This window comes from Cydia splendana, chromosome 7 (genome assembly GCF_910591565.1).
Source record: "Cydia splendana chromosome 7, ilCydSple1.2, whole genome shotgun sequence".
Lineage (NCBI taxonomy): Eukaryota > Metazoa > Arthropoda > Insecta > Lepidoptera > Tortricidae > Cydia > Cydia splendana.
The window spans coordinates 16,288,757-16,432,935 of NC_085966.1; the positions used below are offsets into that span (position 1 = coordinate 16,288,757).

Here is a 144,179-nt window from a genome sequence, read left to right on the forward strand (position 1 = left end):
GTCAATGTTCCTATTAGTTGACTCTCCTTGTCCCCGGATTAAGTTTTTTTTGTAATTATAAGTGTGTTTTTGTTATACTTTTCTCTCAGTGTATTCCGCTATAGGTATCATTTTTTCTGGGACGTACATTACGAAATTGTATGGTTTAAAAAAATGTTTCAGGTCAATTCTTAGTTACTGCCAGTCTTATTTATAAATAAAAACTACACCCGACTTCAACCTTAAGCCATACTGGGATCTCATCTCAGTTAACTGAAAAACCAATTGAAAATTCATTTACACCATCGAACATCATCATACTACTGGTTATTCAAACCGCCTGTCAGCAATTTTACTGTATTACCACTGTATACTACGTACCTATGTACCTAATTCTAAACTCGTGTATAGTAATCCAGTAACTTTCTCGAATTTTGTAACCTGGCTTATCAATTGCCCTAGTTGCTAAGAGCAGGAAGAAATATAGCATATATTGGACCTGGTGATCCGACCCTTGCGCCTCTCTTTTTGGGGGGTAGGCACGGTACGATCTCAAGCTACCTGGCCAAATCAGCTTTGTTTGACCTTAGGAACAATCGTGCCAAGCTGCATCGCCTGAGTCAAAAGTACATACTCACTGCACTTACTTACCCTACGAATACAATTTCAAAAAATTATAAATTTTGAAATGTTTTATTTCGAAAACTACTAGATGTAGGGTAACAGCACCAGTGGCCAGCCAGGGACCAGTGGTCAGCCTTTTGAGTCGTTTATTGGTCATAAATACCTGGTATATTCGTTTAAACAAATCGCGAGGACTCAAATAGGAGCTTTGATTCCTTATTGGCTATTACTTCACATGACAGGTGCGGTGAGGGAACGGGGGGAAGAAATATAGTCGTTCATACAGGTGCTGTTTGTCGACGAGTACAAAAGTGTCATGTCCGCCATATTTTTTACTGCACGTGGTGTTCTCTTAACAGGTGAGAAAAACTATGTTTTGATGTTAAAAGTTATTGTTTTTTGTTAATGATTGGTTTATTTATTAGTTTATCTATTAAATTGCATTATGTTTGAATGAAAATATCAATATTTAACTTATAAATTGAGGGGGCTGGTCACTGGATAACACTTTTTTACAAAACATCCAGTGCCCAGCCCCCCACGGCTGACCTTTGGGTTATTCGTTTATTTTATTATTTTCGAACCAATGCGACCGTTAGGACCGTTAAATTTACATTTTCAAATTTAGTTAGGCATGCCCTAGTCAATTTAAAGTAAAACCCAGTAGTCAGCCGCATTTGAAATAACGTTTTAATGCGGCTGACCACTGGATTTTGCGGATCCAGTACTCAGCCATTGACCTTGCTTGGTACGTCACCGCCAAAAATTTGTCCACATTTTAAAACTCTATCTCATTGAAATAAGGTTCAAAACTGTATACATAGTTTGACGTTAACTATACAGATTCTGTAGTACCTAAGTAATTGAATGATATTTTGTTTTTACCTGGTAGGTATATGTAAAATGTATGTATGTTTGTTTATTAATGATAATTAGATCTGCATAGACTCGTTTCATTATTTTTTACCGAATACTAGGAACATATTATATATTACCTGACTTACCTAGTTAATTTTTTGACGGAATAATTATTAGAAAATAAATATTGCGATTCTCAGTTTTAGTTAGTTAAGTGCCTATGGCCAACAAATTTCGTTTCATAAGAATTGTATGTATTTATAAGAAATAATAAATATTATAATGTCGTTGATTTTGATCCCATTATTATGAATAGTTTATAGGCTGAGTACTGGGTAGACAAAGGCTGCTTACTGGATTTTGGAGGCTGACTACTGGAGAAAAGTGCCACTTTGTGTTTAAACTTAATTATAGATATTATAAAGAGGATTGTTATTTTTTTTACTATTTTGTTTTGAAACTATAATAAACAATTGACCTAACCATGTGATTTGTTTAATTATCCGACTGATCATGTAGAAATGCCGAACGTTCAAACTTAAAAAAGTCGTTATAAGGCTGACTACTTAACTGGTGCCTTTACTACAGAGACAATTCTAGTCCCGTATTGTAGCAAATTTAGTCCACTTTAAAAACGTCCTGAGAAGGTACTATCAAAAACTAGTCCTTTAGGGTTATAATCGCCCAAATCTAAAAGAAAACCGAAATTTTCGCGGGTTTTTCGATATTTGACAAAGTTGCGTTCGGCGCTCGACGTCACAAACTTGTATTATTCATTGGGCCAATCAGAACTACCGGATTTAACGCAAACATGAAATGTATAAAATTACTGTATTATAGAAAATGATACAAAAAAAGGTTATACTCTAAATGACTTTTGACAATTACATTTAGAGCTGTCACCTTGCCAGGACGGCCCCATTTAGTAATGATTTTCCTTTTTTCGTCGTATATAATTTAAGAATCATTTCAATTTTCTGAGATCATTTTTAGTAGGTACAAAAGAATGTTTTCAGCTCGCACAGACATTGACAAAGGTATTTGTCTGACCCGTATCTATTGTGATCCAAAAAAATAGAGGTTATTACTTGACATTAAGCCAGTGAACTGATTCAGGGCTGTCTCCACGATCAAGATTGATAGCTAGGTGCAAGAGAGTGCTTTCTTGTGTTTACGGAAAGTTTTCAATGGATTAACCGAAACAAAATTTGACGTGTGGTAGTCGACATTTCTCGAATAATAATTCACTTTATACTCTTTATTTATCGCTTGTAAATCATTTATTTAAATTCTTAGCATTTTTTTTGGTACATATTTTCTAATCACATATTTAATTTTAGCTAAATATTAAAAAAAACTTGATAACCGGACTGCGAATGTTTGAATCCCGGGAATAAGGGCACTTATTAATTGGTGTGATGCGCACAGATAATATTTGTTTGTGAGTCATGGGTTATCTATATAGTATATGTATATCGTCGTCTAGTACCCATAGTACAATACAAGCTTTGCTTAGTTTGGGGCTAGGTTGATCTGTGTATAGTTGAATTATCGAGAAGATGGAATTGCATTTGTAGTGGTTGTATGCTGATAGTACAAGAAAATTGAAAATTCAAATATAGAATGCCTGTAAACAAACAATACGACTACATATGCAATTCCACGCTCTCGATGATTCAACTATAACATCTTACACAGGGGACATCTCCCCTAGTATTTATTTATTTTTAATATGGCAAATTGTGACACATCATGCTGTATATGAAATTGTTCATTCAATCCAAAATCAGAAGCAGTGTACTCAAGAAGCAGATGTATAATCACATCTGTATGTATAATACAAACAAGCGAACAACGGATTTGTGTGCCATGTTAAATGGGCAAATATTGGTGTTTGGAGTGTTAGCCGAAACGTGACTGGTAAAGAGTAAGGGCACAGTAGATATGGCTGAAACAGCCATGCAAGCTCGATAACTTCGCATAAGTAATTATGTTACGTTTAGGAAACATACTGCCGTATTCGAACTTCAAGATATTCACAAGAGACGACACGTCCTAGATCCATTCTAGATACGTTATAGTTTAGATATCAACTAGTTCTCTTTTGCAGCGCAATTCGGGCAACCAATGTCACTTTTACGTTAGATAGAGTAAGATATCTATTAGATGTGAATTGGATCTCTAAGTCATATCCTGTGGAAATCGTTCAACAGTATCTCCAGAATCGCGCAAATGTCAAATTTGACAGGTTAGATCTTAAACATATCGTTATCGTATCTTGTTGATGTCTAATAGATGTCTATTTCAAAATCCGAATTGGGCCCATAGATAGAGAACGCGCACGTTGAATGTCTTGTGGTCTCAATCGAATACTTAGTCGGTCCATAAATTCTGTCACAAAGGTTTTTACTAAAAATGTTATAAATACATTTCCCTTATTATATATGTATTCACATACATACATGGTTTAAAAGCTTATTTTATGAGACATTACTTACTATACAGCCTGTGGCCTGTAATACGAGAAAATTAAACTGTAGGCTGTACTCCTCATACTGACCAACATTTGTTCAGCAACTTTTAAAAATAACTTGTGATTTGATTTTTAATACACTTTAAAGTTTATTCTAAGACGCAATGTATTGCGAATTTTGTTATGTTTAAGCTGTGACAAGCAACGTCAATCACAATGATATGGCGTGGCGATGGCGTCCGCTCAAGATAATATTTATTTTGGGTGTGTAATGATCCGTATAACAATTTTTGATATATTTTCAAAAGATATAACAACTTTTGATATAATTTCATGGTGTATAATCACTTAAGCGGTATAATGAACTTTTGATATAACAACAAAATAACTATTTTCATGGGGTATAATGTTTAATCGATATAAAAGCTATTCGATATAACGTTTACTGGATATAATGAATATTTGTTATAAGTATTTATGGTATAATGTATTCAAATGTTAAAAATAAGTTGAGGTTATAATAAAAAAAGTCGGTTCTGGCGCTTCGCCGGCCGCTACCGCGACACGCTCGCTTCACTCGCTCGGCTCGCGCGCTGTAGGGTCGCAGTTCTACCTAACACTCCTCCTCGCTTCGCTCGTCGTCGTACCTAACTGAGACCTGCCTTAAGTTCGAATACGTAGGTTGTTATAATAGTAGTAAATATTACATATTATACCAGTACTACATTATGCCAACTGAGCGTTATATCGAACATAATTATACCACATATACGTTATACGGTGTTAATGTTAGATTAGAAGTTGTTATATTACAAGTTCACTATACTTGACGATAGTTAGACTCTCTAAGAATATACCATGTATTGTTATAGCAAAAGTGCATTATGTCCCTCAATCGTTATATCGACTAAAAATATATCAAAAGTTGTTATATGGACCGTTACGCACCCATTTATTTTGTATGAAAAATATAGACTCTAAATACTTCATAATTTTTAAAAGTTGTTGTAGGTACAAAAGTGTCACCGTTTGAGGAGTACAATCTAGGTTTTAACTTATTCTTTGCTCGTGTTACACCCGGCCAGGCCACACCCGGTATAATTCAGCGTAATTTATTGTCTCAATTTTGCATAATTTTATATAATATTTGAAAAAATTCATGATAAAAACACCCCAAAAATACGCGCTCTGTTCAAGGTATTTTGATCCATATTTATTAATTTATATTTTTTTAATCTTTAAAACTTACATAAAATAAAAGCTAGATCTGTAAAATTTATTTAGATATACAAGTGTATTGGATTGCTAAAATTACTACTGTACCGTAAAATGGGGTGAGTAGGGTTCGCGGGGAGAGTTGGATTATGAATGGGGAGAGAAGGGTTGAAAGGGGGGTGAGATGGGTTTTTAAGGCTTCTGCTACAAAAATAATGTATTTCAATTTAAAATGGGGCTATAGTAATACTCATAATAAAAACAAATCGATCCAACAATCAAATCACCTTTGTATGAAAACTCAACTCACCCCAAATACGAGGGACTACGGGGTGAGGTGGGTTTTCTGGTTTATCGTCAAAGTTATGAAATGGAACTACCCTAAATAAAATAAAAACTAAAATACAAACGTCCGGAACACTTATTATATACACCATTCAGTTTGCATATGTAAAAATAAAATGTTATCGAGGTTTGAATGTCAGTTTTGCGCCTACTCACCCCATTTTACGGTACACGTTTTACCAAATGTACTCATTGTATGGCAATAAAAAAAAGCGTGTTACTGGAAAGTGTCCTAAGTTGAAAGGGTATTAGTAGGATTGCAGACTGGTCGGATAACTAAATGCTGGTGACAAAATAAAGTTCTAATAAAGTAGGTTCATACAAATTAAGAATTAAAAATATTTAATGAATTTTTGCTCCCTTTTGTGACGTATAATATTTCACAATACTGCCGCGTGTTCGCGTCTAACGACAATCACAATGTAACCAGGAATAAATTAAAGTCACGATATAAGTTTTAAATTAATTATAATACGTTTTGATCAGTAATAAACAAGCTTTCAAATCATGGGTATATTATTTTATTAAAACCTTCGTATCACATTTATCAGCCAATACCTTTGTGACAGGACTTATGGACCGACTACGTAGGTACCTACTTATGTAAACGTGACATTGACACTTCACGTCAAAGCGAGTGCTACTCCCTACAGTTCAGACACACTCCATAAAGAGCTGAAGGAATTGGACCTACCGGAATTTAAATCAAAACTATTTAGATGGTGTTTAGAAAAAATGTATTACGCCAACTCGGAACACTTTGCACTCGGAACGACGCAATAATGTAAATATATATATAAGTTCTGTAAATATAGTTGTAATATAGTTGTAAGGTTATTTAATTTGTATGTCTGTAATAGGCTGAAAATGGAGACACTGTCTATAGAATAAGATCATTTATGTATACCCATTTTTGTACAAATAAATAATTTCAATTTCAATTTCAATTTCAATTGGGTTTTGGAGAGTCTATTGACACTTCGCACCAACAAACAGGGGCTCCTCTGCTGCTCCCTATAATACCTGGGGCCTGTTTCTCAAAAGCTTGTAACTTGTAATACAAGCGGATGTCACTTTTTGACAGCTTTTGTTAGAAAGGGACTTCCACTTGTATTACAAGGTACAAACTTTTGAGAAACGGGCCCCAGTTAACGAATGGCTCGTGGCTATGCAATTTTTTTTAAAATAAATATTGATATTAGAACAGGTCACACGAACAATTTTGCAGCGGTTGCATATTCGATTAGGTAACAAAACGTTTTAGTTTTATTAAATATAACACAAATTTTGTGGTATTTCATATCTAAATCTTAGAGCAAAAACTCCTAGCAAGATTGAATTTTCGGCTCTAAAAGTGTCCTGTCAACCTCATAGAATACAAGGAATACACATTATACTCAGAGAACAGCGTTTCTTTCATTTTTTGCCATTTTTATATATTGTTACCTTTTTTGCCACTTTTGTGTTATTTCTACTCAGGCCGCGTAGCCAACCTGCCAATCACTTACGCTCCGTAGCGATCGAAACGCAACTGTCACTGTCGCACTTATAAGGAAGAGTGATAGAAAGACACAAAGCGTTTCGTTGTCGAAGCGATAGCGATTGTCACTTTGGCTAGGCCGGCAGAATCACGAGCTCTTTCGATCCTAATGGGATAAAAAAATGGCCCAGAGTTTTTTCCTATTGTGTTAACATTTCCCCATATACTTTGTATGGCGGTAACAAAAAGGAAAGTTTGAAAAATGTATGGAAATTTTAGGACACTTTTTTTCTCCTATAAGGATGAAAAGAGCTCGCGATCCTGACAAAAAATAACACAAAAGTGGCAAAAAAGGTCACAATATATAAAAAAGGCAAAAAATTAAAGAAACGCTCAGAAAGGGTTTGCAAATATGTACCTATAATACATGTGACAACTGACAAGGTGTCAATAATAACATTACTACTTTAATATAAATAATACTTTTTCACTATTGTGTTTTACTGCATATACTTAATACGCTGTACCTACGGTAAACGAAGGGAGCGGTTTGCACAAGAATTCTTTGGCTAACCCATCCAACAAGCCCTTTTGAAGTATGGATGGATCAAGACGCGGCTAAGTATTAAGCGATCCAAGTTCACAAACAAATTTATTAATGCTGATGGCTCCGATATTATGATAAATTCATTTATATAACTTGGCTGAAATTTGTGGTTGACTTGTTCATTGATTAGAGTAATTGAAAATTAATATGCTAATGGGTTTTGGTTTAAACGAGATACTGAATGTCAAAGTGGTCTATTTTGGTCTTTTTGTTCAGATAAAATCCTTTGAATGTTTAATCACAACCAATTAAAATTAGAATTTAGTAATTACCAATTTCTTATCGGAGTCATCCCAGCTACTGAATGAAATATATTCATTTTAATTGAATAAAATTTCTTCTAACCACTTTTGATTGTAATTAGACGTCAGCCCTTTTGGCTTATCTCGGCAGCATAACCAACTAAATATTATAAAATAAACCTGGACGTTATTCCATAGTTTAAATTGTACCAGTAAATTAACAGTTTGCTTTTAAGCAGACGGGATTTACTATTAGCAAAGCGCTGGTAACTAAACGAGACCGATACAATTTTATAAAATTTTAGCTAATATGTAAAAAGGTGTAGTGTATGTATCCGTTGCTTATACCTAATTCATCAAACCATTACAAAAAGTATAAACCTACATGTTGTTATATAGGTCAATGTTTATATTACACCAACAGATCACCAGTTGTTAGGTTTCTGTACTTAAAGGGTAAAACGGGACCCTATTATTAAGACTCCGCTGTCCGTCCGTCCGTCCGTCCGTCTGTCACCAGGCTGTATCTCACGAACCGTGATAGATACAGTTGAAATTTTCACAGATGATGTATTTCTGTTGCCGCTATAACAACAAATACTAAAAATAGAATAAAATAAAGATTGAAGTGGGGCTCCCATACAACAAACGTGATTTTTGACCGAAGTTAAGCAACGTCGGGTGGGGTCAGTACTTGGATGGGTGACCGTTTTTATAGATAATGGTACGGAACCCTTCGTGTGCGAGTCCGACTCGCACTTGGCCGGTTTTTTTAATATCCCATGCGAATTCAAAACTTTAACAACATCCACGAAATAGTAACAAGCGCTCACTTTTTTCTTCTGAAACTTTCCCAGCTAGAGAGGAAAGTGGGGAAATAATGAAATGTCTCTCCGACGAGTCAGCACAAAATTTCTTTTGAGACGGCTGTCCTTGGGAATTAAGATTGATGAATTACCGTGTTGTTTTACTTTCACTTTTAGGATTTTATTTTTATACGGAAAACGGGAACAGCGGATGACGGGATTACAGGTTCGAATAACACTGAGGTTCCTGTTCATCATCATCATCATTCATCATTTCTATCCGTAATGTGGGGCAAGGTAATCCGATGCAAATTTTAAATTGTTTCGGTCAAACACAAAACTGTGTCCGCGTCTTCCCTGTAGACATACCCAAAAGTTAAGGGCTATAAAGGTTAATTTTCTTATTTAACCCTTATCCACAAGGAAAGTTACTCCTTTGATTTTAATAAATAACATAAAATCATTATATACATGCCCACGAGCTGTTAACTATAAACTATATTAATGTCCTCTGTACAACTAACTACAATATTACGATGTTACTACGATTTATGGTTTAAAATTTGTCTCTTATAAATCTATACATATAATAAAGCTGAAGAGGGACGTAAGTCTGTACATGGAAGATATTTGAAAAAAACTTGGCTGGGGATACTTAGAATCGATAACAGAACACGTTCCAAAAGTTTTTTTGAATAATTGTGTTGATTTAATAATACAACAAAATTAAACGACAGTAAATTAATTGGCCCTCATTGCACAGTGCCATCTTTTGGGGAGCTGAGTAAACATTAAGTAACCAAGAAAACTAAAAATGGGTTTACATAGTTACGTAGTGGTAAAATAAACACACATATCAACACGCGTATAATTGCAAAAAATTATTTATTTTCTCCGTCATGAATTATACCTAATCGTAATTATATCGCATCCATATCAAATCCATATTCATACGTATCGCCTCCTTAAGCACTTAATAATGGCCACGAAGGTGGGTACTTTGAAAAAAAAAACATTGACCTCTGTCATTTGCAGTGCCGGATTAACCCTTTTAAGCAAAATAAGCACTTGCCACCATGTCTAGGGGGCACCAAAAATTATCGAAAATTTTCGCGCTCGCTTCGCTCGCGTTTTCAATGACATTCTAAGATGTTTATGATAAAGGTGATGACATTCGGGTGGCGCCTGCAGCAGCATTAGGTACTCTGTTGCAACGTTACTGCTGCGGCACTGTCAATTTTCGTGATGAAATGATGTGATTGATTTCCATACTAAAAGTAAAAATGTACAACTGTCTATCAAAATGCGTTTTTTTATATCGAAAAATTTTCGCGCTCGCTTCGCTCGCCTTTTCAATAACTTTCTAACATATGATAAAGGTGATATTCAATATTCGTGATATAATGATGTGACTGATTTCCATACTAAAAGTAAAAATGTACAACTGTCTATCGAATTGCGTTTTTTTATATCGAAAAATTGTCGCGCTCGCTTCGCTCGCGTTTTCAATAACTTTCTAAGATATGATAAAGGTGACATTCGGTTGGCGACTGCAGCAGCATTAGGTACTCTGTTGCAACGTTACTGCTGCGGCACTGTCAATTTTCGTGATAAAATGATGCGACTGATTTCCGTACTAAAAGTAAAAATGTACGACTGTCTATCAAATTGCGTTTTTTTATATCGAAAAATTTTCGCGCTCGCTTCGCTCGCGTTTTCGATAAATTTCTAAGATATGATATAGGTGACATTCGGGTGGGGACTGCAGCAGCATTACTCTTTTGCAACGTTACTGCTGCAGCACTGTACATTTTCGTGATAAAATGATGTGACTGATTTCCATACTAAAAGTAAAAATGTATAACTGTCTATCAAATTGCGTTTTTATATCGAAAAATTTTCGCGCTCGCTTCGCTCGCGTTTTCAATAACATTCTAAGGTCTTTATGATAAAGGTGACATTTGGGTGGCGCCTGCAGCAGCATTAGGTACTCTGTTGCAACGTTACTGCTGCGGCACTGTCAATTTTCGTGATAAAATGATGTGACTGATTTCGATTCTCAGCTGAAATGCAGCAATGAACGTCACTCAACTTATCAAAAAAATTCAATGTAATCTTGATGACCCTAGAGGGGGGCACCATGGTCTAGAAATACTTAGGGCATGAAAATATCTTAATCCAGCCGACTGGTCGTTTACGGAGTCAAACGATTTGGGACTCGCATTTTATACGCATTACCATGCCTTCCCGAAAAGAATCGAATCATTCGCGAAAGTTTCGCAACGCATTGAGGTTCCAAGGGGCACGTGGTCTTCCTCAGGAGTCTGAAGAAGACCACGGTAAGTGGCGCTCTAGCCAGGCAGGCCGCTTCGCTTTCGCTCGCGCGCGTATACCTTACTGTATTGTCCGATATTCACCTACTACTCTGTCGTTTAAATCCTTAGAGAATATAACCAACGGAGACGCCGTCTATAATTTTCGGTACAAAATAGTCTGGCGTTTTTTGCGGGGGAGGGGCACATCAAATGTGTACCTACGTAACGTAAACATAGCCATGTCAGATAAACTTCGGTTGACCATTGGCCGCCTATTTTCGACAGAGGGGAACGCCTGTTAATGACCACTCCGTTTGGTTATATTCTCTAAGTTTAAATCACGTGTAAAATTTGAATAAGGGCGAATAAAACTATTGATTTTGGAGTGTAGTTTTATTTAGTGGTACCTAATTGTAAAATATTTTATCTGGACTTCAGTCCTCTAGCATATCCATATGTCAACTTTACTTCAAGTTCCGCCTCCAGGGGAGAGGGAGAGAAATTAGGATTAGAAATTAGCCGCTTACTGACACAGATCGAATAACACGCGGGCGGAGCCGCGGGCACAGCTAGTATGATATAAGGACACAACGCAATTGCATTTAAACTTACAACGTTTTTCTTATACCGTACCTGATGCGAGAGATTATTTATAAAATGATACAGCAATCCTGCAGTTCATTATTTGCGAAGTGAAAATCCATGTCGCGGATCCGTTTCTAATGTATACCCGTATTTAGCGCTCTCTCAGACCCAGTGTCAATTATTGAATGCTTGCCTTTTCTACGTAGCGGCGAAGGAAAATTAACCATCTTCTAAAAGTATGTATTGCCTAAAACTTATTTAGGATGCCGGCAATCTCTTATTCACGCCAAGTTGTTTATAGGTTGGAAATGTAACCTAAAAAAACCGGCTAAGAGCATATCGGGCCATGTTCAGTGTAGGGTTCCGTAGTTACCCGTCGGTCACAATTAGCTGCCTTGAGGGGGGCCTTTAGTAAGTATCTTGTACCCACAATTAGCCTGCAGATATAGCTAACCCTCTGCATAAAAAATCAATTTCTCTAAAGCTGACGTAATGGTTTATTTCATATTTTTTTGATTCAAAAGTTAGAGTTACTTTACGAGTATACCGCAAACAGGCCTGCAGTTATGAACTTTTCTTAGTTTCTGGTACCATAATTATATGGCACCGCTAGCCTATAATGGGTTAATATTATTTTTACCAACTCACCCAGACCCTGGAACTAAATGAATCATGAACGTTTGTCAGTGTCGACCCACTGATAGGCACACAGGTTGGTTCTTTATAAGTATGTTAAAGCTTTTAAACTACCCTCATTCGTATTTACACTGGTCATTTGGACGGCTTGATGTAACGGAAATGCCATTACGGCTTATTCAATTAAGTGTTCGATGGCTGACCATTATTTCCGTTAAAAGAATTTCCTTGTATCTGACTATTTTACTGTCTCTGGTTTTAATAAAATAGCATTAAGCGAACCGAATGAGGAGGCACACTGAAAGGTTAGCACAGATGTCGCCACTGCAATCCGACATTGTTTACGTTTTGTTGTCAAGTGTCAAGTGCATATTTTATAGCAATACGTGTGATTATTAAAGTAAAAATGTATTCATTTATAACTGTACGGGAACTGCAAACCGAGTTTCGAAGGAGAAATGCTACAGTTGGTGGAAAAAAGGCTGATTTGATACAAAGATAATCACTTAATATATTTGAGGTTATCTTGTGTATTTTACTGTTTATTCAAATTTTCGAAGGCTCACGTGCAGTTTTTCCTTTCATCATAGAGTAACGAGCGACTACGAAATAACGTGCGTTTTGGTAAGAAAACTGATGTATGGAGTTACCACTCTTTCTTAACTTATATTACTCTATGCTTTTATATTACTAAGTGTTCGATCGAAAACAAAGCTTTGGTGTTTACCTGGATGTACAAGAAGACAAGGAATTTCATATACGCCGCCCTACTACACTATCAGGTAGGTACCTACACAAAGTCGTGATGCGTCTGGAGTACAGCATGTGTGGCCAAGCCATGCCCTAAATGATGTACATAGGTAGTACATTTACTCTTTCCAAAATATTTACCTCCCTAAAATGCAGCCTATAAAATCGGTCTTTGTCATTTGCCTTTGTACTATTTGATACCTAAAGCTTTTTCTCACCGATTTATGCATATCGGGTCCTTGGAAAAAAAGGGAGATCCTATATTTCCACAATTTGTCGCACAATGTTGGAGTATTTTGGAGAAAAAGGAGAATGTTTACAGTTTATTTGAAAAAATGTATGCGATTTAACAGTGACAGCAACTCGATTATGGAGGCGCCACCTGGCGTGATAAAATGTCAGTTTCCCTCCTCATTGTAGGGCGATTTTAGTCTTCTTCATATATTTTATATTGGAACTGGATGCCTTCCGTGTCATTCCGTTGAGGTTATTATAACCTGATTGACGGTGAAAATACCAATTCCTTCTTCAAAGTGACTGTGATTCCATTAAACGCAGGCTGCTGAGTTATTATCAAGAGAATAAATAACCTCATAGAAGGACATGCAAAATGAGTGTGATGTCATTCATGGACATTTGGCGTAGGTATCAACGTCATGGCTTAGGCAGAGCGTTCAGTTTGAACGTGAGAACCTACGTGTTCTCCTAACTAACGGTAATTCCTGATCTCAGTCGAACGTCAAATTATTAAAATGGAACGGATTTCTTCTTCTTCTTCTTCCTCGCGTTATCCCGGCATTTTGCCACGGCTCATGGGAGCCTGGGGTCCGCTTGACAACTAATCCCATGTCCGCTTGTGCTAAAATGGAACGGATTTATGACAAAAATATTTTAAATCGTATCGGACATTGATCAGAAATAAACTTACCAACCAACCAACCAACCAACCAACAACCAACCAACCAACCAAACAACCAACTACAACCAACCAACTTACCAACTAAATAAATAACTTAAGTCAAATGCTGATCTATAGAATATTTAGGGAAAACATGTAATGATCTTTATGATATATTCTATGCCTTCATTATTCCATAGAAGAAATTGACATACCCACCCACACATTCTAATAGTAGTTTATGTGACTGCTACATAATTAAAGGCATTAAAATACGAGTGTGGGTTTATGAAACGAATGAAATGAGTTTCATAATAGTATCACACGAGTGTTTTAATGCCTAATTATGTACAGTTACATACACTGCTTTATCTACACACATATTATAAACTTTCTATGATATATTCACTAACCTCATATTACAGCCGACATTGGGGCACTATGCTCTCTGGCGGAACTCGCGGATATGACATGGCGTCTCCGAAATATCTTTATCGCACATTTTACACGAAGCTTTTGTTATAGTTACTTTAAAAACAACAAAACAAATTATTTTTTACTTACAAACTAATTAAAAGATAAACTGTACGTCAAATGGCGGCAAATGAAAACTTTTTTCACGCACGTCACGCATTCGTAGTTTTTTTTAATTCAAAGACAAACTAGAGTCGGGGTCGATTACCATATCGTCCGATACCAACTTACATGCGAGATTTGTCAATATTGTATGCAATTGTCATTTGATTTCGAATAAAACGTCATCTCGACTGATATTAGAATAGGGGTCAAATCAATTTGCTTTTTTTTTCAGAGATGTTCGAAATTTGTATGCATTACCAAATCGATTTTGATATAGTAATGAAGCTATTACCACATTTTCACAGATAAGAAATTTGCTGTACCAAAACAGTTTATCGTAATGTGGGCCATTATTTACGGATTTTGAAGGCATCATAGAGAGTTTATGATATGTGTGTAGATAAAATTACTTATCTAACGTCTCCAACCAAGCGTCAACGTTTCCAATTGCCAAATCATACCAAAACCAACAACAGCTAATACAGAAAGGCACTGAAATATTTATCAATCAATTTCCTTTTCAGTATTCACATCGCGTCACTGCGGATCGACTGAGTAACCCGCCGTTTACCTTAGCAAACACGGTATCTTCTCAATAACAACATTGAAAAATGAACCTAGATGTGTGGGGCTTAGAGTTGTTAATCGATTTAAGGAAAATAAAAATATGAGTTTGGGAAAACGAACAGAAATGTCAATAAAAACACGTTTTTGCTTTATTTTGTTAACACTCCGGAGTCCGTATTGTGGAAGCTACGGAGACATCTGTATATTTAGATTTGTAAAATTACTTATTTATGACACCGATTTGAATTTGATTCCATTGTGTCGCGGTGCCACTTATATTTCATGTAGGTACAAATACATATATTTATGTGATCGTGACGGCAATAATATACTGAATAGCAATGAAGTTGCTATCATGCCACTCGAATCTGGCCGCGTAGCCAACATGTCAATCGCTTACGCTCCGTAGCGATGGAAACGCAACTGTCACTGTCGCACTAATATGGAAGAGTGATAGAGAGACACAAAGCGTTTCGTTGTCGTAGCGATAGCGATTGTCACCTTGCCTAGGCGGGCTGAATATGCCTCTTAGTGTAGCTGGCTGCTAATTTTGGCTGCCTTATGTGTTCATTGGGTGCATGTTTTCACAAAGAATAAAAATTTAAAGTACCTTACCTTTCTGCTAGCTCAAAATACAGTCCTACCCGAAGGAAGCATTAAACCTGTATTCATTGTTTTAAGAATAACGATTTAGGTAACAACAAAATTGCGAATTAACAATTCATATAATATTCATTGAATTAATTTACTTCTCTACAGTATTATAGTTGTCTAAAAAGTATAATATTTGAAGGACTTAGAGTTTTAAATGTGTGGTTGATATTTTGACAAGATAATTATATTATATAATACTATAGATATAGTAGAGGCATTAGTATGGCAGATAATTAAGGGTAAGGGTCAGACTAACATAGTTTATTCTGCTCGGGGCAAGACAAACAGTATGAGGATTCCATAAGTGATAGTCTTACCCCACATTACCGTAAACCTTTACTTACTTACTTTGATTTGCGGGTCAACTTTGAGAACTATACTTCCCTCCGCTACTAAAGTGCTTGTTTTGACGAGTTGGAAAATACCTTCGCAGTTATTTTTTCTTTATTGGTAACACTGATAGTTGCTTCACCGCCCAGTAACTGGATGCGAGTGTAATATTATTATTTTGTCTTGAAATAAAATATTAATAGCGGGTACGCATTTCTTCCTGGTTTTATTGGTTGAAAAACTTTAACTGTATTTGTGTCAATAATTAAATACATGTAATTTTATAGTGTCTTAGGTTAATCAGTGTTTATTCGTGAGTTTATAAAAAAATACCTGTATTCGACAACCTACACATGCGCACATAGCCGGGGAATCCATGGGTCGGGGTGTCTTAGATCACTTATACGTGGTGAAATTGATCAAAATATTAATGTAACACCATGAATTATTTTGGCAACTTACGATTTTTTATTTATCTTTTTCAATAATAAATAGGTATCGTTTGAGTCAGTGGAAGAGGTAGAGGTTGTAGAATTATAAGTTTGTATGTAAATGTTGATCTCCGGAACTGCTCATCTGATTTTAAACATTCTTTTACCCGTTACTGTTGTATGGAATTAACTTTCTGGGTGGAAATTGGCTATATTTAATCCTGCGTCTTTGCTTTAGGTGTTTTATTATACGTGCGTAAGGCCACCAGCCCACCAGGGTATTAATTAATTCTACTATTAATAAATATGCAGTTTTTTTTATAGAAACAATGCCAGAGATAACAAAAACATATCGGGTAACGAGACTACAAAAAATACCAAGAAGAACAACTCAATGATGCACTCGCACACATAGTGGCCACAAAATCTATTCGTGCCGCATCGAAAGCATACAATTTTTTTTATAGAACTTTATACAATAAGTGTAAAGGCAACATATCGAAAACCCGGGTGCACAGACCAAATTTACTGAAACCGTAAAGCTTGCAATTCAAAAATCAGTTGCTAAGTGAGATAATAAGTTAAAATCCTACGTTATTTATAGTAGATAATGTAATAAGCGCTTAAAGTTATTAATTTGTATCATTTGGTATATTATCAAAGTATTACCCCACACCTTAAAAATATAAATAACTTAAAAAGTACTTAACCGATTTTTATTTTTTAATTTTTTAAGGGCTTTTTAGCGGGTCTACTTTAGATTGTCGGCAAAAAAATTAGTGGTTTTAAAGTAACCCCATTCTCAGTATAACTTTGATCGCGTTGTTTTTATTTATTTCTGAAAAAAAAATAAGTCCTAATTTTTTTTTATTTGGCAGGCGGAATGAAGAGAAAGAACCGATTATTATATTTTTATTTCATATTTTTACGTATATTAGGATCGTCAAAAAATGGTGCCAAACTCTAAAATTGATCAAAGTAACCCCGGTTTACGGTACCTTATCTTGAATATTTTATAAAATACTATGCCCTTTTCATTCATAAATAAACAAATTAATCTTTGTTCTATAAGTATAAGGTATTAGGCCTTTTCTTGTTCACAGGCGGATTAAACTTGTACGAGGACCAACAAAACTGCTTAAGAGCCCATCAACATGCATACTAGCGCCAAATCAGCCTTTATACTTAATTCTCACTGCTGGGCACAGTTCTCTTCTCCTGCGTGAGAGAGTTTTGGGCTATAGTCCCCAAGCTGGCCGAATGCGGGTTAGTGGGGACTTCACATAGACTTTTGAATTTCTTCGCGGATTTATGCAGGTTTCCTCACGATATTTTCCTTCACCGAAAAGCTAGAGGTAAAAATCAAATGATATTCCGCACATAAGTATCGAAAAACTCATTGCTACGAGCCAGCATTTGAAATTCGGACGTCAGACACTCGACCACCAACGCTATACAGTATATACTAATTTAATGAAAACTAAACCAATAACATGGCAAATAGTTATTTCATATATTATTATAGTTAAAGTTTCACTTTAAAGACAAGGTTACTCAATAGCTATATGCACATGCATACTAGCGCCACTGCTAATTAATCGTGATTATTTAAATTTTACGACAGGTATTTAAAAAAGGGGGCCACTACGTACTGTATTTTGTATTTAAGTACCTTTTGAATATATCAAACTAGTTTTTATGTTCCTGAATTTGTCAATCTATGCGTCCAAAGTAAAAAATGGCCGTTTTTGTTTTGAGGTCCTAGTTCGATGAATCCAGCAACATAAAAACTAGTTTGATGTATTCAAAAGGTCCTTAAATACACAATACACTACGTAGCGGCCCCTTTTTTAAATACCTGTCGTTAAATTTAAATAATCACGTTTATTAAGCAGTGGCGCTAGTGTGCACGTTGATGGGCTCTTAATCTTTGTTCTATATAAGGTATTAGGCCTTGTCTTGTTCACAGGCGGATTAAACTTGTACGAGGATCAATAAAACTGCTTAAATCTAAGCAAAAATCTGGATATTGCACAATAGCTGATATAGGAGTCATTATTTGTAAAACGACATGGAAGCGATGATAAAACCAGTATAAAAGCGATACTTCATTAGAATACGCTCCAGCCTCCGGCAAAGAGGAAATTATCAACAAGCTCGTGAGCATATTTCCTTTTTTAAGAATTTATGAATATCGTGGGTGATCCGATTTTATACTTTTGGTAAAACATTCATGCCACATTTAAGTTATTCGAACCGGAAACATAATTCTACATTCAGATACATTTGCGCGATTAAACGAAATAATGGTACTTAATGTTATTTTAGTTTGTAACATTTATTTGATCGATAACTATTTAATTACTGCACGGTTGACCTATGGCTTACTTAACGAATAGAACAAAAATTCAGAAATCTATCTTGTTTAACCATCATTATTTTCTGATAAACCTCTAGGCTAGGTTTCAAGTAGGTACGCCACTAGACGGAAATTTCATCATTCCTATGGTTTGCCTAATTTACTTCCTCTAAATACAGTGTATAATAATAATAAATCAGCCTTTATACTTAATTCTCACTGCTGGGCACAGTTCTCTTCTCCTGCGTGAGAGAGTTTTGGGCTATAGTCCCCAAGCTGGCCGAATGCGGGTTAGTGGGGACTTCACATAGACTTTTGAATTTCTTCGCGGATTTATGCAGGTTTCCTCACGATATTTTCCTTCACCGAAAAGCTAGAGGTAAAAATCAAATGATATTCCGCACATAAGTATCGAAAAACTCATTGCTACGAGCCAGCATTTGAAATTCGGACGTCAGACACTCGACCACCAACGCTATACAGTATATACTAATTTAATGAAAACTAAACCAATAACATGGCAAATAGTTATTTCATATATTATTATAGTTAAAGTTTCACTTTAAAGACAAGGTTACTCAATAGCTATATGGAAGTACGAATAAAATAAATAGGGCTGAAACGTTACCCCATTATGAACGTTTGAAACCACAATTACCCCCAAACGACTTCGACTCCGCTATATTTGGCCAATTCGTAAAGTGACATTGACTCAAATTTACCCGATCTAATATGCAATTTGTAAGCGTCGCTGGTTTTATCACGTGAAGATTCCCTTTCCCCTTTCGATACGCTGTGACATTAAACCGGTGTTATTTCCAACAAAATGCTTGATAAATTTTATGATACACAGCACGGTAATGTACCCAGGGGTGGTATCGTATTTTCCGCATAAGCAAGTGCTATACGAACATCTTGTCATGCAAATTTATGCAAAGCGCAAAAGTCGATACGAAGTCTCTTGATAGAACCCGGACTAGCATCTTGTAATGTATCTATGTGTGTCAAGTTACACAACTTACTTCGCCAACTCCATTATTAGTCGTGTGTGAAAATCGGCATCATTAAAATTAAATTTGCACTTGGTAAATAAAACACACATTAGGTTCCCGTTATTTCACCACATCTGAAAGTTGGTTCTGAGGGCCTACCGCGAACCAGTTTTGACGAGTTGCCTCTCCGTCGCACGTGTAAATTCATACGTAAGTGTGACAGGGAGGCAACACGTCGAACGTGGTTCGCGATAGGCCCTCAGATTTTGTGCCTTGTTTGTAATCTTGTCGCTATGAATGCCTCAAGTATATCTGAGTTAACGTGTTTTCGGCGTCTGAATATTCATTCATTCGGTGTTTAATATTTAAGACAAACCTTGGCCGACGGATTATTTTCTGCTTGTCATGTCACTCAGTCTACCCAGGAATATCGAAGGTTTAAGAGATTAATAAGGCTTCAATTATAATTTCAAACTTTGAGATTTGAGAACGTGTTGATTTGCTAAAGCATTTAACACTTGGAAATAGAATAAGTTTGTGCACAGTTGAACAACTATTTGGGTATAGGCACATAATAAATAATAGTACCTAAGTGCAGAAGACTCACTCTCTAACAAAACGCGTCTGTTACGTTCAGCACAGATATGGCCGCTAGGTGGCGACAGCGCCACGCGCGGCTTATGGCTTTCCCCAAAATTGGTGTGGAACGGATGTACTTTTAGCTACCTGTAGCAAAGCGACGAAATCGCGGAGTGAGCCACGCCTGGTATAGGTACCAAACTAACTGTAGGTACTTACTTACTACTTAATACAAGTAATTTGCCATGGCTATTTTCCGATTATTCTTAAATCATCGAGTCATTATTCAACAACCATCACACGCAATCCAGAACAAATACAACGACAAACTTACCACACTAAACTCGCAATAAACATATCAATCAAATACTCGATTTTTCACCACTCAAGCATTACTCCGGCGGTGGCCATTTTTACTCGATGATTACCATTTTCTGCGCAGGAACTGGCAGTAATTTCGTACAAAATGAGTCGATGCTGCCAGCGATAAACGCCTTAATTCTGTCGTTTTCAGCTCACTAGAATGAATATAGTATTTATAATAATAATGGATAAGATCAAAGGTCGGCAGTCGCGTGTGCTTTTCCAAAAGCTGGTAACTGTTGTTGTAAGTAAATCGTGTTAGTTAGGTCCACTGGCCGATCAATGGGGCATGTGTATAATTATATATATATGCGATGACGTCCTCGCCTACACAAAGCGCTGAAAAAAAATATTTACAAAAGCAATAGCATCTTATTCGTCTGTAGATCAAGCCGGAGCTTAGGTAAATACCTTATTGGTGTGTCAATTATTTCAAATTAAGTCTAAGTACCTGAATTAAATTATCTACGTATGTAACTTTAAGTATAATTATTTATTAAAACGCCAAATTTTGATTACAGTCGTTTATTCAAAAATTAATTATCAAGACACCCAGTTGAGTAGATACGGGAACATCCATAATATTTATTTATTACAATAAAGCGAAACCAAATCTACTACGAACACCGGCACAGGGCACAGTCGAGTGCGGAAAGTTATGAATCCTCCTCTCGCACGAGAAAGATGTAAATCACTTCAACGTTTTATTTCTCTTCCGTATACAAAGCATAAATCACAAAATTTTAATAACAATTCGGGAACTTTTAACTTCCATCTGCGTTTTCCAAGTTATTTTGCTCTCGACTGTACTTATACATAAAACGTTGCGTTGGTGAGATTAGGTTTTCAAACGCATTTTCGTTAAAATGCGAAAATTTCGGCTCACGGCCGAAGAGGATTATTTCATTATTTTAAAGATATTCTTTTTCTAGATCCGTCAGTGTTAAACAACAACTCAGCCCGCCTGGTGGTAAACAGTTAGTGTAGCCTATGAATGTTTAAAACAGGTAACGATACATATAAGTTGATTAGCACTTGAATATATTTTTTCGTGGATACCTGACAATTGTCTGCTACAAAATGTTATAATGTTAAATCCATTGTTTTGTTTTACACAAAATACAATAATAATATATTTGCAAAGAAAAAACTATAGCCACTTATATGTAAATGTTAAAAGTAATATAACGCAAAAAGCCTTACTTTACTTAGAACTAATTGTTCCTCATTTACAGTTGTAGACCTACAATTCTAATTTAGATACCTAACTATGTACACGGCTCAGATTAGGCTCACACTTTTCCGACAGTTTCATATTTATTTAACGTACAAATACTTATGATAAAATCACATTTGCCTCCAAGCATCGCATGCCAAATGAACCTTACTACTATTTATGTTAAATTACTTAGTTCCACTACATAGTACATTTAATAAAAGTTCACTTCAAATATTTATGTAGTTTCAAAATCACTTTTGAACATGGAAACATGAGTTCAAATTAATAGCTCATCAAACAATATTTTTACGGAATCAATTAACTACCCTACAGTTGAATGAAATTCAAATCAAAATTAGGATTAGGTAAGTACGTTACTTATTTTAATACTGGCGTATAAAAATCTCCGACATTAAATAGGATATACATAATTGTGTCTAGTTACATCCTATTTACATTTCAACAAACATGGAGGCCAATTTAGGGTAATTTGATTAATTAACAGACTTGTGACATGACATTTGATCTACTATGTATTTAATTATATAAATCGTGTCAATCACACGCATGCGGGGATTAAAGGCAACCCATTTAAATATTAAACCAAACAATAACGTGAATACTTTATAATTTATAGCTGTCTATCAGTTTTATTTACTTAATGTAAACAAACGAAAATCACACTTTAATAACCATTGTTTACTCTAAAAATAGGTTATGGTAACATAGTAATGATCATACCAATTTCCTAGACAGTCAATATACTAACCGTTATTCAAATGATCATTTTATCAACAATAATTACATTTCGAATCTATTCCTTCGTCGCTTAAATATAGATAATTTAATATCAAATTTAATTTTAAGGGTCTCATACAACAATAACATAATAGGTACCTATTAACAATTTAAATATAGAAGTACTGCGTACATTTATACATTCAGTAATTAGGTAAAATCGTTTACTTAATTATACTAATGTATAAAATAAGTACGTTTAGAAATATTTTAACTTATTTCAATATTTAGCAATATCACAAATTGCCATCTGAGCGTGTTTACTTGGCTCTCTAGCTCTCTACTCGTTTCTGAAAAAAATCACTCGTGTGAGTAAAGTATCTTACTCTCGAGTCTCTCGGTCAGTGGTAACCATAGACACCATAGTAAAGCTTAGTAAACTTACGGCCCAAATCGAACAATGCTTATAAGATGTCACAGCGATACGATACCTATCAGTCAGTTTCAAAAGTGACGTTTTAGTTAAAGAAATGCGCCACATTTAACACTGACAGATCGGTATTGTATCGCTGTGACATCTTATATAAGCTATGTTCGAATTGGGCCACGAGAGAATTACTTACATGTAAAGGTCTGAGTGTCTTGCTCCGATTTGATTTAGATATGTGCTTTGATATATGTTAGAGTGTAGTTTAAAATAACAGACACGTATTTTTTTAGCTGAAACCCTCTAACTTCTGTAGAAAGTGCGAAGACATTCTCCCAATGGGTTCAGAATGGGCACCTAAAAAAAATACGTGTCTGTTATTTTAAACTAATAAATCAAAATAAATCAAATCGGGGCCGGACAGTTGGTTACCATTCCTTGTTAGCTAAATTTAGCCTAAGCGATATCATTGACTTCGAAAACTAATATTCAATGTTTTTGAATGTTATAAATATATCAACAGAGAGTCGTAGAAATTATCCGATTACATTTGTAGCAAATGTTAGGTATCTCCTGTTGTAATAGTCTCTCGAACCGTGGCTTTTACCTGCTCTCCTTAGGCTTATTCTCATTGTAATAATCTGGATTTGTTATGAACATGATCAATTGATCAGTCAACTGTCAAAATTGATATTTCTAGTTCTCCTAATGTCACTGTTGACCGCTGTGTGTCACTTTCTTTGTCAACGTCAATTTTGATAGCTGGCAGATCATATCCGTAACAAATCTAGATCCAATTCATAACCTGTTATTACAGTCAGAATAAGCCTCCGTGTCTGTAGTAAAGCCACTCACCTGAAATCTATATCAAAGCTGGCTGAGAAATGGACGCAGTTAATAGTAGAACTCTCTGAGCAAATATTTAAGTTCGAGAGAGACGAATAATGCTTTTAGTTGTTAAATACGATATTGCTTCCGTTGCTAGCCTTTCTGGCCTAGTGCAGTGCGTAAGCTGCATCCATTTTATGTAGGAATACAATTCTTATGAAGTTTTTTGTCATGATTATGGCTTAATTAATACTGTCGCCTGAACAAACTTGACCTTGCCAACGTTTGATCTTCCAAACTCCGGTAGACCATAGTAACATAACGGCCAGTTTCAACCTGGCATAATGACGACGCAGAATTGGTAACTTAGCAATGCATGTTAAACTTCAGCTTGACTCTTTTCGGTAGAGATGCCATAACATTTGATCCTCCCTACAAAATTCGAAATCGATCGAGCTCACAATGGTCCTATAGCAACGTAAGTACAGAAATGAACATGACCAGCAGAACAGCGATGGGAGTCTCGAGCGAAGCGGCCCGCTTGGCGGCGGCCAGGGCGCTGGCTGCAGCTTCTACGCACTGGCGATACGCGGCCAACTCGAGGCAGGTGATGGCGCAGAAATGCTGGTGAGCACACGCACCGTCGCACTCAGAGCTATCATGCTTCACGCTATAGGCGCGGATGTACCTGTAGAAAAAACACAATTATGAAAACCTAATCGACAAGGATGATTATCTCAGCACAGTTTTTAAACAGTGGTGATCGGAATGAGGATTATTTGCATCACAGTGACTTTTTGCTTATCGGTGGTACCTACTGAGTCAGGTCGTATACTGTGGTGTTCTAAGACTTACTTGTTGAAGGCCATGGTCTCATGTGGCCAGCCTATCCGCAGTTTGTCGGCCAAGTTGTGGAGCGCGTCGGCCGACACTTCGTGCAGCCCGTAGTATTGAGTAAGGTTGTATTCTGTGGTCCACTCGGCTGCACCGGCACGGTTTGCAGAGGCCAAGTCCAGGTAGTACTGAGTGTAGTCCAACACCTATTAAAAAAAAACTGGTTAAGTGTCCCACTGCTGGGCAAAGGCCTCCCCTCGCTCCCTCCACTCAACCCTGTCTTTTGTAGTTTCCCGCCAATCCAGACAAAATACGTCCAAGTCGTCCCGCCATCTCCTTTTCGGTCTGCCTGCACTCCGGCTAGCACCATCTATGGTGTTCCGTGGGTCCCACTCCGTAACCATTTTGGCCCACCTTTCAGGGTGCATGCGGCAGACATGTCCAGCCCAGTCCCACTTAAGCTTAGCGGTCTTGACACCTACATCTACAACTCTAGTTCTGAAGCGCAGTTCCGTGTTTCTGATTCTATCAGTCCTGCGAACACCCAGTATACTGCGCTCCATCGCTCGCTGGCAAACCTTGAGTTTGGACTTCAAAGCCTCAGTCAATGACCATGTCTGAGCACCATAGGTTAGGATAGGCAGGATACACATGTCGATGAGTTTGCGCTTGAGACACAGGGGAAGGTCACCCTTCAATAGCGCCTTCATGGACCAGAAGCTCTTCGAGGCGTTATCGATACGTCTATTGACTTCTATGGTTTGCCTGTTTTCGAAGGAAGCTATCTGGCCCAAGTAAATGTACTCATCAACATACTGTATATCCTGCCCATCTACCGTGACCCTATGTTTTGCTCTGTTGGTCATCAACTTGGTCTTCGCTCTGTTCATTGTGAGTCCAACTTCAAGGCTCGCAGTGCTGAGGTCTTGTAGCATGAGTTGCAGTTGAGATGCAGTGTGGGAGAAAAGGACAATGTCGTCGGCAAAACGCAGCTTAGTTAACCGTTTATTACCGACGACAATGCCCAACCCCTCCCACGAGACCGCCAGCTTTTTGAATATCTCCTCTAGGCAACTGGTGAACAGTTTAGGAGACAGCGGATCGCCCTGTTTAACGCCTTTCTCTATTTTGAATATAGGACCAGGTGCATGTAATTTAATGTTGGCTGTACTGTTATTATAGATTGTTCCAACGAGTTCAACATACGTCGGATCTATACCTTGACTTTGCATGGCGGAAAATATAGCGGAGTGTTTAACGCTGTCAAATGCTTTGCTATAGTCTACAAAAGCAAGGTATTCATATTTAGTCTACTAATTTAAACACCATGAAATAATTATCTATTCTAAATGAACAATTAACTTTACAGTAGCGAAGCAGCTAATTAGGTAACCATAAACATAATACGAATTACGATACACTAAGAGTACACAGGGTGGATTATTAATGGGACACTAAGGGCAATAATTAGCAGTAAAAAAATGCTGACAGTACATTTGTTCCAAAATATTTTTTCCTAAAAAAAATTGGAGACGGTCACGGAATATCTTTTTTTACGTAGAAGCGCGGGATCTGGTAGCTGCCCTTAGTCCTCATTCAAAAAATCTACCTTAAATACTTTGAAATTCCGACTTAGAGTAAAATATTTTCGTATTTACTTAATTGTTGTAAGTAAGAACGTCTTCTTAGAATGCGACTCTTGAGGGGTTCTTAGAAGTTGTAAAACTAAGTTTACGTACCTTGCCAGTGTTGGTGTCAAACTTGTAAAGCCTAAGGCCGGGATTCGAGGCACCAGCTGGCTCGCGGTGCGGACTCACCGACGGCGCCAGCAGTGCCCATGACACAGGCCGATCTGCAACAAGTAGGTACTAGTTTAGCAAGAGTTGTTTGTAAGTCGAGAATAGGTAGAGAGAATCATACTGTATTTTTCTTATATATAAATAAATAAATATTATAGGACAATTTTACACGGATCAATCTAGTCCCACGGTAAGCTCAGTATGGCTTGTGTTGTGGGTACTAGACGACGATATATATAATTATATATAGGTACATAGAAAACATCCATAACTCAGGAACAAATATTTGCGATAAACAGACAAATAAAAGCTCTTACCAGGATTCGAACCCGGGACCTCCTGCTTCGTAGGCAGGGTCACTACCGACTAGCCTAGGAGGCCATCTAGGCAGTCTATGCTAGTATTATAACCCCAAAATTGAATGCCCTTGTCTCTAAGATTGACCACAAACTATCATCCATTGGATTTAAATCAGGCGATTAGGGTGGCCACTGGCCACTCTTTCGAACTTATGAATCCGGGAAAACTTTCTTTGCACCACTGCTAATTTCCACAAAAAGTGTAAACGCTCTAAAAGCAACACATACCAAAGAATGGGACAAAATTTGCTTGGAGGAGCTGCGGCATTTCGTTTAAAATTTTAACAATCGTTTGTGTTTGTGTATCAAAGCGAAAGGAGGCTATTTTGAAGACAATTACTTTTTGTGGCATAAAAGTAGTGTAGTTTTAATTTTTAATTTATTTTGTACTAGTTACGTAAGTACTTAAATTTACTTAACTTTACTTAAAATAAAATAATTAGAAAAAACTTTGTCAACGTAGGTATTTTTGGGCCACCCTGTAAAGATAATCTCAGTTGAAACATATCTAATAGTCCTTGTCTAATTTTTTTTTCTGTGTGATGCCTACCTAACCATTCTCGGAAAATGGCCTCATGCATTAAACAAATACTATGCGGGGTCCAATCTTGGAAATTGATAGTACCTACAATGTTTACGTACGGATCATAACCGATAGTTTGATTGGACCGAGTACCGATTTTATACATAAACAAAATGCAATCTACTTGCGTTTTGGAAGATAGAAATATTGAGTTAATAACGCAACTTTTTGCGTTCACACCTACATATGTCAAAGAAGACTAACTTATAAACAAGGATATATCCGCAGAACTGTCTGACAAACATGCGCGTATGAGATACGTAGTATAAAAACAAAGATCACACTTAATTGGTTCACTTTTGCTAAGGTAATACGTATATCGAAATAATAAGTTAGAACTGCTGTTCAATAACACAACTACCCTCGATGTATATTTCTTGACCATAACTGTCAGAACGTAAGTAATGTAAATAAAGTATTTTATAATAATAATCCATGATATTAAATTTGTTTTGGTTTGCGTTAGTTATTCTATAATAAATTAAATTAAATGTAGCAAATACATTTGTTAAATTTAATTATTATGATAACCGGATGTGCAGGAAACACCTTACTTGTTATTCCCACCAAGAAGTAGTGGAAGGGGTAAAGTCTAATCTAATATAAGCGGGTGTCTGACAGTTGTGGGTCACTTCTCAGTTGGAGAGCTACGACGACGAACGAAGTTAAGTGTCAATTTTATTTCATTGTGATTTTATGACTTGTTATAAATTTCTGTATGTTTTCTTTGTGTTATAGTCTGATGGTATGTACGTTACAATCTTTAATGTGAATATAACCCTTTGATGAGTTTTTAATAGTTGTGTGTGTCATGTGGCTTATTGCTCGATCTTTATTACTATTTTAAATTATGCCAAGTGTGTACGTTAAGGTAGCCAGTACTAACTATAAGCCACCAATATTTATTACGCATAAAATAATATTTTTGTGAATTATATGATAATAAAGCCGATTAATTGTTCCGTAAATCTACAATATACTTTTACTTACAATCTGCTTATATAAATATATTACTTAAATAATGTTTTCTCCAATATGCTCGGAAATGTTCACCTTATTGTAGCAAAAATAGTACGCGAAGTTCTTCGTTATTGTCAAACTCTAATTTAAAAAAATCAAACTATCGCTGTCCTGCTCTAGCGGACAGGAAGTAAAAAAACACTACAGTAATAACTTATTACTGTAGTGTTTTTTACTTTTTAAAAATAAAAAACGCAAACAGCCTATTATTATAACCGCGAGCCGCGTCTACACGACCCGATCAGCTATCATTTCAAGCTATAGGATAGAGTGAGATAGTAAGATAAACGACCTTACTTGTCTCGTTCTTACAAGACCGTTGTGCTCGTGTATGATCGTGCGAATACTGCCTAATAAAATCAAAGATTATTTTTATATTTTTTTAAGGATGTCATCGGTGTTCATAAAGCTTATATAGTTTGTCAAAGGACTTTCTCATTTCAAACATAGACAGAGAGAATCATACTATCTTTGTCTTACACTAGTACTAGCACCCAAAAGAAAAGGATGGGTATAGTTTTCCTGGTTCTTACTGACTGACAAATTAGTTTCACCAACTATTATATTGCACAATTATATTGAATTAACTGAATATTGAATGGTACTGAATGGCAGAATAAGTTTGTGCCTTTAACTTTTAAAAAAATATTTAAATGCGAAATAGTTTTTGACATTTTGATGTGAAGGTTTGATTTGAGTGATGCTTAAATAATTATTTTACCTTATTTCCTCGCATGTTTGGAGAAAAGCACTATATATGCCTCGGCAGGAATAGCAATTCGTGGATTCGTCTTCTTTGTCGGACTCCGCTTCACGTCGTCCGACAAAATCGAAACTCATCCACGAATTGCCCTTTCCCGGCCTCTGCAATAATGTACTATTACCATTTTTCATATTCTAAACCTTGTAGTTGTCCCTATGTAACTAAGACCAGTTAGTTATTGCTCAAACTAATGTATTTATTTACTTTGAGCAATAACTAACTGGTCTTAGTTAAATACTGCCTTACATCCTTATTTCCTATTTTATCAATGATAATACTAAAGTAAATCTGACACGCGCATAGGACGGTAAGCATTCGTCGGGCGTTGGCTCCTGCTTGGCCTTGCCGTGCCGTGTGTCTGATCTCTCGGCAGCTGGTTTTACTGCCATAAATATCTACAAGCACTGACCGTTATCATAGATGACGCGAAAGGTGTCAGCATGAAGATGCCCAAAGAACTGTCCGGCGATGATGCGCGCGTGCCGACGGACGGTGCGCAGGTATTGCGCGTTGGCTCCTGTGGCGTGCGCGTCGTACGCGTGCCGCGAGTCTGACCCGGGCGCCGCGTGACCCACTATGTATACCTGTGGGAGACAATTACAATGGGTAATTTGTATTTAATGACGTTATGGGCATATCCCGGGATTTTGGGTGCGGGAATGTTTTACTAACGTAATGGCTAATGCAAAGAAATAAGTAAAAACTGTAAAAACAGAAACTATTTGAAGATTTCTAGGCAAATTTGGAGAATACTATCATTTTTAAATTCATAATTTCGTAACTATTTTACAATAGGTACGCAAAGTTATATAAACAGGAAATAAATTCCGCACCCAAAACCACGGGGTATGGTTTAATGGTGACATTCGGATAGCGACCGCAACAGTTTAAAAGTGACATTTGGATTACAACTACAACTGAGTCGCTTAATTTCAAACTCGGGTAAATCCATCTGTCAGATTATGCGATTTTGGTACTAAGCAAAAGTAATAGGGTAGAAATTTGCTCAGATGGACGAATGGATTTACCCGAGTTTGAAGTTAAGCGACACAACTGTTCGTTCGTTCGTACTCATTTTATCTAGGGAATTGACAGTGACAGCGCCCGCGTCACAACCGCAGCAGAAACCTCTGTCATAGTATGTAATGCAGCTGGAGTTATTTATTTATTTATTGAGGAGATAACACAGAAAAACATACATGGGATGAACATAAAACTTAAAATAACATAAATGGCCTTAAATACAGATGCTTCCATAAACGTATCTCACAGAGAACATATGAATATTATACCATTTACCTAATACATACTAATACTTAACTAACATGCGGTTCACAATATTTCAAGTGTTGAGAGACACTGGACCTATATAATAATATACTGTGTATGTACTTAGACTAATGTAATAGGAAGGAAAAAGTTACCTAGGTATTATTTATTTCTATATAAATTTGTGACTGCTGTCTTAAACTGGGCGCGGGATTTTGAGAAGAGATCAATCTCGAGAAGAGACTTATTGTAGTGGTCGCAAAGTCTGTATATAGGTGCACGTTTTCCGGCGTTAGTCTTTGTCTTCGGAAGACTGAAGAGGTGTGTGGACCGCGTTAGTTTAGGAGGAGCTCGAAAGTATATTTTAGATAGGAGAGTTGGACAGTCCAAATCGCCTGCACATACGTCACGCAGCATTACTGCGGCGGCGATGCAACGTCGGTCCCGTAGTGATAGCATGTTGTATTTAATTATGAGCTCATCATAGGAGTGCCGCGGACTCTTCAGACGAATATTAAGGCATCGCAAGAACTTTTTGACATTGGAAATGTCTTTTCGTTCGCTCCAGTATACGGTCCGATTTCACGAAAAAGTGCGATCCCCTTATATCTCGGAAAGTTGTGAAGATATGATATTAAAAAAATAGGCTCAAAAGACGCATAATCACGAGAGCTGTAAGGTGCAAAAATAATTATTCGAAAAAGTCAAAAACAAAAAAAGTTATGGTCGAAATAGTGAAAATAAAATTCAATTTTTTCCGAATTTTTGATTTTGGTGCTCGATAATTTGGAAACGAAGAATGATATCAAAAATTTGAGAAAAACGGCTCTGGACAATTTAGTCAGCTACAATTTGAGCCTAAAACAAAGACGATCGGGTTAAGGGTTTTGCCCTGTAGCCTAACCTTAAAATAGTCAAAAAGTCAGAACGACATTTTTCACAGGACATTTATGACTTCATGTTTCGCAGAGTTCGTTATCGGTGTTTGTTGTGAATTATCGGGATTATGACGGCAGAATAACACTTGCACTGCGTGGGCTTTCAAAATCGCTGCAGATTTTTCTTGGTCTAACTCTATCTATCCTGTTTGAGACGGGCGTAGATAACGCACTATTCGACAATCTATGCAGTATTGTGGTGGTGGAAATAGAAATAGAGATAGAGGCAGAGGTAGAGGTAGAGGTAGAGGTAAAGGTAGAGAGGGAGAGGGAGAGGGAGAGGGAGAGGGAGAGGGAGAGGGAGAGGGAGAGGGAGAGGGAGAGGGAGAGGGAGAGGGAGAGGGAGAGGGAGAGGGAGAGGGAGAGGGAGAGGGAGAGGGAGAGGGAGAGGGAGAGGGAGAGGGAGAGGGAGAGGGAGAGGGAGAGGGAGAGGGAGAGGGAGAGGGAGAGGGAGAGGGAGAGGGAGAGGGAGAGGGAGAGGGAGAGGGAGAGGGAGAGGGAGAGGGAGAGGGAGAGGGAGAGGGAGAGGGAGAGGGAGAGGGAGAGGGAGAGGGAGAGGGAGAGGGAGAGGGAGAGGGAGAGGGAGAGGGAGAGGGAGAGGGAGAGGGAGAGGGAGAGGGAGAGGGAGAGGGAGAGGGAGAGGGAGAGGGAGAGGGAGAGGGAGAGGGAGAGGGAGAGGGAGAGGGAGAGGGAGAGGGAGAGGGAGAGGGAGAGGGAGAGGGAGAGGGAGAGGGAGAGGGAGAGGGAGAGGGAGAGGGAGAGGGAGAGGGAGAGGGAGAGGGAGAGGGAGAGGGAGAGGGAGAGGGAGAGGGAGAGGGAGAGGGAGAGGGAGAGGGAGAGGGAGAGGGAGAGGGAGAGGGAGAGGGAGAGGGAGAGGGAGAGGGAGAGGGAGAGGGAGAGGGAGAGGGAGAGGGAGAGGGAGAGGGAGAGGGAGAGGGAGAGGGAGAGGGAGAGGGAGAGGGAGAGGGAGAGGGAGAGGGAGAGGGAGAGGGAGAGGGAGAGGGAGAGGGAGAGGGAGAGGGAGAGGGAGAGGGAGAGGGAGAGGGAGAGGGAGAGGGAGAGGGAGAGGGAGAGGGAGAGGGAGAGGGAGAGGGAGAGGGAGAGGGAGAGGGAGAGGGAGAGGGAGAGGGAGAGGGAGAGGGAGAGGGAGAGGGAGAGGGAGAGGGAGAGGGAGAGGGAGAGGGAGAGGGAGAGGGGAGAGGGAGAGGGAGAGGGAGAGGGAGAGGGAGAGGGAGAGGGAGAGGGAGAGGGAGAGGGAGAGGGAGAGGGAGAGGGAGAGGGAGAGGGAGAGGGAGAGGGAGAGGGAGAGGGAGAGGGAGAGGGAGAGGGAGAGGGAGAAACACAAAATAAAAACTTATACAGAGAAACATAAAAAAGAAAAAGTTCCACGAAATGGTCTCACCTCAGCATGTTGCTGGCGGCTGCTAGCAGATAGCTGATGCTGAACCCTGGCAGTACCTAAAGGAACTCAGGTTTGTTGCAACATAGGCACACGCTGTTTTGGTCATCCGACTCGTCTTGATGAGCACTTAGGAGAGTAGTACCCAAGATAGAGCTGATGCTGAACCCTGGTTGTACCTAGCGGAACTCAGGTTTGGTGCAACATAGGCACACGCTGTTTTGGTCACCCGACTCGTCTTGATGAGCACTTAGGAGAGTAGTACCCAAGATAGAGCTGATGCTGAACCCTGGTTGTACCTAGCGGAACTCAGGTTTGGTGCAACATAGGCACACGCTGTTTTGGACACCCGATTCGTCATGATGAGCACATGGTAGAGCATTACCCAAGATAGCTGATGCTGAACCCTGGTAGTACCTATTGGAACTCAGGTTTGGTGCAACATAGACATCGTCGCGTCAAACTGCTGTCAAGAAAATTTCATATCTTGCAGCAAATGGGCCGCTGCCGATCACCACTTCTCGAGTTGACACGGCAAATCCGTGTAATAATTTTCTTGTACTTTGAACATTAATATATCCTGCTTATTAATCGAAAAATGAAATATGTACCTATACTTATGCGCCACGGCGACAATTATTCAAACTTGGATACGCGTGTGGAAATTTTGCAATTTGTTTGTTCACATGCGTTATGTCCAGGATACTTGTGTTAGTCTAAGAATAAAATAATTATCATTCAACGTTGTAGTTTTATTTTGTAACTTTTTCCTTATCCAGACTTTCTCGTCGCTCAGCGACAATATTTTTTCGAATTCCGTAGATTCATTTCCAATGTGCTCGATAGTCGTGTGAGGCACGAAATCTGTGAATTTTTTGTACCATTTCTAGCTTATTGCAGTATACATTTTACAAAGGGTTCCATGCAACTGACGCGTACTCAAGATTGGAACGAACTAAAGTTTGATATAGGCAAGTCAGGCTGAGCTTCTGTTTGAAGGGTTTAGTGACGCGCATAACAAAGCCCAACATTCGGTATGCTTTTTTGAGTATTTGGTCGATGTGAGTGTCTAGTGTCAACTTTGTGTCAAGAATAACACCTAGATCTCTGATGTTATCTACTGTTTCAAGTGAGTATTCATTTAGTTTATAAGAATTACGAATTACGCAATAATTATTAGTTGCCATCCGAACGTCACCTTTACTGTTACAGCGTTAAGTTGACATTCAGATGACGACTGTTGCAACATTTCTGCTGCGGTGTTAAGGCGAGCGTTCTATCACTCTCACTTTCCTTCATATCATACCATAAAATTAGTAACGGATTGAACTTTCTAATCTTCTCCATGTTAAAATGAGTGACGGATTGAACGTTTTAAACACGACCGAAGCGACAACGTAGCAAATTGGTGAAGGAAATTGACAGTAAGTAAATAAGTAAGTAAATATTCTTTATTGCACCAATAATAAGTACAGACAGTGATAGAACGCTCGCGTTAACACCGCAGCAGAAATGTTGCAACAGTCTGAGCTGCGTCAACGCTGCTGCAACAGTAAAGCTGCTGCAGTTACCATTCGAATGTATCACAGTCTCAAATTTAATCTCGACAGATTTCATAATAAAATAGCGGTTCATTTTTTTAGAAATGGCACGTGGCAGCTAATCTTATAGAGGAAAAAACAACAATGCGATTTTCATCTAATCAAGGCGCATGCCGCCTAATGAAGGCTGACCCACTTCTATGCGTATGAAGCCACTCTCATACATCACCCGCTGTATCAAATTACGCCACATCCGCAGTACTGTATCGTAGTTATTTGCATCCACTATTTTATGACGGCCCGGGCTAAGGAAATGGTATGGAATTTGCTTGGGGTACCTATGTCGACGGATATACGAGTATAATTCATTATTATAACAAGAATTCAAAGTCCATGGTAGAGATAAACTCAATAAATAAATAAATAAATAGCACGAGAGAGTTTAGGCTATAGTCCCCACGCTGGCCCAATGCGGGTTGGGGACTTCACATACACCTTTGAATTTTTTCGCGGATGTATGCAGGTTTCTCACGATGTTTTGCTTCACCGAAAAGCTAGTGGTAAATATCAAATGATATTCCGTACATAAGTTCCGAAAAACTCATTGGTACGAGCCAGGATTTCCCACCCACGTGAACCCACGACCTCTGGATTGAAAGTCGGATGTCAGATCCACTCGGCCACCACCGCTCATAAGTTAAATAAACTCAAATCATAAGTTATTTACGTATTGTACATATAAAACTATCAATAACATTTCAATAATAAAATAAATAGTCTTATAGGTACTGATTGTTTTATTAGCCAAGACAGCAACTATTATTAGTCGTTAGATATATTTTAGCTTCAGGTTTTTCGCCCGCCAACCCTTAAAATATTAAAACACCTTTTCTTTTATTCCATGTCCTATTTTAAAAGTATAAAAGAAAATCATTATTTAATAAACATTTAAACCATATTATAAACTAAACTGAATTATTAAACCTATATACATCTAAACTTGAACATACATATTATTATAAACTATAAGTACCTACATGTATAAACAAGTACCTACTGTAACGCGCCCCGGGCTGCTCCCGACGCAAATGTACCTATTACGCCAGCAATTTAATCTTATTTTAATTTTTATTCTACGTAGCATCTCAAAACTACTGAGATAGGAATGAATTAAAAATTCGTGATGTTATCAAAGGTAGGTGAAAAAAATAATGTTATAATAATTTTCACTGCTTCAATCGTACGTTTTACAACAAACGTTACAGCTTACTATACTAATAAAAACACAGAAATAAATCCCTATTTACCATCTATGTTTCTAAACACATCAAATTACTTCGATGCAAGTAATAGCGGCCTATTTGTATGATTCATGGGTCTAGCGCGATAATTCACGCCGTTGTTCGCCGAGCCGAGAATTATGTGGCAACACTGGAATATGTGCTACCGAACATATCATGCTTGCTGAGGTAATTGGCGTACCTCAAACCCCAATCAGGGTTTGAGGTACGCCCCTATAATTAAATATTAATTTTATTCCCGTATATGATGTAGTTGCCTAGCTTAAATACATTAACTACTTACTTACAATATCAAAGATATTTTGAAATTTTACATATTTTTACCATATAGTGATGCCTATATTTTTTAAAACCATTCTTAATTTGGTTTACTTTAGGAACGCACCAACAGGTTTCAAGTGTGGACGAGATGTATGTATGCAAGGGCTTTCTTGTAGCTATTTGTCAGCTTAGCTAGAAATGCTAATTTAAAATCAAATTTTAAGTAAAAAACAAATGATACATGTATAACCTTCTTAAGTTTAGGTTTATTTACTAAGTAGTTTCAGGGTTTCAAACCAAAAAGGTAAAAAGGAACCCTTATGTTGCGTCTGTCTATTTTTTTCTAAAATCGGCCTCGTAGTTCCTAAAAACCAATTACCTTGCCTCTGGAAATTATAATTTCCGATATTCCTTCACTGCCCCATTGGATTAAATACGGTAGGTTGTCATTTCCATGTAATTATTGGATATTACAGATCAAGTAGCTTTGGAGGTATCAAATTTGGCTAAAATGGATAAATGACGATCTTTATCATAATAATACGGGACTTAATGATTATTATAATACCAAATATTGTACGTTGTGTAGACGATATTGCAATTAGGCTCACATTTCAGGCTGTTTCATGACCTGTAACCTGAGCCTGTAACGGACTACGAACGAATATAGCTCTTTGTGCGACTTTAAGTCTTCATTTCGTATAGACTGCTCATATAGACTGTTAATGGTTTATAATTGTTACTTTGCTTTAATTGTTACTGGCTTTGTGTTTTCCTACAATTCAAGGGTTATAGTATCTAGATACCATAATTATATAACAACACATTACACCTCAAAATGTAGCATAAATATCTTCATATAAAATTCGTCTCAAAATCTTACAGTACCTACCTAGTTCTTGGGGAGTTTCTCGTAAAAATAATAGGTAAGATTTTTCAGAAAAAAAACAGATCATAATAAAACATATTAGTAAATAAAAAGGAAAAATGAAAGGAAAAGTGTTAAATGTATCGACGCTATGACAGGTTTATTGTCTTATTTATACCATTATTCAGAATTACAAAATATAGTATCGACGTCATATTTACATAACATTATCAATATCAAATCCCTAGAACGTCCCCCGAGTTAAGTAACCACGTATGCAGGTAACCTGTATCTTCACCAAAACTATGAAAACCACTTAACCTTGTCAAACATGGTAATACGTATCAGACCATATCCTGTTTCCGAAAGAAACCAAGGTTTTCTTTGTCGTTCATAAAAAAATAAGAAGAGCTCGTTTCATCTAACCATCACTTTTTTAGATAAGTCGTCGAGTCTTAAATACAAACGATAATTTCTTTTAACCCGGCCGTCCATAGCCAATTTAAGATCACACCATAAAAAATAACCACCCAGAAAATTAACAGGGTAATAAATTTAAAAATAAAATCAAGTCCCCCATAAGCCAAGAACTCTTTGTAAAATTACGTTTTCCCTTGCATATTTGAAAGGCGATTAGATTAACGAGTTTCTAATCTGTAATTTATTAGAGAGGCCGACGCCGGATTTCCTCCGCCGACCTGGCTGGTAGTTATGACTCCGGCTTTAGAAATATGCCTTTTGCGCCGGGGCCGTAACTAACTAGTGACGCTCACGGCAAGTTTATTGCTGCATGTTAATGGAAATCTTATTAGTAGTACATATTCCTTATTTACGTTCATATAAGAAGCACGGTTTGAGGTTCGTTAGGTTAGCATGACAGATGAATGTCCGTGTTTACTGTGCATTTTTCTGACATCGTTGCTAAAGATTATTCTAAAAACTACCACTGAGCAATATTTAGGTTAGGTATAAATACTGTAAAGTAGCTATAAAGGGTAGGGCCCGGCCGTCCAAATTTTTTTGACTTAAATGATAGACATGACCTGCACCAGATTCACGTTGCACTAAGTCCTCTAGATGAGATAGTTACAGTCATCACGCTACCTCTATTAAGCGACTCAAGGCTTGGTCGTATTATTAGCAGAAAGTTTAGAAAGAATGATGGTCCAATGGGGTAAGTCCTCGAACTTCCCCTACCTAGGCTCTTGGTTTTAATCCAAAAAAATCACTGATTACACAAGTTATTTCCGCTGCCTTCCGCACCCAGCACATTTGAAATCCTTTGTCGTCCAAAATAGTAAAAGAAAGCGGAACTATCGGCGGAACACGTTTGGAACACGTGTCCACGGACTCAAAGCCATATGTCGCCGCCTGCCAGCCGAGGATTTTACAGATAAGTCCGTGGAAACGGAATGTGTTTATCCGTATAAATGTTTTGTGTGCGGTAAGCCTGGCGCAGATAAATTTGAAAGATTATAAAACGTGATACTAATCTACCAAATACACAGTGATTTTGTTTTGTTAATTATGTCTGACTGGCCATACTCAGAGAGGTGAACATGTATATCATACATAACAACCTTTCCCGAAATCGCTCAAATAATCAGCTGGTCAAATATAACATCAACGTACAAGTCGCCGAAATGTTGAAGTAGCTGCCGCTTAATATTTCGCGTCTTTTGTTTGCATCTAATAAAGAGAGAATTGGGATCACTAACACGACAACCGACTTCAATTATACTAGTGGCTCTGTGAGCTGTAGACCTCGCGAGCAGAGTTTAAAACTGAATAAATGTATGGTTCCGTTGTTTTGAAGAATTTAGAGAATCTAATTTGACCATAAAAACTTAACTATCAATTGCTTACAAAATTCGGGAATTGGTTTAGATATGCGACCTGTAGAGTAGAACATATGGACATACGAAACAATTTTTGGCTAACAGGCCAATTCAAACTTACACTGATATCAGAAAGACATCTAACTGATGTCATTTAGTTATCGTGCATTTTAAAAACGCGATCGAGCGAGACGCACGATGACTACTAAATAACATGATAAAAATATCATCCCGATGTCAGTGTACGGTCGATGCCCCTTAAGTATACACGTCGCCATACTAATTGTATAGAAAAGTGGATAGAGTTAGACCAAGAAAAGTCTGCAGAGATTTTGACAGCACACGCAGTGCCAATGTTATTTGTGCCAGTGTCAAAATCTCTGCAGACATTTCTTGGTCTAACTCTACCTATGTTAGGAAACCAACATTACCTTTGAATTAACCTGTAAACTGCAACTAAGAAGCTTCGTGCGCGAGCGTGGCCCATAATTTCCGAAAATCATTTTTTCTTCGAGGCAATTACTCCGTTCTCATATTTTGCGTTGCCCATAATTTCCCGAAATCATTCATTCTCGGTAGCAATTACTCCGTTCCCATATTTTCCCAATGGTTTTCTTCCGCAATCGCCTATTTTTAATATTTTTAAATTAATTTTTTCCTTATAGTTTTCGTTCTTTTAAATATCTAGGATAATATTTTCTTGTTACTGTATGTTAATAGTGTAGTAATTATATTTGTTACTTGTAGGTATTTCACATACAACAAATATCAAAAACACTAAATTAAAAACATAATCTAAAAAACTACAAGTAAAAAACCAAACGCTGTCAGCCAATAACTCTAACCATACCTATCTCTGGGAGCAGATTCGTTTTTAGGGTCATCAAAAAAAAAATAACCCTAACCTACCTATCTCTGGGAGCAGTTTCGTTTTTAGGGTCATCAAAAAAAAATAACCCTAACCTACCTATCTCTGGGAGCAGTTTCGTTTATAGGGTCATCAAAAAAAATAACCCTAACCTACCTATTTGAAAAAAACCTGGTTATTTTTACCACTAGCATTAAAAAAAAGGGAAAATATGGAGATAGAGAATATTTAGTTAGTGAAAAAAAAACCTACTGGTTATTTTAACTACTACTGGGATTAAAAAGAAAAGGGAATAAATTGAGAAAAGGAAAATTTCGTTTATGAAAAAATGTACACGAAAAACTAAATAGAGCGAAGAAATTCCATTGGGAAAAAATGAGAACGGAGTAATTGCCTCGAAGAAAAAATGATTTGCGGAAATTATGGGCCATTTTAGCGAGGCGATCCAAATTAAAAGGCTCAAAGTCTAACTAACATTATTATCTAACTAACATTATTGTTAGTTAGACTTTGAGCCCGGGAAAGCGCAACGTACGAGCAACCTACAGCTAGTTCTAGCCCTAGGCAATGTTAACCCCTGTGATTTATGGATGGTGACCGCCCATGCTATAAACGTAAGTGGAAATTGACTCCTGGAACAGCCATGCCCTTGAACTAAAGCCGCTAAAAAATGTTCAAACAGAAACTCCATCCATCTGCGCTATGATAGCATTTAGATGAGCTGACGAAATTTGGTTACTTATTCTCGAGTAAGAATTTAAATATCTAATCTAAAGAGAATAAAGTGTATAGGGGACGTGCATGAACTATAGGGGGCAGCACAGGAGCCGTCAGATCTTTGGCGCGAAGCGTAGATGTGTAGTTTATGATTCCGATGTAGTAGCCCACGAGATGGCAGAACCTACTATCTACAAGGAAACGTACTTACGAGAACGGTAGATGGTAGCACTTGCTTTGGCAATGTACATGTGCACATATGTTTCCGATTCAGGCCACAAGATGGCAGGCCCTCCAACGCGCACGGTCCCTATAGTGGGCGTGCGTGAACTATAGGGGGTAGCATAGGAGCCGTCAGATTTTTGGCGTGAGGCGTAAATGTGACGTTTATGCTTCCGATGTAGCCCACAAGATGACAGAACCTACTATGCATAAGGAAACGTACCTACAAGAACGGTAGATGGTAGAACTTGTTTTGGCAATGTACATGTTTCCGATTCAGGCCACAAGATGGCAGACCCTCCAACGCGCACGGTCCCTATATGTAGTAGAGGGTTATTGTCATACTAAATTTTGTAGTCACAGTAAATTTACTGCCATCTTTCGATACAGGATTAAAATGAAAATGAAAAAAAAAATCAATAAATGTATATATGTATGGATAAATGATTTTTTTTTTTAGAACGCCATATGATTTTGACCCATGTTCTTTTACTGATATGAGTAAAAATTGTTAAATATAAAATGGTGTCGCCATCTAGACGAGCATAGGCCAAAGGTATGGCGCCGTTTATTCAAGAATCAAATTTTCTTTAAAGCGCAAAAAGCCATCATCTGTTGCAAAAAATAAACGAATGCGCTTAGCCCGCGCTTGATAAATAAAAAATACGATTTTTTTCATTTTTTCAAAATAAAAAAATTAAATAAAAAACAACAATTGATACGAAATTTAAGTATAAAAACATACAAAAAGTTATGTAGCAGCATACAATTACTGGGGATGGAACCAGGGACCTCCCTATGCAAACAAAAAAGCGAACGTTTGCAAAATGCGCCATGATAGTTCTTACTAAAGCTGACGAAATTTAGCTACTCATTCTCAAGTAAAAACTAAATATCTAAATACCGCCGAAACCAGTGATACAAATTTTCTGAATTTTTGGCCATTTAATCTATAAACATATATCAAAAAGAAAAAACTCTTATGATATCGATACGACTATTTGTTTAGGCGACAGATATCACGACTCCGCCATTTTTAAAAATTTCCAAAAACCGGATTGACAAAAAAATTTTATTTAGTCATAGAATCTGGTCACAAAATTTCATGAGAATCGGTTAAGAATTGCGACCTGTAGAGGAGAACATCCGGAAATACAAAACTAAATATCTAAATACCGCCTAAACCAGCGATAATTTTTTTCTGCATTTTTTGCTATTAACTCTGTAAACATGTCTCAAAAAGAAAAAACTCTTATGATATCGATACGACTATTTGTTTAGGCGCCAGGTATCACGACTCCGCCATTTTCAAAAATTTCCAAAAACCGGATTGACAAAAAAATTTTATTTAGTCATAAAATTCGGTCACAAAATTTCACGAGAATCGGTTAAGAATTGCGACCTGTAGAGGAGAACATCCGGACATACGAAAGCAAAATGCCCGAGTCAAAACGTAGACCTTCGCTTCGCTTCGGTCAATTATTGTGAGGATGAATTTGTAGTTAAAAATAAGGCATTGTTGTTTTTTCCTAAACTTTAATTGTAAGGTGAGAGTTATTTTGGTCAAAACATTGGTTTTAACGCATATATATCACTCACCATTTCACTATGAGACGCAGCCTTCTCGAGTACAGCGTTCAGCCAGTCCCACTGCGCCTGGGCGGGTCCGCCGTTCGATTCCCGAACACTGAACAGGTTGGTGTTCAATGCAACTATCCTAAGCTTGCTATGTGACTGCTCTATTGTATAGTAGCCACCTGTAGACAATTATCACACAGTTAACAAACCGAGTACGTTCAAATAGGGTACATAAGTACTAACCATATTAAAAATATTAACACTGTTCAAAATATTTGACAAAAAAAAACCGGGCAAGTGCGAGTCGGACTCGCGCACGAAGGGTTAAGATAGTATAGAGGGATCCTGTCATTGTAAATTTTGTAGTCACTGTAAATTTACTGCCATCTATCAACACACGACTAAAACTCAAAATGAAAACGTATAAAGTTATCAAAAAATGTATATATATGGATAAATGATTTTATAATTTTTATATCATTTTGATCCATGTTCATTCACTGATATCTATGTGTTAAAATTGTTAAATATGAAACGGTGTCGTTACGCCATCTAGCCGAGGATAGGCTAAAGGTGTGTGCGCCACCTATTCGAGAATGACTTTTACTTGAATTCCGAGGCACGTTTTTTCCTTAGACTTTATTCGTCTTATACGAAGTTACATATGTCTTTGCTTATATATAGCCAAAAGATTAGCCGGATACTTTTCAAAATCTAATCCAACTAGGGTCCAATTAATATACACATTTTATTTTATCCTTATAATGTTGGGAGATGGTTTAATGGACAAAGAAAAATATAGACCGTACAATCATTGCGAAATAAAAACTTTATTCACTTCTTCTTTTATATTTCACTTCTAGGTCTTTTAACGATTTTGACATACGGGTTATCCAATACATCCATTCAGATTAACCGTAAACCCTTCCCGCAAGCAGGAAAAAATCGAATTATATTAAAGTTCCAAAATCATTTAAAAATTGAACCCTCATGCCGAATAGCCAAATGAATAGAGGTTAATTGGATAAAACTTAGGCAGGCAAGATTCAGATATAACTCTGAATCGATTCATGCTGACTTTAATGGAATCTACTTTTTGCGTCTTCGGTTCGCGCAAGCGTAGATAGACGTTGGCTAAATCATTGTGTGTTGAAACCCCTTTCACTCCTTGTATGATAAAGCGAGTCCATTTATATGCAAAATGACTTCAGCCGTAGATTTTTGGCTATTACTTATCACCATCTAAAAGATGGAGAAAAGTAAAGTAGGAAGGTAGGGTTTCATTTCATTTCATTTCATTTATTGAATGCCAACCATGGTATTACAAGGTGTTTACATACTATAATAATAACATTATAAAGTACACAGGGTTGTACGTATTGTATGTGAATATCGACGTGATAAAGCAAAAGTAACTTTTTAACATCGCGCGATTGATAGAACCAGTAATTGTTATTTGATCACGCTACGCGCTATCACGTATCTACGTGATAGCGTGATCTAATTAATATCAGTTGCAGTTATATAAATACGCGTGACGAAACTGTAATTATCAAATAATATGTCGTACATACATCCCAAAAAAACTGATTAGTACGAGCCTGGGTTTGAACCCACGAACTCCGGATTGTAAGTCGCACGCTCTTAACGCTAGGCTACCAATACTTTTTGTGTATTAGTAGAGGAGATGCCTGTTCATTTTCCTCAATTGCAATGTACATTAAATTAATTTCTAACCATAGTCTCAATCAGCGTACCAATCTTAAAAGTCTGCAAAGCCTCTAGCGGCAACCAATGGCCCCAGAGGTTGGTCAGGTTCTCCGACGGCGCCGGGTCCAGATGACCCAGCACTGGGAACACGAAGTGCGAGCTGAAGGTCCTGCCCATCAGGTCCGTCATGTTCCTGATGGCCTGGTATCGCTCTTCGTCGCTGCCGTACCGGGACGCTATGATGTCACTGTGGGAATAATTTTTACTTAAAAAATCCTTTTCTCTAAACTCTCTCAACATTACCTACCAACTACTTATGTCAAACATAGCTTGGTTGAAAAAAACAGTAATTCTCTACCAAATAGCTGTTTGTTTTTTATGCTAGGTATTATTTGGTATACTAGGAAATTTTGAATACATACAGTACGTCATTACTGTATGCCTATTTTTTATACCTTTTAAAGAAAGTGTACCACCTATTGCAAAAATTCGGAACATTGGCAAATCAGCTCCAAGGCCAAACATATTTTATAAGTATTTGTGACGAACAAAATTTACATCTGTGTAGGTATATCTCATATGTTTAAAACTGTTTAAAAAATTATTACTAAACCCTGTTTCTATATTGCTGATAGCAAAATTACAGTTCGATTGGCCACTACCTAATCTGCCTAATACCACTGTAATTAAGTTCCTTCAAAGAGCACAAAATAGTCAAGATAGTGAGTTCAAGCGTCATGACGCCCTATTAAGTCTTGTTATAAAAATACAAAAAGGGTAAAAAGGGACGTTGTTTCTGACCTCCAGGGTGTAATAAAGGGGTTAAAACCATCTTAGTTCCAAAAACATACCCAGTCCATAGCACGAACTCGACGTTCTCAGAGTGTCGCGTGCGCATGTGGCGTGCGGCCGATTCGATCAGCTCCAGCGAGCTGTCGCACGAGTAGTCACCGAAGCGGCCCAGCGCGCGGTGGTGCCCCGAACTGCCGCGCTCATCTGCTCGACGGCAATCTGAATAATAATATGGTCTTTTGGTTGTGAAAGTAAGAACCGCAGGCCGGTTCGAATATGGCATCGGCCACAGGAGAGCTTGTCAGCTTTTCTTTAGTTTAGTTAAGACATCGATTTTAGTTATATCCATTACATTCTTAGCTATACCAAAGCGAATTTACACTAGAGGAATATTGTCAAAGTAAATTATGTACTTAGTACAATTTACGACATAAATGATGAACACTTTTAGAACGCCATTTGACTTTGATCCTTATTTTTTCACTGATACATTATGTGTTAAAGTTAAATGTCAAAGAGTATCGACATCGACTTGACGATAGGGACCGTGCGCGTTGGAGGGTCTGCCATCTTGTGGCCTGAATCGGAAACATATGTGCACATGTACATTGCCAAAGCAAGTGCTACCATCTACCGTTCTCGTCGGTACATTTCCTTGTGCATAGTAGGTTCTGCCATCTTGTGGGCTACATCGGAATCATAAACGACACATTTACGCCTCGCGCTAAAAATCTGACGGCTCCTATGCTGCCCCCTATAGTTCATGCACGGGCCAAAGGCCAAAGGTATGGTGCCATCTTTTCGAGCGATGGCGTCATGTATTTGGCCTACTCTCGACTGATAATTTACTTTGCCAATATTCCTCTATTTCAAATTATCTTTGTTTATCTATACCAATCTATACTAACCTATCCGTGTAATAGTCTCTGGGCTATAACCGCGAAAATCGAAGTTCGCAAATTGCGGGCATTTTTGTCTGTCACTCTAATTACGCCTTCATTATTGGAGTAAGAAAGAAAGATCCCCGCAATTTGCGAATTTCGGTTTTCGCGGTAGCCCCTCTGAAGTTAGGTAATGGCAAATTAACTTTTGATCACGATTTGACGATACATTCATACCGTATTTGTTTAATTACATAAATGTTATACCTATGTAGTACACTTTATACCTACGTCTTCTAGTGTCGCCTTGTGATGTGTATAGCGGATCATAATGGAAGTCCGTGATGTGCCAAAAATAACCTGCAACAAACAAACATAACCGTTACCAATTTATTATATACCTACGAGTTTTGACACTGACAGATCGGTATCGTAGCGCAGTGATATCTTAAAAGCATTGTAAGAATTGGGCCCCGTTTTATGTACAAAAAATTGAAACCTTTTTAGCCGACTACGGAAAAGGTTATGATTTTTGAAGTGCATATAAATGAGGTATCATTACTATCATTAGATTCCTTATTATAACGCAAGAGACGTATTAACCTATATTTTTAAAATGTGGTTGAAAAAGGAGGGAGGTATTTCACGAAAAAACTGTACTCGGGTTAAAGTTTCTCAAGTGATTTGCTTGTTTTTAATCACAGTTTTCTAATTGATATCTCCGGTAGCTCAGCCGTTTTCTTACCAAGCTTCTTAAAGTTAATTTGATACTGACTCAGGAGAAAAACTTTGGTAGCAAGACTAGCAAGCCAAGGGAAAAGAGTACTTTTATTGTTCAAAATGTAACTTTCTCAGAAGTACTTGTATACATAATATAAACCCTCTATGATGCGAACAAAAGCCGCAAATTATGGCCAGCATAAAGATAAACTGTTTTGTTACTACAAATTTATTATTCGCTGCGTAACAGTGACATCCTAATTTCGAACATATCTAAAAGCAACGGAATTTAATTTAGTTCGTTTCTACTATCAGTCGAGATTATGTACCTATTAGGTATTCAATGTGTGATCAAATTCTACAATGGCGGGTCGTAACATGAACGCCTGAACGGTCATAACTAAACGACTTATAGAGAACATAATAATAATGTGTGTTGATAAAGCAGTGTAAGTAATAGGCCTGATGACAGCTTTTGTAATCCCTTTTATTATTGTCGGTACACTTGTATTGGTTCCGAAAAACACAATATTTCAGCTATACTCGTAAGATTTAACATAAATAATTGCATTTTATTATAGCTAGTTTAAAACTCGCGCGAAAACGCCTCACACGACATTTGTGACGTCACAATTTAGTTGGTGGTAGGGTGGTAGACATTGTTTACATACTTACAGTTACGAATTTCCCTTCAATCCGAATGATATTGTTAATTCAGCACCATATATTACGATTAGGGATGATAAATACATTACAAAAATGTATCACAATAACTCATTTTACACAAAAACTCTCACACGGTTGCAATTTAAGATGAATTATTTTGATACGTGTAAATTTTGAGTGAAAATCACCGAGCGCCGGTTTTAATTTTAAATTTTTTCTAGTTACGACAGCCAACATGGCAATGATAGTTGCATTCAGCCAAATAATTAAAAAAGTTTGTTGGTGTAATATCGTATTATTTAGCATTTTATTTAGATAATAACAAATAGATATCTCCTTTATATCGTGTAATAATATTTTTTGGACGTAATAAATGTTTAGTGGCGAAATAACATTTTTTTTGCACCTTCGAACTCTTTGGTGAGAACGTATGGATTTCGGTCAATGAGGTTGTCTATGTTGCTCTAAGAAATATGTTATGGATTGATGACGTCACTGTTTTGAACGCTTCTGATTGGCGTTTCAGTAATAATGGCCGATTGGAGAATTTTGCAGTTTTATTTTATTGAATATATTAATAATCCTTCAGTTTATACTGAGATTGGGCCATTTTTCTGAATCATATTAACATATATGTTTCTTTGAAACCATTATTTTCGTGATTCTTTGTTACTTGCAACAGGCCTATTGTATGTAATTAGGGGTCATCCATTAATTACGTCACACGTTTAGGGGGAGGGAGGGGGTCAAGAAAATGTGACATATTGTGACATGGGGGAGGGGGGAGACACAAACTTTGTGACGTCACTTTAACTTCATCAGTACCCGAATTTTTTTTTTAAATTATTTTATTCGCTGTACATTTAAATAACAAGTTTTTAAAACTATAATCGTTTTTATTCTTTTAATTTTCTTTCCTAAGCAGTTTTGGGTTATAAAATTACTAATATTTATATCTTCAAAAATATTTTGATAAAATATTAATAATACTTAGGTACTTACTTAATTCGATTTGGCGATTTCGTAGAAAAAATGTGACGTCACACTAGGGGGGAGGGGTTTGCCAAATGTGACCAAATGTGACAAGGGGGGGGGGGAGGGGTCAAAAAACCCAGAAATTCGTGTGACGTAGTTAATGGATGACCCCTTACCGTTATGTAACAGTCACATAAACTACTACATATTCAATCACACTATAGCTCAATTTATGTATTAATGTATGAAATGGTGAGGTATGAGTCCTAGTACTTGACACTACTGGTATCTTATACTGGTATCTTAAATCGTGTTGTCAATTAAATATTGAAACGTTTACCTTATAATTATGCAAATTCTCCTCGTCATTAGATTAGCGCCTCCCAGTTTGTTCAGTCAGGTAATCTGATAACTGTCTGTAAACAGTTTGACGTTTTATGTTTTCAGAGTTAAACTAAAGGGGAAATTAATTTTAGTAATATCTACCAATAAGGAGGTACATATTTATAATGAGCCACGTTATTATTAAATAAATAGCAGTTTTAAACTCATTCACTCAGAACAATTTTTGATTTATTTAATAAGCCATAATAACAGCAACATAAAAATAACTTCACTTTGTAACCTGCCTTTCCAAGTAGCACTTCATTACAGAACACCCCCACATCAATTCCTATTGTCTCCTATCGTTTGTAAAAGAAAGCACTATACTCAGATCCATCCCATTACACAAATATAAAAATACAAAACTCCCTGAGCAATCCCACTTTTCTGACGCCTACATTACCCATTAAGGCGCACTTGGGTAGCCGTATAATAAATTAAGACAATTTAATCCGGCGCAATACAAATCTCTTGTCTAATTTATTTCGCAAGTCGAATTCTGCGGGATATAACTTTTCGTACTCGAATGCGTCGATGTCGGGAATCTGGAAGAGACGGCTCCGCATATCAGCGATTCAGTCCAAATTCAATTTATTTTCGGGAGCCGTTTTTAGAGAGGAATGTTCAATGGCAATAAACTATTATTCATCGCGATCGCATATATTTTCTACAGATTCAAGAATACTCGTTAGGCACTTGTCTCTAAAACAACGCAATGTAATCTACGAGTATAATAATATGTCGTCGGCCGATCGTAAAATCCGCCTGATCATGAAATTCCTACTAGGCATAATATATCACGAATGTGCCTTATAATAATAATACGGCTGTCGCTTTTTGTGGGGGCCCATCTTGTGAGGGCGAGTCACCGTCTGCCGGAAATAAAATTGCATACCGTTTTATTAGGCAGGCGTCCGGTTTTTTACCCCATAGCTCAGTTCTTAGTCCATCGCTTTCACCCAATAACCTAGTTCATTTTAGATTCCATCAACTCTCAATAGTCCTTACACCCTGGCGGGTGCTGCCTCTGCGTGCGTCCCATGACACGGGCAAGGGCAGCCTCCGCTCGGTGTACCCCTTACATTTCATTAAAGTGTCAAAAGGGCCTCTACGTGTTGGCTTCGGCTCCGCGCACGCCTCCCAAAGGTCCGGAACACCATTGTTCCGTGATGGGAAAGACATACGGCAGATCGATGAGAGCAACGTATTCGTAGGTATTCCTATCTAGATAGCAGGCACATCGTAAAACAATCACATGATGATGGTGAATTGATGACCATTTCTTGTCGCATACTGCGTGGTGTGTCCGACTGCCCGGAGCTTGTGGCTCGAGTTTTACGGCTGTATCAGACCTATTCGGATTTCGAGATAATCACAAGATCTTGAGACGATTTAGAGATCAACTAGATCTACATTAGATATCGACTAGATGTGACTTGGATATCTAAGTCATAACTTGTCAAAATCGTTCAAGAGGACCTCCAGAATCGCGGAAACGTCAAATTTGACATATCTATCTTACAAATATCTTTAAATTATCCGTATCGTAACTTGTTGAAGTCTAGTAGAAATCTAATTCATTTTCCGAATCGAGCCGTATGTCCCGGACTTGCCAAAAATCACTTTGAGGCCGCGAGCGCGTCCACTGCTGGCAGTGCCGGCGGCGCGCACGGTGTCGCATAGGAATCGTGCGCTGACGCTGCTCAATGCGCTCCTGACATCGGCACCTGAATGTGACTTGTTTGCTTGGAGATGGGCGACTGTGTGCCGTGAATGTCTAAACTTCTGCGAGTTGATGGGTGACAGGATATATTTCATGTGTTTGTATACTGTGCTGTGTATTTTGCAATGTTTAATTTCTTGGTGTATTGGCTTGTCTGTAATGCCGTGTAAATATATTGTTAGTAAATAAATAAATGGTACAGCATGAAAGATATTGGCGTCACAAAACAAAATCTTGTTATTTTAACCATTCATTTCGTTTGACAGTTTTGTTATAGGGTTAGTTATAAGTTGGATTCAAAATAATAACATTAATAATTCAGCCTATATACGTCCCACTGCTGGGCACAGGCCTCCTCTCATGCGCGAGAGGGCTTGGGCTATAGTCCCCACGCTAGCCCAATGCGGATTGGGGACTTCACATACACCTTTGAATTTCTTCGCAGATGTGTGCAGGTTTCCTCACGATGTTTTCCTTCACCGAAAAGCTAGCGGTAAATATCAAATGATATTTCGTACATAAGTTCCGAAAATCTCATTGGTACGAGCCAGGATTTGAACCCGCGACCTCCGGATTGAAAGTCGGGCGTCATATCCACTCGGCCACCACCGCTTGCGGCACCATAATAACATTGTATTAATTTAATTAGGTAACTTAAATAATATGTTGCCTTATTATCATCAATTTTAAAATTATTGAAGGATAAATATAGACCGCGAACGCGGAAAACATTGAAATTAGGTGCAGGGGAGCAATTTCGACTGCGGGATAATTTCCTTAAATAAAATGTTACCTTATTATCATCAATTTTAAGATTATTGATAGATAAATATATACCGAGAACGCCGAAAACATTGAAATGAGGTGGAGGGGTGCCATTTCGACGGCGGGATAATTTCAACTACCTAATCGAAATATCTTCCATGTTTTACATTATTAACTAGAGTGCCATAAATGTCCAGATAGCGAAAAAGATGTGTTGTGTGTGACTCTAGTTAATAATGTAAAACATGGAAGATATTTCGATTAGTTGACCCCGCATTCGAAATGGGCTCCCTGCACCTTACTCGCTATCTTGTTGCTCTTAGGCCTGACACCGGAAAGCGATAATTTTTACCACTGTTACCTCAACCGACAGAAATGGCGTGAGAAATATCCGCTACGTTAATTTCAACGCAGTGACAACAAAATAATTAGAAGACCAAAATTAGCGCCATGGAAATGCAAATTAAACACACAAATTTTGCCGCTGGCGTGGGTCCAACTCAAACCTACGTGTCACAAGCGAGCCCTCTAAAATTAACAGCTGCACAACTTGTAATGGCTTTATTGCAATAATACTTAATACATTTTTGAACCACGGTACTAGATACTTGGCACGTGTGACTTTCAAACCTGAGACCATTTAACCCAGTCGGGGTACCTACCTATACTTACGCTAGGTACCTACTTAAATATTTGTAAAAATAAACAATTTTTTTTTTCAGTTTGCGTTATAACCACAGAATATTTTAGGGTAAAGTTATTTATTAAATTGAAGAAGAATCCGGACTCCGAGAAGCCGAGCGATCTTATTATTAATATGGTTTCCTTCATCGCATTTAGATACGACCTTCTTTATGAGGCGACTCCCGAATGATTGCATATCGTTAGCACTTATCGGCGTGAGGCGCTAACGCTCACTGGTGCTCACTGTCAAGGTAGTATCAAAATAATATGAAAACCAACTCAATTTATTAAAACAGAATCAGCCTCCTAGTATAGGCCTGTTGCAAGTAGCAAAGAATCACGGAAATAATGGTTTCAAAGAAACATATATGTTAATATGATTCTAAAAAATGGCCCAATCTCAGTATAAACTGAAGGATTATTAATATATTCAATAAAATAAAACTGCAAAATTCTCCAATCGGCCATTATTACTGAAACGCCAATCAGAAGCGTTCCAAACAGTGACGTCATCAATCTATAACATATTTCTTAGACATAGACAACCTCATTGACCGAAATCCATACGTTCTCACCAAAGAGTTGGAAGGTGCAAAAAAAATGTTATTTCGCCACTAAACATTTATTACGTCCAAAAAATATTATTACACGATATAAAGGAGATATCTATTTGTTATTATCTAAATAAAATGCCAAATAATACGATATTTCACAAACAAACTTTTTTAATTATTTGGCTGAATGGAACTATCATTGCCATGTTGGCTGTCGTAACTAGAAAAAATGAAAAATTAAAAAGTAAAACCGGCGCTCGGTGATTTTCACTCAAAATTTACTTGTATCTAAATAATTCATCTTAAATTGCAACCGTGTGAGAGTTTTTGTCTAAAATGAGTTATTGTGATAAATTTTTGTAATGTATTTATCATCCCTAATCGTAATATATGGTGCTGAAATAACAATATCATTCGGATTTAAGGGAAATTCGTAACTGTAAGTATGTAAACAATGTCTACCACCCTACCACCAACTAAATAGTGACGTCACAAATGTCGTGCGAGGCGTTTTCGCGCGAGTTTTAAACTAGCTATAATAAAATGCAATTATTTATGTTAAATCTTATGAGTATAGCTGAAATATTGTGTTTTTCGGAACCAATACAAGTGTACCGACAATAATAAAAGGGATTTCAAAATTTGTCATCAGGCCTATTGCCAGTTAAGTTGTTTAAAATAGATTACAGCGCCAGTTCTAGGCTTAGTTTTCTTAGTGAATAATGAATTACTTTAGGAATGCAACTTGAGCGTTGAGTTGAAGAGTTTTATTTTTAGGAATTTGTTTTTTTATACTATAGCTACGTAAATATATGTATATGGATATTAAGTACTTATTAAACATTACAACGATAAAGGGTTAGTGCCAAGATAAGATGCGCGAGAGGCGTGAGCCAAATGCGCTGTTTTGGCAATGTTCGCACAGAAATAACGAGCAAGTTACGAAAAATACGCTAAACATTGTCGTAGGAATGGAGCCACAAGGATCTATATCCATCTTAACACTCTAAATAATTTATTCTTGATATTACTCCGGAATCAGGATAGGTTTCATTGACGTGCCTGTTTAAATTCAATGTGGTGATGGGCACCAACTTTGATGAATAATGATAATATTCAGTTTTGGGCCAGTCTACTTAAGTATGTACTGATCTATTGTTGTATACGAATAGGTGATCGCGGAAGGGGACGATTAATAGAGATGTGCACAGTTTTTTGATGCAATCTAAGATCTGTCTTTTCCAGTATTTTTCTTTACATCCCCATAGTGTTTGAATGCGTAACGTGTTCATCAGCCGCCTGCTCTCTCATTAATCACACGTTTTTGCTCCGTCTCAGGCAAACGCAAACTGTGATAAATCCCGACGAATTACTACGACCAGAGTAAGCCTACATAGAGTAGTGCACCCTCAAGTAAAAGTTTTCGCGAGAGCCGTGCGCATAAAACAAATGGCGACGCAAGACTAGAGGGCATGGCTCGCCTGCGGGCGCAGCATGGTTCCATTTTTATAGCTTGTCACCATGCCTGTCACATTCTAACAAGTATGTAAGTGCGAAAGTGACGGGCATAGTGACAGGCGATAAAAATGGAACTATGCTGCGCTGCCTGGGTTAACCTCAATTATGACGGACGAGCTGCTTTTGCCTCTGATTTGAACATCGAACGTGATCTTCTAAGCGCCATTTGCACCATCCCGCTAACCCGGAGTTAAGCGGTTAAACCGGTAACTATAGTAACTTCAGGTTTAACCGCTTAACCCCGGGTTAGTGATTGGTGCAAGAGGCCCTAAATGTTTAAAGGTAGGTTACTGTCTGTAGTCCTTATACTGTGCCACGACTCCGGTTACGTCGCGTTGCAAAAACATAACGCACACGAGAGACAAATTTGTTTTCGGAGGGATCGATGGAATATGTGATTGAATTTTTGATCGACTCGAAAACAATTCGCTTTGAAGTCATATATATTCGTCTAGTTTACTCGAAAATTCAGCTTGTAAATATATCGTATGCATACAAAATATGATGTTATTTCAAGTGTAAAAAGATACGTTCAACGTTGCAGGTTCTTCATTAATGGTAATTGCATAAATTAAATAATTATATGTAACAGAATATGTCAAAATGTACAGCGCATTCAGAGCTTTTATTACTTCTGATCACTTTGTGACGAGTAATTAGTGCCGATTAATTGTTTAATTATTAATTTGTGAGTTACAAGTACAGTCACCACACGGGAGCGTTATGCCATTTAGGGTTCGTGCTAAATTGGAAATTCTATAGCGTAAGTATTGAACAACCAATTTAGCTAGGGCCCTAAATTGCGCAACAATCGCGGAGCGTGATGGTACAACGATGAATCCTATAAAGGAATCTATAAAATCTATGTTCAATTCATTCAATAAATGCAGAATGAAGAATTTTTACTAGCCCCTACTAATATTATAAATGCGAAAGCAACTCTGTCTGTCCGTCTGCCTGTGTTACCTCTTCACGCTTAAACCGCTTAACCGATTTAGATGAAATTTATTATGGAAATAGTTTGAGGCCTATGGACAGTTTTTATTAATCATTATCATCATCATCTCACGCAGATGAAGTTGCTGACAAAAAATACTATTTAATACGGAGTTTTTACCGTATATGTATATTTGTTTTGAAGGTGCGAATGAATAAAAACGTGCACTTTCGTTCAAATATTTCTGTTCAGCCTTTTTTCCCTAACCGAACATTTGAAAAGTTTAAAACATCACTCAACGAACCGTGCATATTTTATTAACTTATCACGCGAACTTTGACTCCAATAAAATTAAATGTAATCGTACCTGGGTATCGCGCTTAATTTAAAAATTCTCGCTTCAACCACATCACACGTAAAAAGGTTCATGCTCTTTGGTACGTAGAATATAAGTCTCAAACGTTATTTTATTCAAACTCCACATTTTATTCGAAACGAAAGATACTTATAATTGCATTTAGTGTTATAATTATAAAGATAGAGATGGATTTCATGCATAGTTGAATATCAAATTAGTATTATAAATGAAGCCATTTTCCAGTTTTATTCCCACATAATTATCACTTTATAAGTTACGTCATTATTTTTAGGGTACATGTAACCTGAAATTTCATTTCAGTGTGATGTTATTAAAGCCCTCCTCGAGCAAAGGCAAGCGAGGTCATTGAACTGATTAGAGTGGCATATCTCATTTTAATAAATTTCAATGAAATATGTATCTCCTGTCGGTAGAAATAATGGCGAGACCCGCTTGAATACTAAAAATAAATCACCGCGGTTTTTTAATGCGCGGGAGAAAAGACTCGTTTCTCTTCCTTGCAAGGAAAGTGATTTTCTTACAAAGGAATCTGACGTAAATATGATTTCTAGCCTGTAGCTTTGTGTTGGAAATTATTACGCTGTTATCACACAATCGCAATGCTTTGATTCAATGAATGAATAAAATGAAAATGATTGTGATAAATGACAATGGATTGTAATTGTTGAAGCTACGAGTAGAGTAGTCCGTGGCATTGAATGTAAATAATAGGCACATGTCCTACTTGACGTAATTCGATAAACATTCAGGGATTCTATACAAAACTCATTTACATATTTTAACGAGCACGATTATAAAACATAAGCACCGATCAACGTGTTACACGCCATGAGGTGAAGTTGGTAGTATGTAGTTACAATATAATATGATAAATATATAATGATAGTTACTTATAGTTATTAAACTGGTCAAATTTATTTCATTTAGGTACTTACTCTTAAGGGGCCTTTATTTTATTCTAATATTCAGCTTTAATAAAAGATTATAATAATAGTTTTTTTAGTCTGTCATAAGACATTTTCTAGTGTGCCATGCCAATCGATAATGAGTAGGCAAGTAACGCTAAAAGCCACTACAGCGTTTTTCACACCTATGAGCCTCTCTTATGAATTTATGAGACCAATAACTGTATTAACGTTCAACACCGTTTAGCTATTTAATAAATAGCTTCATTTTATACAAAAAACATTCTACAGCCTACACTTACAATTTTACTACGAGAGGAAATTATCGATTTTATTCAATGTTTTAAGTTTTTTTTTAATATAAAGATGTAGAAATTTTAGAGAAGGTCATGTCATTAGTGTCGCGACACAGCCTATAGTTACTGATGATAAGCTGACAACGGTTCTGTTTTGAAGCTATACCTAAGTGCAGAAGTAAAATAGGACAGTGTAATAAGATGGATGAAAATCAACTTATCAAAATAAAGTTTCATGGAAATTACATCAGCTGTTGATCTAGATATGTAAAACCATTTTAAAAATGACATAGTTGTCGTACCTCGACGTATAAGATAACTAATCGTCACTTAAAGGGGCCCACTGATTAACAGTCCGCCGGACGGTATCGGCCTGTCAGTTAGAACAACATTTTGACAGTTCCGAACAACTGACAGGCCGATACCGTCCGGCGGACTGTTAATCAGTGGGCCCCTTAACCAAATATTTCAATTTCAGGGTCCGGGTTCGGTGTAGCGAGAGTCGTCCCTTAATAGGTAAGTATGCGTACATGTGGTGTGCTGAAGTTGCCCAAAACCCTTCCAGAAAGTTCTCGAAGCGGTAACATAGTTAATCAATCAGTCTTTGTTTCACCTCCGGATAATATTAATGGTGGTTAGAACCGGTTAGGTGATTTGTTAGGCGGAATCGCTTTTTGTCTAGCGAAATAAATGAGTTCTACAGTTCGGTGTTCAGTTTTTATTTCCAGCTTGTGTTTACTATTCACTGTGTATTATTTTGGTAATTAAGGTAAAGCAAACTGTTAGCCAACAACGTCCATAATGTTTATTTAGGATCGCCATCATCGAAAGGAATGAGGAGGACTATATACCTATAATATACCTACCTAACGTAGATCAAAACATATAATTTTAATTGCATTTTCTACTCGGCGATCTGTGTATAATCGTGTAACCATATCGCAATTTTAATGCTACGGATATGTATATGCGTTATATAGCATGGCTGTAAATTTTTAACTGTAGAAAATCGTAACTTTAATCTCATTATGAATTTCAACTTTTCCAAACCCTCTCACACTCAAGTGAGTGTAGGTAATTAACAGACATAGAAGTTTTTGTGGCATGTGGCAAAATTAAAACGTAAACTGTAGAATAGCACTATACAGTGCATATCGAACATGTTGTGTATTTCGCGGTAGCTATCTTCTTATAAAACGTAATAAATATCAAAGTATAACGTTAAGATAACATAGATAACAGACATATGTCGATATTTCATTTTGTTAATCACTTTATTTTGCCACCAAAACTTCTGTCTGGTAATTAAGTAATTACATGCTTACCAGTTCGATTGCTGACTGGTATGGAAATTAAAAACTGAAGTAATACTAATAATAGCGTGAGTCATCCTCAATATGCCGTGCGCGGTTTAAAAGCGAATGAATTGTATCTGATTCTCAGTAAATGTGTACGTTAGGTATTCTATTATATTAATGTTTGGCCACCACTTACACACTCTTGGCACGCACTTTATTCACAAAAAATTGCTATTCTCCGAGAATCTACGCAATGCTGCCTCATCGCCATCAAGTAAAGTTGTCTTCATGATGGCACGTATTCTTGTTCAGCTTTGGCGGAGGTATTAGTTCTGCGGCATGCGTGCACGTATACGCAAAATGGTCCCCAATTATCTTGCCAGCGTGAACTGACGTACTAAGTTTATCGTGGAATGGCGTCAATCAAAGCACTTTGCGGCTTTAAGGGTTGTGTGTACATTTGATATGAATAAGGAAATTTTTGCTCTAATAAGTTGGTACTTAAGAGTAGGTATTAATCATGTCGCATTGAAAGTCAATGTGATTATATTATAGCTCGCCTAGTACGGTGACTGCTGCCATCTCCATACAATAGAGAATTAGTCTTAAAACGCAAAATATGTATTGAGATGACAGCTCTCACCGTACCCAAGCTATGTAAAAAAATACTACCTATAATTTGACATTGGTTAAAATATTTATCTCGTATCATATTTTTAACATTCATAAATCATAAATCTGTATTGGATTACGTTATCAAGGTTCAATGCGTAGTCATTGCGTAGCGGTAAGATTAATCCCGGCTGCGGTGGAGTACACATAAAGTTAAATAAATAAAAGGCTAATTCAAACGTGCACTGACATAAAAAAAAATACATCTAAATAGTGTCATTCAGTTATCGTGTATTTTGATCGTACTTGCCCGTGCATGTATTGTCGCGAGCGACAGTAAGAACGACGAAGTTACGATGATGTTAAAATCAAATGTACTTTGACCACGCTAAGTTTGCACCGCCTTGGCAGTGACAATGCGTACATGTATCATACGCTTGCCATTCTTAACGCAGCAGTTGACATTAAAACTTAGCGCAGTCCAACTCTAGAGATCAATATAACACTTTAAACTTTAACGGGTCTACCGCGATATAATTTCACGATCACGTTCACGAATTCTCTATAGAGTTTCAGCTGAGTTACCACAACTTTGGTCACGGAAAGACTAACGTCCCAGCAAATTTCAACGGAGATATAAATAAAACAACACTGAACTACCCGAAATTAGTTTATAAAAATGTTCAGGGTAGACAAAGAAAAAACAATGAAAATATATCGCGGTAGACCCGTTAGTGTAGTTAAATATGCCTAGAGATCAAGTTATAAAGCTCCAATACGGCGCAAAAGGCAAATCGACAGTGCTTGCTGTATTTTTTTACTGGTAGAGACCGGTTGAGGCCTCTCGCATATGTCACTCCATCCATAGCCGTGATTAAAATGCATCCCAGAAAGCTCTTTCGATATTCGTGCTCTTTTTTGGTATACCTTTTACATACACACACCAAATCCTGTAGGTAACCCTTCCACTGCGAGCCTCTGAGGGCGTGCGTGTACCTTAATAACCACTTGATTGATGAACATATCCAACTCCAAGTTTTCCAATTACACTTATTGTTCGGTTTACTACACGCTCGTGCGAAGTTAGTTTGTGCACTATTATTCGCTGTACACAATATTAAAAAATCTAAATATTAAGACATATAATTTCATATTGTTATAAGTTAATAGACTGTTCTTGTTACTATTGCGAGACAAACAGATAAAATCTAGATATTTTTAGTATTACTCCAGCCTAAAAAAAGCATTTGTCACTTACTTGTGGTCCTTTAAATTCTATTAAGCATATTTATGGTAAAAAGGCAGGATACTATAATCGTCAACCATACTAACATTTTGGATAAACACAATTTATGTATTTATAAAGAGCGTACAATAAAAACTGTAACTAAAGGGCAGATTAATATACTATAAGTACATATAGAGTTAGGCACCAATGAAGTATGAAACTTAAAATCACAAAATGTGTCCCATAAATGTGTATAAATAAAGTATACTTATTCGTTTTCTCCCGAATATGATACTTCGCAGGGAACATACATTATTCAAGATGGCTGGCCCACGAGGTGACACAGATGAATGGCATTGGCCCCAAACCAGCATCTCATTCAAAGTCAACAATGGGACAAGGAAAACGTATAGACATTACAATTGCTGTAGACTGACAGGTTTCAAAGTATGCTTTTTAACAGGCATATTTAGCTAGAGAAAAACAGTGAACTGAGAAACTGAGAGTTTTGCCATTCCACTGTTCTTTAAACCATCTAATACGTAAATATAAATACACATATACATTACTCTATGTTTCAGTAGATGTATGCGGCTGTTATTCAGAGAGTTCCAATTCGATCAGAAAAATCTAAGTTCACTAGGGAAGAAATCAAATTATTACCTATCATTTTAGCCGCAAAAGCTCTAGACGCCTGTTCGATTTCAGGCTCGGCCACCGGAGGACTTGATCACTTTTTCTGTAATATTTGACATGTATTTCAGTTTATAACGCATAATTATTTTGAAGCTACCCGCCTACGGTAAATTCAAAAGGAGAGATATGATTTTAGCGGTCTACGAATGAATGTTAATATTTATTTAAGTATCATGGTGTTCCATAATAACGTCGAAACAACTAAGCCTATTATTATGTGTAATGTGTGTACAATTATTAATAGTTACGTAAATAGACAATACACGAGGCAAAATGAAAGGTCACTTGATAAGACACGACACTTTCTTTAAAACTACATTAGAAGACAAGATCGAAGCTAGAAGAGGAAGAGGAAAACCACGAGCAAACCTAATTACCTATACACAAAAACTAAAAGCAAAAGCAAATGTTGTGTCTTAGAGGGACCTGAAGAACCTGGCCGAGGACCGCGAAAACTGGCGCATACTCCACCGAGAAGAGCCATGCTCTTAAATTATGATGATGAATCAGCCAGCCAAGACTGAATCCAACAACAATAACAGTTTTTAATAATTCACCGTTAGTTTCACTAGACTTATGCATAAATACCGGGAGCTCGAAAACAATACAATAAACAAAAGGTAATCACGGTCTATATCCCGGTCGATATAAATCTAATACAACAACAATACATATAGGTATCTAAACTAATGATACGGTAGGTATGTATCTGTCGATTGGAAACACACAGACAGTGTTATTACAAAGCTTGATTATTCCATAGAAGCACATTCTAACCATTCATATCCCTAATTTAAACGTCCAAAGCCAGGCAGTCTGATATACGTAACAACCAACAGTGTAAAGCTGTGTGCATACGTGTTTAAAGCAATTTCTAAACAATGTGTAAATATTTTAAACCTAGAATAACTATAAGCTTTTATTTACGACTGTAGGTACTTTTGTTAAAATGTGTACAAGCATCAACTAGGTACTCATTAAGTAATGGGCTTGCATTATTTGTTACGGATCTCGGTAAAAAAACATGCATGGCAACACCGTCAAGTTGGTACACCGTCAACACCTTTCATACTCCAACGTTAGGAACGAAAGGAAGGAAATAAATAATAGGTTAAATTAACATCAATTCATGGTAATATTTTAAACTTCGAAAGCCGCTGCCTGTGTTTGTGTAACAAAACTTAACTTATTGTAAGATCTCAATGAGATTTTACTGCCATAAGGATTCAATAGGAATCGCCCTATTCGACAACATATATCAAACACTAAAACCAAGATATCACAGTTTTTGTATGGACTCTTTACGCTTCGCAAAACCACTAACTTCAGTACTGCACTAGCCGCCTACTATGCCTTCGCTAATTCATGGTTCAGATATGGAATTTTAACATGGGGAAACAGCACAGATGTGCATGACTTGTTTGTCATGCAAAAAAAATGCGTTCGTGTGCTAGTCGGAATCCGAAATTGGGATAGCTGCAAACCTTATTTCATCAAACACGGCATACTCACTCTTCCATGCCTTTACATCTTAGAGCTATGCATATATGTAAGAAAAAACATACATTTGTTCAAAGAGATACAGAATAAAAGACAAAAATACAAACTTGAATTACCCCAGCCAAAATTAGAAATATACCGCAAAAGCCCTCATCATGCGGCAGTAAAATATTATAATCACCTCCCAAATTATTTAAAATCAGAGGAAAGTGACACTTCGTATACAAAGAAGTTGAAATCGTTGCTTGCTTGCTGAAAAAGCATATTATTCAGTAACTGATTTTCTCACTGACAGTTTTGTTAAATAATTTAGTTAATAGTAAATAAGTAAGTTTTGATCTCCTAAAATTATAAAGCTAGTTTGTAGTTTTTATGTGTTCTTAATATGTACCTACTTATATTAAGGAAATGTTTGCCATACCCTATTAGGGTCCATGAGATACTATTATTTTGTAACAACTTGTTTTTACCATGGTGCAATAAACGATATTCTATTCTATTCTATTCTATTCAACCAACAACATGGTACCCTTTATCTGCCAACTGGGTCAAATACATTTTTCGTAAGAAATGACTTCTCGCGCATATACCATATTTCAAAAATTTCGTGAAACCACTTTTTTTTATATAAGATAATTTCACAAGAATTCACGTAAGGTAACAAATGAAGTGGATTTTGAAGTTACGTAGACTGATACGTTTGTTCGAATATGAGTTAATTTCACAACAATTCGCATAACGAAGTGGTTTCGCCGGCACGTGTACACGTGTATACCCAGCTTAACTCACGCACGTATAAATTGTAATCGTGTAGGCGCGAGTTGATCATCAATCAACTCGCGCCCTCAACAAAGAGGTAGCCTGTGATTAGCAGCCTAAATTATCTAGCGTGTGCTGTGTTGTGTGTGAACAAGACGATATTTTTACACAATGTAATCCGAAATTAGATCGTAAATTTGATAGCAGAAACGGCAGAGTAGGGTAATCTGATATTTTATAAATGTACCTACAAATGTTTCATTGTCCCTATATCACTGTGTTTTCTGTATTTTGGTGGTACCTACGTAACACAATAGCATATATAACCAAGTAAAGCTATAACTTGACGACGGCAACTTTTTTATTACACAAGCTTTTATAAAAAGGCGCAGAAAAAACCTTTCAGCGCCAACCACGACATTTTCATCTCTATGAATCATTTTCAATACATATCGGAAAACCCATGTTTACTGGCTACGATGCGAGACGTAGCGCTACGACTGTAGTCACTGTCGCGCGGGCAGCAAGAAAGAATCGAATACCTGTGTATTATGTACATTATTCACCAAAATAATACCTCATTCATTATGATCGACGATGGAACACACAACACAAACCTATTAAGCTTCTGTACCGTTATTTGAAGCCTATATATTTAATATTTGAGAGAGCGATGCAGTTTGTCAGATGACGTAGCGGTTCACGATTGATTTACTTATTCGCATATAAAATCATAACTAATTCCTTTCAGTTCCACAGGTTGGTAAAACTAGAGATCCATATTTGTTATAAAAATGAAGCCAATAAACATACCCATAAATAACCGCAATCAATATATACTATCCAGTTTCATTGCCGTTATAAAGGTAAACGGCGTGTGTTACTGTTAAGCGTACGATAAAATTTAATGTAGTTTAGAACGTTTATTTAAAATCACCCGCCACGGCCTGATTTATGTGTTCTCCTTCCCCGTTGCCCCACTTTCAAAGGGTGGTATCAGCACGGAATATTGCAAGTGAGGTATTTCACGAAGATTGCAATTTTGGCTCCGAACTTGTTTAGTTTGTTCGCCAGATTTTGTTTTCGGTTTTTATGTGGTTTAGATAAGATTTTGTTTGTTTTGCGGTAACTTTACATTGTCTTGCACAATTTTACATCAAACTGTAGTGAAATTATTTTATATGTATTTGGATTGGTCTCAAAAACCAATTGCCCAGCAAAATTTATTTACCCGGCAAGCAAATCAAGTTTTTATAAAAAAAGTTGAATTACTTAATCAACGATTCGCAATATCAAAGTTTAACCATCAAATATCAATAACCGTCCAAAAAAAATGTGGAATTGGACTACAGATATACTTAACTACAATATATAATTATAAAGACGCATATGGTAAACATGTTTTTGTTTACTATTTGGAGAAAAGGGATTCAACACACGCCCTTCGTCATTCATGGTGCCCCAGTGCCCTATTCAGTGAATAAATCATTAGTATGATTAAAGTTAAAATTCAAGCCTTCTCAGTTTAATGCAGCTGTGAGCCCAACTATATGTGTCATTTCGCATTTGTTACGGGTCTCTAGTTCAGTCTCGCCCTCGGTTAACGGTGGGTATTACAGTCCAAATATGGATCGTGAACTTCGTACCTACAGTGTCATTAGGTACATCTCAAAGAGTTACTTTTTGTACCTACCTAGTCGATTAGGTAGGTACGCTTAGTATAATATTGAATTTCTTTCTTTCTTTCTTGACTGAGGCTTGTTTATTTGTTGTGCTTATATTTAAAGGCTTTGGATTTGTTAAATAAACGTTCAATTTGAATCTTTCTTGGCCCTTGAAATAAAATTTGTTAATTTTAATAAAGTAAATACCTAAGTAAAATGGTTCGCTACAAAGCACAGAGTAGGCCCCGTTGTTATATCGTTTCGATAGATAAATGTTAAAATAACACAATTTTGTATTAAAATTAAAATGTTATAAAATTCAACTATTAGAATATTTGTACCAATTTAATTCCTCATTAATCGCCTCACCTAACTCTGTTAACTCATTCAGCGCTAATCACGACACGTTTTCGTTTTACCTCTACGAAGCATTTCCGCTACATACCAGGAAACCCATGTTATCGAACGTAGCGATACGCCCGTAGCTCAGGGGTGAAGGTGTTAATATAGTTAAAACCGTGATATCAATATTCCACAGTTCTAGTACCTACCTATGCTGGGCAGTTAATGTTTCACCTTCTTATTTTCTTCAGCTGATTTTCTTACTTAGTACTTACCATAAATATTTTCGTAAACTATTACCAATAAATATTGATGCGGTCACGGCCTCGTATAGGCAACCCTGATTCTCGCTTATTGTTTTGTAGGTATTCCTTGGTCTGAAGCCACAGAGAACGCGACAGGAATTTGCTCCATAATACGGTTCGGTAACATAACTACGGGAAAAATGTTACCCACCGCTGACCTTCACATTTCATCGAGTTATATGCCACCAAGTTATATTTGCGATTAAATACGGCCGACCCCCGCACAAATTGTAGCAGTTAACATGAATCAACGTGGCATCCAAATTTGTCCACGTGCACACATAACGTTGTTCACAACCTGATTAAGGTTGCCGCTTCATTAGTCTTTCTCAGTTTACGTTAGGTGTTATTTTGCTTTGCATCAACGGACGGATAAACTTGTCGCATGTGTAACATAAAGCTGATTGTTTATAGGGGGTACCGTTAGGAAATCACAGGTACCTTTGCCGTTAACATAAACAAAGCAAACAGATGCTGGTGAGCGAAAGCCGATTCTGATTGTGTAATACTAGAAACAAAGCAGCTTGAACTAAACTGTAACTTTAGGAAACTTGTGTCATTATCAACCACGGCAATTGAGGCCTATTATAATTATTAAGCTTACGCACGAGCTTCGATACATTACATTAAGCTTATTACAAAACGGGTAGTTTTGAAAGCAGCAATCGCGCCTTAGGGTGGTATTTCAACTGTCCAATATCTTTGTCCAATGTGTACTGCGTCTCTCATTTTGATTAATGGGGGAGTGAGACGCAATGACATTGAATAAAGAAATTGGACAGGTGAAATACCGCCTATAGTTGACTTCGGCTGGCCGCCGATGCAGACGCATAACCCATAATAGGACTTAATACAAAACTAAGATCAATATTGGATAAAGTGCGCCCACATTTATTTTCTAAAATAGATGTCTGAATCTACTCTATAGTTTTTGGCAAACCACGAGTTCTCGGTTCGGGGCGAACTACGAGTTTATTATATGAAACAGCCTGACATGTCTGAAATCCTTAATGTAGGTATTCAATGTTTGTCCCTCAAGGACGAAATATACATATATACCTACTAACTATGTATTCTATACGAACGTTGTCGCCTTTTATGACAGCATGATGATTAATATGAGAAAGCAGAGTGGTTGTTTTTACTATGAATATTTTACGCGTAGTTAGTTAATACCGACTACGACGAGTACGACTCACATTATATTACAAACTTGCTCTTACTTGTCTTCTCTCTTTCTCTTGTCTTCGCACGGGTAAACCTTTAGTAGTTTGTGTTACAAGGGATCAAAATGATACATTTCCGTCAAGGGCGTACATTGAATCCTGAATGAAGCGATGGATTCTAAAGTAGTATCCTGAGCGTAATGAGGGATTCAAGTGTTAACGCCCAAGAAGAAATAATTTTGATACCGTGTGACACATACCGCTTTTCACATCAACTATGAGGAAAATAAAAAAATCTTAAAGTGTTAACACACTATCGCACCGCACCGCGACCTTGGTGCGTCGCACACATAAGTGAGAGCGAGAAACAGATAACTCTTTCTCGCTCTCACTTATGGGTGCGACACACCAAGGTTGCGGTGCGGTACGATAGTGTGTTACGGCCTTTAGTGTTGACACTACAGTGTAGCCACTTTTTAATTTCTATTCTTTTTTGCCAGGCTGTACATACGATGTTCATAGTTAATTATATTAATATTTTATACTGGCAATGAAATGTCGTTGAACAGAAAAGTGCCACTTTGATCCCTCCTAGCATGGAAGAAAAATCCAATTTCTGTTGATAGGTGAAAACCGCATGAAAATCCGTTCAGTAGTTTTCCGTTCATTGCGAGCATACAGACAGACAGACAAGGCGGGGACTTTGTTTTATTATATGTGTAGATAATGTTTATAAACCTTATTGAACTTACTCTCGAACAAGTTAATTTGTGTAAGATTATCCCAGAATATTTATTTATTAGGTACCTTCTTTCCTGATGCTTCAGACCAAGCTACTATGAAACTAAAACTAAACTTCTATCTAATTATGCCGTTTAAAATAAAACTTGCACATTCTGTGCTATCAAAATCGCTGCAGAGTTAGCTTGGCCTGATTCTAGTCTCACAACTCCAAGACATATGTAGGCCTAAGATGATCGCATTTTTATCGTTAGGAATGGTTAGAAATTCATTGCAACTACCCGTCACTCCAAGATCGTGACAGCTTCTAACACAAGTTATCCGACGAGGAGCTCCGTTTGTCGGAACAAACGACAAATACCATTGTCTTCCCGGAAATTGTACCAAGCAATTGATCTATCCATCTTAATTTGAATATCGAATGTCTGTTTATCTAACCCGACTATCAACCGTTGGATTTGATTAATCCAAGGGACAGCGCATGTGAACGAGGATGTAGGAGGACTTGCGACTATCTTGTATTGTGTTGTGGTATGTCGTCGCAACTAGAGGTATCCGTTAAGCCCGCTCCTCACTCGTGCGCGAATCGCGGCGCGAAGCCGCGAACGTGAGTGTGGAGTCTATTTCGCTGATCTGCGATCTTGACTCCACACTCGCGTTCGCGCACGAGTCTGGAGCGGGCTTTAGAGTAGAGTAATCCACTTTCCGTGAAAATTTCGGTAAACATTATCTAAACAAGTAAACATTCAATACAAAGATAGGGTCTGTGCGGAAAAAGAAGAGTCGTAGAATGTAATGGGTTCCCCTACATTTCACGACTCTTCTCTAACATAGTTACAGTCATGTGAGTCATGGATGCAAACGATTGAAGGAAAAAATAAAGTTTGTCTTTACCAAATATTTGTAAGAGTGCTCATGTGTCTGTCGTGGTTAGATCTTAGAACTGATAATTTCATGATGTGGCAATCATTTCATGATTTGATCGGTTGGCCACATCATGAAAAAGTCAGATAAAAACCATATCATGAAGTGAACTAATTCTAAGATGGCATTTCATGTAATGTACAAAATCAAAGATCTAGACGACCACGACATATCGAATGATTCTCCATTTTTTTTACTTCAGGAATATTACGGGAATATAACGGAACATTCCTATCGTATTCCTAAAGAACATAACTAGGAAGGATACAACACTACACGCAACCATGTAGCAGCGCCCTAGACAGTACAATAGGCATCACCCCAGCCCTCAGTCAGAATGATAAATACGTCAGATACCCGACCCACAAAGGGCAAAGGTAAAACGATTCTAACAAATCATTCACACACAAGGAACTCTATTACGTAAACTAACTTTGAAACGAGATATTCGTACGGTTTCACGTGCTTTAAGTAATGGGTATACCTACACTTATTTGAAGAGATAATATGCTATTGCTATTGACGAACAAAAATCACTTGACAAAGGGTTGTACCTTCTTTTCTTTGTAGGTACATGGAAAGTTGCGTGAATGTCAAGTTTCATGCTCTTTGCTGGATAGGACCATATTTGAAACTAAAAATTAAAACTTACTCATAGTAACCGTATGCATAGTAGTTTTATAGGTATTACCCGTGGTGGCGCTGCTGTCGCCGCACGCTATTAAGCGCGCATTATGTAATTCGTAAAAAATGGTAAAACTTACATTAAAGTGACGAGAAAGTGTTTTAAATGATAGACTAAAGTGTAATTGATAACAGTAAATGTTATCTCAAAAAACAGTAGTGATACAAAGACGCTGCGAGTGCAAATAGTGTATCCTTACTTGAAGCTTTGAATCTGTGACTTTTTACGTAATAACTATCATATTATTGTACCGATCTCATTACAGTGAATAAAAACAGTGTTTACATACATATATAAACAAAGATTCATGCTCACAATTAGTGTAATTATCGGAAAAATTCAAATTACATAACTGCCGCCGAAAGGACGCTACCTACTACGGTCAATGACCTTAAGCCAAAACTTTGTAAATATTTGAACAAAAACAGTGCTTACGTATTTACATAAACAAGGACTTATACTCAGAATTAGTGTAAATATCGTAAAAATTCGAATCACATAACTGCCGCCGAAAGGACGCTACACCTGGGTCAATGAACCTCAGCCAAAATTTTGTGAATATTGCATTTAAATACCATATAAGTGGTCAGGATTGTCTGTAAGTACAGTGTAGTTATAATTTTAGTGTATTTTGACATTCTTACTGAAGTGAATTAAGCAGAACATTTGGACTTAAAAGTTGCCGCTTAAAAACTACTTCAGGTCGTTAACCCTATGCCGTATCTATAGTGAATCTTTGACCAAAACTTTGTACAGTGTACCTACTCCAAAGTGTTTAAAATAGTATTACAGAGGATAGAGGGCGCAAACATTAAATTGTACGAATTGTAAGCTACTGAGTGAATAATATTAGAATTTTAATTAATCCTTATGAAAATGGGTCCTGCGAAATGTGAAAAATGTGACACAAGAATTTCGAGCAGACGTTCTCTCGACTGCTCCTCTTGCGATATCAGGTACTGTTTAGATTGTTTGGAATGTATTGGAGTGGGTAGTAAAAGATACACTTTGATGACTATGGAAGACAAGAAAAGATGGAAATGCCGAAAATGCTGTGTAAGACCCCAACCAAAACAATCATGTACTCCACTACCTAAACCTGGCATATCTAAACTGCCGCGCTTATTACAACGGCCCCCAAAAATGACAACAACAGTTAAGAAACAACAAGAGCCTCCTGTAGATTATTCAAATCTGACAAACTCAACCACCGATGATACTACAATCAGCGATACAATAATATCTCAAACTGACATTACATTAACGCCAAACAAGCCAGCCTCGACAACAGTTGACATGGACATTACGCCAAATAAATCTGAGCAGATCCCACCGACGTCTGAAAATGAAACGCGAAGGAAGTATAATATCCCTGTGTATAATTCTTTTCAATATTTTACTGACGAAAACAGTTTGGAGACCTCAATTAACTGTCTTGATAGTACTGTCATTCACAAGAACGAGGCAAAAGAAAAGGCATCACGAAACCCTGATACACAAATGCAAAAAATGGAAGAACTTAAGAAGCAAGTAAATAACCTGAAAGACCAACTTCTGCAAGCGAACCGTAAAATACAAAACTTGATTACTGAAAACTTTGATTTAAAAAAAGACATAAGTGAGATACGAAAAAAATATGAGGCTTACGAGAATATTATACATGAAGTTACACCTACACCGATTTCACCAGTCATTTCGGCACCAACTAAGAAAAATAAATTAAAAACCAAATCAGTAAACAAAGCCTCCTCTGAGTGTTTATCTGAAAAAACTCTGTCTATGCCTGAAAACTTAACACCTAAACGTCGAGCTGCTACGATAACCTCCACGCCACCAGTTGACAAGAGCCTGGCTAACTCAAGCCCTAATAACTACGGTCTTGGCTCAGTCCAAACAAGAATACTGCTTATGCTAAGTAACAACAATAAGAACAAAATTGTAAATATTGTAAGAAATAACGACTACTTTAAAGGATTTTCTTTCTGCCATCATATCACTTCAGGTGGAAGTATCAGAGAGCTATTCAAGAATATACAGAGTCAACTACATGGCATGTCAATGGATGACTACTGTATCGTTCTAATAGGAGAAGAGGACTTTCATCATTCAAATGACATTGGTGAACTTATAAAATACTTAAGAGAAGCTTCGAAAAGTATTACATTTACTAATCTTGTCGTGGCGTGCCCTACATATATACGTGGCAAACCGATATTCAACAGTAGAGTCGAATGTTTTAACCATTTACTATTTAAAGACTTGCCCAACCATAATGAATGTTTTTATGTTTATGACTCGAACCTAGACGTAAGCTTTGATATGTTCTCAATGAATACTGGAAGGCTGAATAATGTTGGTATGAGGAACATTTTAGAAAACTTAAATTACAACATACAATGGGTGGCGGAAAATAACCAACTAAGCCCCAGTAATATCTCTGAATCGAACGAAACCATAACAAATGTAAGCAATCGAACTGAAGTAAACAAAGGTTGTAATAAGTTTTTTCGTTCCTAATACCAAAAAACAGCCACAAATAGCTTTAAAAAAATGTAATAATGACATTGATGACAATCTCAATGTTCTTTGTATTTTGCATCAAAACATATTAAAAATTAATAATAAAATAGCTGAATTGGAGATAATGAATGAAGAAAGCAATGTAAAGCCAGATATATTGTGTTTTACTGAAACATTTCTTAAATGCGATGATGCTGAATTGACAAAAATAGGTGGTTATACTATGGCATCTCACTTCTCTAGAAAATGTAAAGAGAGAGGGGGTTCTATAATATATGTAAAGAATAATCTTAAATATAGTAAATTAAACTGGATCAATGAAATATCAGTTGAAAACCACTTTGAAGCATGTGGAATCTCAATTCCCGATTTGAATTACATTATAATATGTATTTACAGAACACCCTGTAGCAACTTTACAACGTTTTTAGAAAAATTAGACACGATACTTTGTAAAATATTTAACAAGGACAAAAAATCTGTAAAAAAAATTATTGTTGCCGGAGATTTTAATGTAGACCTTTTAAAAGCGTCTAATAAAAGAAAACATTTTCAGGACCTGTTAGAAATATATAAATTGCATTTTGAAATAAAGGATCCCACAAGAATAACATTAAGTACCCAGACGTGTATTGATAATTTCATTACAAATATAAAAAACTGTCAAACCCAAATTATAAATAATGGACTTTCTGACCACACAGCGCAAAAAATTAATATAAAATGTAAAAGGAAAACCTATATCAATAAAGCAAAATTTAAACTAGTTAGAGACTACTGTGAAGAAAACATAATAAAATTTATATCATGCATTTCAATTCTACAATATGAAGAAGTTTTTAATACTATAGATGCAAATGTAGCTTATAAAAGTTTTATAGATGAATTTAGTCTTTACTATAATCTTTGTTTTCCTACTGTAAGACTAAGGATTAAACCAAGCGTTTCTAATATGTGGAAAACAAAAGGGATATCTATTTCATGCAAAAATAAAAGAAAAACTTACCTTGACTTACACAAACAAAAAAACAACCCTAATTTAAAAGAATACTATAAAATGTACAGAATTATATTGAAAAAAGTAATTAATAGATCTAAACGAAACAGCAATATTAAATATATACACCGCAGCGAAAACAAATGTAAAGCAACCTGGGCACTCATAAACAGTATTACTAATAATCAAACAGACCCCAAAAATATAGAGGAAATAAAATGCAACAACCTTAAAATTACTGATCCACCGGAAATCGCAAATGCCTTCAATGATATGTACGTTCAAATGAATTTCGATGCTGACTTTAATAGCAATAATTATAATCATTTAACAGAAAATGTAACTTCATCTATATTCTTGTCACCTGTAACCGAAGAAGAAGTAGGAACAATCATTAGTACTCTGAAAAACAAGAACAGCACGGGACATGATCAAATTACAATACAAATTATAAAACGTAGCGCTCCTTATATTCTGAAACCTTTAGTATATATAATTAACCTGTCTCTCGAGTATGGCATATTTCCCGATAGTCTAAAAAAAGCAGTAATAATTCCAGTCTTTAAACAGGGAGACGCAACAGATTCTAAAAATTACCGCCCTATCGCTCTACTACCAAACTTCTCCAAAATTTTTGAAAAAGTTATTTACACGAAGTTGATGTCTTTTTTCAACAAAAATAATATTATTGATGATGCTCAATGTGGATTTAGGAAGTATTTGTCAACTGCTCATGCTCTAATGAAAATAATGAAAGGCGTGGGAAACGAAATCGATGAAAAATCTCCTGCAGTAGTGCTCCTACTAGATATGTCTAAGGCATTTGATTGTGTAGACTACCAAACATTACTTAACATACTTGAGAAGGTGGGCATAAGAGGTATTGCGCACAAACTTATTAAGTCTTATTTGCTGAACCGTGTACAAGCTACCCAGATAACATATTATGATAAAAGAGAAAAATGTTTTCAGTCAAAATTATCCACGTTTTTGAACAATAAAATCGGAGTACCTCAAGGCAGCATCCTAGGACCACTGTTTTTTCTCATTTATATTAATCAATTCTCTAGAATAAATCCGCATCTCAGCACACTTTATGCAGATGACGCTTCTGTATTGATATTGGGAAAGGGACTAAGCAGATCTGAACACGAGGCAACGATAAATAAGACCCTAGAAATAATTATACATTGGCTTTCAACTCTTAATCTTAAAATAAATCTCTCTAAAACTAAATATATCCAATTCAGACCTCAACAAGCTAAACCAATTCAGCTGAATATTAATTACGAAGGTACCCAAATTGAAGAAGTTTCATCATACAAATTTCTGGGCGTCGTAATTGATAGTCATCTGAATTGGAAACAACACATTGAGATGGTTAACAGTAAAATAAGAAAATTCTGTTATGGACTGCAAGTACTTGTAAATGTATCAACCACAAAAACTGCGACTTTAGCATACTATGGTTATATCTATTGCATTCTAAACTATGGTATCATTTACTGGGGAAACTCTGTAAATGCCTCATCAACTTTCATCCTACAAAAGAGATGTGTTAGAATTATTTTTGGATTGAGAGACGACGATTCATGTCGGAATATATTCAAGACCCAAGGTTTACTAACCCTAACTAGTATTTACATTTGGCAATGCTGTATTTTTATCAAAAACAACGCCTCTGAATTTCATGTTAAACAAACAAACAGGCCTGTTAGAAATAAGTATTTACTCAACTTACAAGTTCCTGACTCAAAGTTGACAATGGTACGTAAAGGGATGTATTACACTAGTATTAAAATATACAATCATTTGCCAAACTACATTAAAATGATGTCAGGAACAACATTTAAAACTACATTAAAGAACATACTCATAAAAGCAAGTTTTTATAATCTAAATGAATATTTTGATTATAATTTTAATGATCTCATGTAATAATTAATGTTCCTCTAATCTAAATGTAAAAATGCTAGATATTATTATAGGTATTATTCAGTACTGAAGAGATGAAGGAGATGAACCTATTGCATGCTCTGACGGGTAGATTATGTGTTCTGATAAACATTGTAACATCTTTACTTTACTTTACTATTGTAAATGTACCATAATCTTGCAATAAAGACGATTTTGATTTTGATTTGATTTTGAATCCGTTTTCCCTTGTTAAAACTAGTTTTCCGTAACGCCCTAGTGAAAACGCGTTTACAATTTTTAAAACTAGTTTTCACGGTTTTCAGCCAGAGTCAAAAGAGGTGCGACGACGAGCGAAGCGAGGAGGAGCATGTTAGGTTGACCGTTACCAAACCGACTTTATATATTTTATAACGTTAATCTAGAAAAAAGCATGTATCGTTTCGTCAAAACTTGTTTTCACTGAAAAATCTCAGTTAAAACTAGTTTTCACCGAGATACTATGCGAAACTAGTTTTAACTAGTGAAAATGCGTTTTCACTGTGGCGATACGGAAAACTGATTTTAACTAGGGACAACGTGTTTTAACTTAAAACAGGTTTTAAGGTAACATACTTTCATACTTACTTATATAAATGTAGAAGACAAAGCGCACACTTGTACGTTTTTAGTAAAACTGGGTCCTGAGACTTTAAGGTTTTTTGATAATTGAAAAAAGATATAAATTTAATACAACATTTCATATAAATGCAGGTATTGTGAAAGGTTGAGCGTGCTTTTCCTCTCCAATACACCTACGTACTCAGAACAAAGACATTTGGTACATACTGAATACTGACATCCAATTTCACATTTACTCCGCCATGTAACTTAAACCACAAACACGGAACCCTTGAAACCGTTGGCTTAATTTTACGAGATCACTTCAAATCTATCATGTTTACTTACACAGGCAATACGTATGTTAATACAATATTAAATAGGTGTCATGCTAATTTGAACTTTAGTGCTGATTGATTAGGTAAATAATTGTTTACGCTAGTCAAGAGCAGTATTTTGCATTATAAATTAGGCTGCACTAGATAGTATTGGCAATTTCTCTAAATCTTCTAGAAATCGATTTTCGCTCATGTCATCTCGGTATCAGTGCATTCAATGGCGAAATTGGTGGGGGTAGTAACTGTGACGTCATAAAGCCGACAGAGAAAGGACTTAGGTTACAACTAACAAAAAAACCGGCCAAGTACGAGTCGCACTCGCGCATGAAGGATTCCGTATTGTGCAAAAAAAATACATTTATTGTATGGGAGCCCCACTTTATATTTATTATATTCTGTTTTTAGTATTTGTTGAAATAGCGGCATGTTATAACAGAAATACATCATCAGTGAAAATTTCAACTGTCTAGCTATCACGGTTCATGAGATACAGCCTGGTGACAGAGAGACGGGCAGATAGACAGACAGACGGACAGCGGAGTCTTTGTAATAGGGTCCCGTTTTTACCCTTTGGGCACGGAACCTTCAAAAATGGGTGGCCTACTTAATATAGATTTTGAAATACCAAATAAATAGCACCTTCTCTCAACTAGATCAATGCTACATCAATACAGTGGGTTTTGCTATATTTTATTTATTTCTTCGAGTTCCATTTCCCTCTCCAATAACTTTTTTCCCGGTCAGATCAGTAAGAAACTAAGAAACAACTTATTTTTAGTGAAATTTAGTTTTAAAGCATTTGTTAGCCATGTTACTTTTGACTGCAAATGCCTGGCTACTTATGTGTGTGTTTCACAACATATTTATTGTTATATTGGCTTTTGATAACACAAAGCATTTCTGTATTGATTCACAAAATAATTGTACAACTTACTAGTCAATATGTCTTAGTGCTTAGCCAAGTCAATATTGACTTTGATAGATTGATCAAACAATGTCTTCGGCTGTCTAAAGCAGGATAATTAGACGTTGAGTTTGAGTTGCCATCTAATCTAAATACTAGTAATTAATCGGTATCTGTATAATATTGTTCATTGAAAATTCTCCTTGTTAAATATTCCCAAGCTTCTTGTATTAAAGAAAAATACGAGTATATAAATGTAGAAAATATAACTATTGAAACGGATTCTATCGCGTAAGTATAGGTATTGAATTCATACTGCATCCCGACATTCGAACCCTTTACAGCGTTAGTGGTCAACGGGTGACGGGTGAATTGCCGGGCCATAGGGATTCGCGAGGTCTACAGCTCACAGAACCACTATCATTATTAATTAAAACAAGATCACTCACCTATTTTGGCATGCGTGCAAGTGAAAGAGATGACACACGTCAGTGTCAGCACGAGGTGCGCGGTCTTCATGGTGAGACACTAAGTCACTCGCATTTTCACTGCCACGTCGATTAGTACCTGGGAAATTGAGAAAATGTATCTATGTTTGTTCAACAAATAATAGTGTGGCACAAACAAAAGAATATTGTTGCTAACTGCTCGATTCCATCTAAAGTTACAGAAAAAGTTAAGTTAAGTTTAGTTAAAGTTAAGATACGTTAATTAATAGATCTAGAAACGATATGGATTAGATGTGTCAGTGTGACGTTTTTTTTGAAGAAATGTCACATTTGTCACTGATATATCTAATCCATATCGTTTCTAGATCTATTAACTGACGTATCTTAAAGTTCAAATCGGGCCGTAATATAAAATTCAATTATAAAAATAAAATTCTGCCTATTTGTTTACCTATTTCTAAAATATACTCATTTTAACTTGAACGCACTTTATATAAACAATTAAATAAGCTTTTGATAGCTTACACGTGCAGTAGGTATAAAAATCTAAAGGTAAAAAGTTGATTCCAAACTTAAACCACGTTAAACTTTCAAGTATGAGTGCATGTTTATACAACGAGTAAAACTCGTAACGTTTTAAAAGTTCTAAAACGATATTTTACTGGCTGTAGTTGAGAGAATGTGCCCCAGAAAATACGGCTCTAAAACTGCCGCTTGAAACTCAACGCGGCAATAAAATTAAATAAATTATACTGAGCACTTGTCCGAGGTAAACTCATTTGGAAGAGGGCAAACAACTGCCCTTTAAGAAGAATATAAACATTAACCGCGTCGTACAATGAAAGGCACAAAATGTCACATAATAAAATAAAATTAAAAAATCATTGCACAGTTGATATTGAAAGCCAGATTTATAATTGAAATAATTCAACACGGATCAAAAGCCATTAATAGAGTGGTTTCGTATTTCGGACTCGACAAAAGTCAAACTTCATCGAATAATTGTCAGTAATTTGATCTACGCGTAGGAAAATGTAATACAATTTTCATGACACTCACGATAAAATCTGTCTAACCGTTTGTCCGTTTGTCATTAAAACACCTACAAATGAGTCTACTTAAAAAAATCGTTTTGTTCATATTCAAAGTAGAGGCAAAGACAGAGTACATTCTTTTACAACGAGTTGTTTAACTTAGAACCCAAAAATAGCGAGTCACTGCCAAAAACAAGTGACGAAATGCCAGAATTAGCCATTTCAAGATTTAATTTTCAAGGAGCTAGTGGGCTGTCTTTGCCTACGCAAGCAAATATAAATGTAAAGGTTTTGAATTTGAATTTTGAGCTTGAATTAAAAAATGTTCATAATAGGTTTACTCGTCCAATAAGACGTCTCCTTATAGATACCTACTGTGGCTATTTATCTATATTGCTAAGAATGTGGTGGAAAAAAATAACTGTCTGAAATTTTATTAGGTAGGTATTTTAAGATATATGTTGCCTTTTATTTTTCCTGAACTTGGCAGCGATTTTAGCAATTTTCTATCGGTTACGGTGATCAACTGATCATACGTAGTTTGTAAGTACTTGTTTTCACAGACGTACCGGAAAAGTAAATAAATAAGGCACGTAATAGTTTGTACCTATATGTATTTTGTTAAAATTAAACATGTTCGTTATTGATTTGCCGTCAATACGTATTCACTTTCGAGAACATTAATGATTTATTCATAATCATTCAATTCAAATGCGTTCCTATCGAATGTACAATTATAATTAATACGATACTTTGATAGGTACTGATATCCATCGTTTCTGTTAATATTAACTAAATTTTATATTTAAAAATTGACTAAAACCGCTATAAAACGCAAAACAATAAGTTTTAAATGGTTTGGATTAAGTATAGTTTTGATATATATAATTAGGCGGATTTAAGTTTAATTCCATAGAAAAGAAAGAAAAAGAAAAGAAAAGAAAATATTTATTTGGCATAAAACATACATTAGGTACAACATAAAGTTAAATAAAGAAACATACACCAAATAGGATGCCGCTCAGCATAAGCAGTGTCTGTAAGACACTGCGCTGGTTTTCAGGGCACCCAAAATTAAAAACTAAAACTTAAAACTAATAAACAGACACAGAACACGTGTAAGAAAGAGAGAGACATAGAGAGAGAGAGAGATCACAAATATTTCTTATCCCTGCTTCCGAGAAATATTTGTGGAGGATAACGCTCTTTATTTACTTCTCTCATCCACCTGCTAGCATTATCAGTTTGAAATAAACTTAATCCGTGTTAACCTTATTACACTAACGAGCCATTATATAGCTTGCAGCACAAATCTCAATTATCACGTTATCCGCACTAATGCGGCAACACGTACATTGCGGTACGCATAATATTTTCAAACATTCTGGAAAGCTACAACTCGGCTTATTATCTGTTTTTGGCTTTGTGTGCTCTGTCGTGAAATATTCTAGTATTTTTAAATCAAACGTACCAAGGACTTCCATGGAACCGTAAAGTCAGGTAACTTTAGTCCACAACTTACAACCTATGGTCCAAATTCAAGTTTCAGTAAGTATTTTTCAAATTATGTTGAGTATATAATATAGAATAAGCATTAGTGTATCTAAGCTCCAAAATAAACGTAACGAGTAGGTACAAATCATAAAGGCTCTTTAAGAACCAACGTTCAAAACTGGACCATAGTTGTAGTATAGGACTAGTTACCTGAGTTTACGGAACTCGATTCCCACTGGTTGGCCTAAGTTTCAGAGGTCAAAACACTTTTTCCATACTCGGGTAGACAAGAACGAACATTTTTCCGTAACTCCACTCGTACACAAATAGTACAATCTAGGCTCTTTAAGGCAAGAGTGAAAGTTGCTGGATGTACAATGGTCAAATTACAGTTACTTTCGCAATAAAACAAATAGGTACCTATATAAATAAATAGATATGCATCTATGGTATTTGTTTTGTTGCCCCAAGTTGCCCCTATCCACGGGCTCTTTTAGGATGCAATCGGGAAAGCAATAAAATAAGAAAAGGAAGAGGAAGAACAGAACGTACATGATGATGTTATTGATGTTTTATCGATCACCACCAATCCAAACATATCCAGTTACCCACAACGCCACATACCTAGTCAAAATCATAAGGTTGGCATAGCATGAAATTATAAACGAAATATGCGACTGCCAGTACATTGCAGTCTGCAACCAACACTTAATTCAGTCACGTATATTTCACAGTAGCGTTACTCATCCATTACCTGTCATGTGACAGGTTATATGGAAGCCACCTACCACGTAGTGAATGAAGCAAACAGTCGTCACGCCCAGATTGAATGCAAACTACGCGGAGCGACGGAAATGACACATAGCAGGCTTGTTGTACTTATCGCTTACCTATCGCGGGCCAGCGTTCGTCAGACAAACCAGTTAAAGTTTGACCTCGGAGTACCCAATCCATTCGCCGGTATAGATGTAGTTATTACATGACAAAAGTGTATACTCACTGCACTTACTTAGCCTACGAATACAAGTTCGAAAAAATTATACATTTTGAAAGGCTTTATCTCGGAAAATATTAGATGTACAGAGACAATTCTAGTGTCTTATTGTAGCAAATTTAGTCTACTTTAAAAACGTCCTAGGAAGTTACTATCAAAAACTAGTACTTTAGGGTTAAAATCGCCCAAATCTAAAAAAAATTGCGGTTTATTCGATTTTTGACAAAGTTGCGTTCGGCGCTCGAGGTCACAAACTTGGATTATTCATTGGGCCAACATCATAAACAAGTCTGCAAAAAATCAGAACTACCGGATTTGACGCAAACGCAAAATGTATAATTTTACTGTATTACTTTGTATCTGTCAATTTCCATTATAAAATGAGGAGTGAACGTCATAATGGCGGCAGCAACGAGGCGCTGACCTTAACTCATTTTATTAAGGGAATCGACAGATACAGCGACGGCAACAACGAAGCTACAACAGTAATGCAGCTGCCATGAACATCCGAACGTCAACTTTATTGTGACCTGGAGAGCCGTAACTTATTGTTGTTGCATATTACGGTTAGTAGATCTAGCAGTTGACATCCCAACATCACCTTTATACTCATCGAGTCGAGTCCAAAGCTTGCATGTGCTTGGTAAATATGAATGAAACCATGTGACAGGCGCTTCTAAAACTGGGCTGGGCTGGGAATATACCGAGTTCGCAACTCAGTTTAATTCACACGACCCGGCTTTGAAGTTAGCAACAAGTATTATCTGACCTGTGATGTCTTATGCAGTAATGAATACTATTTTGATATTTGAATTTCGAAGCCGGAGGATTTGAACTTCAATACAGCCTATTAAGGTTCAAGAAATATAAAAGGAACCGATCTTCTATTCAACCTACTGCCTTGCCTTGTCTTGGCTGCCTTATAGTGTAAATAACATTATTTGCGGTATTTGACACATTATGACTGACGTATATAGAGATGTAACTAACGCAAATCGATTGTCACAGCAAGCGATTACGATTGGATGGCACGTAGACTGAGGTATCGAATTGTGACGTATAATGAATTTTTATTTGAGATTTAAATAAAGCTAGAATTATATGGTTTTCCCGCAAGCTACCGGTCGGTCGGTGTATTAAATACACCGACCGAGTAGGTCGCACCCATTGTCAAAATTGAAACTAACTGGGGATCTATTTTAAAGTTTATTTATGTTATTTCTGTGTAAATTTGTTGTCTGTTAAGTGACGATAAATATATCCATATTTACAGTTAATTATCCACCTTTTCCTTATTTTTATTAAATGAAAAATGAAAAATTCATATCGATTTACTTAGACGACTACCGATTCATAACGGTGGTGTCCGGCCAACCCTAAAATTAAAAAAAAAAACCGGGCAAGTGCGAGTCGGACTCGCGCACGAAGGGTTCCGTACCATAATGCAAAAAAAAAACGAAAAAAAAGCAAAAAAAAAACGGTCACCCATCCAAGTACTGACCACTCCCGACGTTGCTTAACTTTGGTCAAAAATCACGTTTGTTGTACGGGAGCCCCATTTAAATCTTTATTTTATTCTGTTTTTAGTATTTGTTGTTATAGCGGCAACAGAAATACATCATCTGTGAAAATTTCAACTGTCTAGCTATCACGGTTCGTGAGATACAGCCTGGTGACAGACGGACGGACGGACGGACGGACGGACGGACAGCGAAGTCTTAGTAATAGGGTCCCGTTTTACCCTTTGGGTACGGAACCCTAAAAAGACGTAGAACGTAAACGTTCGCAGTGCAGTTGTTTTCCTTTGTGATTTCGATGTGCAAAACATTTTACGTAGTATTGCTGTTGTGAGTGACAGACGTCAAATACCGCAAATAATGTTATTTACACTATAGCAACCAATTAACAGTTGATCATGTCATTGAGTTAATTACTGCCAAAACTTGACTACTTTAATGCAATCATGTCTAAAATATATGCAGGCATACTCGTATAACAAGTTTTGATACCTACAGTAATATAACATGTACCTAATAAATTACGCCTAAAAAAACATCCTATACATTTTTCCAAGGCACTGTTGTGGCAATTTCCGTTGTAAATGTTCAATAAACGTTAGAGTATCGTGCTAGAGTGACAATTTGATGCATTGGTAGCGCACTTATTTTTGCACTCTCTCTATAGTTCGTTTTTTTAGCATTAGAAAGAAGGTAAGCTATCTTGACAATATGTAACAATTATGAATCTAACACTAAATGATCGTGTTAGATTCATAATTAATTGACTTATTTTTAAAACATGTTTTTCAATTAAAAGACACATCAAAATTGTTTACCTTGTTTCTAATGCTAAAAATACGAACTATAAAACATGAACACGAAACAACATGTAAAACAACGCGATACGACACATGATTACCAGGTTAAAGTAAATTTCAAATGAAAATAATAATAACAATTTTATTATTAACAACGATCTCAAAAATAAATTCAGAACCAAACAGGCATGTCAAATAAAGTACACAAAGAAACATCAGCATGACATAGATATTTTTATTCAAGACATACGAGGTTATTTTTAGCGACCCCTTTTATTTCCTTAAGGGAATCACCGCGTCAGTGATATATGCCACGGAAATGAGCGCCGCGCCCGTAATGACGATAAATGGTCACTGCAGATACATATAATAATTTGATATCATAATAAATAATAATGTCACGCGCAGTGACTTTGATATTAGTGAATAAGAGTGTGAAAATGTCTAAACGGCAGTGGCACACCTATGCACGACTGTTACTGTTATGATCGCTCGACGGCGCGATTCGGGAAATGAATTAGAGATTCACTAGATATGAAATAGTAAAGATATGTGACGTTCCACGGCAAAAGGTACCTTATGGTGGCTGGATCTTACGTCGCATAGCGCCGCAATAATATTGGAGCGGCGTTAATAATAGCGTAAGCGCCAACCGCCATAAGGTACCTTCCCCGTGTGACGTCACATATCTTTACTATATATCTATATATCTCTAATTCATTTCCCGAATCGCGCCGCTAGTTTATTTATAAGTACATAATTAAATCGCTGTAGATACGATAACCGTCACGTGCTACAAGTATGTCAAGGCGACAAAGCAACAGTGAAATAAATAATGTACCTATTTAAAGTATTAATTAGTCAATGACTAGAGTAATAACTCTATATGATTGTTTCCATTTTAATATGCCTTCCCCCTTATGCACTACATTCTGTTGAAAGTGTAACGCTGGCCATCATATAATTTGAATTCGAAAATATATGTCAAGGCCTGTCGTGTTCGTTTTCTTTCTCACACTCGACAATATTTTTTCCGTATGATATATTATAGTGTAACTTTATAATAATTATATTAAAAGTTTCATTTCTTTCCGACTGTGTTATCACTCTGACTCAGCGAAGCGAGTAGAGAAGCGGTGTTCCTACAAGCTTTAATTAAGGAATTGTTAATGACGACTAGTTGTAAAATAGTAATGTATTGTGACAATCAATCTGCATTACAGCTTGCTACCAATCACGCTCATCACAGACGGAGCAAGCATTATAGAAATAAGATTTCATTACGTTAGAGATATGATAGATAGGTTTAACGTTGAAATTGTATACATCTCTACGGATGAAATGTTAGCAGATGTGTTCACTGTAAGTCCCTGGGCTGTGTCAAGCAGTGTTGGCCGAAAGTTAATGCAAATTGAAAATGTTGGAAATTAACCATTATAAATTAAACCTTAAACCGTAACGGACGATTACAGTTTACGATTCAATTTATAATGGTTAATGGCCAACATTTTCAATTTGCATTATTAACTTTCGGCCAACACTGGTGTCAAGCACGAGATGTTCACTTGAAGCCATGATGATGCCCACGTTATGTGGGGGGTTTGGAAGTGTAACGCTGGCCATCATATAATTTGAATTAGAAAATATGTCAAGGCCTGTCGTGTTCGTTTTCTGTATGTCACTCGACATTAATTTTCCGTATGATATAGTGTAAATTTATAATAATATATTTAATGTTTCACTTCTTTCCGACTGTGTTATCACTCTGACTCGCATAAAAATAACACATTCGAACAGGTAAAGGTGTAGCTATACACGGAAGCTATATTTAAGAGCCCATCAACGTGCACACTAGCGCCACTGCTAAATAATCGTGATCATTTAAATTTAACGACAGGTATTTGAAAAAGGGACAATCTATGCGTCCAAAATCAAAACGGCCGTTTTTGTATTGAGTTCATAGACCGACGAATCCAGAAACATAAAAACTAGTTTGATGTATTCAAAAGGTACTTTAAATACAGTACGTAGCGGCCCCCTTTTTCAAATACCTGTCGTTAAATTTAAATAATCACGATTATTTAGCAGTGGCGCTAGTGTGCAGTGTGTATTAGTATGTAATGATGTTTGCGGTCCTTAACCTTTTGAACGCCACAGACGGCAATTGACGTCAACGCAAAATCGTGACAACGACGCCAAAGACGGCATTTGACGTCGATCGTTTATTGATGAAACTCTACTGAAAAACACCCCACTTTTAGGTTGGCATTATTTATTCACAAAACTAAATTTTACCCCCACTGGCACGGCAAATGGATGCGCCGTTTGGCGTTCAAAAGGCTAATGTTTGGTAATCAGATGTCGTGTAGACCTCAATCAAATTATCAAAATATAATTCATTCATTATAAATTACCAGTGGAAAATATATTATTAGACCTGTCACATAAATAAAACTAGAGATTGACCTGGATTAATAAATAATGAATCGCAAAATCAATCCGACTATCTCGAAAAGTACAGACCTGGTCGTGTTCGCATCCCGGATACGGGCCGAAAACGGCAAAAATAACCGAAGAATAATCGGTTTACCGGAATTCGGCACCGAACTATCTTTATTGGATTTCCGAGACAGAATTTATTAGAGCGGTCCGGCTTACTTAACGCTCTTTGTGGGGTCATTGGCTTATGTCGGTAGTTTGACCTTGGGTTAGTGTTTATTTCCAGTATTGACATTTTTCCATATTCGAAAACAAGATAAGCTTATGAGTCTAACAACGTAGTGTTCTACCTTGGCTAGAAATGTGGGCGTCATGGTGAGCCGTCATTTGCGTAGCTAGAAAATACTTTTAAATAAATTAGTAAAACGTTAATTTTTTTACACTAGCTTACAAAAATTCAAAGTACCTACTTCCCCGAGTGAACTAGGGGTCATCCATTAATTACGTCACACGAATTTCTAGGTTTTTTGACCCCTCCCCCCCCTTGTCACATTTTATTTCTTTCTTTATTTCTTTATTTTAAATCACATGCATAAACTTACAGCTAATGATGCCAAAACGCTTATACAGTAGGGACAATACATACAATCAGATTCAAACACAGTCTAGAGATTAAAACATTAAAACAAAACATAAACAATCAAATACGGTCAGGTTAAATCACAAACATTACATTAGGTACACATAAATTAAATTAAATGCAACAGAGGGTAGGATGTCAAACTTAAACTTACACACATATATACATAATATATACGAAAATTCCATTATTCATTCTTCAAATACACATTAATATAATTTAAGAATTTTCTAGTGAAGACACCGACACTATCGTAGTATACGTCAGCATCATGTTTGATGTTAAAAAAGTCATTAAAAAGTGCCAGAGCTCTAGCAGTGGGAGCGTTCTGGGCCCGACGAGTACGAATCGCACCGCGCGCGAACAGAGGCCTTCGTCTACGCACCCCACCCTCACCAGTGTCTTCCGCGATCAGTCGCGCCTGCGGTACAAACAAACCGATGCGCTCTAAGACAGTTGGATTGTCGACCTTATTATTGAGCAGTTGGTAGTAGTGCACCGCAAGTAGGAGTTTGCGCCGTAACTCGAGTGTATCTAAACCCACCATCCCTGTCACGAAAAGAGAGGGAAACAGAAAGGGATAGTACCCGTACTGCCTCTTGTAGAGAAATCTCGCAAATTTCCTTTGGATCCTCTCTAACATCAGAGTGTACTTTTTCTCACTTGGATCCCATACCGTGGACCCGAATTCCAATAGGCTACGTACGTAAGCATTGTACAAAACTTTGGGTATGAGTCTACTTTTAAACTGGGAGCTGATTCTCATTATGAAACCCAAAGTTTTAGTTGCACGCTTACAGATGGCAGTTATATGCGAACGGAAATTAAGTTCCCTGTCCATATTTATGCCTAGGTCACGTATTTCCTGCTCTCTTGCTATCTCGACGCCACTTAGATGGTAGGAAGAGTGAATCGGCGATTTGGCTCTTGTGAATGTAATGACTTTACATTTGCTTTCGTTGAAAAGCAGACGATTAGCCTTACTCCACTCAGCAACAGCGTTTATGTCTAGCTGTAATTTGTCACAGTCGCTAACATTTTCGACCTGCAAAAATATTTTAAGGTCATCGGCAAACATGAGACACCTCGCATACTCAGTGACTCTTGGTAAGTCGTTGATCATTATGAGGAACAACGTTGGGCCAAGAGTACTCCCTTGGCTCACTCCAGAACGCGTATAGAATGGTTGGGATTCGTGACCTGCAAGTTCTACATACTGTGATCGACTGCCAAGGTAATTCGCAAAAAAACGCAGAAGCTGGGGCACAAATCCTAGTTGGGCAAGCTTTTGCAATAGAATGTCGTTGTCGACTAAATCAAAAGCCTTTTTAAAGTCAAAATAGGCTGCGTCGACTTGCCTACGCGCATCGATGGCCCCCAGCACGTATTCCACAAAGGCTACGTGATTAGTCGTAGTAGATCTGCCTGTACGGAACCCATGCTGCGAGTCATCGAGCAGTCCAGCTATTTGCCGACTTATTTGGTAATCAAGTATCGACTCGAATAACTTGCCGAAAACAGGTAAAACAGCAATTGGCCTGAAACTTGTTATATCCGGACCCAAACAAGAAGCAGAACCTCCCTTGGGCACAGGTGTAACTCTTGACACTTTCCAACGTCTAGGAAAGGAGGCTTGTTTCAAAGACAGGTTAAAAATGTGTAAGAGAGGTGCCTTCAGGACTGACATGCAGTCAATGGCCAGAAATGGGGGAACGGCATCGGGGCCGGCTGCAGACCGAGGTTTTAGTCTCTTAGTTGCACGAAGCAGCTCCCACTCCTCCACCCCATCGACAGCGATTCTTCTAACTCCGCCCACCCCCTTCACGCTCTGTGCAGCATCGTCCGCGTCCAGTCGCGGTATATCTGGTTGGAAAACAGAACTGAAGTATTCCGCAAAGGCTTCAGCTGCATCTTGGCCCGTTACGAGGTTATCTTTAAAGAAGAATTCTTTACACGATAATTTCCCCTTACGCTTTTTTTTCACAAATTGCCAGAATTTAGTCGGCTCATTCATGATATTGTCTTCTATATTTTTAAGGTATAGTTGATACGATTGGTCAGTCAAGGTTTTAACATGCCCCCTGTAGTACCTGTACAGTTCTTTATTGCATACAGCACCAGTCTCTTTGAATTTTTTCAGATGGTAATACTTGAGCTGTATGTTTAGGATGATTTCTGGCGTGTACCAATCCGGGTAACTATATTTGGTCACATTTGGCAAACCCCTCCCCCCTAGTGTGACGTCACATTTTTTCTACGAAATCGCCAAATCGAATTAAGTAAGTACCTAAGTATTATTAATATTTTATCAAAATATTTTTGACGATATAAATATTAGTAATTTTATAACCCAAAACTGCTTAGGAAAGAAAATTAAAAGAATAAAAACGATTATCGGTTTAAAAACTTGTTATTTAAATGTACAGCGAATAAAATAATTTAAAAAAAAATTTCGGTTACTGATGAAGTTAAAGTGACGTCACAAAGTTTGTGTCTCCCCCCTCCCCCATGTCACAATATGTCACATTTTCTTGACCCCCTCCCTCCCCCTAAACGTGTGACGTAATTAATGGATGACCCCCTAGGAATAGTTTATACAATTTAAGTTTTCTAAAAAGTAACACATACTTACTAACCATAAAAAAGTTATCAAGATTAAATACCTATTAAAAAAAATTTGGCTGTCAAATTTTAAAATGCATACCTGCTTGAATTATAAAATATATCAATTTCAGTAATCAATTTGGCAGTCAGGTTTTCTTAGATCTTTCAAAAGTCGTTTAAAATTCAACGTCGAACTATGTAGGTACGTGTTCCCTCGACTTTAATGTGACCGCCAGACAAATATGCTTTGTAACAATTTGAAAGTAATCAATAGATTTTACTTACCTATATTATAAATCCCCAATATTGTGATATACGCGCTAATGATACCTAATAAGGTACCTATTCATAGATTAACTAGTATAATCATGATTCATGTTTAATATTGATAATGAACATAATTTCAATTGTACATAGAGATGTTTGGGATAAGTATTTGTAATTCGATGTTTCGGATATGTGAGAAATGAATGCCTGAGATTCTGTGAGGTGATGGATGCGAGGCCTACATCCGTTAAGGTGTAATTGTGGATGTGATAAGGGACTAGTGATTTGTAATTGTGTTATTTGTAATTGTTTGTTTTGTACCTGATTGTTATTTGTAATAGTTATACGTACCTGCTTGGTATATGTATGTTAATGTTAAGTTTCAAGACGCATTGGATCTGTCTGTAAGGTCATGTAAACATTTTTCAAATAAAATTAAAAATAAAATAAAATTCCAGCACTCTGTAATAACCCGAAAATTGAGCATAGGCTCGATACAATCATCTTGATAGGTCGTCGATGGCAGTACATGGATTGATTAAAGCCGTAAGTACAGCAAATAATTAAATTAATTGTATCTAGCAGGCCTATTCGGATTTCGAGATAATCACAAGATCTTGAGACGATTTAGAGATCAACTAGATCTACATTTGATATCGACTAGATGTGACTTGGATATCTAAGTCATAACTTGTCGAAATCGTTCAAGAGGACCTCCAGAATCGCAGAAACGACAAATTTGACAAATCTATCTTACAAATATCTTTAAATTATCCGTATCGTAACTTGTTGAAGTCTAGTAGTAACAGTCTTAAGATTTTAAAGTTACCTAATTATATTCCTGATAAAGCTTTATTCGAGATAATAGTGTATTTAGCGCTCTGGCAAAATGCGGCGTACAGTTTACTAAGGCTTATTCTGGCTTATATTATCACAAGTGGCTTTCATTTGATGTATATCCAGACAACTTAGTTTAGAGCTTCGCTAGGCTGCCTTGTATTTAGATTGCTTTAAATTGAATTAAATACTACATGAATCTCGAAAAACTAATTTATTAATAATACACTTAATATAAAAGCTACCGATATGGTACCTAAGTTTGAAGTGAATTTTCCCGCTCGCAACGATGCTGCCTGCTCTTCGGTCACCAGCGCAGTTAACCAGTCTTTAAAATATATACACACTTCAAATGACAAGAAAAATGTAGTCCGGGCCGAAACCTCTGTACCTTAAAATGGGTTCATACATTTTCTTTTCTTCTCATGCTCGTGAATTTTGTCTTCATTACACATCACACATTAGTGTAGGCTGCATAAAATGGCGTTTTTATGCTCCAATGCATAAAATAAATTGCTCGCAGTCAACCTTTGGGGTACCGTCGCCAAATTAATTGCTGTACCGATATGATAATAGCGTGGTATTAAAAAGTGACACTTATTTTATCACGTGGATAAGGCTATCCATAATACGCCTGCTGGTCTGATGTTGATTTAATACTTATCTACCATCACCACAACATACCATACTTACCATTAGATACCATTTACTATAAAACTGCTCCTACTGGGTATATTATCGCAACCGGATACTCATAAACTCGCGTTACCATCACGGATTCCGTTAGACACATTCAAGTCTCAAGCTCCAGACCCACTAGAAACTATTCTGATATCTAAAGTAATCTTATAACATGCCGTAAAATGGCTGCACCGAACAAGGCTTTAGCAAAACCATTCGCGCGTAACCTCATAAAAGTGGAGCGGCAAAGCAATCCAGCAAGATATTCAAATACCGGGCACAACAGTGTTCTAACGCAAACACGGGTAGCTACATGCACACAATGTTTATCGGTGCTTCATGCCGGCGTGCAAATATGGACTGCAGAAAAGAATGGGGTTCCGGTAAATGGTTCCGTCAACTCGTAACACAATTTCGCAGTCATAACTAAATATATATATAGAATAGCTCTCAGGCCCCGCCGACGCGACTTATTGGCAGTGCCAGCGGCTCGCACTGTGTCGCGTAAGAACTCGCCACTTTTTCGTGCTCTCACACTGTTAAATGCGCTCCTGACATCAGCTACTAACTGCGATGTTTGCGTGGCGATGAACGGCTGTGTGCAGTGAATGTCTGAGTTATTGTGAGAGGATGGATTATAGTCGTTGTTCAACTGTAATAATTTAGTCAATTTTATAAATGTATCATAATATGTGATCTAAATGTAACTAACTTTCATGGCGCATTAGTCATATACATGCATGCATGCATGCATGCATGTCATGTAAACGTGTTACAATAAATAAAATAAAATAAAATACATATAAATTGTTCCTATAACTACTACACCACTAAGAGCGACTCACTGTGCGGCACAAGCATTTTTGTACTGAATATAAATGCTTGTGCCGCACAGTGCCGCACACTGGTGGAATCCTGCCTTTACGTCGAAGGGTGACTGACCAACTGGCGCCCTGTAACGTCTGCAGCCGAGTTCTATTGAGCTTCCCACCTTCATTTTCACCTGAATAACAGTATTTATTTAAATAAAAGTAAACAAATAAGTTATAACATTTATTGGCTAACCAACCAACCAAATACAAAACCGTCTGGATCTCTCAGTAAACGACCTGACTTAAACCTACATTATTTCATCATGTAATGTTTTCATCTACCCTCACCTGGCCAGGAGAACTTTTCTTCTTCTCTTTTCTTTTTTCTTCTTTTCTTATTTGGCTTTTTTTGGCTGCAATCTCTTAGCCCCGTGTCCAGGCAGAATGGGCAACAACATATCCTTTACGTTATCGTTTACGTTAAAAGGAACAATCACTGACCAGTTTACGGAAAAAAATATTTAAGCGATTTCTGCTGCCTCCAAAGAAGGGACCCTAACAATCGTTTCCTTTGTACGGTAATATTATGTAAAACGCCGGTCAATACGTAGGTTATTCGATTCACCCAAGCCGGCCTGGATTTTTACACGGGAAATTGGATCCATCCGTTCATAAATAGAGGGCTCTAGCTGTTTGTTCAGTTTTAGGAATGGAAAATGCATATTCACATATTTTGAACAACGATTTCTCGTTATCGGTATTTGAAATTGGATTCAATCATTTTGTAGGGGTCCGTAGCCAAAGTGTCAAAAATGGAACCCTTAAAGTTTTGTCAGGTCCGTCTGCCCGTCCGTCTGTTTTTATATTATAGGTTCCCATTGTTCCCATAGTCGCTATGATTAACTAATAAGACTTCCTAAGTATTCCTTTTGTAATTTAATTTGTTATTTATTACTATCATTAATTGTTATTATTTCACTGTACATATGTGACTTATTTGTGTTTCAGAAAATAATAATTATAGATGGCTGTTTAGTTGGAGCTTATACCTAATAACTATATTTAAGAGACTATTAACCTCAGTTAAGGAAAATCGAGTAAATTGTTAACTTGATTAAGATTTATATGACACGATTGGACTTATTGGTATTGGTGCCACGAAATGAACCCCAAGTCGTACTAAACCGATATCATATCAAGTTGCAATTTTACCATTCCGAATAAGCCTCCATTCTGTCAACAAATCGATCGTTGTTATTGGATTCTGAATATTGTTATTGTTGTTGTTATTTCTATTGTATAGTTGCTTTATATCTTTCTAATTCTTTCCAATTTTTAGTGTATTTTCCCCATTCCTTTTTGTGTAATATATGTATGTTTATCCTATAAATTTTGTATGTATTTATATCCTTCATCTTTCTGGTACCTTGTTGTACATTTTGCTGCATTTGTCACCCTCTTTTCACTTTCTCCTCTCATCTACTCAAAGGTTAACTGGAAGAGATCCCTTAAAGGGATAAGTTCGCCTTTGTACTTCTTACTAATCGAACGAGCGAGCGAAGCGAAGCGAAGTTCTTACATTCGACTTTGAACACGCGGCTGGCTAGCGGCACGTCCCGGCATTTCGATGTTTTTAAGCTGAACTGTCAGAAGATAGTTTAATACTCAAGAACTTAAGTAAATTTGTTCTATTTTAAATGAAGTTGGGTAAACGTGTAGTCGAGGGCATTATATTTTAGTCATTAAATTATGAGTAGGCCCGATCAAGGGGTTATTGAGCTAGAAGAGCTTAGAACGCCAAAAAGCTGTTTGTGAGAGGTCTTGCTATTCTGGTCATTTTTTTGCAAGAAACATGGTCGAGTTTAGTTCAAATGAAAGTGCTTACACTTTTATAATATCGTTTTTAAATTTACCATTTTGAAATAATTAGCAAGATAAAAATAAAATAGAATAAACATAATATATGTATTTGACATTTGACAGGAAATATTTCGGCTTAGCACAGATACAGTTTATTTTAATCTCTATGGTGGTGACTTAAATCCAGGGGAGGGACAGCCATATACGAAGCCCTTTATTCGAAAAAATAGCGCCATCTATATTACTTAACGCTAAACTTGTAAATGGCGCTTCAAAATTGATGCAAAAAAAGCAAATCTTGTCAGTAGAAAAAGGCGCGCTCCTCAAATTTTCTATGAGACCATATCCCTTCGCGCCTACATTTTTTCTACTGACAAGATCTGCTTGGCCAACTATATTATACATACTTATTCTTTGTTTAAATCTATCAGTTAAGGGCTCCACAGACCTTGCAATAAATCCACGCGATCTTTGATCCATTGCCGCCTATAGAGCGACATAATATAGTAGAAATTAAATAAAATGGAACTCAAAAATGTCCATACTAAATTGTTGCCATGTCATAAATGTGACAGTTACGTAGAAAGTGGCGCCCTCATTTATTTTCTATTATTTTATGTCGCACTATACGAGTACCTAAGTAGGTGCAACAAAGTCAATCGCTATATAAAAATTGGTTAACCGCGAGTTCTCAGTTCGGGACGAACTACTAGTTGTATGTTATTTTTAATATGTATTTTTGTACAATAAAGAGTTTACTACTACTACTACTAAAATAGTAAATAGTATTTGTTTACAAATGTACGGGCATGCCATCTTAGTCTATAGGTAAAGGGCCAATTATCGAGATGGCCATAAAAGTATCCGTTACCTACATATTCTGACAAAACATCCAAGTTTTCTACTTCCCTAGTTAGGAAGGTATTCGTATAAAAGCAAGCTACACATTTTAAAGAAGCTAACCTCTAAGGAAGCATTTACCGCTTCCCGTTCCCATGTATTTAATAATGTCCACTTTTTATGCACGGGCCGCGATAAGGCACAAATTCCTCCTTACATTTGTATGCAAAAAGTGAAGGGGCCATCTATTCCAGGATTAGATCTCGGGCAGAGATTTACCTCGTTAATTCAGATTCTATACTGAATTTAAAAATATATTAAGAATATATCTTATCATAATACAGAGTTATTTTTGTGCTGTAATACCAAAGTTAGTAAAGAAACAGCGCCAGGTTTAGTATGTTTTGGATGGTCTTTACATTACCTTCGGTTTCAGTGCTTCATTTAAACGGCGACGTAGCACGCCACACTAGGCAGAAGTGGTAATGTTCCCTGGCGGAACATCGCGAGAATTTGTTCCACTTGGTATGGTTAGAAAACTAGTTTTAACTGAAGATACATACATACATATAATCACGCCTATTTCCCGGAGGGGTAGGCAGAGACCACGAATTTCCACTTGCTACGATCCTGACATACCTCTTTCACTTCCTTCACTTTCATAACATTCCTCATACACGCTCGCCGTTTTAGGGTGCTCTTGACCTGGCCTTTCTTCAGGATTTACTGAAGATACAGATTTTATTATGTCAGTTATCGCAGCTTTGGCCTCTTGCAACTCTAGTGGAGCCGACCCTGCAGCCTATTTTTGAACAATTAGCTTTAATTTACACCAAGGAACTTTGTAAAATATAGTGTTGAATAAGCAAAAACAGTTACGCAAAACTAAATTTAACCAGAATAAATATTCTTCTCAAATTTGGTTAATATTGAACGCTCGTGAAACCTGTGTCCAAACGTCGGTAAATAAAGGTAACAAAATAAATTCACGATAGACGGTTATAAATATGTTGAATATGTATATTGTGTTCAAAACGCGAAAGTTTTAAATTTTATGTTATAATATTGAAAAACGCAGTATAAATTAAGGCGTTTAAATACTAGTTCTATAGCCTTTTATATGACTTTAAATAGCAAACTAAGCAGCATACTTTATCCATGTTAGAGACTTCGTGCTATTTAAATAGTTACGTGTTCAAGCATGCTTATTACTGGCAGTGATCTATAGGTACCTACCTACGTACACCCATGCCACTAATAGCATGATTTCGTTGCAGGCTTAGAATGTTCGATAACTTGACTAATTCGATAGCAAAGACAAACAGCACCTGCTAAGAAGAATTTCCTCATTACCCGAGCGAGCGATTGCAGGTTGAAGTGAAATTTCATTGGAAATTAATCGGAACGGCCAAAACTTGTGCGTCGTGCGATTCGGCGGCACGGTCCCAGGTTTTTAATTAAAGCCTTACCTGGTTCGGTTTACATATAAATTATAGTTATAGAAGTTTTTGTTCCGCAGAGCCCGATTACCTCTGCTTTGCCTTTCTGTGGACATTTTTGCTATCCTACAGTATTTTAATTAAAATTGTATAAGTAGCAAAAACAGCAAGAATTGTATGTAGTTACTACACACACACTTAGGTATGTTTAGTTACGAGTACATGCAGTCAGTATCATTAGTAGTGGATGAAACAACACACCAAAAGGATCTGCCACCCTGTAATACTTTTCCAAATATACGAGTTTCTTTAGGTACAGTTCGCGTTCAAAAGTATTTGTTAAAATTGTCCTATATATAGAGACTTGGCGTATCATAGAAGGTACTTTAATACTTTTGACGCGTAGTCAGATCCACTAGTTTCGAAGCTGACTGAAAATTTGTACTTACCAGAATAATAATAATTTATATAACAGCAGTGCGACCCATTATTTATATAATGGGTCGCACAGCTGTTAAAAATCTTATAGCTCAAATTTATTGCTGCGTGTATTTTTAAGAAGACGGGTACCAACGTGTATTTACGTAGTGCAAAACATAAGCACAGTGCATGTACACACACACACAGATATTAAGTAAGTTTTTATCGCTGACTGTACTTTTCTTTCCAAAGGCTAATAATTATTAGGTACTCATCGAGACAATTCTAACAACCCCAAATGCCCGTATAATTAGGTTGCATTGTTTTATCACAGAGTTTTCATGGCCACCTCCTCTCTCCATTATCAGATCAGCTCCATTGCATATTATGTCATCAAATTTACATTATACTCGTATACGCAAAATTTTAGCTCAATCGGACATCGTGAAGTGGGTCAAATTTCCAAGATTTGTTTGACCCACACTACAACTGACATACAGGGCTAATTAAATAAAAGCTCGTAATGAATGATACAAAATCAGACAGCAAATGAGACTTTTTTATTAGTACCTACATTTTTTATAACTGCAAGAAACTGGATTACACCTCCACGGAGGCTGGCAGCTTATATATAAAAAACCGGGCAAGTGCGAGTCGGACTCGCGCACGAAGGGTTCCGTACCATAATGGAAAAAACGGCAAAAAAAAAAACGGTCGCCCATCCAAGTACTGACCCCGCCCGACGTTGCTTAACTTCGGTCAAAAATCACGTTTGTTGTATGGGAGCCCCACTTAAATCTTTATTTTATTCTATTTTTAGTATTTGTTGTTATAGCGGCAACAGAAATACATCATCTGTGAAAATTTCAACTGTCTAGCTATCACGGTTCGTGAGATACAGCCTGGTGACAGTCGGACGGACCGACGGACGGACGGACGGACGGACGGACAGCGGAGTCTTAGTAATAGGGTCCCTTTTTACCCTTTGGGTACGGAACCCTAAAAAGGTTAACGCGGCTTCTTCTGTTTTTTGCTTGTCAAAATTTATATTCATTTACCACAAAGAAGATCAAAATCATAAAATATTTTATTTTACATTCTGGAGTTATTACTATTATAAAACCCATTAGACGCGTTAACAATAACTTTAACTCATTGTTCTCATTACATAACACTCCAAAAGTACCACTGTAAAATAAATAATTTATTCACAAACCATGTAGGTACCTAATATACTCAGCCACCAAAACGTAGATAATATCAATTCAATTCAATATTTTTATTTCGAATAAAAAAATCCATATTATTGTTAGTACAAGGCTCAACAACCCTTATAAATCTATGTTAGTGATAAAAAGAACATAAAAACAAACAAAAATAATTATGTACAACTAAAAGCGGCGTGGTGCGGCGACCGGCGGCGCGTGCAGTCGCACCCAGCGCGCGAACATAGGCGAGTCCCAGCGCTGCGCCAGCACGTTTAGAATATTGTTTGGGCTGTGGCGAAGACGGTCGACTAATGACGAATATCAACAATACTTCCAAACTTTTGCGCCAAAAACTGATGGAATATAGTTTGCAATTTAGCCGTCCATATTTTTTTCGGTCTAATGGTTCAGAAGCTAGGTTTTTTCTTGTTTTTGTTTCTTTGGCTGAATGCCAAACTTTATTATGAATGCTGCATCTCGGACTCAATTAGAACTTTACTATAAAATAACCTACAAATACGAGTTGGACTTGGCCGCTGAGCTTCGGATGGTTATGTTGCCTTAATTATTAGTGATATACTTGTAACATAATAACACGGAGACAATACCTAACCCAATTTCACTGGTAGAAATACCAGAACTAATCTGTAAGCGCCGCTTGCACCATTACACTAACCCGGGGTTAACCGGTTAAACTTGGAGTTACCATGGTTACCAGTCCAATTTGACACTTGGTTAACGATTTAACCGCTTAACCCCGGGTTAGTAGCATGGTGCAAGTGGCCCTAACAAAAGTTATTTCCTTACAAATTATATATTTACTTATAAGGACTATAAGGAGGTACCTATTATATTGTCTATGCACGAGCTCATCGTTAATTATTATTTCACCTTTCCTTATACTCTCGCCAGTGAAAATTAATATTATGTAGGTAAATACTCATCACGCGGTAATACTAATAATACATAATTATCTTATTTGGAAAAGCGTTTTATGGTGAGGTGCTACAAAAGGTAATCACGGTTCATATCCCAGTCGATATAAGTGTAAGGTGCTCCTGCTATAGATAGTTCAATATACAACAAACCTCTGTTCTAAATTTCACAAAACATTAAGCTCTGGATTCTCCGATTTTCGTGAGCTGACAAATGCGGGTGCATTAGGAAAACATCAAAGTTTGCCGATCACGGCGCCCGCGTAATGACGCGCGATTTAATAAAGTGATCGTCCGACGACATTTTAAAACTTTTAATGGAAACAGGCTTTTTTAACGCCAAGCTGTGAGTCATTTTAATGCATCTTTAAATTTATGGAGATAGTACAGATTGTTTTTATAATTTACTGCTAGGGCTAAGGCTAAGGGCTAAGGCTTGCTTTTGTTTATTGTTTATTCATACAAACACACAAGCTTACAGATTAGGTATACCAAAACGCTTGCATGTTACATAATAGGAACTTACAGTATAAATTATTATTATTACACAAAAAAGATATGCGGTTGGCGTTCCACGTAAATATCCTCTTTTGAACTATCCTATTTTCGTGGACTTCACAATTTCGTAGGAGGAGTTTCCCAATTCGTCGGGCGGGACCTTTACGCACTTTCCTACTCAAGAAAATAAATAAATATTTTGGAAATATAATGGTCTATTGTAGTAGGTACATAGAAAGGAATTAAACGAAAACATTAAATAATTTTTATTCAATTTTAAAGTAATTTGTGAGTGTATTATAATGTAACAAAAAGCATTAGTATATGATTTTGGTAAACCGCGATAAAAAAAAAACAATTAATTTAGTAAAGATATAATTTATTGCTCAGAATATTTACCGAAAAATTGTCATCATCGGTATCGTATTTTTATTCCAGATCATTGGAGCGAGCCGCGACCGCATGATTCAATTTCGACAAAATTCCGACCAAAATGTTTCGTTCGCCACAACGGTAACAGCCGACACTCATTTATTTATACAAATTACGGATACTGCCCGTATAATAAAGGTTTTAAAACTCTTTACTTATAATATTTTACATCGCAATAATAACGAAATTAATATAGCGTTACGTCGCGGAAAAAAATACTTTAACCCTTAAACAGGTTGTGTATCTATAAGTACCACATAGCAAATGATTTTTTTTTGGCGAGCTGAGTAAATACAACGACCGCAAAATGTCATTGCCGTAAAGTCTATTAAGTGGGTGATATCGGAACGTAAAAAAATGACAGGTGTCAAAACAAATTTCTTTGAAAATTTAGTTGTGAAGTTTAAATCGACAACAAATGGCATTTTTTTGTACGTTTCTCCCGCTGTATAAGTTCGCTACGCCCAAAAAAAGTACTGTAAGTATTTTGTTTTGTATTTTTATGGTAGATTATTAGATAGTGTATGTGTAGTAAGTCATAACTTACCTTAGTTATTGTTTTCTGATAAAATATTCGATCTAAAAGTTTGTGGTTCGTATGAAACGTCTGCCCGTCTGGGGCACGTTCGAGTGGTTTATAAGTGGCCTCTGCCCTGCAGGGAGTTTACATGACATTTAAGGGTAAGATTCATTACTATGAATGAACCCTCATAGTACAAAAATAATATATTTTCTTTTGGTTTTTAACTTAAATATTAATTCAACGGTCAATCTTACGAGCCACGACATCCATGCGAGCCAAGAAAGTGCTGGCAGTTAGTGCATTTTGTGACGCAAGTGTAAATGTGATGTGCACATGACTTGCCCTTAAAACTACTCTGTATGGCTAACAAGGCAGTGGCCATATAAGGACCACGTAGCACCATTGGTCACGAGCAGTGGGCATATAAAAACCGCCGGGTTTTTTTTATTGAATTAGGGGTAAGTACTAAAAAAAATCAAGAAATTACTTTTCTTTTTAAGCTATTACCTACCCGAATCAGTAATCAAAAGTAAAAAATGCGTCAGGCCTGTTTAAGAGTTAATATGATACGTAAAGGTCCGTAAATTCCGCATCTCCTGCAACAAATAGAGGTATAGTATTCTCAGCTTTCTCTTTTGCTAAAACTGCGTTATATAATACAAATGTACGGTGCATTTGATTGAAACCTGTAGGTAGACGTAGGTTTATATCAAAGAATATTTAATAAAGTCCGTCGCGTATGAAGCGTCCTGTGCCTGAAAAGGTTACATATCAGAATACCGAAAATCGAAGTACCTAATATTGAATCACCTATGCTTGTTTCACCTATTTTTTTAAATACCTAATGATCAAATAACCTTAACTTATAACACCTAATGAACGAATTACCTAATGCACGTTTCACCTACAATTGGTTTACCTAAGCTCAGAATACCTATGGTCGATTTACCTAAAGTTGAAACACCTAATGCTCGAAATACCTAAAACCGATTTACCTAATACACGAAACACCTAATGTTGATATACCTAACGCACGAATTACCTAAAGCTGATATACCTATTGCTCGAAACATCTAAAGCTGATATCTATACATATTATTATAATAAAGCTGAAGAGGGTCGAAAGTCTGTACATGGAAGATATTCGAAAAAAAGTTGGCTGGGGATACTTAGAATCGATAACAGAACACGTTTCAACAGTATTTAGAATTTTTGTCTGTTTGTCTGTTTATCTGTTTATTTGACGGCGCATCACGTGAAAACGGCTGAACGGATATTGATGCAAACTTTACTAATCTGTCGAGAACATCCCCGGCCAGGTTATAGGCTATAAAAATTCAACCCCTAAAAGGGGGGGTAGCCACAACACTCGATTGACTTAAGTTTGCCCCTGAATCTTATGGTGCTACTTAGGAAGGAGGGGCAAACTTTTTTCAAATATGTGCTACCACTATAGAGTACCCTGGTAAACTAACAGATGGCGCTGAATTTAATACGTGTTGACATGAATAAGCCACCGAGGAAGGACTTTGCCAAATTAACTCTAAGTTTAGAAGAGAGGGTACGGATATCAACAAATTTAATTGAATAATTATGTTGATTTAATAATACAACAAAATTAAACGACAGTAAATTAATTTCCCCTCATTGCACAGTGCCATCTTTCGAGGAACTGAGTAAACATTAAGTAATCAAGAAAACTAAAAATGAGTTTACATAGTTACGTAGTGGTAAAATAAACACACATATCAACACGCGTATAATTGCTTAATTATTTAAAGTTATTAATTTTCTCCGTCATTATACCTAATCGTAATTATATCAAATCCATACTCATACGTATTCCTACAGCACATAATAATGGCCACGAAGGTGGGTACTTTGAAAAAAACATTGACCTCTGTCATTTGCAGTGCCGGATTAACCCTTTTAAGCAAAATAAGCACTTGCTTAGGGCACCACGTCTAGGGGGCACCAAAACCGTAGGCAAAAAAACGCGCAGGCTGCATCAGCATTGCAGTCGTCGTGGAGTAGGTACCTACATGAAACTTTTATACGTGTACAAGTACCTACCCATCTAATAACGAGGGGTCGTATTGATCAAGTAAGAGAGTGAGGGTACGTAACTAAGAACATCTCCAACGTAGGCTTTCGATTTGACCTTACGCGGAGGCCCTTAAAGTCATGGAAAAAAATCTTGCTTTCGGGCTTGCGGCCAGCCGATTTTTTCGACATAGGTTACCGATTTTATAGCGAATTTTGCTCTCTTGCACGCCAGATTTGTCGGCCAAGCCGAGTTGCTCCTTAGCCGCGATCCTGAGACCTAACTGTCAAAGTGTTATAAGGGACCCCGTGAAAGCCGAAAACTAAAAGCATCCTATCAAGTAGCGCTTTCGAGTGAAGCCAAAGAGCGAGCAGTAGAAGAGACGTGATTACATGCATAGATTCGATTTCGAGCCACTCTTTTGCAGTTCGGCGTTAGGTCTTATGCGATGCCTTCTGCCTTGCGGCAAAGTTGATCTTCTGCCTTAATTACACTTGGGCGTGGATCCAAATCCAAGCTTTCCTCTTTCGCAGTTGGACCTTCTGCCTTGCTCACACTTCGCCAATTCAATTCATTTGGTCAATTCCAAGCTCTGCTTTCTTGCATCTTTTCACCGCTCTTGCATCAAACAACCCCGCTGAGACCCTTAAATATCGAGCCCTATGCGAAGCTAGGCTGCTAAAAAACTGTCCCATCCCTTCTCTGTATGAAATCCTGGATTCGCGCTTGGTTGGGACTAAAAGTAAAAATGTACAACTGTCTATCAAATTGTGTTTTTTATATCGAAAAATTTTCGCGCTCGCTTCGCTCGCGTTTTAATAACTTTCTAAGATATGATAAAGGTGACATTCGGGTGGCGACTGCAGCAGCATTACTCTGTTGCAACGTTACTGCTGCAGCACTGTCAATTTTCGTGATAAAATGATGTAACTGATTTCCACACTAAAAGTTAAAATGTACAACTGTCTATCAAATTGCGTTTTTTTTATTGAAAAATTTTCGCGCTCGCTTCGCTCGCGTTTTCAATCACTTTCTAAGATATGATAAAGGTGACATTCAGGTGGCGACTGCAGCAGCATTACTCTGGTGCAACGTTACTGCTGCAGCACTGTCAATTTTCGTGATAAAATGATGTAACTGATTACCATACTAAAAGTAAAAATGTCCAACTGCCTATCAAATTGCGTTTTTTTTATCGAAAAATTATCGCGCTCGCTTCGCACGCGTTTTCAATTACTTTCTAAGATATGACAAAGGTGACATTCGGGTGGCGACTGCAGCAGAATTCCTCTGTTGCTACGTTACTGCTGCAGCACTGTCAATTTTCGTGATAAAATTATGTGACTGATTTCCATATTAAAAGTAAAAATGTACAACTGTCTTTCAAATTGCGTTTTTTTTATCGAAAAAATTTCGCGCTCGCTTCACTCGTGTTTTCAATTACTTTCTAAGATATGATCACCATGGTCTAGAAATGCTTAGGGCATCAAAATATCTTAATCCGGCACTGGTCGTTTGCGGAGTCAAACGATTTGGGACTCGCATTTTATACGCATTTCCATGCCTTCCCGAAAAAAAAAAGAATCATTTGCGAAAGTCTCGCAACGCATTGAGGTTACAAACGTCACGCGGTCTTCCTCAGGAGTCTGAAGAAGACCACGGTGAGTGGCGCTCTAGCCAGGCAGGCCGCTTCGCTTTCGCTCGCGCGCGTATACCTTACTGTATCGTCCGATATACACCTACTACTCTGTCGTTAAAATCACGTGTAAAATTTGAATAAGGGCGAAAAAAACTATTGATTTTGGAGTGTAGTTTTATTTAGTGGTACCTAACTGTAAAATATTTTATCTGGACTACAGTCCTCTAGCATATCCATCTGTGAACTTTACTTCAAGTTCCGCCTCCAGGGGAAAGGGAGAGAAATTAGGATTAGAAATTAGCCGCTTACTGACACAGACCGAATTCCACGCGGGCGGAGCCGCGGGCACAGCTAGTACCTAATACACGAATTACCTAAAGTCGGTATACCCATTGATCGAATTACCTAAAGTTAACATACCTAATGGACGAAATACCTAAATTCGATACACCTAATGCATGAAATACCTGAAGTCGATGCACTTAATGATATCGTCCATTAGGTATATCAGCTATAGGCGCTTCGTGCATTAGGCATAATAGCTTTAGGTGAAACGTTTATTAGGTAAAACGTGCATTAGATATATCGTTCATTAGGTGTTTCGTCCATTAGGTTATTTGAGCTTAGCTATTATAAACTTAGGTCAGTCAATGTTTAGGTAAAATGATCGATAGGTAATTTAAAAATAGGTGAATCAAGCATAGGTGATTCAACATTAGGTAAATCAGTTTTTGGTGTTCTGATATGTAACCCCTGAAAAGTAGACACCGAACTTTGAACAGACCAAAACGTAGGTAAAACGATAAATATGACCCCAGATTTCATATTAAAGAATAGTCAAAACTAAACGAGCTTTTGGAACGTAACTTTGGTCTAGTCCCTAATACCGAGAACGCGACGACATGTCTGCACTCTCCCTAAAGATCAAACAGAAATAGGACACGACGAGGGTAGGGTTTCATAGTTCAACTGCCATCTTTGACCGAATATTTTCCGTTTGACTGATATTTTGTCCTTGCGTATATTATACCACCTATGCTATGGTACCAGAATCACTAAGTTTTATGAGTAATTTAAGATTAAAAGTGTCCTACTGTGTTTTAAATTCATCTTTGTATCTTTAATATCAAGAAAGTATATCAACTTATCGATAAAGGCAGAACGGTTTGCCAGAACACGATTACAAAATATTATTAGTTATTGTACAAATCGTAAACGTGAATGCAACTGAAATCTATTTAATACCTTTAACCTTTTGAACGCCACAGACGGCAATTGACGTCAGCGCAAAATCGTGACAACGACGCCAAAGACGGCATTTGACGTCGATCGTTTTTTGATGAAAATCTACTGAAAAACACCCCACTTTTAGGTTGGCATTATTTATTCACAAAACTAAATTTTACCCCAGTGGCGTCAGTGGCACGGCAAATGGATGCGCCGTTTCGCGCTCAAAAGGTTAAACGAGCAATTCTTGTAATTCGGCGATCTCGGAAACGGCTCTAACGATTTCGATGAAATTTGCTATATGGGGGTTTTCGGGGGCGAAAACTCGATCTACCTAGGTCTTATCTCTGGGAAAACGCGCATTTTGAGTTTCTATATGTTTTCCGAGCAAAGCTCGGTCTCCCGGATATTACTAAATTAATTTATGGGAACCGCGAGTTTAGCTTTTGTATGTAATGGAATAGGTAGTTGAATTGATCTGTGATATATATTACATAATGACGAAATTTATCAACCTAAAATAATACCGAAAAACCCCTATTCCCTACTAATAATATTATAAATACGAAAGTAACTCTGTCTAAGTATCTGTTACCTCTTCGGCTTAATCCGCTGAACCTAATTAGATGAAATTTGGTATGGAGCTAGTTTATCGCCCGAGAAAGAATATATTTTGACGTTCCACGAGAAAAAGGTACCTTATAGCGACTGCCGCTTAACTACGTCACATAGCACCGCAATAGTATTGGAGCGGCGTTAATAATAGCGTAAGCGTCAACCGCCATAAGTTACATACCTTTACCCGTGGGACGTCACATATAATAGTTTTTACCAATCATCATCATCATCATCATCCCACACAGACGAAGTCGCGGGCAAAAGCTAGTAAAAAATATGGGTCCAGTATTACCAAAAAAGTTTGCGTAACTGCGTGTATGAAACAATGTAGGAAACTTCCCCTCTAACTACTTCTTTCACGCTTATCCTGGGTTTCCATTATAGAACTTTTGGATACAGTTGAGTGTAACCGGCCTTTACCGATAGTTCTCATGATAATAGGTGAAACTTTGTCTTAATGATAATAGTTGCTTATTGAATCGGTTATGAGTTTCGGTAATAATAAATTAATTAGAAGGTATAGTATACGGTAATATTTAATTTTATTTGCTTATAGAAAATGAGAAAGCAATGTATATTATAGAATGTTATGTGTGTATTGTATATTTATGTAGTTTATTAAATTTTTCAGTGGTTTTCAATAGTTCCAAATTTGATTTTTTTTAGTTTTTTCCTTGCGCCATTACTACTTCTCTGTTTAGCCCCATGGCTGACCGGTAGAGAATGCCATAAGGCATTAAGTCCGCCATTTTGTGCAATAACGTTTGAATAAATAAATAAGTATTCTCTTTATCGACAGGTTTAAGACAACTGAAGAGTTTAAGACCACTCGCCGGCAACTCATTGCACCCTCGGGAGCTTTGGTAACCTAGCTAACAATCAACAACTAATACATAAAGAAAGTAAACGGTAGTATTTTTGTTTACGAGGATTTCTATACACATATAAGCATAGACCTCGGTGGACTTTCTCTGATCAGATTGGGGAAATCCTGAAGAAAGGCCAGGTCAAGAGCACCCTAAACCGGCGAGCGTGTATGAGGAATGTTATAAGTGAAGGAAGCGAAAGGGGTATGTCAGGATCGTAGCAAGTGGAAATCCGTGGTCTCTGCCTACCCCTCCGGGAAATAGGCGTGATTATATATATTTACGTATAAGCATACATTATATATAATTGGCGAGATCAAAGCCACACGACTCCGCTGGCTCGGTCACCTGGAGAGGATGGGGGAGGATCGTGCTGTGAGAAGAGCGTATGTGGGGCACCCGGGCGGAAAACGTCCGTCTGGGCGTCCCAGATACCGCTGGAGTGACGAGGCCCAAAAAGACCTGTCCGCCCTCGGAATACCCAACTGGCGTGAAGTGGCGCAGAATAGGGCAGAGTGGCGCTCTCTTGTGTCAGAGGCCAAGATCCTCTTTGGGTCACTGAGCCAGTGATGTATGTATAAGCATACATAAACAAATTATAAGAGGTCCTATCTTTCCAGATAAGTTAATATTAAGCCTTGATGCAGGGTAAAATATATTTTACTTAAATAACTACCTACCTAGGTACTAATGAATGCACGAGGTCTCTTACGCCACGTTAAATAGGTAGTTTATGAATTCAAAAGGATCAAAGTGATGCATTTCTAGGGCTCTGGCTTGGAAATAGTGTTAAGAACTTCTATTCGCCATCAGTTATGTTTAATTATATTCTTATTTGGTAAAACTAAAAAAAAGGGATACAAATTACAAATAAAGCTTACAAATAAAAATTAAAACTATAAATTTATAAAAAGACAAACAGCTCCCTGCCGTTCCCGGTGCAAAGGTGCCCATGATGCTCGCAGCATTTCCACGCTGGATTACCACGGACAGTCTTTGCACAAGGAACGACTCGGAGCGGGGGTTTTCCCCTTCTTATTTATATCATGGAACAGAACGAAGGACTTTTACGCAAACGGGGAATTGTTTAGGCTACGTACTTTATTTTTCACTTATTAAGCACGTAAATATTTCTAACCGTTTTTGAGATACAGTTTGTTAAAGATAAGTGCAAAAATCTGTATGTTTCAACCCTAGCAAGTAGATCCTATTAAATGACACACATGTCATGTCATCAATTTAAGGCTGCTATTTAACTGATCACCAGATTTAGTAAAATTTAATACCAAAAAAATCTATTTTACCACCCTAAAATCATGAATGATCACCAAAATTATAACACCATTTTAATGTGAAATGATAACCAATTTTATTACATTTTACTATCCTTTTAAAGGAAATGACACCAAACTAATCATTATTAACCCAAAAATAGTCAATGATTACCAAATTTCAAACCCCATTTTAATGTGAAATGATAACCAAATTTATACATCTTGCTATCCTATTAAAGAAAATGACAACAAAATAATCATTGTAAACCCAAAAATAGTAACTGACCACCAAAATTAGAACTACATTTTAATGTAAAATGATAACCAAATTTTTAAATCTTGCTATCCTACTAAAGCAAATGACTCCAAAATAATCATTGTAAACGCAAAAATAGTAAATGATCACAAAAATTGTAACCACATTTTAATTAAAAATGTGCAAATATTTAATATATCGTTATCCTATTAAATTAATTAATCCACTTCGTCACCTTTTTCTAGTAGCATTTTATTTCTGTAACAGTCGCAGTTCTAACCTAACCTAACCCACTTTTCTAGTAGCATTTTGTTTCTGTATGGGTCGCAGTTCAAACCTAACCTAACCCACTTTTCTAGTAGCATTTCTTTTCTGTAAGGGTCGCAGTTCAAACCTAACCTAACCCACTTTTCTAGTAGCATTTCGTATCTGTAAGGGTAGCAGTAGAAACTTAACCTAACCTACTTTTCTAGTACCATTTCGTTTCTGTAAGGGTCGCAGTGCCTAACCTAACCTAACCCACTTAACTGATAGCAGTTTAACTTACTTTTCTAGTAGCATAACGAAATGCTACTAGAAAAGTAGATTAGGTTAGGTAGATATGCGGTGCGGGCAAACGGGGGGTTGAGCGGGAGGGGCTAGTAATTTTGGCATCAGTTTACTTTATTTGGTAATATGTATACATTTTTTGGTAATCATAGTGGTTTATTTAGGTGAAAATATCGCATTAATTTGGTCTTCAAGATTTGGTGATCATTAATGATTTTTGGTGATCATTCAATATATTTGGTATTTGAATACAATTTGAAGTGCAGTCGTAATTAAAATGGTGGTACTTTTGTATTTTTAGGCCTTATTTTTTTGGTGTTCAGTAATTTTTTTTGGTAAGCATGATTTTTTTATTTAGGGTACCAAAGTATTTTTTGGTGGTCATTATATTTGTAGCCTCAATTTAATATGTAAACAACTTTGTAGGGTTGTCACTGATATAAAAATATTTCATTTAATGATTTTGTTTTACTTTTTAATCCAGCTTTACAATTATAATGACTTGATTGTATATCACTCAGATAACACTATCCTTTCAGTTTCCTGTATATTTATAGCGGTGATCTGTCGGACAATGTAAAATATATAAGAATAACAAAATATTTTATAACTAAGTACCTACTTATAAAGACTGAAATGAAAAGGTTTTTATAAATAAAAGATACGCAAAATCAAGCATTCTAAGTACGCCTTTCTACGAAATGGAAGAAAACCCTTTAGCTTTCCTAAACCTACGCGTCGTAAGAATGGCTTATATGAAATAACACATTTTTGTTTACCTTTGTTTTATAAAACAGCAAAGAAAGAAAGGATTCAGAGAAACCGAAATAGTATACGTAATACATAAAAAAAACCGGGCAAGTGCGAGTCGGACTCGCGCACGAAGGGTTCCGTACCATAATGCAAAAAAAAAAACGAAAAAAAAAGCAAAAAAAAAACGGTCACCCATCCAAGTACTGACCACTCCCGACGTTGCTTAACTTTGGTAAAAAATCACGTTTGTTGTATGGGAGCCCCATTTAAATCTTTATTTTATTCTGTTTTTAGTATTTGTTGTTATAGCGGCAACAGAAATACATCATCTGTGAAAATTTCAACTGTCTAGCTATCACGGTTCGTGAGATACAGCCTGGTGACAGGCGGACGGACGGACGGACGGACGGACGGATGGACGGACGGACGGACGGACGGACAGCGAAGTCTTAGTAATAGGGTCCCGTTTTACCCTTTGGGTACGGAACCCTAAAAAGAGGAATAACTCACCGCCGCAGGTGAGTCCTTAGAGGATATAACCAAACTGAGACGTCTGTAACTTTCGGTACAAAACTGTGTGCCGATTTTTGCCCCTCTATCCAGTAGGATCCACTATCTCCATCCACCAGTGGATTGAATAGCACGCTGAAGTTCACTGTGATCCACCATTTGTCTCGGTGGATCCTGTGATACTTGCATCTCTTAATATGCTCCACCGGTGGATCGAACAGAATTCAGGGAGCTATTCCATCCACTGGTGGATCGAGATAGTGGATCCTACTGGATAGAGAGATTTGCGGGGGAGGGGCACGTCAAATAGGTACGTAACGTAAAAATAGCGATCGGCTCGATTCGGGAAATGAATTAGAGATTCACTAGATCAGAAATAGTAAAGATATGTGACTTTCCACGGAAAAAGGTACCTTATGGCGGCTGGCGCCGCGATCGGGAAATGAATTAGAGATTCACTAGATATGAAATAGTAAAGTTAATTATCGTTACTATATCGTCTCTAGTTAATCTCTAATTCATTTTCCGAATCGCGCCGGATGTCAGATAATGAGATAAACGTCAGTCCCTACGATAAGTATGACCATTGGCCGCCTATTTTAGACAGAGGGGAACGCCTGTTAATGGCTACTTCGTTTGGTTATATCCTCTAAGGGTGAGTCTCGAACCCGCGACTCTAGGATACCAGCCCATCGCTGTACTAACTAAGCTACCGAGACTTACCCCAAGACGCGAATATCTCCACCATATCCTATCATGTCGCTAACTCGGAGTAATTAACAATGGAGCCGCCATTAACAGGCGTTCCCCTCTGTCGAAAATAGGCGGCCAATGGTCAACCACATGTCAACCATATGTATGGACTGACGTTTATCTGACATGACGTACCTATACATTTGATGTGCCCCTCACCTGCAAAACACGGCTGACTATTTTGTACCGAAAATTTTAGACATGGCGTCTCCGTTGGTTATATCCTCTAAGGTCGCTAAGCACCTACCTAAGGCACATATGAAGGTTGCATTTATCAATCGATTTTCGTGAAATTTTGTGAGCAAGATAGATAATCTATACTTTTTTTGTCGACTCAGTTTTTGGTTAACGAAGCCATGGCAGTTCGCGATGTCGACAGCTCACAGAGCCTCTACTTAATAATATTGCTTTGCATTAATTGCTTGTACCGGCTTAATTGCCACATATTATTAAATTTCTTGATTCAATGCCCGCCTAACTTAGCAATTGACTACTTCAAAGAGGGATACATATTGATCGACATGAATAAACAATTGAATATCCGACGAACAAAGACAATTAATCGTGCGATTAATCATTTTAATCGCAGACGCAAATTATAACGGCCCCGACTACCATTACGGCCATTAATACCAAGCCGTGTTTACTTTCTCCGTCACGCAAAACCTTACAACTTTTAATAATACGCGTATTTAAATAACCTGTAATTTTAGTAAATCGGTGCACGCGCGTATTGTGTAGTTTGTATCAAATCAATCTACTCGTGACTTGGCGTAATAGTTTTAAAAGTAGCTTCTACGAGCAATGTTACAATGTTTTAAATAATAGGCTGGTTAAAAGTGGAGCTAAGTATAATAACTCATAATAGCTTATAATGCACAAACTCACTAAATTCTCCAACTACTATAACCTACAGCGATATAACATTATGATTATACATTTACATAAATGTGTTAGTTAATACATCACATACACAATACATCACATATTTAGGTACATATATTAAAACGGAAGTCTCACAGAAGTTTTGTTATTAAAATTGTTATTAAAATAGTTCCAACAGCACCGTTATTATCAAAGTAGCAGAATTTGACAATGTAAGTACTTACTACTGCTATTATTTTGTATGAAGAATGCTAGTAGAATTAGCTTAAGAATCGGAGTCAGCATTTTTTTTTTTATTAGAGATAAATCACAATTACATAATATTTTGATCCAAAAGCATCGTTAAACCAGAATGGTTTGTCCCGATACTCCATTCCGCAGTACTTAAATATACAATAGACACTTAAAGCACATCTAATTCGTAAACAGCATAATGAATATAACGATTGCAAAAAAATTGAGCGCATCGTTATCACACCGGCCGGCCGAGCAAGATAAGAACCGGTCGGCGCATAGGCTGCTCCATTTGTGCTAAATGGAATAACATAATTATGCATTTTAGTTAAAATAATTTAATTGTTTAAGCATTTCTTTTTTAAGAATATTTCCTATATTATTTGGTGTTATCTTATCTTTCCAATCTTTAGGTAACTTATTTATTAAATCTGGTATGATATAATCTGATGTTCTTCTGCCATAAAAAATATTGAATTGGGGCTTTCGAAGCATTTGATTTCTTACTTGCCTCGTATTTATTGGATGAGAGATTAAATGCTGGATTTCATTTCTAAAGTATTGCTCCTTTAACATATGGTATTTAAATTTTGTGTGAACGGGTAGGACTTGAGCATGATATTTGCTAAGAGAAAGTGTGGACATGGAATCATAAAAATGGTAGTATATTAAGTATATGTGTATATACTCGTATTCTAGTATTTATTTGTTTATTCTATATGTAGTTTATTAAGTTTTTCAGTTGTTTGCGAAGATCTAATGAATACCTCTTTACTTTTCTCATTGCACCATTTTTATATGTCCCTGTTTGGCCCAATGGTTGACTGGTGGAATGGTTGGTGGTATTAGGCATTAAGTTCGCCATTTGTACATTACTTTTGTGTTTTGTGCAATAAAGTTTAAATGAATAAATATAAGTCATCGTTTATGAAAATATAGACAGATAACGTTACAATAATCTAATTAAAAATATGCTAGAGTTAGACCAAGAAAAGTCTGCAGCGGTTTTGATATCCCACGCAGTGCAAGCGATATTTTAAACGTCAAACTTCTATGAAATTATGACGTATAAATAACACTTGCACTGCGTGGGCTATCAAAATCGCTGCAAACTTTTCTTGGTCTAACTCTAACAAAAACTGACAATAGGGTCACATCAACATCATGCATGAAATAAAGCACCAGATAATTATTAGAAACACACAAATATGAGTTATTTTCAAACACAAGTTTTATTTAATAAATCGGATAGAAATATAAAAAGTAGGTGAGTTGACCGTGACGTCACGATGTAATCTGCCGTATTCGAACTTCAAGATATTCACAAGAGACGACACGTACTAGATCCATTCTAGATACGTTATAGTTTAGATATCAACTAGTTCTCTTTTGCAGCGCAATTCGGGCAACCAGTGTCACTTTTACGTCAGATAGAGTAAGATATCTATTAGATGTGAATTGGATCTCTAAGTCATATCCTGTGGAAATCGTTCAAGAGTATCTGCAGAATCGCGCAAATGTCAAATTTGACAGGTAACATCTTAAACATATCGTTATCGTATCTTGGTGATGTCTAAAAGATATCTAATAGATGTCTATTTCAAAATCCGAATCGGGCCCAATGTTTCATATAAATTCCATATTAGCGAATCGTTTTGACAGTTCTAAAAAAATAACTGATTTGACTAGTAGGAAAATACCCTGTTCAAATCTAAACTGATTAACGACCCGATACGAACTTTAAATAAGATACGTCAAATATTACGCCTAGATACGATATGGATTAGATATGTCAGTGTCAAAAGTGACGTTTTTGTTTGAAGAAATCCATATCGTATCTAGACGTAATATTTGACGTATCTTAAAGTTCGAATCGGGCCGAAACTCAAAGTGTTCAATCAGTCATCAAAAATGCAAGCGTGTTACGTTTCTAAGTGCTACGAGGCTAGGCTGCTACGCCGTAGCTCGTAGCGCGGGGTCATGAAAGTAAAAGCAGTCTAAGCGAAGCAAATCACTTTAGTACTTTGCTAGCTCTATTTCTCTTTTTTAGAAAAGGCTGCCGGAAAACCTTTACGTTCCGATTATTATGATGAATAAAGCCAATTTTCCAATCCCTCTAAAATCAGATCATCCGTTTGACCAATCAAAACTTTTGGGTTCGAAACGTCCGAGCTTAGTCGTACTAACGACGCCCCGAAATCAGATTCACCTAATTATACAGAAAAATCACTGGGACCGCTACGAGAAAAATAATCATTGCGAACAGGTGTTAGCAAAACCGGGGTAAAGGAATGCAAACACGGGCCCCAAATTAAGCTGAGCCGAATTCAAAAAGTTGAATAAACAAAACGTTGATTTATTGAAACAGTCAAAGGGTTGCAAATTAGCATATAAATATTCAAACACCGAATATACATGTATATATTATACTGACCTTACAACGTCCTACAATTTATTTAAGTCACTCATGTAGGGTGTCATCACGTCAAGTACCACTTAAAAATATCACTATCACTTAACGTAAATATCGCGGAGCGGAGGTGCGGGGGCGAGCGACGTGCGTTCTCCTCGACAGATCGCGGCAAACTGAGCTCCGACTTCAGCTAATGTTCCAAGTTTGAAAACCGTTCGGCAGTTTCCGCCGAAGATCGGGTGCAGCGTTATTCTGTATTTGGTGTTGCAACTCAAGTATTTGCAGGACCGGCGATGGGTGAAAGCACTCGTAAATCTGAAGAGAATCATCCTTCACTTCACTGGCGGGGAATAAATAAGTCTGGTGCAACGGTCTTAAGATATGTACATGTAAAACGGCACCTAAGCTGTATCTTTCGCAAACTCGTAACACGCAGACAAGTTTCATTGAAATTGAACTGTAAGATCATTTAAACTCGGTATCTTTCTGCTTTTGTAAGAATAGACACGAATTTATCTAAATGTGCTTATCTCGATTTAGCTACAAGTAGAATCGAAGGAGTTCTGACAAGCATCCAATTTTGTTTAGACTATCCCTGACTGGATGCTTACTCGTACCTACAGTTTGTGTCATATAGTAGGTAGCACCCAAAGTATTGAGAGTTTGGTACACCATATAAATTGTATGGCGTACCGAACCATTTGAATTCTTTGGATGCTACATACTATGACAAATTGAAAGAAACTAATTAATGAAATGCAAGTTTGTTCCCATTGGGCCTTGGGAGGATGAGTAACAGTATTATTACGAACATCAGTATATTGTTTCACAAAAGAGCAAAATTAAATAGCGCTTTTCAGTTCGCGTTCGGACGGTCGATGCAACCGGTCTTAACCTTTTCGACGCCGTGTCAAACACAAAAGCTGTCACTCGTACGCCACGTAACCGAGGTGTCAAAACTGAAATTGAACTTTATGCATATTCACGTAGGTCTATGTTGCTCTGTGGTCTGTGACCGATTAATCGGTCTTTGGCGTTGAACCTGCGGTGCGGATATATCGGTCATTGGCGTCCAAAAGGTTAAGTCAAGTTAGTCAAACTGATGCAACATTAGGCAGTGGAAGCACTCCAGCGAGTATTTTTAAAGATAACTAAATTTTGTATACGAGCATCCTGATGCGACGCTTGAAGTAACACACGTTACACACGTCTACAATTCCTAGGACGAAAGCGGTAGGTATTTGACCTTAATCATTGCATGGGTGACATTTGCTGCCATATCACGACTGCCTATGCGAATTAATTTAAACTACTTAGAAAAGGTTATTCGCGGATGGTCTATAACGCAAAATGATTAGTGTAATATTTTGCCTATATCACTTTTAGTCTACATCGCGAACGGTCCAGAACGCAAAATGCCTACATCATTTATCTTTACGTAAGCGATGTCGACGGAGCCCCGCTGTCGCGGGGCTCCTATTCTGTGCTGTTTGGCCTTCGGACATTTGAAGATAACTAACGAACCTAACCTACCCTAGCGATATAAAAAAATGGTTATTTTGCGTTCTAGACCGTTCGCGATGTAGACTAAAAGGGATATACTGCCGTATTCGAACTTCAAGATATTCACAAGAGACGACACGTACTAGATCCATTCTAGATACGTTATAGTTTAGATATCAACTAGTTCTCTTTTGCAGCGCAATTCGGGCAACCAATGTCACTTTTACGTTAGATAGAGTAAGATATCTATTAGATGTGAATTGGATCTCTAAGTCATATCCTGTGGAAATCGTTCAACAGTATCTCCAGAATCGCGCAAATGTCAAATTTGACAGGTTAGATCTTAAACATATCGTTATCGTATCCTGGTGATGTCTAATAGATGTCTATTTCAAAATCAGAATCGGGCCCATAGGCAATATATTACACTAGTCATTTTGCGTTCTAGACCGTCCGTGACTATACCCTTAGAAACCCGATCTACAAATATCACTTCAGTAACACCGATTAATAAGTAGAGTTAGACAAAGAAAAGTCTGCAGCGTGTTTGATAGCCCACGCAGTGCTATTGTTATTTTAAACGTCAAACTTCCATGAAATTATGACGTATAAGTAACACTTGCACTGCGTGGGCTATCAAAATCGCTGCAGTCTTTTCTTGGTCTAACTCTAACATTGATTACTCATCCTCAGTAACACGTAGACAAGTTTCATTGAAATTGAACTGTAAGATTATTTAAACTCGGTATCTTTCTGCTTTTGTAAGAAAAGAGACGAACTTATCTAAATGTACTTATCTCGATTTAGCTACAAGTAGAAATCGAAGGAGTCCTGACAAGCATCCAATTTTGTTTAGACTACCTATCCCTGACTGGATACTTACTCGTACCTACAGTTTGTGTCATATAGAAGGTAGCATCCAAACTATTGAGAGTTTGGTACACCATATAAATTGTATGGCATACCGAACCATTTGAATACTTTGGATGCTACCTACTATGACGAATTGAAAGAAACTAAATGAATGAAATGCAAGTCTGTTCCGATTGGGCCTTGGGAGCAAAAGCGCAAACTTAAATAGCGCTTTTAAGTTCGCGTTCGGACGGTCGATGCAACCGGTCTTAAGCCAAGTTAGTCAAACTGATGCAACATTAGGCAGTGGAAGCACTCCAGCGAGTATTTTTAAAGATAACTAAATTTAGTATACGAGCATCCTGATGCGACGCTTGAAATAACACACGTTACACACGTCTACAATTCCTTGGACGAAAGCGGTAGGTATTTGACCTTAATCATTGCATGGGTGACATTTGCTGCCATATCACGACTGCCTATGCGAATTAATTTAAACTACTTAGAAAAGGTTATTCGCGGATGGTCTATAACGCAAAATGATTAGTGTAATATTTTGCCTATATCACTTTTAGTCTACATCGCGAACGGTCCAGAACGCAAAATGCCTACATCATTTATCTTTACGTTAGCGATGTCGACGGAGCCCTGCTATCGCGGGGCTCCTATTCTGTGCTGTTTGGCCTTCGGCCATTTGAAGATAACTAACGAACCTAACCTACCCTAGTTATATAAAAAAGTGGTAATTTTGAGTTCTAGACCGTTCGCGATGTAGACTAAAAGGGATATACTGCCGTATTCGAACTTCAAGATATTCACAAGAGACGACACGTACTAGATCCATTCTAGATACGTTATAGTTTAGATATCAACTAGTTCTCTTTTGCAGCGCAATTCGGGCAACCAATGTCACTTTTACGTTAGATAGAGTAAGATATCTATTAGATGTGAATTGGATCTCTAAGTCATATCCTGTGGAAATCGTTCAACAGTATCTCCAGAATCACGCAAATGTCAAATTTGACAGGTTGGATCTTAAACATATCGTTATCGTATCCTGGTGATGTCTAATAGATGTCTATTTCAAAATCAGAATCGGGCCCATAGGCTAGTCATTTTGCGTTCTAGACCGTCCGCGACTATACCCTTAGAAACCCGATCTACAAATATCACTTCAGTAACACCGATTAATAAGTAGAGTTAGGCCAAGAAAAGTCTGTAGCGATTTTGATAGCCCACGCAGTGCAATTGTTATTTTAAACGTCAAACTTCTATGAAATGATCACGTATAAGTAACACTTGTACTGCGTGGGCTATCAAAATCGCTGCAGTCTTTTCTTGGTCTAACTCTAACATTGACTACTCATCCTCAGTAACACAGACTAATTCCTCTACCAGCGCCAGATACATCTAGATTCCAGATTCAAGACTAATAAATATCTAAGAGCCAAACGCGCCCGCAATACTTAATAGCCACACATTTGTAACTGACTGCATTACGAGACTGCGCTCTATCAGGACACAAACTCTAGAGAACAGAGGGTTTGCTGCTTACAACGCGCGATTAACTCGCGCAAAGGCAGGTGCATCGATCCGTGAGAGACTTTGAATTGACTTACCCTGTGTTCGTTTGGTATGAAGAGGACTTTTTGTAGTTTGTAGTTCTGTTGAAGATACTACCAGCCATTAAAGTTATAATCGTTTACAATTTATCTTATGCATACTATGTAAGAGAAATTGTAGAGCTACATAATCGGTATGATTTGTTAGTAAATGGCAGACAACCTGTACCCGATTTCTTTACATAGGTACCTAATACAGGGTGATTTCGGGGTCGTGATCCAGAACCACTTTTTCTGACTCTGTAAATGATCCACATTATCATATGGTAGTATTTGATTAAAAGATAATTACTTGAATTATTCTTATTTTTCAAGTAAAATTAATGTTATACTAAGTAATTATGGTCACCCTATGACTTTTGACATACGCTGTATGGAAAGCGACAAGACGTCACATTGAGTAGGGTCACCAAATTGTATGCAAAAATGTTTTTTCCTACTTGTCATCTGGAAAATAATCATCATTATTGGTGATAAACAATAATTAACAACATCATTAGGCTCATCTTTGGATTCTGTATGATGTCTGGCTCTCTTGCTCCACGACCCCGAAATCACCCTGTATATTGCGCTAAATTTATCATTATACGGTAATTAACCTCTTCAAGGCCTTGACAACATCTTATTATTACTACAGACTTTTATTGCTACATACCAAAAAATGCTTCTACAAACTACGGTGTAGCACTTGTAGCATAAACATAAAACATAACATTTCTTAAATTTTTATTTCAAGTGTCAATAATGCATTAGTGACACTCTGTGACATTTATGTTCATTGGCAACGATGACCGCTTCTTATCAGGAGGCATGTCTGCCTTTTTACCACTTATTACAAAAATGCATTGAGTTTTACGTTTCGTAACACAAACATTGAAATTTAACATGCGTTTCACAAGCAATAAACATACTAATTCAAAAAGACTACCAATGAGTCACGTATTTTCTAGATCCGACGAACGCACACATCCAATTCGCTTTCAAATGAAGGTTTAAATTACCTGCCTACCTATACAAGCATGGGTACATAACAATATTTCAGCCTGCGTCGCCCTTTGATTTCAAGATACACACAACTCGGTTCACACAACTTGGTCGGAAGAAAAAATATTTTCGAGCCGAGATACGCCGAATCATTTGGCACATCATTTGTCATTTGTCAAAATCGCTAGAGTCATTTAGCGCGGCGGGAAATAAAGCCGACATAAACCCAGTTATGTTTATATTGGCTCGTTCCTCGCTATATTTTCCGGTTGAGTTTGCACGTTACGTAGGCAATGGGTAGTTGGTAATGTTTTGATTGTGGTATCTCGGCATAAAATCGAATTCCTTTCTTGCTTATTTATAATAACTTTATAAGCAGGGAAAATCTTACAAGAGTGAAGAAAATAAATTAACACTGAAAGCTAACTTACTAGTTTAACAAATAGGTATGTTTGAAAATTTTAACCTGGCTACGGTTTTTTTTTTTAAATGAGCCTCCGCCCCGTTATCGGATCGGGTTGATTGTACGAATTAGACCTCATTCGCCAAATCGGCTTAATCATTATGACGCTATTGTGAAACACACGACACGAACGTATGTATGTATATAGTACCTATGCTATACATTATACGAGTACACTTATACATACGTTCATCGTACAGTCACATATAAACATACAATAACGGTTAAAATCACCACTAATCTGATATCATTACATTATAGCATCAACATAATCAAACCACGCCAGTAAAACGCAATCATGTACTAAGTTTAAACTGTATTAACTAAACTAGCCTTTTGATTTCTATGAGACCTACGAGTAACTACTAAAATTTCAATAAGGTTTCAGACCGTTTCAGAGAACTAATGAAATCCATGTATACTTAAAATATTTAGAAAAAACAAAAGACGTGTAACTCCCGGAGTGTCCTCGGTCCAGATTTTCGGAAGGCATTTTTAGTTCCAGAATAGATGTTCGGTAAGTCTCAGTAATAAAAGAGCGGATGTTCCCGTAAGCTAAGGATTAGGAGCTGAATCGCTATTCGTCGCAGAATTTCCTTCCAATTGCGGATATTCTGCCATGTTTGGATAAAAAAATACCTAACTAAGGCGATTTCCGTTCCAGGAGGGGAATCGTATCTTTTGAGCGTAGTAAACAAATGTAGACTGTAGTTAAAACCCTTTGACCATTATTTTTTTATAGCAATGAATCGAGAACTTTAAGGATACGCACAGCATGAATTATTTTTTTTATGATTTTTGAGAAAGAGAAATATATATATTATTTCGGGGTTTCCGAATTATAAGACGGCAATATGTTTGCCGCTATCAGCCAAGGGCAGTAAGTGACAAGACCGTCATGTCAGTACGAATAAATTAAAAACCCATAGAATGATACAAAATAATTAAAACCTATATTTAACTTAAAAAGATTTGATTATTCTATTTATAATATTTTTAATATATATTATATTATACGTAGGTATTGTATACTATTTCCAAGTAGGTATTGTAATCCCAGCAAAACTGTGGATAGGTTGCTAGCATGTAATATGTAATTTGAGGTATTGAATTAAGCTATTGCTCCATATATAAATCAAAACAATAGTAGCCTAACCTACCCTTTCCTTTAATAAACACCGGACACTTAACGGATAGTGGCAAATATATTGCCGTCTTCATTTTTTTTAATTATCAAATACTTAACTGATTCCCTTTCTTTAAACTTTATATCGCCAAACTTGTCTCTGAAACTAGAGAATTGTGACTATCGGAAAAATCCAGCAAGAAAATTTTATTTACAAACATTTTTGTTCAAATGTAGGCAATCAATAGTTAAAAATCTAAGTTCGGGCCTAAGAATCATCATTTAACAAGGGATGAAATAACGTTTATCAGCTCTCCTTTTTTTCGTAGATTTGTACGAGTATATGCTCTTATGCGAACCAAAATTTATATTAACTAACAACACGTTCATTGAGAAAAAAATAAAATATCTGAGTGGTATGACGGCAAATATCTTGCCGTTACCCACTAAAGGGTTAAGGTTATGCCCAAAAAGCTTAACAGTTTTTATCGGGTACAAGTCACAAGTCTAGAGATGGGCCGAATACGAATATTCCGCAGAGTGATCGGTTCAGATCTTGCCGAACCGAATATTCGGCCAAATTATTCGGTTTATACATTCTTTTAAATCATCCGAAAACGTAATTACAATCGTACCGAGAGATATTAACCACTGCCTAATAAGCAATCAAGCGGTATCATAGTCGCATTTTTATCACCTGTCATGCCATGCGTCACTTTCATACTTACATATTTGTTAGAACGTGACAGGCATGGTGACAAATGATAAAGAGCCGACCATCTTAGCCCTACAGGTTTCGTAAAAGGCGAAGGACTCACTCACATATTTTCTACACTCGTCTAATGATCTTAAATTCCTATGGATATTGGATACCTACCTAGGATGCATCATAGGAACATACTTACAGGGTTCATTGTATGTTTTATTATAACAAGAAAAAGATTATTAAAAAAATTGCCGAATATTCGGCATTTTAACCGAATAATTCGGTCGTAAACAAATATATTTAATATGTCTGTGTCTCACGGAAGTTTTGTTATTAAAACTTGCCGATATTGCCCTAAATACAAGCAACTTTGGCGTGCCCATTAACTTTCGCGGAAACCTAAAAGCTAGGCACCATCTGAACTTTCAAGGATATAACTATTAACTAACAATTTAATCTTTCAATCCGTTTCAATAAGGATTAAGTTAGCAAGACTGGCTACGCCAGAAATCCGAGCGGTTGATCCAACGGCTTCGCAATATTGTACCGAAGTACCAGCTAAGATTGATTTATCGAGTAGGTATTAGGGTTAGGGTAAGCTATCATAAGAACATTGGCTGTTCAAATGTCAACTACTAGGAATAGAATTTCACAAATTAAGAGGGGGCTTCCTTACTTTAGGAAATTAAAAGCGTGTGCGCCGCGCGAAATTTGCGACGGGGGAAATGGCCATCGCGTGGGTTTTTAACTTTTATCTCAATTACACTGAAAATATACTGCTGTTTAAAATGTTGCTCGTCAGGTCCCTTGGCTATAGCACTAGCTATTATATTATAAAGTTATGCTTTGGTATGCAGAGTAGGTACCTTAATAATAATAATATACAATTGGGAGGCACACTGAAAGCTTCCGACAGATGACGACAGTACTTTGTTTACGTTTTGTGTTATGTGTGTCATTTATTACTGTACGTGAACATCAAACAAGGCTTCAAGAGAAATGCGTGAAAGGCTATATAAAGGTCGATATAGGTACTACCTATAATACCTGTCGATAATGCCCCCTAGAATCCGATGTCTGGATTCATCATCATCAGCCTATACACTAGTATAATTATAGCCTATATATATATATACTATAGTCTACTGCTGGACACAGGTCTCTTCCATTTCACGCCGTCGAGCATAATCCGCGGCACGGAAGAAAGAACGAGCGCGCCGCGCTCATCCGCGGCCACCACTCTCGTCCAGTGTCAGCCTGCCACCTAGCGAAGATCGTCACTCCACCTTGTGTGAGCTACATTATCTTATCTTTCACAAAGTTTCATTAAGGTGCAACCAGTAGAAATAGTTCATGATTAAAAAACTTATATATAATGATAATATCTTTATCGTCTGATTTTGCGCATGTGAACGTAGGCAAATTACAATTATTTATAAGGCCAATTTACCTTCAATTCGTCTCGCAACCACCCGCCGTTTCGATCGCCCAATTTATTACTTTAAATCACCCCATTTTAAGAAGTGATTTGATTTTGAAATATTGCTTGTTACGAGTGCAATTCGCGTTATTTTTCACAAACTCGTTAATCATTTTACCTTAGGTTATGATTTCGACTTTATTGCTATAAAGTTAAAGATTGCTTTCAGATAAAGAGGGAAATCAAATGGGAAATACAGGCAGTTGCTTGTCGAATTTGGAAGAGAGTCGTTTGAGACACGCGAGCTCCTTGCCCTTTGCGAAATTGTCTCTCAATTTAAACTTCTATTACTGGAATCGAATCACTTAAGATGTTTGAGTTCAAATGCATTTGTGGTTGTTGTGCTTCGTCGCTTATTGCGAGTAACTGCCGTGATTCGCCAACCAAGTTGAATGGAAATTATAGATTGGTCTTCCTTCGGCGTTCGCTTAATGTAGAATTTACTTACTTTAATTTAGTTGACAAGTTTTAATATATTGGACTTAATGGTATCAATCGATACGTTTCTTGCGAGGATCAATTATTTAAAGGACCTTTCTTTTAATAAAAAATACATATAATGTAAGCTAATTATTCTAAAACAGTGCGCTAGTTTTCCGTTCTATAAATACCTAAGTGCGTAGTATAATAATTACTGTTAGAATTCAAAGTAAATTTCACTTTTATTAAAAATCTAATCTATCCATCTCTCTTACTCTTGCTGATCTTGCGTTTGATGCGCTCTATGTAGGCGGCCACAATGTTGGACAGTAGCGGGAGCGAGAGAGACTTCTCGTCGTCTCTCACTCCAACCTCTGCGCAGAGATCGGTGCGCTTGCGGCGTTCGGCTGGCATAGCAGCTTCAGATACCATTACTGAAGCTGAAAGAAAGTAAAGCGCGTTTTTTAGTTAAAGTGCATTTTATTTTTTGTAAGTGTATGACAAATCCGTGCTCTGACCATCTATACTGCGATCCATTTCACAGCATGTGTTTAGGGTCAGTCAAATCGTAATAAAAGAATGAGAGTATCTTATTTTCCCAGCAGTCGATCACTCTAAGGTTTTTTTTTATAAAATATAAACATATAACATTTATAACGTGAAAGAAAAAGAACAAAAAATTCTAGTACAGCTTATCAATTTGATGCCTCCGGATGATTCTTATTTACTCCGGACACGTAGCTAAGAAGGAGCCAAAGAGCATTGGAAAGCACAATGTGGTTGGAAGAAAGGGTAGACTTCCACTGACCTAAAGGGACCCACAGATTACCAGTTCGCCGGACTACATCCTCCTGTCAGTTGTTCGGAGCTGTAAAATTTTGCGATTAACTGACATCCTGACATCCTGACATCCTCTGGCGAACTGGTAATCAGTGGGCCCCTTAAGGGACAGATATAGAAGAAGTACAGAACGCCTGCCAAGGACTTAATCCGGCATCTATCCAGACGAAAAATCATGCGGACTGGATATTTGGAGATCCTTGGTGAGTATCATCATGATTGTAGTCGCAATCCTTAGCTATGAGGAAACGATGAAAAAACTATATAAAACATGATTAAAATTTTACACACCTGTGTACAAGTACCCGTTCCACTGAAGGTACTCAAGCACGAGCTCGTTGGTGAGCAGCACAGCATCGGTCGGCGCAGGCGCGCTCGGCCGCTGCGTACCAGAGTCCAAGTATTCTTGCCTTTCCTGCAGAATCTCGGTCACTTTGGCTCGAGTCTGAAAGTTACACGTACTTGGAGCATTCCACGGGCTGTCCCGTACAAACGCATTTTATTTTCGGCACGACTTTTTTTCGGCATTTAAAGCAGGCGATTATTTTTCTGTTCATATTTTTGACCATTTGTCATCGAAAAGGAAACTCTTATACTTTCAGACCTTCAGAAAACAGAAAATTCGCGTTTGTACGGGACAAACGGTAGACAATTTTATGGAATGCTTCATTTAACTCTAACACTCTTAACATTGGTGGACCTTGTGCTATTAGCAATAAGGTTCGAATTAATTAGTTAACACATTCACTGGCAGCGTTCCAGCCAGGTTTTCTATTCGTACGCGTTTTTCGCTTATCCTGTGTTATCGGCTACGCTTGTAGCGTAACCAATTAGAAAGTACACTGACATCATAATGATAATATCTGAATTATGTTATTTAGTAATCGTGTGTCTCGCTCGCCCCAACACATTTATGGACAAGTACGGAGCGAAATGCACGATAACTGAATGACATCATTTAAATGTCCATGTACGTTCGAATTGCCCTGCCAATATGTTAACAATGGTATAAATTTGTGAGGCGCATTCAAACTTACATTGTGACATAAAAATGATGTCACAGTGTAACTTGGGAATTGGCCTCGTTAACTGAAATGTTGTATTCGGCACTTCAAGGGCTTATTGGGTTGGCGTTAATTATATTAATTTACACACCGAATAGATATGAGTTTCTTTACGTAATATATTCTTATACATACATTACTGAGGCAAATTTAGACATATAACGAAATTATTTTACTACATAGGTAAGCTACAAAAGCGAACAATATTCGTGAAACACCTAAAATAGGTTGGGGAAATAGGGTGGGGGTTATATCTGCTTATGCTTAAAGAATGTTTAAGATAATGCTACAATAACTAATAAGACATCAATAAAGGATCTGTGGCATTACTTAAATTGATAATACAGTTTATAATTAGGTATCAAAATTTTACGTTGTATTAAATACTAGGAAAGCAAATTACCTCCGCTTGTATTTTATCGAGATGTCCACTATTTTTTAACAATTTCTTTATCGCGTCTAAAAGGTCTTTTTCTGAAGTATCTTGCTTCAAATTCATTGTGAAAAATCGTTCTAAAACAAATATTTCACAGACACAAGTCCTATGAATTTATAAAATTGGCAGGCTTGTCTTATTTGACATTGACGTCATTTTAATTATTCCAATTTAAGAATGATTTAAGATAGATTTAAGTAAAAAGTTTGTCAATGAGGAGAATGTGAAGTTTTGTTTAAAAACGGTATTTTATAATATTTAATGCTAATAATTAATAAAATATGATTTATCAGTACGTCTTGATTACAGTCACGTGAGTCACGTTTGTTAAAGACACTTTTATATTTTAAATTCATTAAATAAGTATCAATATTAGCTTTTCTGTACTCTACAACGGAATATAACTAATTCGCAACCCAGGTACTTGACTTATTTTAGGTACCTTTATATGACACTACTCGATTTAGAAAAGGGTAATTTAATCAGATTTCGTAGAACTTTTATCTGGGGAGCCATCGATGCTAAATTTATAGTTACTCGAGCGTCGTAGAGACTTATTGGAATCGGAAGATTAGATGATAGGAAGAAAAAAAGGTTAAGTATTTATTTTATTTCTTTATTTATTTCTTTATTTCAACGCGAGGTAACAAAATGTAAATTGGATACATGCGTCTTAATATTATGTTAAACTTATAGTACTAAATTTACATTTCAATAACTACCAAGCACAACATTAATTAGAAATTATAATATTTAATACTTAACAATTAATTTATCAATCTTAAAATTAAGGTGAGATCATGTACTTAACTAGGTATGTGATAATTTTGCTACACTGTTTCTAAATCTAATACAACTTAAATGAAAAATGTCTACATCATTACAAATCTTGTTATAAGAAGTGTATATACGAGCCAGGGGACTATGTTGTGAAACATTATTTGAAGCAGCTGGAACTAAAAACTGAGTTGGGTTACGGCATGGTTTATGGTACACCCGGAATTGTATGTCACTAATAAGGTCAGAATATATTTTATTGTATATAAAGCAAGCAGGAAAGCGTCTACAGATTTATTAAAAGTTTGGGGGGTTTGTGGAGAGTTAAAAAAATTGTTGATTGTGGATCTGGGGCCCGTTTCTCAAAAGCTTGTAACTTATAATACAAGTGGAAATCCCTTTCACAAAAGCTGTCAAAAAGTGACATCCGCTTGTATTACAAGTTACAAGCTTTTGAGAAACAGCTTAGTCATTTTGATCCATGTTAATGCTCTAATATATCTGTAACTTAATCTGACAATTATCAATCATTTCCTTAATCTGACTAAAATGGCTGTTTGGACTAAAATGACCAAATCCCCAATCTGCTTAACGATTTGTTGAACCCCCCACCAATCAACGGATCAACATAGACGGCTAAAAGTGGTTAAGGTAGACTCCACGGGGTAGGTAACAAGATATCACTCATCATCTCAATCTTAATCTGACGCGCTCGAGTAACTACAAAAATCCCCTCTTGGGCCTAACCATTTAAAGTACACGTCAAACAAAAACAACTAACATCGACAAGAGATTTCCATTAACACCTTCAGAATTACAAACATAACCTACGTCGCATGTCCCTTCATCCACGTCCAATAGGTACCTACATTGAAATCGAACACAAGCGTATTACGCAAATGTTCCAACTTTGAGGCTGGATGAAGGTAAATTAAGCACCGACAAGGGTGAAATTGATTGCTTAAGCCGGCTCGAGCGGCCATTCAGGCCGAGTGTGGTACGTTTGGCCTACATGAACCAAGGTGCTTAACGCCTGCGGCCATCAGCGTTTTAAAGGATAGCTAATGTTATGCCATCAAAACTTTTAATTCATTATTACGTTGCGAGATGGGTTTCCTTTTATATTACAAACGATTGAGGCGCAGCTGCGACAGTCAAAGAATTGGTTTGCCGGCATTACACGTTTACTCAATTAGATATATTATGTTACTACAATTAACATCTAGCTGCCTAGAGGCCTAAAAATGCTTTTTTGCCAGAGTATAAGACTACTCTTTTCAGATCTTTTCTTATAACACTTTAAACTCTCGCGTTTTGTACACATATTTAATTACACAAACGGGTCTACCGCGGGTAGATCTTTTCTTACCTACTTTTACGCTCTGTGTGCTCACCTCGCAATACATAATTGCGAGCTAGGTAAGCCTGCCTAAAATTTAACTTTTTTAAAACGCATATTTATACCCTATTATTAATACGCTTAAATAAGTGCCGGTTATACGACTCTGCTGGTTAATCCTACTACTTACCACCGAGTAGTTTTTTAACAGTAGTAGGTAACAAGTAAAAAAATTCACACCTGTTCTCAGAACAACTGAGCAAAAAATCCCAGTAGTTAGCTACCACCAACTCGCTTTGTAGGTATAGTAATACGATAACCACTGGGGATTACTGTATTTAGTAGTAGTTACCACCAAAATTGTATAAGTGTTTAATATGAATAAAAATACCAGTCTTTTAGATTTCGTTTGATCTCACGTTTGTGGAACTAACTAGCGATCCTTAATTTACATATAGCTAAATCCAGTGCACCCTTGACTCGAGCGCAAGTGAAAATTTACCGTCAGTTATTTCAAAGAGAACTATGTACTCGCTCTGATAGAATTTAGTTCGTAGTTGGTTTATTTATACCAAACATGCTTTGAAACCATAAACTAACGCCCTGTGTCTAAAGAGCGTTTACGAAGACCGCGAGGCCACCACACAAGAGAGAGAGAGACATAAATTTTATTTAACATCTAAGTAGGCGCTTTTTTTCTTGTAAAATATTGTACTGCGTGTCAGAGCATTCAGATTTGATTCAGGTGCGTCTTTCACAGTGTTACTATAACAGCCCATATTTATTCCAGACTATGCTTGTACGTATAGGTACCTAATATATGTTCCCAAAACTTTGAAATGTCTCAAATTTCCAGAATATACAAATACTAGCCTAGATCTAAATAATATTATGCTATTTTAATGCATCCCAACAAGAGAGTAGGTAAAATCAGTAGATACGCAGACGAAAACGCAAGATCTTCAAAAAATGCTTGCATTTTTTACTTCTGGCTCTTATAATAATAAAAAAATCGAATACAGGCAAACGAAAGGGCACAGAGGGGTGAAAAATATTGGCCGTAATGTCAATATATCCACAGAGGAAAATGGACCTCCCTTGGCTCCGAGAAGCGGTCGTTCACCTTCATCTGAAGTCGATAGATTAATAGTACACAACATACTTAGATTACACATGCGAATACCCTCACAGGCCAATTTGAACGTATACTGACATCAGAATGACATCTAAATGAAGTCATTCGGTTATCGTGTTTTCGCTCGTACTTGTCTGTACATGTATTGGCGCGAACGAGACGCACGATAAATAAATGACATGATTCAGATATCATTATGATGTCAGTGTTCGTTCGAATTGGCCTCCTAAGTCCTTTAGCGTTAGAGTGGCTTACCTCACTCAGTCCCATTATGGCACAAAGGGACATCATTTATTACGATACTGTGCGGGCACGTGTATTACGTTCTCGTACTGTACGTGCCGTTAATTTGATTTGCCCGTTGGCTAAATTCACGCGCCGCTAGAATTGGACTGAATTATTCACTGACTTGTCAACCATCTCGCTCCCACGTACGCGTAAACAATTGACGGGTAAGCTTTATACCGATAACCACGGGCGTAGCCAGGTTTTAGTATCGGGGGGGGGTTCAAGAAAATAAAACGACTAAAAGTACATAAAATAACCCTTACACAAGAAAAATATTAGAGACTAGCTGTGCCCGCGGTTCCGCCCGCGTGGAATTCTGTCTGTGTCAGTAAGCGGCTAATTTCTAATCCTAATTTCTCTCCCTCTCCCCTGGAGGCGGAACTTGAAGTAAAGTTGACAGATGGATATGCTAGAGGACAGTAGACCAGATAAAATATTTTAGGTAACACTAAATAAAACTACCTACACTCCAAAATCAATAGTTTTTTTCGCCCTTATTATAATTTTACACGTGAATTTAACGACAGAGTAGGTGTATAATATCGGCGATACAGTAAGGTATACGCACGCGAGCGAAAGCGAAGCGGCCTGCCTGGCTAGAGCGCCACTCACAGTGGTCTTCTTCAGACTACTGAGGAAGAGCGCGTGCCGTTTGTAACCTCAATGCGTTGCGAGACTTTCGCGAATGATTCGATTTTTTTCGGGAAGGCATGGAAATGTGTATAAAATGCGAGTCCCAAATCGTTTGACTCCGCAAACGACCAGTGCCGGATTAAGATATTTTGATGCCCTAAGCATTTCTAGACCATGGTGCCCCCTCTCCCTGGGGTCATCAAGATTACATTGAATTTTTTTGGTAAATTGAGTGACGTTCATTGCCGCATTACAGCTGAGAATGGAAATCAGTCATATCATTTAATCACGAAAATTGACAGTGCCGTAGCAGTAACTTTGCAACAGAGTACCTAATGCTGCTGTAGTCGCCATATCTTAGAATGTAATTGAAAACGCGAGCGGAGTGAGCGCGAAAATTTTTCGATATAAAAACGCAATTTGATAGACAGTTATACATTTTTACTTTTAGTATGGAAATCAATCACATCATTTCATCACGAAAATTGACAGTGCCGCAGCAGTAACGTAGCAACAGAGTAATGCTGCTGCAGTCGCCACCCGAAAGTCACCTTTGTCATATCTTAGAAAGAAATTGAAAACGCGAACGAGGCGAGCGCGAAAATTTCACGATATAAAAAACGCAATTTGATAGACAGTTGTACATTTTTACTTTTAGTATGGAAATCAGTCACATCATTTTATCACGAAAATAGAATGTGCTGCAGCAGTAACGTAGCAACAGAGTAATGCTGCTGCAGTCGCCACCCGAATGTCACCTTTGTCATATCTTAGAAAGTAATTGAAAACGCGAGCGAAGCGAGCGCGAAAATTTATCGATATAAAAAACGCAATTTGATAGACAGTTTTACATTTTTACTTTTAGTATGGAAATCAGACACATCATTTTATCACGAAAATTGACAGTGCTGCAGCAGTAACATTGCAACAGAATAATGCTGCTGCAGTCGCCACCCGAATGTCACCTTTATCATATCTTAGAAAGTAATTGATGCGATCCGATAATCGACGATGGCGGAGAAATCCAAAATCCAAACCACCGTATACTATAGGTAATAGTTAGTAATCAATGAAATATGCCGCACGCCTGTTCTTATTTTAATTCTATGAATGTTAATATTCTGAACTTTTCGGGGGGGGTTTGAACCCCCAAACCCCCCCCCCCCCCTGGCTACGCCCGTGCCGATAACATCTATGTTAACTAGATGGTCCAGCCAGAAGTGCGACTTTCAGACAAGGACGTAATAGTTAACGGACGTGTAGATCTTGTTTCATGTTTATTAGTATTTATTCGATGAAAGAAAATGTCGTTAGTGCCTTCCTCTTCGTTAAAGATTATAACATAATATCATTCGTAACATCGACAAGAGATTTCCATTAACACCTACAAAATTACAAACATAACCTACGGCTTAAACAAATTTGCGCCAAATGTAGAGATCTAGGTATCTAGCGGACCCCGATCTCTGTTGGAATACAACTGGCAAAGCTTTAAGAGATGAGGCTCATCCCTCATGCGGCGGCGCGTAAGCGGCAAGACAGGATTGAAAGTAAATTGAATATGAATTAAATCATTTACATCAGAATTTTGGCTCTGAAAATGTATAGACGTTGCTTGGAATAGAACTATTATGTGCTTTGTATGTAGGATGATTGCGTTTCTGCAGGTAGGTACGTGGACAAATGTTCAGCGAAATCTGGCTTAAGTTAAAGCGATAGATTCTGAGTTTAGAGTTTACAGCGCATCATTTTAAGACGAAAGTGGAGGACCCGCGCGAAATCCCCTTTTCATAGAAACGTAGTCCTCTTTTCCTCTCTGGATATTAACATTATTGAAAATATTTTGACACAATTTGTTGTAGGTATATCAACCACAGCATACAATACGTTTGATTATTTTCGAATTTTTGATTATTATGAGAGTTAGGAGCATTGTATGAAATCTGTTTTTCGCTCCTAATTTTTACAATAATAAAAAAGTCAAACGTTGGGGCATAGCTATGGTTAATATACATCAAATTATGTACAAATATTTTCCATAATGTCAATATCCAGAGAGGAAAATGGGGACTACGTTTGTATAGAGAAACGGCCGTCCCTTTCCTCTTAATATGCCCACGAGTTTAACGTTGTGAACGAGCGTGGTGAGATCGGAACAGGTGTAAAATTTCGTATTATAGGTAAGTATTGGGTTACAAAATACCTTATTACTATTCTACCAATATTATACCCGACGGGCCGATGTAGATATTTGGTGCCATAGATTTCTTCTCAGTTAGACAGGACTTAATTATGTTATTTTACATGTTTGTGACGTAATATCTCAAAATAAAATATTTAACAAATGACAAACTCAGGTGGGTCATCGCCTTAACACTGAAACGATAAATTCAACACTACGAGTATTAAACCAAGATGCGAGCCTCAATATTCGATGAGAATTAGTTTCTATTGAAACTGTCGATCATATGGGGAGGATAACCTATGTGCTCCAATAAACTCGTGGCCATAATGGTCAAACAGCGACTATAAGTATCTGCCCCACCACACATTCAATTACCTCTTTCCCGTTATACTTACCGCAATACCAACTGGCGACTGAGGTCATAATGCCTTCTCTTTCACTCTTGGTTAATCTGAACAAGGGTAAAGGATAAAAGAGTCATTCTCAAGAAAGGATTCTCATAAACAGGTTAAAGTTAATGAAAAAAAATATTTTGTATTTTTTTTACTTTTAAGAATGAAAAATATGTTTTATTACTTCAAGTACCCCAAATTTTCAAAAGGGAACGGAAAATGAAGAATTTATTTCCAAGACATACAATAACCTGTACATTGAACACAGGTTAAAGTTAAGCAGGTTACAGTGAAAAATACATATTTTTTTTTTTTCTCTTGAACGGATAATAATACGAATGTCTCACTTTTAGCATAGATGAATATACCTTCATACAATAGTAAAATGATATTATTACATTAGGCCCCATGCCACATTTGTAAAATAATCGAGACAAGTCAAAATTAACATTCCGTTACAAACCCCAAATTCCTGCCTTTAACCACTTGTCTCTACGAAACTACGTTACTTGTGTCATGATACCTACGGTGGTTAGCTTGATAAGTGCTTACCTAATATTTTGCCATAGTTATGATCTAAATAAAATTTTCTGTGTATGAGTCAGATGCAATACCGCGGATGTACAGGTTACAGTGAAAATATCCTTGGACAAACTTCGTGCGTGAATATTGTTGTAAAAAAAAATTAATAAGGCCCGTGCAATGTACATTTTAAAAGGTATTGTTTATGTTATTCTTATTATACTTATAGCATGATATTTTATTTACATAAATTGGTGCTTATAAAATGGAAAGAACTAAAACTGGAAGAGCTTTTGGACAAGACAGGTTACAGTGAAAAGTGCTACTCTTTATTTTTTATAAATATAAGTTTTAAATTTAAATAAAAATAATGACTTGGCCTCGATAAACATTGTTTTAGTTTATCTATATACATTTTTGTTTCATATGAAAAAGAACAAATAAACATACATTCAATTCAAAAACTCGATGACAGGTTAAGATGCCACTTTTTTGAGAATTACTCAAAATGATTTCGAAAGTAGATGATACTAAATATCTTGGTATTTTAGTTGACCAACGACTCACCTGGCTTCTGCACACTGAGCTAATAATGTCCCGTACCAGAAAACTAATTTTGATCTTTAAAAACCTGAGACACATAGCCTCCAAAAACCTACAAAGTAATTAATTTCAAGCCTTTTAGATACCCTACCTATATACCTATAAGCTATCCGACGTTTTATCTGTTAGAAAACTATACATTCTTTTTACCACTTTAAGACGGCACAGATCTTTGCATTTTAAATCCATTGTACAAAATAGAAGAAGAAAATATAATGTTTTACCAAACACGTCTATTAACACTAGTTAAGTACCTTTACGAGTAGATAATTCACCACTAGATCTGCTAAATTGTATAACTTCATCAATAAACAAATAAACATTTACCATTTACCTTATTATGAATGCAAATAAAATATAAAGGACTGGATTAAGTCTAAAACATACCATAATATAGAAAAAATATTACTAAACATTGCTGAAATTGAATAAATTTACTTCGAGTAATATATACATACATCTAACGCACATAAATTCGAAAAGGAAAGAACATACATCATACATAGATCATAGATACACCGAACTCATGTTTTATAATATATTAAGTATTTCAAGAGAATACGTTTTGTTATAGTTTGTATTTCATTAGATTTTATTATAATAAAATTAAGAGTGATTGTTAACATAAGAGAAGAGTACCTCTTAACACAGGTAATAATTTACTTAAAAAGAGGTACTTAATACAATAATGTTATCTGTAATTTACTCTTGATTGAATAAATAATTTTGATTTTGTTTTTTTTTTGATTTGATAAAGATGGTGTTGAAATAAAACCGGTCAAGTGCGATTCGGACTTTCCAAGCGTTCCAAGGGTTCCGTACATAAGTCCGACTGCCGCTTGACTACACATTTCTAATAGGTTTTCCTGTCATCTATAGGTACTATTTTGTGTATATTTTGTGTATAGGCCCAGTACTTTCAGAGATAAAGGGGGGGGGGGGGGGATGGTCGGACAGACAGACAGACGCACGAGTGATCCTATAAGGGTTCCGTTTTTTCATTTTGAGGTACGGAACCCTAAAAGTGGCTAACATGAGAGGGCAATGAAATTAGAACGAATATGTTTTTAAATGTAGGTAAAACTAATTATTGATACGATGTACAACGCACAAAACAAAGATTTAAATGCGAGGTTAATTCCGTAATGACGACGATAAAAAGTATAACAAACAATCGAAGACGCACTTTGCTTAGTACTTAACGTATCATTCATCACCTACCAATAGCTGAAACAATATTTTTTCCGAAGACTGATTACACCAGTACACGCGGTGAATAATCGACTAGATAATAAATCACTTACACTTAGTGATGACTTTGCTACTAGATGAACTAAATAAAACTCACTATCACCACATATTGGCTTTTATACTAACAAGGAATAAAAGAGCCCCCTCTTATTTCAGTTGTGTCAATAATTACGACCATTACACCCACACATGTGGGTTACAAATGTCAATAGAAATGCGATGTTATGCAGTATAAAATTGACGTTGCATTAAAATTAGTGGTGCGTCTTACGGATGCGTTTTATGTTATTGCAGTATAAAATTGTAAACGTTGCATTAAAATTAGTGGTGCGTCTTACGGATGCGTTTTATGTTATTGCAGTATAAAATTGTAAACGTTGCATTAAAATTTGTGGTGCGTCTTACGGATGCGTTTTATGTTATTTTTTTTTTTGTTAGCCTGGTTAAGTGTCCCACTGCTGGGCAAAGGCCTCCCCTCGCTCCCTCCACTCAACCCTGTCTTTTGTAGTTTCCCGCCAATCCAGACAAAATACGTCCAAGTTGTCCCGCCATCTCCTTTTCGGTCTGCCTGCACTCCGGCTAGCACCATCTATGGTGTTCCGTGGGTCCCACTCCGTAACCATTTTGGCCCACCTTTCAGGGTGCATGCGGCAGACATGTCCAGCCCAGTCCCACTTAAGCTTAGCGGTCTTGACACCTACATCTACAACTCTAGTTCTGAAGCGCAGTTCCGTGTTTCTGATTCTATCAGTCCTGCGAACACCCAGTATACTGCGCTCCATCGCTCGCTGGCAAACCTTGAGTTTGGACTTCAAAGCCTCAGTCAATGACCATGTCTGAGCACCATAGGTTAGGATAGGCAGGATACACATGTCGATGAGTTTGCGCTTGAGACACAGGGGAAGGTCACCCTTCAATAGCGCCTTCATGGACCAGAAGCTCTTCCAGGCGTTATCGATACGTCTATTGACTTCTATGGTTTGCCTGTTTTCGAAGGAAGCTATCTGGCCCAAGTAAATGTACTCATCAACATACTGTATATCCTGCCCATCTACCGTGACCCTATGTTTTGCTCTGTTGGTCATCAACTTGGTCTTCGCTCTGTTCATTGTGAGTCCAACTTCAAGGCTCGCAGTGCTGAGGTCTTGTAGCATGAGTTGCAGTTGAGATGCAGTGTGGGAGAAAAGGACAATGTCGTCGGCAAAACGCAGGTTAGTTAACCGTTTATTACCGACGACAATGCCCAACCCCTCCCACGAGACCGCCAGCTTTTTGAATATCTCCTCTAGGCAACTGGTGAACAGTTTAGGAGACAGCGGATCGCCCTGTTTAACGCCTTTCTCTATTTTGAATATAGGACCAGGTGCATGTAATTTAATGTTGGCTGTACTGTTATTATAGATTGTTCCAACGAGTTCAACATACGTCGGATCTATACCTTGACTTTGCATGGCGGAAAATATAGCGGAGTGTTTAACGCTGTCAAATGCTTTGCTATAGTCTACAAAAGCAAGGTATAGAGGCACGTTGAACTCGTTGGACTTTTCTATCAATTGATTTAAAGTATGAAGGTGATCTGTTGTGGAGAAACTAGGGCGAAAACCAGCTTGCTCGGGTGGTTGATGTTTATCCAGCAGTGGGGCAATTCTATTATCTATTACCTTTATGAACAATTTGTAAATATGAGAGATTAAACTAATGGGCCTGTAATTATTTATATCTGACTTATCGCCTTTTTTGTGCAGAAGTACTATATTTGAGTGGCATAATTTAGGAGGGATTTTACCGCTGTATAAAATTGAATTGAAAAAGTTCGTTAAATATGGTAACAATGTAATCTTTCCTGTTTGAAGTGCTTCGGTTGTGACACCATCATCCCCAGGGCTTTTTTGGTACTTCATGCTCTTGAGGGCGGCGTTGACTTCACAACCGGTTATAGGAGGGATATTATCTGGACAAGGATATTATCCGGTTATAGGAGGGATATTATGTTATTGCAGTATAAAATTGTAAACGTTGCATTAAAATTAGTGGTGCGTCTTACGGATGCGTTTTATGTTATTGCAGTATAAGATTGTAAACGTTGCATTAAAAATAGTGGTGCGTCTTACGGATGCGTTTTATGTTATTGCAATATAAAATTGTAAACGTTGCATTAAAATTAGAGATGCAATGGATAGTTGTTTGGCCGGATACCGGATACTGGATATTCGGCTTGACCATCGGCCGAATACTCGGTATCCGGCCGCCGAATATTCGGCCGGCGGAACTATACCTACATTTCGGTTTTTCAGGTGCGCATTGAGCAGGTTTTGACCTGTTTCGTTGTGAATGTTAGCGCGGACTCATTTATAGGTTCGAAATGAGTGCACGTGCAAGGGGAATGTTTAAATTGTTTTAAAATAATAAACGAGTACGATTATGACCGTGACTGTTTCTTATCCCAATTTTGTTTACTTACTCCGAAATCAAGCAATGTTACTATCTGGTATCCTGCCGGATAGTAGGCCACTATCCGGTATCTGGCCGGATGTTAAAATTATGGCCGGATAGGCCGGATACCGGATAGTAACCGAATATCCGGTGCATCTCTAATTAAAATTAGTGGTGCGTCTTACGGAGTAGACCATAATATCACTACACCTTATAAAACAAAGTCCCCCGCCGCGTCTGTATGTTCGTTTGCGATAAACTCAAAAACTGCTGAACGGATTTTCATGCGCTTTTCACCTATCAATAGAGTGATTCTTGAGGAAGGTTGTATAATTTGCTAACCCGTGCGAAGCGAAGTCCCCACTAGTGTAAGGTGACCTCGTATTCCATAGGACTAGTTCATAGTCGGAGGGTATGGGTACACTGATTTACCCGAGATTTATCTACTCCTTCCGGCTTGGAATAATTCCCTGGGCATCGATCACCTGTCCGCTAAGGATAAGTGCTTGGATATTCATTCTAATGATATCTATTAGAATTATGATACAACCCAGACCCATTACATTAACCCCATTTTACTTCCTTAGGAGATGCTTCCAGAATAAAAAGTATGTTTATACTTTGGTCCAGATTATTATAAGCTATCTGCCTATCCGTACCTATGTATAGTACCTAGGCCAAATTTAGTGTCTTCTAACTTTCTTTAGCCGTGTTTGTCTGATTGAGTTACTAACATTCAAACATCTCAACATACAAACTGTCTAGGTACAGTCACCTGCAATATTATGTTACTCTTCGAAGGCCGCAAAAATATGTGACACGCTCTTATATGGCTCTACAAGTAAGATCGTGTCAGATATTTTTGCGGCCTTCGTTGTGTAATATTTTATTGCAGGTGACTGTACAACAAGGTGCACATAATATTCTGTCACCTGAAAAACTAAGTTAAAACTGAAAAACTTAAAAAAAAACCGGACAAGTGCGAGTCGGACTCGCCCACCGAGGGTTCCGTACTTTTTAGTAATTGTTGTTATAGCAGCAACAGAAATTGGCGGAATATAAATATGTATTTACCTGTAAGTTTTTTTGCGATAAAAAAAAACATCATCTACGAAAATTTCAACTGCCTAGCTATCACGGTTCATGAGATACAGCCTGGTGACAGACGGACGGACGGACGGACGGACGGACGGACGGACAGCGGAGTCTTAGTAATAGGGTCCCGATTTTACCCTTTGGGTACGGAACCTAAAAAAGTGTCATTTTTTAAAGAAAGAGCATAAAAATCTTCGTATACCTAAGACTCTGTATAATACCGCAATCTCTTTGATTGAGTTTGCACTCGGAACCATTTTAAGTTAGTAGTTGACACTTCATATTGACAGATGGTCATAACTACTCTGCCGTATTCGAACTTCAAGATATTCACAAGAGACGACACGTACTAGATCCATTCTAGATACGTTATAGTTTAGATATCAACTAGTTCTCTTTTGCAGCGCAATTCGGGTAACCAATGTCACTTTTACGTTAGATAGCGTAAGATATCTATTAGATGTGAATTGGATCTCTAAGTCATATCCTGAGGAAATCGTCCAAGAGTATCTCCAGAATCCCGCAAATGTCATATTTGACAAGTTAGATCTTAAACATATCGTTATCGTATCTTGGTGATGTCTAAAAGATAGCTAATAGATGTCTATTTTAAAATCCGAATCGGGCCCACTATGTATTAAACATTTTTTCAACATTTTACAAGCTTTTATTTAACTTTCAATGTTCCTAAAATATGTAAGTATGTACTTATATAACTATGTTTGTACGGGTCAAATCTTGCAAGTTGACCCACTTGCCGACTTCCAATAAAGCTGAAAATTTGCATGTACAACACAATATTATTGTACAATCGAGCTGATCTGATGATGAAAACAGGAGGTGGCCATAGGAACTCTGAGATTTATTTTATTTGTTTATTTAAATATGAAACAAACGGTCATACAAAAAATATTGTTACAGTTTCTTCTCTTAATCTAGACCTATAGTTTCCATTTTTATTAAACATATATTTATATAGAAGCACGAAAAAGTACCTATCTTGGCTTAAGTTCAGCTGTTTAGTAAGAGGTTACACTGAATTAGCGAAATCAATTATCCATAAAACTCTATGAAAATGTTCATGTTCTACGTTTTCAACAACTTTTGAATAAGTATCGATTTTGAATATGTATGACATGACATATTCTATATTAATACTTTAAATTTTGACAAATCTCGTTAATTTACATACTACTAGGCCTGAATATCTTTTTTTCTGAGATGAAACAACGTAACCTAATTGTGTCAGCGATAAAAGCTTGTACCAAAAATGATATTTCTGATAAAAACTTATTATACTTGTTAATACGTAGCAATGACAGGTAAATCCCAGAGCTGCCCTCGCACGTCAGCCCCGGGGGCTCGTAGTAAGTATGGCTAATCCATTAAACACATTAGCAGATGCAACTAGCGTAATTAACAGCCACTGTAGCGAGCCCCGTCGAGTTCAGACAGGTTCATTTAGAGCTATGTTAATATTACGGGCTCTTTCTAAACCATTTTTTAATTCGATTAAGTAGCAATGTAGTAAAAAGGGGTGGGGTCTTAAGACCAACTATAATCCTGTAAGTGTGCAGATCTCTTTATATTACTTTTTTATGTTTTAACTTACTAAGCTGATTGAATTATATCTTGTTTGATATCTTTATTATGTAAAATTTGCTCTGACTCATGTAGGGATAATAAAGGCAATTCTTATAAATCCAGCCCTTGAGTTAAAAGCCGCAGTAAGAGCCATTATCTTTTGTATATCTCTTCTCTTTTATCTCTTGTTCTCCTATACTTAGCAGTCAATTCAGCCCACTCTTGGGGCAGTAATTGTTAGGTGCCAATTCGTCTGACAACAAACCCCATATGTATAATGTTGTTACTATTAAATCTATTCGGTCTGGCCAACCACATTATTAGGGCCCATAATAGGCGTAATCCGTAGGTAATTGCTGAGGTCGCCGTCATCGAAATAGATACTATATACTTGTATGAAATCTATGAAATATGTGTATTTACAAACCAAGTCCAGGATCAGCACCCCCGAGCGAGTCAGCAGAGTATAGGTACAGTAATAATTAAATAAGAACTACGACACGCAAAGAATAACTACCCAATCGTGTTGCGTACTAACTATCGGCTTTCATACCTACTACTAATATTACTGTCATGTGAAACGGCTACACATACATACATAAGCGTACCTCACATATACGTAAAACCAATCTAAAAACCTGATATTACAGTCGAATCTATCCGAGCATTACCATTCAATCAGCGAGCTCAATTTCCGTCTAGAACGTTCAGAATTAGCTTAATACCTTTCCACCATTTTTGAAATGGCCACTTGAGGCGATCACCGACAATGACGCGTTGCGAAGAGAACATTTATCTTGTAAAATCTGTTCTATTGAATGGGATGAAAGAGCCATTGTGTCCCCTTTAACTGATTACTACAGGTAATAGAAGCGAAAATACGGCCTCCACAATGGGATGTTCATAGCCCACTGTGGAGATTCACGGAGATCAAGAATGGATCACTTGATTTTATCGCTTCAACATTTTTAATGATCTCAAGTTTCTTTTGTTAGAATAAATATCTGGGAATCGAGATTTATTTATTTACAAAAAATATTCTTTGTTTATCAAATACAAGAAATTGTGTAAAAACTGTAGGATCCAATAACTCATCTGAGTTATATCTAGATTATTCATGTTATATTTCGGTAAAACCAGGACGGAAATAGAAGTTAGATATTATGATTACTATTAGTAACGATAAACAGGGTGTAGTTGTGCATACATAGCTCCTAGATCCAGTTTATGTTTTCAAAGTAAGTATACAACGTATTTATCTCGCTTTGTGTAACTATGAAAGCGGTGACTCGGACACACTTGACCGAGTGGTCGTAGGAATATGGGTCATGCAAAGCTGTGAAAACAGTTCTCGTTATGCGTCTTCATCTATCCCTGTCTGAGAAACGTTGTGTGCAACTTATCGTAGAAATACTTACTTCTACTTAACATCCAGTCTTAATTCTGAACAAGTTCATTATGTTTAAATGCTGACTTCAAACAGCTAGAAATGTTAAAAAAGTCGACAATAAATCTATTTTAATTTTTCTCTACTCGAATACAAACTTTCTACTCTTCTTCTTGTCGTCCGTCCAGCTAGCTTGTGTCACATGCGTAAGCGTCGTGGCCCGTCGAATCAATTTGCAAGGATGAAAGCTGCTCGTAAACGGTTACTGGCCCTGGCCCTATATTCCCAATAGTTTCATAAGCGCGGACGTGGACGTATCAAGTTCTTTGGCTAACCAGTATAATGTAACCAGAAGTTAGTTTTTAATGGTTTGTCATAGTGATCAACTAAGGGCGCGCTGGACGACTGATCACAATATTTTTACAGCAAATATTAGGTACGTATTCATAAAATAACACTATTTTAACTGGAACTAACCAACGTGTAACCCAGTTTGCTCGACCGGCGACTAGTGCGCTGAGGCCTGAATCGAGTTGTCTGCCATCGGAACGTGTGGACGTTTCAATATCCGCCGTTGTCTATGTCTAGAGCGAACGGTTGGAAAGATGACTCCAGCAGTCCATAAGGAACTGTGTTATGATAGTATATGCAAAACACATGTTTTGCATATACGGCCACATGGCCGTGTTTTGCATGTCTTATCCGGGGTAGAAGACTTTTGCCCTGAGTGGCATTTTTTGTGTAGGACAAATTCACCAAAAAGATAAATCACAATACTATATTGTTTTGTTAACATTTAAGTGGCGCGAGCTCGGTTCTAAGTAGCACGAGACAAACTTGACGTATCGTTCTCTTTTCATTACTATCGAACTAACTCAATAGTTTGCTTTTCGGATATTGTGGCTACTTATATTTCAGGCGGTCTCCTTCCAGCACAATTCCGATACGAGCAAGTTTTGAAGTCTAGTGGCTGTCACAACACCGAATATAGAACTTGATATTCCCATACGCCAGCGCAGGCGTGCGTTTGCCTCAGGAGGCCAGTTTCAGTGTGATCTCCGATAGGTACGTGTTATGGAACTTACGAGTAAGCCGTTATGGCTTATGTTCTTGACGCTGCCAAAAATTTTACGCAGCGCAGAATTACGTACTTTTTGTACATGCTACCGCTGCTGCCGGCAGAAAACCACCTCTAACGTCAACTTCGAGCAGTGGCAGGAAGTGATGATTTTTCTGCTCCCTGCCAGTCACTGCCCTACCCGGAGGCAAAATGTAATATGCCCACAAGGACAAACATAATATTGGTCAATTTGTGGAACATGTTTGACGCAGTGGGAATAAGAGTAGTGCACTAACGTTGAGCATTGAGTTTGTTTTATTGTTGTTACTCAGCCAATTTGTGTTGCTAGCTCTTTGTTCTTGTGACATCTATGTTGTTGTAATTTTGATCATGCGGTTTACACTTTACGGAAACACACAATAAACTATTGAGAAATAAACAAATCCTCGTATTCTATGTTTTACCGTTATCCGTATTATGGTGCGAAACCTACCTTTAACACAGAATATTACAACAACCTAATAGTACCTATTTAACAATATTTAACAATAGATTAGATAGAACAGAAATAGCGATGTGGGTAGTTTTTTGTTACCACGATGTTGACAAGTTAACAAGCCTGATGGAAAGCAGCCAGCATAGCCTTCTCGCCTATTAGCATTGCCGACCCGACCCTTGATATGTAGGTATAGATAGATGATGGATTCATGTGGTTGACTAGTTATGAGACAAACACAAATTGCACCCTGCTACAGCGAATTCTCAAGCTACTACGAATTTACTTTTGGTATACATTGACACTGCCTGGTTTCGACTAAATGTAAACACCCCTATAATTAGTTATGGCAGTACGAGTATGTAACTATTAGATAGTACGCGTGGCGTGAGTGCGCCCTTTCAAACTAATAGACTGAGGATAGTTTGATGCATTAGTAATTGATTACCTACGTTTGAGTGCCTTAACAACTATTGAACCGACACATATCAATTCACGCCTTAACGAAATTACCTTTGGAGCGCAGCGGTAGGTACTTACTTATTCCAATTTCCCTAATGAGCGTTCATGACATATCGACATGTTATTAGGTAGGTGATTTACTGTACTACTCGGCCTATATGTGAAAAATTGAAAATAGACCAGTTTTTTTGGGTGTGCGCAGCGCACATGGAGATCCTTGGAGGAGTTCTTGTCCAGTAGTAGAGGTAGATATATGATTCCAAAGTGACTTCCAAATAAGATTTAAAAAAAGATCGAAGTTCATATAGGAGTAGTTAGACCAACTCTATTCTCTCAAAGAATTCTATTCTCGAAGAGCTTCATATTACCACCCGGCTTTCAACTACATGCTTCCAGAGAATGTTGACCTTCTTTGGCCACGTGGCCCGCCAAGACCCGTCCAGTTTTGAAAAGCTCGTTCTGGTTGGGTGCGTCGAAGGGAGAAGAAGTAGAGGCAGGGCTCCAACTCGGTGGTCTGATGCCGTACGCGACGCTACGGGCGTCAACATCCAGGGGGCAATACAGCTGGCCCAAGACAGGGGGGTTTGGAGAGCGGTGGTGAAGAACTGCACTCCTGATGGTCATGACCCTCAGCCTTGAGGAACCGACAAAGAAGAAGAGTTAGACCAAGAAAAGTCAGCAACGATTGTGATAGCATACGCAGTGCAAGTGTTATTTATACGTCATAATTTCATAGAAGTTTGATAGAACACTTGCATTGCGTGTTCTATCAAATTCGTTGCAGACTTATCTTGGTCTAACTTTAGTATAAATTCCGCCGCACTTTCATTGCTATTATTTTTTCTAAAGGTAAAAAGGTCTATTTCCGTAGCAAAGCTGAACTCATATAACTCTCGGTGTCACCGGCACATGTCTAATTAATCGGTCCTTTAGCCCGGGTCGCCAATTTTCTTATTTATCGCCTCCGATTGCGGGCCATTAGCGGACCGCCGCCTTATTAGCTGGCCCCGACTGAGACAAATGGATCGTATTTTAATCAACTACACCTAAAACTCGAGTAAAGAACAGTATATCTCTACGGCTAACTCCAAAAATATGTAGACATTTATCGACTTTATTCCAATAGAATAAGGTAATAAAATGCATAGTTATTTATGCTGCGAACTATGCGAAATCCTTCGTTTTTCCTTGAGTCACAATACGAGTTATTTGATTGGAGGTCCTGATTGGACCGTAGACGTTTGATTCTTTGATTAATAGGGTAAAGATATGCAGTGATTGTATTTTATCAGATAAGTGGGAGTATATATCTTGTAGATACTTACAAACATAAAAGTCCTTTGGAAACTTTACGAGTATTATTACGCGTCGTATGGTATTGCAGAGCATTAGTTGATAACTTATATGTTATACAATAAGTAATAAAATTAACTCTATAGTTTCGTTTGGCTATCCAAACGATGCCTATTTTCCAAGGCTACAGCAGCAAGATTGCTACAGCCTGTATTTAAATAAAAGTGATTAAGGAATGCTGAATGGGGACAATAGTTGTTGGTTCAATAAACAAATTGTTTTATTTCGATCTGGGTTTTAACTAAAAAAGTCCACACTAACCAATAATGTTTGGTTTATTTCAAATGGACGGGAACTTTTTATTTATAGGCGTTTTATTTTAAGTTTATTTAGATTAGAGATAGTTTGTATTATTATTTTTAAGCTAATTTAATGTTTTATATTTATTTAATAGTGTTGTAATAAATCTTTATTCCTTTCAAATGTTTTTTCCATATGTTACATTTTCATTCCTAGGTCTTGTCAAGAGGACGAAGCACTCGCAACATATGATGATCATTAAAATTTTAAACAAGCTACCTATTGGATTTTTGCCTCGAATATTTTTCCGTAAAATAGCGAGATAAAAATAAAAAATTCAATAATTTTAAATTACTTTTGTATGAAGCGGTCAGCGTGCAGTTTGTTAATAGAATATGAATAATGCTAACGCTTTTATATTAATGGGGATAGCCGGAATACAAAATGAAGTAGCTACAGGCTCGGACATTGGAAGCACTTTCCTATTTCTATTCTTTTCTGCATTTGTTATTTACGTACCTTTAGCCATTTTTAGCCGATTTTTTACAAAAAATACTTAAAGTAGGCTATCAGGTGGACCACCTTACATCAAGCTTACGCTTGTTTCCATCGTCGTGAAAAGAAACACCCACATTACTTAACTTTCCTACCAATACCGAGTAGAGAAAGAGTGATTTGTAACAAAAATTAACTGTTTAGGTCAATGTCAATGGAAAGCAGTCATATTTTTTTTGTTGGGAAGACCGATATAGGACAAGATGTTTCGTATTTGTATACGTACGTCGCTCACAGTCAGAAAGGAAAAGCTTCGCTCTTTCTGCTTTACCGACCCTCCGTAAGTAGAGATGTGTTACACACGCAAAAGTTAGAAGCGATAAAAGAGTTTATAGGCGGTTTTCTCCACATTGACCTCACTGATAAGAACCAGTGATTATAGCCTCGTAAAAGTACAAACCTGTACTCAATCCATTTAGGAAGAGACTTGAAAAAAATGCATGTTTGTCATTCTTTCAAAACCAAGCTGCAGAGTTCGTTCATGCTATTTCTAACTACTTACGGGTTTAAAGACTCAATGTTTCAAGTAGGTACGTACTTAATAGCCAGTAAGTACATTTTTACAACACGTTTTGTGCAGTCGCGTTGCGGGTGTAAAGCTATTATTTCCGCCCGCAGGCAGTTACAGGTGAAGATCGCACAGATAGCGTATCGCTAAAAGCGCAATGGCACGAACACGAACATGTCGTTCCGCAGAGCTTTGGCCGGGAAACGAAGTACGGCATGTTTGTAAGTCCATTAATTGTAAGAGTACATTCCATGTATAGTAATCTGATATCCGGAATATTGCGGGTCTCTTTTGGATGAGATTAGTTCAGGACCGGGGCAAGTGGCGTGCTAGAAGAGAGGCCTATGCTCAGCAGTGAGCGATAAAGGGCTGATATGATGATGAGTAATCTGAGAAACAGGGGGGTCTGACCGTCGCCCCCAAACGCGATGAGTTGCGCACTCGACATTTTTGTTAACTTTTTTTTTTAATGGCATACAACTCAGTATTATGGACGTACATCAACAGCTGAATAAATACAGA

General features: G+C 37.1%; 2 protein-coding genes across 2 annotated transcripts; both read right to left on the minus strand.

Moving 5' to 3' along the window:
* Positions 1-24,245: 24,245 nt before the first annotated feature.
* Positions 24,246-112,358, minus strand: LOC134792383 (acid sphingomyelinase-like phosphodiesterase 3b). The gene is made up of 10 exons (XM_063763670.1): positions 111,885-112,358; positions 75,569-75,686; positions 45,712-45,780; positions 44,599-44,758; positions 43,795-43,994; positions 42,059-42,216; positions 29,647-29,821; positions 26,453-26,565; positions 24,735-24,919; positions 24,246-24,567 (listed from the first exon to the last, which is right to left on the minus strand). Exons 2-10 carry the CDS (start codon positions 75,636-75,638, stop codon positions 24,348-24,350), a joined length of 1,350 nt encoding a protein of 449 aa, XP_063619740.1. The 5' UTR covers positions 75,639-75,686; positions 111,885-112,358; the 3' UTR covers positions 24,246-24,347.
* An 8,884-nt stretch (positions 112,359-121,242) lies between these two features.
* On the minus strand, positions 121,243-123,498 carry LOC134792523 (centrosomal protein 20-like). Its single transcript, XM_063763791.1, has 3 exons — positions 123,327-123,498; positions 122,151-122,304; positions 121,243-121,459 (listed from the first exon to the last, which is right to left on the minus strand). Exons 1-3 carry the CDS (start codon positions 123,420-123,422, stop codon positions 121,278-121,280), a joined length of 432 nt encoding a protein of 143 aa, XP_063619861.1. The 5' UTR covers positions 123,423-123,498; the 3' UTR covers positions 121,243-121,277.
* Between the last annotated feature and the right edge of the window lie 20,681 nt (positions 123,499-144,179).

Excerpts from the sequence above, each read along its gene's own strand:
- LOC134792523 (XM_063763791.1), bottom strand. The coding sequence starts at position 123,422 with ATGAATTTGAAGCAAGATACTTCAGAAAAAGACCTTTTAGACGCGATA. Across the intron at positions 122,305-123,326 it reads TCGATAAAATACAAGCGGAG|ACTCGAGCCAAAGTGACCGA; the intron begins GTAATTTGCTTT and ends TGTAACTTTCAG. Across the intron at positions 121,460-122,150 it reads GAACGGGTACTTGTACACAG|CTTCAGTAATGGTATCTGAA; the intron begins GTGTGTAAAATT and ends ACTTTCTTTCAG.
- LOC134792383 (XM_063763670.1), bottom strand. The coding sequence starts at position 75,638 with ATGAAGACCGCGCACCTCGTGCTGACACTGACGTGTGTCATCTCTTTC. Across the intron at positions 42,217-43,794 it reads TTTGCAGACTTTTAAGATTG|GTGGCTACTATACAATAGAG; the intron begins GTACGCTGATTG and ends AATTGTCTACAG. Across the intron at positions 29,822-42,058 it reads CTGCGTCTCATAGTGAAATG|GTATACATAGTGGGTCACGC; the intron begins GTGAGTGATATA and ends TGTCTCCCACAG.